This window comes from Anser brachyrhynchus (assembly GCF_964034855.1).
Source record: "Anser brachyrhynchus genome assembly, chromosome: 1".
NCBI classification, from domain to species: Eukaryota; Metazoa; Chordata; class Aves; order Anseriformes; family Anatidae; genus Anser; species Anser brachyrhynchus.
Window position 1 is genome coordinate 188925974 of NC_137694.1, and position 144179 is coordinate 189070152.

General features: G+C 40.4%; 3 protein-coding genes across 7 annotated transcripts; 2 read left to right on the forward strand and 1 right to left on the reverse strand.

Moving 5' to 3' along the window:
* The first annotated feature begins 1964 nt into the window (after positions 1-1964).
* Positions 1965-25330, forward strand: LOC308188439 (uncharacterized protein). 4 transcript variants are annotated; one of them, XM_080577440.1, is made up of 4 exons: positions 1965-3933; positions 15857-15994; positions 17362-17507; positions 21805-25330. In XM_080577440.1, the coding sequence occupies exons 1-4, from the start codon at positions 3839-3841 to the stop codon at positions 21912-21914; spliced, it is 489 nt and encodes a 162-aa protein (XP_080433566.1). In that variant the 5' UTR covers positions 1965-3838; the 3' UTR covers positions 21915-25330. The 4 variants fall into 4 exon arrangements, 1 of the variants encoding a protein (XP_080433566.1); XR_013945504.1 differs by lacking the exon at positions 1965-3933 and adding an exon at positions 9557-14995 and having other exon boundaries at positions 16747-25330; XR_013945502.1 differs by lacking the exon at positions 1965-3933 and having other exon boundaries at positions 9557-15994; positions 16747-25330.
* Positions 25317-86354, reverse strand: B3GLCT (beta 3-glucosyltransferase). Its single transcript, XM_080577427.1, has 15 exons — positions 86079-86354; positions 77282-77343; positions 75864-75903; positions 67770-67879; positions 55860-55936; positions 52310-52421; positions 48229-48365; positions 46845-46908; positions 41304-41435; positions 40273-40342; positions 35840-35953; positions 33509-33608; positions 32398-32517; positions 29983-30127; positions 25317-26955 (listed from the first exon to the last, which is right to left on the reverse strand). Exons 1-15 carry the CDS (start codon positions 86164-86166, stop codon positions 26788-26790), a joined length of 1539 nt encoding a protein of 512 aa, XP_080433553.1. The 5' UTR covers positions 86167-86354; the 3' UTR covers positions 25317-26787.
* Positions 86355-105729: 19375 nt separating this feature from the next.
* On the forward strand, positions 105730-128093 carry HSPH1 (heat shock protein family H (Hsp110) member 1). 2 transcript variants are annotated; one of them, XM_080575817.1, is made up of 18 exons: positions 105730-106002; positions 106269-106326; positions 109456-109596; positions 111337-111459; positions 112535-112634; positions 115894-116027; positions 116475-116719; positions 117626-117854; positions 118787-118893; positions 120243-120376; positions 122038-122243; positions 123008-123139; positions 123885-124022; positions 124439-124564; positions 125071-125178; positions 125280-125399; positions 126523-126684; positions 127229-128093. In XM_080575817.1, exons 1-18 carry the CDS (start codon positions 105896-105898, stop codon positions 127427-127429), a joined length of 2571 nt encoding a protein of 856 aa, XP_080431943.1. In that variant the 5' UTR covers positions 105730-105895; the 3' UTR covers positions 127430-128093. The 2 variants fall into 2 exon arrangements, with proteins under 2 accessions (XP_080431943.1, XP_080431944.1); XM_080575818.1 differs by lacking the exon at positions 123008-123139.
* The last annotated feature ends 16086 nt before the right edge of the window (positions 128094-144179 follow it).

Consider the following 144179-nt stretch of genomic DNA (forward strand, 5'->3'; position numbering starts at 1 on the left):
CGATAGTGTCTTAAAGGAAAAATCACATCAGTAGCTTTGGAGAAGCAGGATATTTGTTTTTCTTAATCAGAGTAGAAATTTCTATACTCTCATTTTCCTGCTTTATCTTTTTCAGTGCTCAGATTTAACACAATAGTGACTATATGACTCACATGGATGAGTGTCAAAGGTAAATGCGGGTCTCTAAAAGGGATCACCCTACAGCAAGGCCACGGAGAAGTTTTGGTATGCAAGGCTGTTGGTCCTGTCACTGCAGTATTTCATGCTGATAGAAGCAAAAGAATGAACATCATTAGACTGACGATGAGCCAAGCGTTATCACTTTTATTCCATTTAAGAACTCGTCAGAGGAAAGACAAGTTCAACTGAATAAGCAGGTGTTAGAAGTAATGCCTACATTTCCTCTGCTGTTACCTTGGAGCCCCACTCTGTGTAAGAAGGAATGAATTTAAGGGATGAGAAAAAGCCCTTCCAGGAATGTATATGAAACAAGGTACTGTAGGGGTGAGCATATCCTGAGTCCAGGGAAAACCAGAGGGGAAGAACTAATGAGGATTGTTGAAATATTTTAAGGTCTTTCATTCCAAATATCTATATTTTATAATTAGGTTCTAATAATTTTGCACTAAGAAATATTCATTAATAAATGCAAGTTTGTTAGCAATGTTTTAATCTGTGTTTATTATTATTATTAAAAGGAATTATAAATTGAGGTCTGGACCAATCCTAGTACATAAAAGAGCTCTCCAGTAGCATATATGTAAAGGAATGCTTTCACAAAACAAAACAAAACAAAATTTAAAAAAATGTAAGAATGATAATATCTGAATTATAATTTGCTGGCACATGTATTAAAGCAATCTATGTTTTACCTGTGTGTTGCTCACTTGAATATAAAGCAGGAAGATAATTTATTGGATATTTTCAGAATTGCAGAAGTGCCAGTACCTTTCAGTTGAACTAGGGAGAGAAAAGTAACTTAATAGTATGAGACAGTGAGAAATCGACATTTTTGGCTGGAACACTGTGTATCATTGACTATAGGACATCATATCTCTATTAAAATAGAATAGACGAAGAGTGTCTGAAGAGAGCCGGTAGCCCAGAACTCATGGGTACAAAGCGTTATGCTTCTCATTGAGGAGAAGGAAAATCATGCTCCAAAGGCTAAAAAGGTTAAATGGAGAGGTTTTGTGTTTTGAAAGCACTCTGAGAACTACCATGGAGAAACATCCTTGGACGAGTATACCAATAAAGCGTTCTCAAACCAGTCAGTGACAACACCAGGTTTGAGCATTAACTTTTAAGAGTTCCCCGGGAGTCCAAGTGAGTGGGGATACAGCAAAGACCGAGACGGAAAAATGTGTTTCTAGTAAAGAGATTAATATTCACAAGGAAACAAAACCACAGCATTTGCCAGCTATGCTTACTATGCTTCAGTGCTTCTCTTGGTGAAGTGCTGGGATTTGGCCCTGGTTCAGCTGAAATCAGGAGTAATAGTCTCCGAAGGGAATGGAGAGAGGGCTGCGGAGTGGGGCAGGCACAGACAGAAAAAATATTAAGAAAGTTTCATTTTTCCTTAGGACTTATTACATTTTTTATTATTATTTATTATACTTTGTGTGTGTGTGTGTGTAGCCTGATTTGTCTATATGTACTTTGAACAGGGAAATGAAATATTTTATCTGTAACTATTTCATGTATCTCTATATTTTCTTTTTGTATATTGCACTTAGGGCCAGATTCTGTCACTCTATCCACGTTAGCAGGTAACTTTGCTTCAGTGCATGAGCAAGCCCATACAAATCAGTGAGCAGTTTTTTACAGTTCAGTGGATGGAACAACTCGCTGCACCTAATGGAGCAACTGTTGGGATCCATGGGGGAAGCATTTAATTTTTCCTTGGTAATGTAAGTTAAGACATCAATGGAAACAACTAATTTTGGTGAAAATTCGGTCCCTCCGTTACCCAAAATGCTTAGTACTCAGACTCTTGAATTGTGATCTTTTTTAATTTTCTCTACTGGGAGTGCTCTCCTGGGCAGCAAAATGACAGATACTGAAGTAGTCAGTATTAAAGCTGTCAAGAAAGGTGCTGAGAAAATGTTTAGAAAAGAAGCGAGGAGATACTTGTATACCATTGCTGAGCTCAACGTGTACATTATTATCTCGTGAACAGCTGGCTTTTTAGTAAGACTGTAAAATAGAGTTTTCCACTCCACAATGTCACAAAATGAGTTTTCCGGAAGAGTATCAATACAGCAAAGGTAAAGTGGGTGAGATAAGAGCTTTGGTGTTTTTAGCAGGAAGAGAACTCATCACTTTTTTCTTTCTTTCTTTTTCTTTTTTTTTTATCCCAATCTTCGAACCTAGCTTATTTTACTCAGCATCTTTGAAGATACGAATGTGCATGCATTCCTTCATAATAAATGCTTCTTTGCAATTAGCACAGCTAAATGCATCATCACTGGTTGTGATCCACAGATTCAGGAGGGGTCAGGCTGCTGCTGGCTCTGATCAGTCAGAGGCAAAGAAATGAAAGCACAGGCAGCTACGGCCACAGTGCAGCGGGTGTCTGCGGGACACCAAATGAATAAAGTAAAAATGTAACACAACATGCTGTGAGGAGGTGCCCAGGATAATTTGGACTGAGGAACCAAATAGGAGAATGAGAATGCCTTAAAATAAGACATTTTCTAATGGTCGGGAAGCAACTGAAGAACAGCACTCAGCACTCATTGAACACTATCTAGAATACTCCAGTTTTGGGCCCCAGTCTGAATTCCTGCTTTGAACATGAGACCTTCTGACATCCCTGCCAAACCTGAAAGATTTAATGGTCCTTAGGTGGGTTATGACAATGGTTACATGACCAAGGTAAGATATACCCCAAAAGAGAAGGCATTGGATTTTAAAGGAAGCGTAGGGCTGTTTTGTAACTGTCAATAAGGAGATAATTACCCCGAGATTTACTATAGTTTATTTGGAAAAAGGTTTTCACTTGCTTCTGGTTGACTTGCAGATATAGGAGAGCATTCAAAAGGAACAGATCACAAAAACATTGCTGTCATGGCTTCAAATAATTTTATTTTATTTTATTTTTCCCTAGGAGTCTGCATATACAAAATGGCAAAAGGGCTTCTGCACTCAAGCAGGGTAGCAAAAATTAGCTGTGGTGATTCACCCGATTCTGACAGCAAATTAAACAACCCTGTCCTTTGTGAGCCAGAGCTAAAATATACATTTTTAAAAAAAATTTTAAATTTTAAATTTATTTTATTATTTTTTTTTTCTTCTCCTTATGAAGATAGATTCCCTAGAGTAAGTAGGCTCATCTCTCAACAGAGGAAACAAAGCCCTCGTTGAAAAGGCTGTTTTCTTCATAGGCACCGATGCCTCAAATACAGTGACATCGAAGCTTTTGTAAGGCATGTTTGTCACTATAAAATTGAAGAGGGAATTATCGATTGCTTGCTGGACTGCTTTGAAGACGCCAAACTATCTCCTTTTGGAATATTTGAAAATGAGGTGAAGCTATTCACTTTGGTGTCGCATACCAGCAAAAGAAAAGTGACAGTGAGCATTTGTGGTAGATTGCTGCCTGCGGCATGGCAGCGGGTGTGCTATGGGGTGCTTGTTGCTTCCTTCGGAACAGTCTGCAGCCCTTGCCGACCACCTTCACCTGCCCAAAGAGCTTTGGACTTGAAAGGTATTGAGTTTTGTCAACTTCGAAGGTATAAAGTGAGGCACTTTCTCACTTGATTGCTCTTCCTCATTTTGTACCTTTGTCCTAAAATCCCTACCAGTTGCCACTAGGTATTTTTCTATTATAGACGAGATGGTTCTACTGCAATTAAGTTCCAGAAGAAAGGATGAAGATGGGAAAGGTGAAGAGAGTCTTTCAGTGTGTGAGCACTATTTCACTTTCACAAGGTACGTAATATGACTCCGTGATGCAATTTTACAATTACAACAGTCCGATCTTGTGTGCCTGTGGTCTACAACATCATGATTGGAAGACAGCCTAACACAAAGATTTAACTTTGTTTAGTCAGGCGCTTACCTGCAAATATATCATAACAAAGCAAACCAAACAAATTCCTTAAACCATAAACGGAGTTCATTCGGAGGTAAATGCAGTTGTTTTCTCATTTTGACCTCAGGAAAAGAAATATATATTGAGAGAATGCCAGTAAATTGCTGGCTTTCAATCAATAATAGGCACTGAGGAAGGACATGGCACCAAATAAGAAATCTAAATGTTTTCATTTGCACAGTGGTAGCAGGGGGCTTCTATGTGGTAGCCTCATAAATACAGGATACCTCAGAGTTACTGTGTCTTTAGTCATCAGTTTTTAGAGACATTTTATTTCTCTAGGTAGCTTTATAGGTGCAATGTGTGTTGTGTTTTTTTGTTTGTTTGGTTGTTTGGTTGTTTCTTTGTTGTTGCTTGCTTGTTTGGTTGGTTGTTTTCTGTTTGGTTTTGTGTTTTGTTTTTCTTTCTGCAAAGGATGATTTGGGGTAGTTTTACTCAGTTCATCAGTTAAGCAACTGTTTCACCATTCTGCAGCTAGGATTGTCCCCCTCCTCCTTCTTCTACCTCCAGGGACGGGCAGCCCTCAGCTCAGGAGGAAAAGGGATTTTGGATGCATTTTGGGAGGGACATTGAGCATCACATCCTGGGGTTTTCTTATGGAAAGAAAATCCTTCTGCATATATATATATATATATATTTTTTTTTTTTTTTTCTTTCCGAGAATACTGTGTTCTCCACTGCTTTGGAAGAAAGCTAGGCTTGTTCTTCAGAAGGTGTTAAAGACTGTGACTTCACAGACATGTCTGCACATATTCAACAGGTCTGACATTTCAATTCAGGATATTTTACCCTTTTAAGCACATATGAACAGAATCTGAGCAGGCAGCTAGATTGGACTGTGTTCACCTGTTTTCCAGTCTGACTGCACATTCTGTCAGAATTTGGTAATTTAGTGTAAAGATAAAGAAGTAGATTATCCCATGTGGAAGGGAAACACAGTGCCTCTCCCAAGGGCCCACCGCATTGGTCAAGTTATTCCTTGCTCAGAGGAGGCATCTTAGGATGTTAATGCCCATGAATGATGCACTGGGGGCAGCAGCCTCTCTGTACATGCCAGACACCTTGCCATGCCTCTCAGCTGGCTGGATGTGTCCTCATGCTTTGCAGTTCTTCACCCCATGCTGTAGACACCTCTGGGAACTGGCTGTGCAGCTGATAAAAGTACCTATGAAGATATTTGTTAGCAAACACATACACTCACCTGAAAGAAACAGTGTGGAAAAAAATACTCTTTTAAATCTCAGCAATAAAAATGAAGTCCCTCCAGTTTTCTAATTTCCTTTGATTTATCATAGCTGCTATCTAGACAATAAATAGACGATAAGAAGCTGCAATTAGAAATAAGCAATTGATCTTACCCAGACAATGTCAAATGTATTTAAATCAACATAAAAGCCTTCTCTGAAAGGCTTAAGTGTGATGACATCACTCATTATCTGTTAGATGATGTTTAACTAGATGAAAATTGCCATTTTTTACTTGTTTGTTCAAAATAAAAGAAGACTTACATTGGTGGCTGTCTGTACCTGTTACAATATCTGTAAAGGTAAATCCTAGAGAGTCTTGAAGTCACTGGGTGTAGTAGACAAAAACAACCTATTGGGTAGATGTACAGGAAGATTTGACAGGGTTAAAACCGTATGCTTACAAATTATTTTTAACAGCAGCCTTCTTCATGGCAATGAAAAAGGGAAAATGCATTTTTCAAGGGCTGAGGCAAAAGCATTGCAAGACAACACTGCAGACACACAGTTTCAACCCAAGCAAAAGTCAAGATGGTGCTCTTATCTGAAGTGGCTGAGAGAGGAGGCTGGAGAAGACAGTCTGAACTGAGCACTGAACCTCTGTGAGCACTGCCAGAAAGAAGGCAAAGTTTTATTTTAAACAGGCATCTGGAAAAGACACTTATGTATGCAGCTAATCACAGAGACAGCCATTGGAGCTGTGCTACTGATGAGAATTACCAGAATGCATGTGCCAACGGGGGAACCGGCTACCAGACTGTGGCTGGACCTCCAAAAGACACTCTGGAGGCCAGGACAACCAGTAGGCCAAGAGGATGACATGGGAGTAACACCACTGCAGGAAAGCACCACAGCACGGAAAGTACCATTTCAAGAATAGCACAGGTCTAGTTTTATGATATGGTTGAGAGGAGCCATTTCAGAGGTATTCTGAGCAGACAGACAGGAACACAGGTGGCTTTCAGGAAATTCAGGAGGCAAATGTAGACAGCACAGTCTTAAGGAACTTAAAGATGAATAGGAAGAAATCCATGGAGCAGTTGTTAGAAGTTATGCCACAATTCAAAATCAGAGCACAGAAAAGGGACCCATTAGATTAGGGCAGATAATGCCCATGGATGGGAAGGTGAGAAGCTTGTCCCAGCTTTTTTTATAAAATCCTGGACAATTTCCACCGAATGGCCTCTGCTATGGATTGCCAATTCATTGAGTTTCCAGCTGTCCTGGAAGCCCCAGTTGCTAACTAGGGATACCTCTGCATTAACAAGTTTTGATGACCTACTTTGTCAATTCAGGTATGTCTCTGTCACTTCTCTATCCCACCTATTGCTTACATTCTGCTGTAGGTGAAAAAAACTAATCTGTGGAGATAAGTAACAAAGAGACAAAGAACAACTCCTGCCTTGGTTCTTCCCTACCCTCCTCGTTTGATACTCACTCATGCAGAGGCAGACTGAATATCGATCACTTTCCTGTCCATAATTTAGTAACCTGACTTGTTGTAAACACCCTTCAGTCTTCAAAACGAGACGAGTAGAGCATCTTCTTGATTCTCCTTGAGTGTGGAGAGAACTTGACATTTTTTAGGTCAAAAACACAAATAACATTTGGAATGTGGATCCCAAGCAAGGGATAAATGCTTGTAAAACCAGAGCTGTGGTTTTTGATCTTAGGTGAATAATACAGAATCAGGCGAGTATTCACCTCAAAAAGAATATGAAGTGAGTCCGTGGAGAACAAGAAGTAGACTGTGGAATTCAGAAAGTATCAGAATAAAATTTTAGAAGAATAAAATTGAGTTAAATTAGGCCATGCAGATCTAAAACGAAAAGTGAGAGAGTTTTGATCATGTAAATGAAAGAGGAAATTTGTGGTCTGACCCCAGAGCCAAAGGAATGCCTTGTCCCAGTTTTCAGACTCCCACTGGGACTCTCAGCAAGCCAAAGCAGCCCCTCTGGTTCACAATTACAGCATGAAGTATATTTCATTTCACAGAATCACAGAACTGCTGGGGTTGGAAGGAACCTCCAGAGGTCATCGGGTCCAACCTCCCTGCCAAAGCAGGCTCCTTAGAGCAGGCTGCCCAGGTAGGCGTCCAGACGGGCCTTGAATATCTCCAGAGAAGGAGACTCCACAACCTCCCTGGGCAGCCTGTTCCAGTGCTCTGTCACCCTCGCCGTAATGAAGTGCCCCCTCATATTCAGCCGGAACCTCCTGGGCTTCAGTTTGTGCCCATTGCCTCTCGTCCCGTCACTGGGCACAAAACAGGCCCAGCTCTCTCAGCCTGCCCTCGTATGACAGGTGCTCCAGGCCTCTAATCAGAAATAGTGCTTGTGGTTCTGGGAAAACCTAAATGTGAGCTGTTTTTGCTTCAGCCTTATTTGAATCTGTACCATTTTAAAGCTGCTGGGAAGGCAGGAAGGCAGGAAGGCAAGAAGGCAGGAAGGCAGGCAGGAAGGCAGGAAGGAAGGAAGGAAGGAAGACGTTATTTGCAAATATTAAATAGCAAAGAGTTTGTGTGGGGACTTAAAGTAATTCTTAGGAGCAGGGTATGGGCTTATGTTTGTTCTGATTTATGTGTAGAAATGGGGAGTCAGCTTCCAAACTGGCTTGTGCCACTGCGTGGCCCCAGTGGAGCTGTCATACTCCAGGCTTGCACAGGGCACAAACCAGGAAATAATTTGACTCAAGCTAATAGTAACTCAAACAAAGGGCTTTACATAGCAAAACATTGGGCCAGCAGATTATAAACAGTCCCTTAGTAATGCTATATTTCAAATTTCTTGACTCTTTACAGACTACAGGAGAAGCATCAGTTAAGAGGGGATGAGCCAGCTTCTCCTCTCAGCTAATGGTGTAGGAGGGTGGGGGGGATAATTCTTTTTGTTGCTGTGATGTATTTTAAGGTCTCCGCTGGAAAAACATTGCTAAGTACAATTAGCAATTTTAAAAAGAAAGAAAGAGGTGAAAATGGAGGGCAGGAAAGATCCCAAATCCCTTAATTGACATATGAAAAGTTTAAGAAAACAAGCTGGGAGCCTGCTTTTCTTGCAGTCACTGGACTGTGCTGATGGGAGGCCCTTGCAGGGTGACTTCCACAGGACTCTGGAGGCTGATATTCACAGCTCCGTTGGACAAACAAGCCAGAACAATACTAACACGATAAATGTTCTATGTTAAATTTTCATAAAATTCTCATTTTTATTAACTTTACATGAAATTGGGCAACTGAGTTTCTGGGAAACAGTGTGGCGATGTACTACACTTGAACTGAGCTTTGTCTCAGTCAAGAGTCAAAAAATGGAGGGATGATCATACTCTGACTGGTTTTACACTCAGTAATAAATGCAGGTAGCAGGTCAGCAGCCCAAATACAGCAGCTATTATATTTATTTGCAAAAATTATGTGTAGTTCTGTACTAGGATTACCAGACACTTTTCTGATGGCCTATAATTGTGCTGAATTTAGTGCTCTCAACTGTTTGAACAGCTTTCATACGGTTCATATTAGACATTTTGCAAGGTTGGATTTAATTGTTTATACATGCAAAGCCATCAATAACTGGTGAGCCAAACCGTTTTTTCAGATTGACCACATATTCTTTTTATTTATTTTTTTTTCCTGAAATAAAAGAATTCTCTGCAGCAATTTTATCAAAATAGAATTAGATGCCGGCACTGGAAAATTGTTTGGAGGAGGATGTAATTAATGTTTTGTAAGATTTGGATCTGCATGGTACCTTTTATAACTCATCTCTGTTTCGCTTGATACCATGTTTTTACCAGATACCATGTTTTACCTGATGGCTGCTAGAAGTGTCTTAACTGAGGCTGCTTAAAAACGACATGTTCTTCATGACATGTTCAGTGACATTTCCCCTTTGCCTAATTAGCAGAGAGTGCTCATTATTTTGATAGTGCATAGCCAAACCAGCCCGGGAAACAGAGCTGATTTCTGTCCTACCTCCTATCAAACATTACTCATCATTTGAACTCTAGCTGAAGAACTCCAGACCTAGTTCTCATTTATAGCTTTTTAAATAATAAGAATCAAAACCCTGATCTTGATTAAGAACTAATTATTTAAACTCGAAGAAACATTTTTATCTGGTAGTGTTAAAGATGTGATCTTCAAAGATGTGCAGCTCACACTGACATCCTGAAAGGTGCAAGTGGTCACTTTGTAGTGGGACCATTAAAGCTGGCAAGACTTAAAGTGGTCCTGGGCCTGCTCAGTCTTGCAAGAGATGGGAGTTTTTTTGTTTGTTAGAACCTTTCTTACGTTTAGACTCCTGCTTTCAAGCATCTATGTGTGATTTCACTTATCTATGGATAACTTTCTTTTGAGACTGTATAGCTGTGGTCAAAGCCCTGTAAGGTCTCACACCTGTTAAAAGAGCTCTGCAGTAAGGCATCCCATACATTTAAGGAAGGAAAAGGAAGTAGAAAAATGACAAGGACAGAAACCTGGATGAGGCTATAGGGTTTGGGGAGAGGAAGATTTTGTTCTATCTCCACAACCAGATCCCTGATCCACCATCTCATGTTCTACATCAGGGCTGAAGACAGGATGGGAGATGTTTTCAGTGTGGTTAAAATCCTGCAAAAACTGCACATCATTCAAACATTGGATTTACTTGTCAGAATTCTGAAAAATAAGATTACTCAAATGACAGAATCCCTCCCCATATGATATCATTCAAAATATACTGCACCTATTTTTTGATGAAAAACCAGCCCAGGGCAGCGTCACCAGCTTTGATGCAGAAACAGGACTGGCATCTCCTTCACTTGGAGCAATCAGTTGCTCCATGCATGTGCCAAACAGTGCCCAGAAATCAAACTAAATAATGCAATAATTAAATGGAAAGTTTCCAGAGCAAATATGTTGGACTTTAGTTATTCCCATCCATTTATTCCTTATGAAGCTACCACATTAAAACAATCTGCTTGTAGGCAATGTTTCCAAGAAGAATTTTTTTTTTCTGAAGGTTCTCTCCAGCCAATCCCTCGTTGAAAACAAACAGAAACAGAAACAAAAACATGTGCCAATGGTGCTGATACCAGGGAAGTGGGGACATAAGCAAGCTGAGGACAGTGTTCAGCACTGCTCTGGTTCAGATGGAGGACAGCACGTGGGTCTTAAACAGCTTCAGGTTCCTTTCCTCAGTCTTTCTTACAGGGGAACAGAGTTAAACTGTGTTCTAAATAACTCCAGCTAACCACTTTAAGAGAGCTCCACATCTTCAAAAGAACCTGATAAAACGCGCAAGCTAACATGCGTTATTTAAGAGCAGCTGTTGCCATAATGACTGTGTGCAAAGAATAACAGAGCCACAAATCCCAGGCACCACATCCTGCAACAAAACCCGTGCGGATGTAACCCTAGGACCTCATTAGCCTAATGGGACTTACTACAGCTAAGAAACATGTTGACAAGGGGCAATGGCTTTAACATATTGCCGTCCAAAATTCAGTTTTTCCCCTTACTTCTGTCTGCTTGGTCCGGCCCTGGGAATTTTGCCACTGAGAGCTGGCTTATAATAGCTGGATCGGCTCACTTTTCTGAGTGCTTAGGGAAACTGTTAATGCCTGCACTGAGTGCTAGGCAGCGGCCAGCGACACTTTGGGATATGTCTGGCCCAACAAGGGAAAAGCACAGTGCAAGTGATAGCTGGTGCTAATGAAATCTGCCTCCTTCGAATCTATGCAATATTGGCCTGTGCAATATTGATTCATTCAGAGTTTCCTCCTGAGAGTACAATTATAATGCAGAAACAGCTCATGGCGGTGTATCAGAGCTACACACACAGCAGACACACACCAGTAAGACAGAGAAGACGAAAAGAAAGCACTAGGCAGAGCTCCAGAAGCACCACTTACAAGGTCCTAATGAGAGCTACAAAAGGGAGCTTTTTGGGTGCTGTTTTAAAAGGGAAAAGACTCAAACTTGTTCAGTTTTTCGCAGGCCAGACAGTTAGGTCATTTGCATTTTGGCTAGCTGCTCACTGAGAAGCAGTAAGTAGAGACTGCATAAAAGCTTGAATGATATTCAGCGAGAAAAAGGACTCTGAAAGCACCAGGTCATACATATTCTGCTTTCCGTTACTTGATAAAAGAGTTTTTACCAAATAACTCCCAGGACTTTATGTAAAGGCAGCTCGCAGAGGTATTCACATGCATGAAGGAGGTTTCAAGAGCGTTTCCTCAAGTGGATCTGATCACTGTGCTCATGTCCATCATCTCGCTAAGGGTGAAGCGCTGTAATTCAAGTATGACCTTCACAGAAATCTCCATTTGGGCAAAAGCTCAGTTTGCGTGGCCTTTGAGAGCTGAACGAAGTGCTACCTCTGTATTTGATCCCGAGCACAGGCCCTGGGGTCGGTCTGGGCTTAGGTATGTTTGTGTTGGAGCCCTACCCACTGTTTCCTCCGAGCAAACCCAGCCTCAGAGCCTGCTTTTATTTTTCCATCAGCCACAAGGCAGCCATCGTGCTCACTGTGACAGACAACCTCACATTAATCATGTGAGATAAGCCGTCAGGCAGCTCTGCCTTCCACCCAGCTGATGTTGCAGCTCCCATCCGTCTTCCTTCCTTTTCTTTGAAAGCAAACAGTTCACCTTGGCTTTAAATCTGCACATTAAATCAAGAGGAATACCTGTCTTTTTTTAGCCTTTGAAAACATTTTAATCTGTTCCTTTCCGACAGACAGATATAGCTAGAATTACCACTAATGGGTTTCAATACACAAAGGTTTATGACTTGGTGGCTGACACTGCTTATATCATGTGGGTTTTTATTTACATAATTGTGTTTGTCTTGATTCCCCAAGCTGATATTTATTAGCACAGAAGAACTGGCAGAGCTGATATAAGGAGCAGTATTTAAAATATATTTGTCAGCCAAAATGAATCTATGATACAATGTGCCTCTCTGGGGGTTTCATAGAAAAAGCCTTATTGAAGAGCGTTTTTGCAGGGGTTGTGCAATTATCCTGCTCTTAAATACAAGCATATATGTGTACCAAACCAGTACTCAGTACTCATCTATCAAGTATAACACATGAGCATAGATAAAACTAACTGTAACCAAAATACTTAGCTTTCCAGAGATACAGGTTGTTCCTGTGGCCAGAAAACTAAGGTAAAATAAAACGGAGACACACTTCATGGAGGTGGTTTAGTTTCAGGTGTTTGGCTTTAGGTATCTGTGGCTTTACAGATTCCCCTGGACTTGCCTGCACTTTAACAGCCACGAGCCTGAGGTACCAGTTGATGTCTGAAGCTATTGCACCTCACCGGGCACAAAGTAACTTGCCTGTGGTCACACAAGGTTTTGCAAAGACCCCAAACTTATTTTTCCTGTCCTGTCCTGCCCACCTCAACCAATATGCATCCTATACCCATTGTCATGCTGGTGGGCTACTGCTGCTGCTGCAACACAGCTGCTCTGGCATCTGCTCTGTGCACCCCACCGGTGCTGCTCAGGATGGAGGAATACCCCAGGAGATGGCAGAGGGAGGGGACTTGGGCAGTCCTATAGAGGCTTCTCACTGCAGTCTCATAGCCTGTAGTGGTCCTCGGGGGGATGATTCGTGTCCTCTCTGTGTCTGTGGGGTTTAGCCCCCTTTGTCAGGATGGCAAAGCTCTGGCAGGAGGAGGTGAGCAAGAGGTGTATGCAGGGAGAAGTGCTTGGGCCTCGAAGGTGAGCTGGGGAGGGAGTTCATGGGATCACCCCAAGTGTACAAGGAGACAGGCACTGCCTGCAAACCTGCAAGTGGGGAGAAGGAATTTTTATGCTGACTGCTATTAAAAAACCCTGCCCAAAGATAAACCATTACTGAGGCCTGGTTTTGAGTGAAATTTTGCTTAGCATCATAACTAAATCATCACAAAGAAGGATTTCAGTAGAAAAAGCTATGGTTAAAAATAATCGAGATGCCATCAATCTTTGAATATTTGAGACTATTTAAACCTTTTTTCCTCTTAATGTGGGGGAAGAAGCTTGCTGTGCCCAGGGGAACAAGCCCTGTCATGAGGAGCCTGAGGCTGCCCTGGTGTCACCTCCTGAACCAAAGCAGCATGGACCCAAGCGTACAGCCTGTGCTTCACCTAACTATTACTGCCCTGACAAACACTTAGATGCAGCTCCCAAGAATGAGAAGAACCAGCACCCAGAAAGTTCTCCTCATTGTGAACACAGTCAGGAAGCATTTTGAAGCTGTTTTATTACTGCCTTAATATAGCGCTGCCTTTTACTAGACACAGGTTGAAAGCCCACTGTCAAGTCCCACAGGAGCCCACTGACATGCTGTGGGCCACCTCCTGCTCTTCTCAACCCCACGGGACACCGTCTGAAGGCAGAGCCACCACGGGGTTGTCCAGGCCTTTTGGCACTCCTGAATTAAAACAGCTGCTCAGTGCATTTAGCTGCAGACTCTTGGTCATAGCAGAGAGCAAAACAGCCTGGTTTCCTGGGAAAATTATGTCAAAAGGAGTCCCGCAGGCTATGGAGAATTTTCTCCCAGCTTTGCATAGAAATTATACAACAGCAGTGTTCATCGGCACTGCTGAGTTTTGCCTGGTGCAGAGGAATTGATTAATGACAAATTTCTAACTGTGCTTTGGTCTTCAACGGGCAGCAAAAATCCCCCTTTTCATTTTTATAGCACTGAGCTCTGTTCCTCCTATAAAGCTATTCCACTTTGACTGTATTCACCAGGCATTTCCAATTCCTCTTCATGATAACCCTTTGGCCAAATCCTGAACGCATTCAGCAGTTACACACAGGAACCTTACCACCAGGTAAGGGGCTGGCTGTTAAAGTGCAGAGAAGAGATTTGCCAAGGTGCTGCGAAGTGCAGAAGGCAGCTGAGCGCTGTTATGCAAGGAAACATCAGATTTCATTTTTGCAGACTATTTCATGCAGCAGGGACTGGAAGAAGTGCTGATGCTCTGTGGACCCGGGGTGCTTCCTTACATCATTCCTGTCAGCTGATGGCACCAATATCTCCTCTGTGGGAGAAAAGCAAAGTAAATATGCTGGTATGTGAGTGCATAGAAACAAGTGCAAAATGGCAGGTGGGAGGAGCAGGAGAACAAATCTGAGGTGCTCTGGGCATTTCCTACCCATCAGATAGCCTTGGTCTGAACAAGACAGCTCTGATGATGTAAAGGGCACTCCACATTGCTAAAGTCCCCTCAGCCTCCCTGCTAAATCTCTGTGTGGATGATGGCTTTATTAGACCATAAACAAGCCTAGGTAGGAGGAAAAAGAGAAAAATATTTTGGCAGGGAAGCCAAATAACACTGCATGAAAAAGAGCCTCTAAGGGTCTGGTAAGCCATGGGATCTCTGAAGCAGTACTGGGTCTGAGAGCCAAGTGGTGGGAAAGTTTGAATGGTTTTGGAGGTCTTTTCCAACCTTAATGATTCTACGACTCTACGACTCTATGTTTTAGGAGGAACCTGCAGACTTGTAATTATCCCTGCAGGACTGATGAAGTCTAAAGCTTTGCAACACCCTGGGAAGAAGCCCCATCAGGTTAATCCACCTCAGCTCTTTTCACAGGATATTTCTCCCTGCCTGGCTGACAGGTCTGATCTACACCCCCAAACAAACAATGAGAGAAACAAAAAAATATATACTCTACCCTGTGAGTAAATCTTTTCTTTATTATTATTATTATTTTATTTTATTTCCCATATTCATAAATAAAATGACCCAAGACACTTACCCAGCAAAGATTATAACGTTTGTTGTTCAATAGCTTGCAGTTTAAAAGTCCTGCTTCCCACTGCTAGGGGCGCAGGACAGCCGTGAGGACAGACAGCCCAGTGCTGCCAAGGAAGGATGCTGTCACTCAGGAGCAGAGGCTGCAGGGAGAGGTTGGAAGCACGAAACTTGCTCGGGAAAGGGTGGTGAGGCAGGGCAAGCCAGGGAATCCACACATCCCGCTGTAACCATCGGTGATCTCCAATCTCTTTGAACCTATCTTGAAAATACTTGGAAGTTTATAAAGGTATTTCAAGCTATTTGTCACACCCTTCATAGATTTTTAAACATTTTTGAAAGTTTATCAAGGAAAAGAGCTCTTATGCCACATGGATGTGTATTTCTTGAATAATTAATATTATCCTCCAGGGGATGACTCAGTCAACTCAAATGTGATTTGTATGTGTAATGTGGACTATTTCTGCTTGTGCAGTTCCGTGAGATGTATGAGATGTAAGAGTGCATTTTAAGATACATTCAAGGAAGACAGAATTAAGATAGTCCTGCAACATTACTCCCTGTGCCTGAGATGTAGAAGCCCAATATCCACTCACAGTTATCACACTTTCTTTACTTTGGTCTTGCAGTTACTCTGAGGGGATGCGAATGACTCTGTGCTGCAGAGATGCTCTGTGTCCACAACGATCTGGCTGTAACTTTGCTGAACACTGCTCAGCAGGAAGCTGGGTAAGCTCAGCCTTGCCATCTGTGTGGCACCTCATACCTTTCTTTCTGCCAGCAGATCTGGCAGCCGCTCAGCCAGTGGAGAGGAAGACCTGGGATTTACACACTGCTCCTCCGGGTGTACTCTGTGCAAAGCGGAACACCTTCAGCAGCAGCCCGTCCACCACTGCTGCTCTGTGGAGTCCAGTGGCTCCAGGTAGTACAGGGGGGTCCTGCTTAAAGCCTAGAGATGGGCGTTCAGGTTCCATTTCAGATGACATCCCACCTTGTAGGTGATGCTCTCACCACCATCTGCTTGGGTAGTGAAAGGCCTTGTGCTCTGGGTGGGGTTCATAAACACAGCCTATCACCAGCAGTAGATGCAGAAATGTCTCGTCTGTAAATCCCAGTGAAGGCTCAACATCAGTGCACGCTCACAACTGAGGACAATCTGCCTGTTCTCACTAATAGGTACTCGGGTGTCTGAACAGCTTAGACAGAAATGGTTGCAGCTGTGAAGTCTAAGCCTTAAATGCTTGGATCCCTTTGGGGAACTTCAGCCTGTGGAATGCAGGCACGTCAGGAAGGGTTTTAGCCAACAAAGGCATTATCCTAATCCAAAACATAGCACCCTACCAGCTACTATGAGGAAAATTAACTCTGTCCTAACTGGAACCAGGACACACACCTGAAAAAAAATAATGCACAGGACAGGATAAATCATTAGCTGTATGCTCATGGATATTGTACCATTTCCCAGTTCAGATGTAAATAAAGGTACTTATTGGTGGCCACTAGGTAAAATGAGTTCCCCAAAGCTGTTGAACACTGTGGTTTAACAGAAACAGGTGTCTTTGAAATGGGTCTTATACATGTACAAATGTGGTAAAGAAACACTTCTATATATTGTCTTTGAGCACCTGCTCCATTGAGATTGTCACTGAAATGCGGGGTTTTCTTTATTTGCAGATGGGAGAGGAGAATATGGCTTGGACATCTGGAAATCTGCAATTAATTACTACATTTTTCACTATTCAGGGGGACTTAATGGAGAATAGGACAATTTTTCTGAGGGTTAGAGTCATTACAGAAAACCGTATTCATATCTTAAAAGATGAAACAGCTTTAAAATTGTCTTCTCTAAGCTACGACCCACAGGTCATGTACCTGAGAGCTGTCTAAAAGACAGGCATAATTACATTATATTTTTAAGTGATTTGAGTGAGAAACTTTGTTCTTCACAGCCCAGCCTGCAAATGCCTGTCCCTTCAACCAGCAATCAGTAATTCCTCTGAAGGCTGACACGGGGCTGCAGAAAGCCAACACCAGAGAGCAGCTCCTTGGAAGAGAGCAGTAATTCGGAGCTCCCTTGCCAGTCCTGGTGTGCCCTGCACTTAGCAGTGGGGCTGCCAATTAGGTAGCTGGCTGCTCTTGACATGCTTTGAAGATACAAATTGGTTCTTCGGTTCCATCAGGGCAACAAATGAAGCACTGCAATTTTTTTTTTTCCACAGTGGAAGCAATTGCTTGTGAATATTAAAGGAGATATCTGCCTGCACCAGTCTGTATTCTGATTCCCCTTAGGTGCTTTGATGCTCAGCCTCAGCAGCGAGCACTTCTCTTCTTGCACCCATGCAGAGGCCGTGGTAGGGAGAAACCTCAATCCAACCAGCGAATAAACAAAGTGTGCACTCTTACAAGCAGCCCACCTGTGAGCTGGTGTGAGCAAGGTACGTCCACACAGGATGCGACGGCAGCCACAGACCCAGCGGGGAGCTGGAGCAGGTCACCAAGCCTCCCCAGCCCCTCCGTGTCACAGCTCCACCTTCCAGGCAGCACAGTCCCTAGGAACCCTCATGCCAGATACTGGTAATGAGCCCTGTAAGGGGGCAGAGTTGTAATTGAAAACAGCCTCTCCTTCATGAGCAGAAGATTTAAAACCTGCACATCACTGCGGTAATCGGCCAATCAATTTCCCACAGGATGAAAGCAGTGGGAGGACCACAGGCAAAAGGGAGAGGGAAAAAAAAGGGAGGCAAAATCAAGGTAACAGGAGAGACGAGCTGAGCTGTGACTTGAAGTAAGTGATACAGACAGGCTGAGCTGCTTCCTATGGGGCCACAAGCTGCAGATAACCCCTCCTGTGGAAAGCTCCTGGGGCACCACTGGCCAAGCAGGGGGAAGGAATGGGCACTTGAGTGGGGGGCTTGCCCTGAACAGATGTGTAGGGTGCATGGATCCAGGGTCGGGGCCCTGCAGAGGTTCTGTGCTGCTACCGAAAAAAAAGTGGGAGTATTTTTGTATAAATGTTACGTTTGAATCTCTCTGACATTTTCCCCTCAGTGCTAATTATTCCCAGCAGCTTCCCATCATGCAGCAAATGCCTGGCACTGTGACAATAGCTAAAAATGTGTAAATAGACTCTAGAGGAAAGTGCCCGGAGTCACCTTGCAAAGTTAAAGAGAACCTGTCAACTAAGTAAAAATAAGTCAGATTTCAATCCATATTCAGCAGCTTCAAAGACCTCTCAGAGGCAGAGGCTCAGGGAGGATCTTATCAATGTGTGTAAGTATCTGGTGGGAAAGTATAGATTAGGTGGAGCCAAAGTCTTCTCAGTGCTGCCCAGTGCCAGGACAGGAGGCCATGGGCACAGCCGGGCACCCAGGAGGCTCCCTCTGAGCACCAGGCAGCACTTCTGTGCTGGGCGGGTGACGGAGCCCTGGCACAGGCTGCCCAGAGAGGCTGTGGGGTCTCCTCCTTGGGGATCTCCAGAAGCCACCTGGACGTGGTCCTGGGCAGCCTGCTCTGGGTGTCCCTGCTTGGGCAGGGGTGGCACCAGGGGCCTCCAGGGGTGCCTGGACTACTCTGTGATTCTGAGTTTGTGTAAATGCTGTTCTCAGGGAAGTAGATGTGACAGGTACTCTTAGAGGTAACTAAAACATGGAGGGTCTGCTCACCCAGAAGCAGCTAGTACAGCATTGCCTCCAGTCCTGTCAGCAGTGTGATTAATACTGACTGGAGTCAATGAAATACTCACCAGGAGCTGAGCTCCGTCTTCTTCACCTTCTCACACCAGGATAAATGGCCTGGCTCTGTTCACAGCTCCAGCATTAAAAAGACTTTGCAGGATTTAAAAAGCTAGAGTTCCTGTCATGTACAAGTGGAAATTACAGACAAAGCCAAGCAACTTCGCTGCTTGGAGCTTCAGCTTTCAGGAAGCAAGTGCCTCAGAGCAGGGTCTGGACAATGGTGGCACTGTACAGGCCCAAGGCTGTATCTCCACCCAGCTCCCTCCCTCATCTCTCTGCCAGTTTCCTGTGGTTTTAGCAATAAATTACCATCTTTAGAGACAAATTGTGGCAGGAACTGCAGTGTGTCAGAGGATACCACAAGCCCTGGGGAGAAGATCTCACTCCTGAATTACCAGAGTTTTCTGAATGCTAGTTCTCATGTAAATTCAGGCCTGATGGGCCTGTGGGCTGTGCAGACCCGGAGCCAGTGGCAGTACTGCTCCATGGCTTGTCATGGTTCCCCTCATGCCTGTTTGTCAGAGCTGTGCCAAAGGAGCTGCTTGCACAAAGGTGTTCAAGAACATTTGGTCTCAGCTGGACACGTAGTCAAAAGTGTGCCTTGTGTCCATTCCTTTCAACCTGTGAAGCCAGAAAGTCAGGGTGTGGCAAAGCACACGAGAGTGGGATGTATCTTCAGATGGCCATCCAAACTACTCCAAATGAGGCCAGGCAGCGCCTACCAGAGTGTCAGCAACCTAAAAGGAGGCTTTGCAGTCCTTTTGGCGAAGTTCAGCACAGTTTTGCCAAGCCAAACCCCATTCCTGGATACTAGTGGACTTGAGGGAGCAGCAGTTCCAAGGACATCTGGAAGGAAGCTGTGGCCTCACAGGGCTGTCAAAGTGAATGCTGGAGCGTGTCCAAGAAGTTTGGTCCAAGATCCATCAGAATAGACAGAGCTTTCTTAGGATCTGGGGCACGCAGCCCCTATGGTGTGATGTCAAGGGAAACAAAACAGGTCAGCTGAACACCTAGTTTGAAGGAAACCGTCATAAGCACAGGAAAAGCTTCAGATACCTGAAGGTACATCCTACTGATGAAGAAGATTTCTAGGGATAATCTGTCATTGTTTTTAATAACTTTTAATATATGTCCAGCAGAAACAGTGGCTATCAGATCACCTTCATGAATAGCTGTGACAGTTAGTAGGATGTCCAGAAACCTAAAGGAAGCTGCTGTGACAGATGTCAGGCCTGCAGAGGTGGGGCATCCTTCATGAAAAACATTAACTGGGCCCCACCAAAATATAAGAACTGTGAGATGTGGAAACCTTTAAAGAGTTTTTACTGGAAGGTGATCACTGGAAATGACCCACAAAGAACTGAGTCCCTCAGCCCCAGCAGGCAGCACAAAAAAATGGAAATGTAAGTCCCTTAAAGGAGACCTGGAGTTTCTTAGCACTCGGAAGAGAAGGCAGGGTCTGCTAGGTAGCCATGGGTGGCCACCAGGCCAAAAGATTTCACCCAACACCTTAGCTGTGAGGGATGACAGGGTTGCATAGCAGCTCCCCCCAGGCACTGTGTGAGCAAATGTGGCAGGAAGGGGAAGGGGCCTTGGGTTTCTCTTTGCCACATTAGGAAAGCTGGTGAAGAGAATTTTTTCACGCAGGAGGAATTTTATCGAGTTATGATGCCTTGTCTGATGAAACTGGAAGTCAGTCAAATGAAGGAGAGACATAAATTATTCCTACGAAACACGGGATTTAGAAAGAACACAGGTTCAGCCCTGCCTTGCAGCAGACTGTCATTTCTGGTTAGACTTTGGTGCAGATTGACCTCAAAGCACTTTGTATTCAAATATAGTCCCTAGGAGATCAAACCGTAACTAGCCCATGTGATAAAGAGACTACCGACAGATGGGTCTGATGCTGTTGACGTATCAGCTCCAGAGCTTGTTCACTTCCTGGCATGAAAAGTTGCTCAGTTTCTCTGGGATCCTAAAACCACATTCAGCAAGGAGAGCTTGGCTGACTGCCCTGCAGAGCCTGGGCTTTGGGATCCTTGTCTTTAGCATGTTCCTTAAGTTATGGTGAATCATCACTTAAGTTTGAATGTAAGGTCCATCATGGTCCATCATCCAAGCCTTGGCAAGAGTTTTCTTGTCTGGGCTCCTCAGGCACTGACAGAGCAGAGGAAAGCAGGGATTTGACAGATGCTCCATTTTGACTCTTCAGCTCAGAGGTGGCTCCGGTCTTACACAACCACAGGATGCTCTGATGCTCTGTGTACACAGGGACTGAAGCACTACCCATAACCACCATCAGAAGAAACCAAAAACCCAAAGTCTCGACTTTGAACTAAACTGTATGCATACAAGCATTACATGGAAAGAGTCACAGTGAGGACAAAGGTCTGTTAGCCTGGTGTATCTGCCCAGTTTTAAGTATCGGTAGTTTAGAGCCTTAGCTTGAAGTTGTTTTTTGTTTGTTTGTTTTTGAAACCATTGTGTTTATAAGTTATTTATGGACCTTTGTTCTGTGATTTTGTACAAGTCCTTTTCAAGTCCTTTTGCAGTTTTCAGCCTCTGCCACAGCCTGTGCTGTCAGGTCCTGCAGTTTAGTTTTATGCTGTGGGAAGAGTCCTTGCCTGTCTTGAAACTACTCTGACAAGTTCACTATCAGAGTGTGACAAATCACTCCCTACTCACCCTTGCTGTATCACTCATAATTAAGGGGACCTCTGCTCCACTCGTGCCTTTTCAAACGGATAATTCTTGGCTGTTTAGTCTTCCCCTGTACAACTTCCCTGTGTTCTTACAGATCCCTATCACCCTTTGCATTGTTTCTCGCCATCTTTAAAAACAAAAATGAGCAATAGAATATGTTACTTTTTAATCCAAAAGTATGATGTTTCCTACTTAAATGAGTGTTGACAAGTAAACAGCTCAAGGGGCCATAAGAATCTGACTCATCTCGTTGCATTTAAAGTTTCTGTTCAATCTCTCTTCACATCTCATACAGGCAATGACAATTCAACAAGCCTGGCCACAACGTCACTTATTGGGATCTATTCAGTCCCTCAGCTGGATGGTTCTGCAGTACAATCTTGTGTTTTTCAGTGCATCCAGTAGAGTGCTGTGGTGCTTGAATAATGCTTGCCAAGACGAACAGCGTTGTTGTTACATTTGCCGATGGAGCTGTAAGCTGCATTAGCTGTGGTGTTTAAAATTGGCTGTAACTTCTGCTATTTTGGGACCTTGCCCGTGGGCAGGTGGATGTAAAGGCAGGAGTTAACCCACCTCCACTCGGAGCCTGAGCGCTGCAGAGGCTGGGGAATGGTGCTAGATTTACACACGAGGAACCAAAGCAATGGTGTGCAGCAGGAAGCTGACCATAATGAAGGTAAATCCACAATCCTTCAAGCTGGCAGTGACACAAATGATAAAACTCCTCACAAAGGCTTGGTAAGACCAACCGTAACATGACCTAAAACCTACGAGCATACACGTGCATGCACCAATGTGAAGACATAAAAGCTGCACAGACTGTGGGACTGTGGTACGTTCTTATAGCTTCACCTCAGTGTATCTTTACTTTCTGCATTTCTACAACCTCTACCCCGTTCGTTGCAACCCATCTGACATTCCAGGACACTCTTGCGAGAAACCAGAAATATCTTAAGAATGCAGTGGCTGAATTGCTAGCAAAGGTCACGAGAGCACTCATAGGCAGCGGCTATGAGGATGCTGGAAGAGCAGCAGATGTTTTATCAGATTTTGAAAGACTGTCAGGACAATTACAGGCTTCTAAGAGGAGCATTTGTTGAAGCGTTAATTATACCACTTAGATGAACAAGTGGCAAGACTTGATGGAGGCGAGCCAGCTCTTGTAAAACAAAATCATGTCTTATTCTGATACGACTTTTAATCTTTTTTCAGACATTCAAACTGCACTTGACAGAGTTCTTCACAAGGAGATAATAACTTGGTAATTATGGGATGATTGTCCACATTTTATTGAGTTAAAAATGTATTTCAGTGTTTATTAAGCATCAAGTAATTCCACAGCTAGTATTTGTAAGATCAGAAGCATTTTAGTTCTTATAATCCATTAACAGGAAAGTTCCAGTATAAACAAACCATAATGGCAAGAGAAAGAACAAATGATTAACTTGGTTTGTCAGGACAAAAGTCCCACCAAGAACTTCTCAGCAGAGTTACATGAATGGGCAGAAGGAGGCCACAGGGCTGCTGTGCTGGCTGAACCGAAGCTCGTGACCTGCTCCATGTGAGAAGGTCCCTCAGGGAAGTATCCCTGATAACCACAGCCACACTTGTTTCCAAACACAAGTTGTGTTTTCCAAACACAAAGGAGGGTTTGGTGGGGAAAGGGAAGGTCAAAGGTGCAGCCTTGGCTGCAGTGACCGTGAAATAGTGGAGTTCAGGATCCTGAGGGCAGCAAGGAGGGTGCACAGCAAGCTCACGACATGAGACATCGGGAGAGCAGACTTTGGCTTCTTCAGGGATCTGCTTGGTAGAGTACCATGGGACAAGGCCCCGTGGGGAGGATGGGCCCAAGAAGACCGGTTAATATTCAAGAGTCAGCTCCTCCAAGTTCAAGAGCCATCCAACCCAACGAAGAGGAAGTCAGGCAACAATGCTAGGAGGCCTGCATGGAGGAGCAAGGAGCTCCTGGCCAAACTCAACTTCCCCTCCAGTCAACATTAGTAAAGCTGCACTTGGAATACTGCATCCAGTTCTGGGCCTCCCAGTACAAAAAAGACAAAGACATACTGGAAAAAGCCCATCAAAGGGTCAACCAAGATGATCAGGAGCCTGGAGAACCTCTTCTGTGAGGAAAGGCTGGGAGAGCTGGGGCTGCTCAGCCTGGAGAAGAGGAGGCTTAGGGGAATCTCATCCGTGTCCCTAAATCCCTGAAGGAAGGGTGCAGAGAGGACGGAGCCAGGCTCTGCTCAGCGGTGCCCAGTGCCAGGACAGGAGGCCATGGGCACAGCCGGGCACCCAGGAGGCTCCCTCTGAGCACCAGGCAGCACTTCTGTGCTGGGCGGGTGACGGAGCCCTGGCACAGGCTGCCCAGAGAGGCTGTGGGGTCTCCTCTTTGGGGATCTCCAAAAGCCGCCTGGACGTGGTCCTGGGCAGCCTGCCCTGGGTGTCCCTGCTTGGGCAGGGGTGGCACCAGGGGCCAAGCAGACTCAGCCCTTCTGTGATTATGTGAAACATTGGATTCATAGCCCTCATTCTCACATTCAATCAAGTGTGAGACTCAAACATTTCATCACTCACCACTTATGTGTCCTGCTATATTAAAGACATCAGTATTTCAAGATTGTTTTTGTCTCCTAAATGCAAAGAGAATTCCATGAAAGAAACAGCTTAATACATGTGAATAAACATGTTATAAACACATTAAAAGGAATCAGTCAATAAGGATCCCCATGTGGTTTTTTTGTTTATTTCACAATACAGTTCTGGAACTTCTCAGAAAAGGGAACTTCATACAACTTTACAATCCCATTCTAATTTGCTTGCTACAGAAGTGATTTGTGAATTTCCTTCTCTTGCTTTGCTTTAACATTACACCATTTATAATCCCCTTGTTTTTCTTCAAAAATCCTTGCACTGCTCAAGCTTATTACAGACCAATTTTGTCCAGATTTCAGATAGTAACTGCCTTGCTGAGTCTTCTAAAACTAACTATAGAAGGCTTCAAATTTTGAGAGTTTTTTTCAGAAACTCTGTTTGAAAAAAAAAATCTTGCATTTTTCAGTTCATGGAGTAAAACATCACTTTTGCCATGCTGCTGCTACAGATGCATATCATTAATTATGTCTAAAAATTTAGAATGACTTTTTGGGACAGGATACTTGAGTAAATTACTCCTTCATTGTTTTCAAAACTATGAAGACTGGAATCAGAAGTCTTATACTTACTAATACCTCCAGAATTCTTGCAGTAAAGCCCAGAGGAAACGGCAAGAGAAAAGGTGGACTTTAAAAGCTACTACTACCTTAGTCACATCCGAAGAAAATGTTTAAGTAAGTAACCAAGCAATGAGTGAGTTGATGTCTTCCAGTTAAGACAGAAGCACAGAAGTGCAACACAGTATGGATCCAAAGCTTATCAGCTTTGCCTGACCTATTCTGCCTCCACGAGGCCCAAGGAGATGTGAAATGTCACCAGTTTGAAGTTGGAAGTGAATGGACTATGTGATTAGACCTTTGAAGAATGTGATAATGATAGCATCATTATAGATGGAATTTTGTGATAGCATCAAGACTGCCAATCACATGAAGAGTCCACTGCAAAAGCATTTTTCATTTGTACAAAAATAGAGGCTTGAAAATTAACCTCATCTGGGGAAGTATGTAAGAACAGAATATGACATCAAACAAAAATCTTTAAACACTCTTTTAGTACAACTGACCATCAAATATTATTCAGCTGATAAAATTACGATGCAGTTGCTTAAAGAATCCTGTATTCTCTCTGCAAAAAGGAAGAAGGCACAAAAGGTTAAACAAGAATGCTTTTATTCAGCTCTCACAGTTCTAAACAGTAAACATAATTAACGATACATCCATGGTACCAGACAGCATACTCCTGGTATCAGTAAAATGTCTACTGTTTAAGGCACTGATAGTGGGAAGGAAAAAAAATACGTAACATGGATTGCTCCTATTTAATCAATACTTGAATCTATTATGAATATGTGCTTGCTATTCAAATGCTTCTAATTCCACAAGCTACATTCACAAACAAGTGTTTATACAACTTCAGTAATTACTGAAACAGGAATCAGTGGCTCCCCTGTTTAGGCGTAAGAACAAGTATTGCATTACTCTGAATGGAATCAATTTCTAACCTACCAAAAAATAAAATAAATCCAGAAACAACCCCACAAATGACTTCAGCAGTATGGCTTTAAGACCCTGTATTTGGTTACAATATAGCAAGCAAAGTTAAATAACAGCATACAAGTGCCATAGTCTGTTCTTGAGAAGTAACAGTTTTACAGTATAAAAATTAGTTCAAAACATACTAATGCCGGTTTTTGTACAAACATTTTTACAAAACTGAATTGCTCAAAGAAAAAAAAAAATCAAGAACATTTAAATATGAATCACTTTTTACATGTTTTAAGCATAAAATTACTTATCTTGGTGATATAAATTAGAAATCCTACAAACTTTTTAAAGCTGGCATTCACATACTACTGAAATGCACACGTCAGAAATACTGAAGTGTTAGTTCGTCGAAAATCCTTAAGAGTCACATTTATACTTGCCAAATAGAGACACAGCGATTTAGATTTCTAAAGGAGCCACAGTGACCTCCCGTGGCCACTTAAGAAATCCCAGTCCTTAACCTTTTCGTCTATTTTGAACATGACATTCCTCAGAAATGCTAATCAACTTTAAGGTAAAATAGTAGTTCACACTTGGTCCGCCTACCCAAGGGAACTGCAATATTTCTGTTTGAAACGAGTATCAAGGAACACGGCCTTCACAGAATCCAGCTCCTGGCCACAGAAACAAAGTCATGTCTCCCCTCTATCAGGAACCTGTTCCAGAACGGTTTAGAGAACTGTTTTCTGCAGGTCAAGCAGACACGAAGTTCAATAGATGTTTAACAGATGTTCAGTATTAGGCTCCCAAATAAAGAACTTCAGTTTTTGCAAGAACAAAGGAAGGAAATGTGAACTGATGCTGACTCAAAGTCCAAAACAGAACACAGATGAAGTTGTAGGAGACATTTTAAATGTGTGGCAAGTTCATTGGTATGTAAAGCCCTAGAAGAGAAACCAAACTAACAGAAGAATCCAAATGTCAACTACATGCCTTCTTCCATTGCTCTGAAGGAATGTAGCAACCAGGAACAAAACAACAACATCTATATTACAAACAGATGATCAATGTAAGAAAAGCACAAAAATCACAGTAGTGTCAGCCTCTCATCTGCAGTACATTCATCAACAACCTGCTGCTTATAAATCCTCCCTGTTGTAACCAACTTTCTTTCCATTGAGTACCTCTTCTGCGTTTGGTGCCAGCCATGTAAAATATACCTTCACTGGATCAATATTCCAATGCTTGTGAAATGATACTGGAATCTGGTGAGAAAGGTAGTCCTTTGGGTAGTCCATTGGCCGTGCCTAAGAAGGAAGAACAAAGCAAAAGCACCAGTAATCAGTTACGAAGGATAATTTTAGAATCAGAAAGTATCACCACTCAGTGGCCTCCGTTTCATAACAAAGCAATGTGGCATTGACAAACTACATAGGATGACAACAAAGGTTATTTGACATCATCCTGTTAAATTACAGGCAACATTTTAGATCTTAAACTCATGCTGCAGTCATCATGCTATGAAGTACACTGACAATAACTCTGCCCTGTTTCTTGAAATTAAATGGCTGCTATCTGTGAATGCAAGCAGCAAGCAGCATTGTTTGTGTCACATCTGTTTAAACATTCGGTTTGGATTCAATAACGAGGAAATGATTTTACCTAACGTTCTCTTTGTTTCTCCTCTTACCGAGAGATGTCAGCACTGCCAGTGTGATTGTAGGATCCTAAATATAGCAACTGAAATGTATGAAGTTTTATGATGGCAAAAGATCACCAAACGCAGGTGATACTGTGGTGCCAGGAAACCGCATCATTTTTCTTGATCACATCACATAAGAAGAGACAGAATTACAACAAATGCACATAATGCAGCTGACTTCCTAACGTGCCAAGCATGTTTTATTTTCTCTGACAATTTGATGGCAGGTAAATGCATCATTATATAAACAAGCCTAATCTGTAGTGGTCTCTGTAAACTATTTTTTTTTCCTAAATAAAAATGTTGTATAGAGAAACGCAAGAAAGGCATGCAAAAACTTACTCAGAGGGAACTCTGTTTCAACATTTTAAAAATGATTTATTAAAAGATGCATTAATTTTTTTAGAAGTAAAAGAAAATTGAATCAATGAGTTGATGCTGAAGCTCGTAACTGATTTAGTTCTGTACATTTCACCTACTTATGGTCGCATTAATGAATTCTACATGCTGCATTCTTCATGCTCTTTCATGTACACCCACTCATAAAACCAGGCAAGGGAATTTGACATTACAAAATCTGAGCTTTTTTTTTTTCCCCCCTTTTATGCTTAGACCATGGACTACTTATTTAAAGAATTAAGATAGAATAATTCAGTGCAATCAAGAGGGAGCCCCAAAATAATTTTATGGTTTACAGAAAATCCAATTTTGGTTTCTTGATTTTAAAAATATTTGTTTAGTAATAGTGAAATTCAGAGAATAAGCACACTCCATTTTTACTCAGTAGTCTTCCCCCTCAGGCTTAGCTTTTGTTTAAGGTATGCTAAATTAGAATTTGTTATAAGTGACAGTAAAGGTGTATTACAATTCAACTGTAATTTTCTACATGGAAAATCAAACTGCTAGGATTTAGCTTTCAAACTGATTCTGTATCAAATGTATGCTATTAAGGATTACAAAGAAGTGCTTTGTTTTGTTGTGTAAGTGCCACTCCTACAAATCTGTAAAATGAGTTCTATTCTTTCCAGCACTCATTTAAAAAACAAAAACAACAAAACCACCACCCCCAGCTTCTACAAGCAAATTATTCAATAATTCTGTTGATGAAGATGCATTACTTGCTTTCTTTCATGCTTATACTGAAAGAAGCGATAATAAACCAGGAAAGAAAAATCAATACGATTTTTTTTATATGCACAAAGAATTAAAATTCTGAATGGTGTGTTCTCAGTCATCCCATTTCCCTAAATAGTAAAAGTAATCAGAAAGAAAATCTCAATACAGGAAAAGCTGATAACTTAATTAGCAAACTTCTTCCTCCCTCCCTGACAGCTGCTTTGAATTACTTAATTTTTCAAGCAGCCTATTATCTTAATTTCAGTTTATATTCAGCCACAGATCTTCCCATTTTTTTAAACTAGATTAACATCTGAAAAACATCCAACATTTTACTGATTTAAATGCTGATTTTTTTAAAAAAGTTTTGCCCTATTTGGAAAAATCACAAGTGCTTCTTCTCTTTACTACCATGGGAGGAAGACAAAGTGTTTATTTGGTTCACGATGCAACAAATCTCTCCGGGACTCAGTGCATCATGTTTTCCACTATGATATCACAGATTATGAAAAATTCTGGAAAACAGAAAAAAAAGATTCAAATCTATTCCAATCCTCTTCTCCCAGACTGGAGAATATGCTCACAAGAAAATTATGTTTTGTGACCTTCTTCTCTTGTGCTAGCACAGGCCAATTTATTGAAAGATATTTCTATGATTCTTCAGAACCCACCATCAAAACAACAGTTACAGAACACTTTAACATTATATTCATATACACTCAGTAATAAGATGTTTCAGAATACTAAATTCTGAATCACTAGAAAAATTGGCTAAGTAGATGTATCGGGTTTACATAGCAAGGGTTTGGTGGCGGGGGGCTGCAGGGGTGAGGAACTGCCCCATGTTAAGTAAGAGCCAGCTCCAGCTGATGGCCAGAGCCAATCCAGGGAGCAACACTGGTTGTGCCTCTGGGAGAACAGATTGAAGGAAGCTAAGATCTTCTGCACAACAGCAGCTGGGAGAGAGATGAGTGAGAAATGAGAGACAATCAGCCCTGCAGCCCCCCCAAGGTCAGTGCAGCAGGAGGGCAGGAGGTGCTCCAGGCACACAGCAGCAGTTCCCCTGCAGCCCGTGGAGGAGCCCCCGGTGGAGCAGGTGGATGTGGCCTGGAGGAGGCTGCGGCCCATGGAGAGCCCCCGCAGGAGCAGGCCCCGGGCCGGAGCTGCAGCCCGTGGAGAGGAGCCCACGCAGGAGCAGGGGGTCTGGGGGGAGCTGCCGCCCGTGGGGGACAAGTGCTGGAGCAGTTTGCTCCTGGGGGATGGACCCTGTGGTACAGAGCCGTGTGGGAGCAGTTCTTGAAGAGCTGCTGCCTGTGGGAAGCCCACGTAGGATCAGTTTGGGAAGGATGGCATCCCGTGGGAGGAGATGTTCTGGAGAGAAGTAAGCTACAGCAATAGCATCTTGGTTATAGTTATTACACATCGGTCTGCTTTGTAATATTTATGAGTCACATTTTATGTGTATACTTAAAAGAACAAAATGTATTATAAATGCTAGTAAAAATAACTCTCTGACCTGATGGAAGAGTGGACTATGTGTTATAGGGATTCCTAAGCCACTGAAACACATCCCAAGAACCATATCATCAGGCGCATCCATGCTGTAACACCGGCATTTACTAGCAAGTAGTTTCTGAACAGCTGTTCTGCTGAAAACCATCCTGAGTTTAAAAGAAAAAAAAAGAGTATTATACAATAAGTACTAGAGAAGCCAAACGACTGTAAATGATTAAATATTAATTATAAATATTATTCATACATATTATAAAATTGAAAGACAACAAGTAGCCCTCTGGTGCAGCTTATCAGAAATTTCAGAATTTGAGAAGTCAGTACTGACAAGTAATGCAAGAGGCATTGTCTGAAAGATAATTACTTCACATAAAGAAAATGAATTATGCTGTTATTCCAACAGTTACTTATCAGCAGTAAAAACAGTGGCTAGCTAATTACTCTTGAATTTCGCCAGGACTTTCTCTTCTATCTTACTCAAATATATTGTCTAGTTACTTCTCATGTAACCATTAAAAGGAAAAGAACTCAATCTGAATTGTCATTCCTTGAATCCTCTGCTGTACAGAATTCTCTTTATAAGTGAGAAATGTTCCTTGAAGCTATTTAAAAGGCTTTTCTGCTCACCCTCTCTTGCTCATCTAAATACGAAGAGCCCCACAGCTGTTAGATTGTTATCACTAAAATAAGCCTCCAGTAGACCAGAAACATGACAATGTCTTAAATTCAACAGCTGAGGGAAGATACTCTTGTCTAGCATTCCATAGCTGTCTTTTCTGAAGTTACATCATCCACACAGTTCAATACATGGTACTCCAGCTACTAGAAACTACACTAATTAGATTCACACTCCAAAATTACTACACAGCTTCATGAGTTCGTTCACAACATGACAATCCTTTGGTTGATACAGGGAAATGGCAAAACTTGTAGAAATACTGAGGCTAAGGCAAAAAGCCTGGCGTGAGAATATTGTCAGACTGGAGTTGTAGAGTATTTCACATTAGCATTGCAACTTTGAAGACAGGTCAACTGCTTGTATCATGAAAAGACAAAAAATGGCAAGCACAATAGGAAGTCGTATTTCAGTATTCAGATCAGAGAAAGAAAAGTCAGCTAAAGCCTTGAAAAAAAGAATCAGAACTTGTGACCAGCACATGTTGCTACGCAGAAGGTGTGGTGTAAATTGCCCACATCTGGGGAAGATGCTTGCTAGTTGATTACCTGGATCATGTCCCTTCATTTATATAGAATTCTTCACTTTAGACAAACCTCAAAATTAGAGTATGGAGCAAGACGTGTGATCTGTGCCTTCATCTGCTCAAATCCAAGAATAAAAATAATCCCCAAAATTATATATCTAGATGACAGAACAGAAACACTAAAGATGCAGAGGTATAGGACTGGTAACTAACGAACAGCAAGATCTTTCTCAACTCTAGCATAAACCCTACTTGAGCAAGATCTTCTGCAACTATGCAAAACAATGAGAACGTGAGTCAGCAGATCTTTATTTACTCATGGATGGATAAGAAAACTGGTAAGTTATTATAGTCATTACTTTTCACACAGAACGACGCTAAGGCTATTTGGATGTCCACACTACTTGCTTTAGACACAGATGGACAGATCAGAATCTTAAGATGGCTCTCACTGTAATAAGAGCCAAACCAAAAGATCACGCACACATTAATTTAAACCAAATTCTATATACAATCACAGCAGCCCATCTCTCTCATGCATGAGACCAACCCACAATGTTCTCTTTCTATGAGAAACTGTTTTCCAGGACATAAATATCAAGCTCCTTGCCCAGCTACCTCTCCATAAATCATTGCATAAACTTCCAAAACAGAAACTGAATCATCATCATTTTTATCCATGCTTGGACACAGAAAAAAAAAAAAGAAACAGGAAGGAATGTTTTCATTGCAGCAATTTGTATCACTAAGTGTGCTTCTTTAGGTTCTCCTGCAAACTCCACCACAGTTCAGTTCAGGAGTGTATTTTTTTAGGCAAGTATCCCAATTGTCTCTGCTCACAACACTTTGAATCACATTGTGAGGTGGTCTGAGTGTGCAAAAAGAATTCTATCAAATGAAACCGAGCTGTATGATCTGCTTCAAAAGAACATGTGGTGCTGATAACTAGTAACTGTTCACAGGAACGCTCAAGCTAAAATGAACCCCCTTAAACATGCGTGGTGCTCAGCACCAACTGCTTTGCTCTACAAACCTGTTCCTACTGGGCTGCACAGCTTCTTGCTAGTTGCGATATTTAGGTCTTTGAGCATCACTACGTTTTAGTTGCACTGAGCAACATCACAGTTCCTGTTGCAACTGATTTGTATTGTAATTCAAAACATTTGCATTCAAACTAGGAACTGATGTAGTTCTCAACAGGAATTTAAATACATTACCCTCCTCCTCCAGTGATGTAACTATATCCTCCTGTTCCCAAGCCGTAACCGTAACGCTCTCCAAGAAATACTGGTTCATTTGGGTCATAGCAGCTGAGCAGTTTTCGGAGCCTGAATATACTGTAACAGGAAAATCCATTGAAAAGAGAAAATAAACCATATAGATACTTATTTTGGAAAAGACATTGCTAGCCTAAGTGGCATTTTAGTAAATAGCACAAAACTGACGGGAGAAATCCAGAAGTTCTACAGAAAGCAGAGATACCAACATTTTAACAGAAATTTATGATGGACTATTTACTGAGATATGATTGTTTGATTTGCTCAAATGATGAATCAATTAGCTTAGAAATATTTTTTCTGAAGAAGGAGGCCACATTTCTCAGCAGAACAGTCTGATATCAGAGAAAATAGAAAATTATTTTTTCCAAACAACGGTAAGAACTTTGCAAATGATCACTGGCTCAGGAACTGAAAGACAAAAAGCTAGCTTTAATTATATGAATACTGCTTTATCTACATTTACAGCTTCTTCCAAATTCTTCTGGCATAATTTGATGTAAAGTATTATCTTGAACCACATATTCTCATGTTTATGACCATGTGACCTGATGGCTGATTACTGTGCCTTATTTTTCTTATACTGCAGTGTCGGTTTTCATGCAAATGGGATCTGATTTTCTACAAAGGCAAGTCCCTAAATATAGTTCTAGGTGGCTCTGACAATTGACTACATAATCTTTCTCGCGTATCATTTATGCAAGCAACGCAAGTTAAAAACCACATTACCAGCATTATTAGCATTAGCAAATTACTAAAACCAATCAGCTTGTACATGCCTACACTAAAGAATCACGCTGTGCAACCTCCAAATTTTGAGACTATAGGATTACGTAGTAACACTATGCACATAGTTTTTTTTTCAAGTTAGAAGACTACATTGTTTTTAATATCAGTGAAGGAAAAGGGACAATTTTATTCCTTGAAGGAATACGAAGGTACATAACTAAAAATACAGTTGTATATCTTAAATACAGAAGAAGAGATGAATACTGCTAAAAACTTCAACCAACACGAACATTGGTGATTTCTGAAATATTGCAACATATACCTTATCAGTGTGTCATCATCCACTATGACTAACCAAGGAGTTCTGGGAGAGCTATGATTCAAAAACCTTTCCAAAATGGCAAAAGTTTTCCCACAGTGACCTAAAGGAAAAGGAATAACAGAAAATATGATTTAAATATGATGAGATTTTGTAATAAACAATTATTCATGAATTAAAAGAATATTTTACAGCACTATGCAAAACATTTTGGAAATGACAGGCAAAATATTCAAGATGCAAGTTTAATTTATATCCTTCGTTATGCTGAATGGTATTTGTACAAATAGTTCCAACACAGTCATTGCTTTCTACACAGGAACATACTTATGAAGGATGCTAAAGTATAAAAGTTCTTTGATTATAAAAACCTAGAAAATAAACTATATTTGAGCTATCCTATTGAACTGTTGGACAGTTTGGGGCAAATTACTACTCTTAATTTCTGAAAATATAAAATGAGGAGATTATGACAGAAATATCTTCTGCAAAGTACTCCAAGATATTTTCGTGGTATTTCATGATGCATCTGGTCCATTGCTTGTACATAAATATTTCACAGAATCATAGAATCGTAGAATGGTTTGGGTTGGTAGGGACCATAAAGACCATTAAGTTCCACGCCCCCTGCCATGGGCAGGAACACCTCCCACTAGACCAGGCTGCCCAAAGGTTTGCAGAGGCCCACCTCTTGAGCCCATCAGGGTCCCTCTGGATGGCATCCCTTCCCTGCAGCATGCTGACTGCACCACACAGCTCGATGCCATCAGCAAACTCCCTGAGGTTGCACTTGATCCCACTGCCCATGTCTCTGACAGTTAAACAGTGCTGGTCCCAGTACTCAGTTCCCTGAGGAACACCGCTCATTACTCATCTCCACCTGGACATTGAGCCATTGACCGCAACTCTTTGAATGCGACCATCCAGCCAATTCCTTACCCACAGAGCAGTCCATCCGTCAAATCCATGTCTCTCAGATTTGGAGACAAGGTTGTCATTGGGACAGTGTCAAATGCTTTGCACAAGTCCAGGTAGATGATGTCAGTTGCTCTTCCCCTATCCACCAATGTCGTAACCCCATCACAGAAGGCCACCAGATTTGTCAGACATGATCTGTCCTTAGCAAAGCCATGTTCGCTTAGGTCTACATTTATCTACTGTACTCATAACCAGCAACTCAGGTCCCCGTAAACTCCTCCAAGGAGAGGTCTTAACATTTAAGATCAGACTACAGTGAAACCGAGAGGTAAAACACCCTTTACTAGGAGTTGAAAGGTGAGACATCCTGCTTTAGAACGAGCAGGACAATAAAAACATGAATCTCCAGACTTCTACAGAATCCTTCTTAGATCTTGGAAAAGTCTAACTGCAAACAGCCTTTATTCATCTAGACTACAAATGACAGTGTAAAGCAATCATTGCTATTAATATTACAATTACTAAACAAGAATTAAAAAATAAGGATGGAATACTGTATTCGAAGTTACACCCAGTTAGAGTATTTTGAACAAATGCACTAACTCTCTGCTTAAGAAATAAAATAAGCCTTAGCTCTGCTGATTTTGTGAAACCACAAACATACTTTATTTTAATTACTATTCTCTGTCTGCCTCTGATAAGCTGTATGGAAAAAAGGACAGCTGGAAATAATCCAGAGATCAGAACAACTGAATTAGTGGGTCAGATAAAGCTAACGGGCCACAGCTTGGACACCTCTAATTGAGAAGGTAATAGCCTGTAGCAGAGACCGTAAGCCTAACAACAATAGAACATTAAACCCTAAAATGAACAAATTCATTGAAGCCATCATATCCACAGCTTTTTTTCCTATTCAAAGCAAATGAGCACTTTAAAAATCACATCATTTATCATAAAAAAAACCTTCCAATATCAACATTTAGCTTTTGAATCTAAATTGAGGCATACTAGACACAAGCATACAATACTTGAATACCATATGGGAAGTAAGTTATGTTCAGAAAGCAGTTGGCACTGTCTGAGGCCTTTGGTCATAAATCCAAAGTGGGCCCAGGTTAATTACACCATTTTTTGTTTCTTCGAGTATGTCAGCACACCCTCCTTTCAAACTCACAGTAGGTTTCTACTAAAAAAAAATACAATATTCTATCTAGATGGGTGAACTTTACTCTCCATCCATTTTCTGCGTGACAAAAGCATTCTTTTAGTTTTAGCTGCAGGAATGTGCTATGGAAACACACAATTTCTAGATGTCATCTTATGCATATCATCCTATGAAATATGCATATCATCCTGAAACATGCCATCTTTACACAGTCACTCGTGCAAAAGTGAGAACAACAGCCACTGGCTCACCTCTTTCAGTATTAGGTACGCCTAAATCTATAGTAGGAATGGAGATGTCTGCGTAATCACTGTAGTATTCAATAAGTGCAGCTTCTCTTTCCCAAGTCTGCTTTACAACTGGTACTGCAAAACAATTGTTGACATTGAAATGTAAGTAACTGCTGGATTAAAATGTTGACATCCTTGTTAACTGTCATATTCCTTCACACTGTAAATAATATTCCCAATACAACAATTTCCAGAAAATAGTATTTCCAGTAGAGCATCAAGGTTGTAAACATTCATTCTTTTTTCCTTCCTACAATATTTAGGGAAACATTTTTACATTTTTATGTCATCTAGCCAGGACAGTTTTATTTACACCATAATGAATTTCCTCTAAGAATACAACTATAGTTTCATTCATATTACACTGAAAATGGTGATGTTTACATTTGTGCAAGCCCAACTATGGAATTCATTACTTTTACACTTGCTGTGTTAGACTTTATAGCATATATAAGCAAGAACACTATTAGAGACCAATCATTCTTCCAGTATTGAAACTGCACAGCATATCCAACTGTACAGCATATAAAATACTCTGAAGCATAAGCAGACCAAATGCATTTTTTGAAACACTATGTATCTTTTGAAACACTATACACCTAATATTTGACAGCAACACCATGTTAATTTCAGAAGCACCTATCTCTGGAGACACACTCGCAAAAGAACATTTATAAATAGACAACCAATTTTTATCCCCTGCAGATTCCACTCAAAGGACTCTTTAACGCTCATCTACAAGAACAACTCTTTCCTTATTAGTTTGCCATTTGACTTAAACATTTAAAATTCAACACACCAAATTCTAGTAATGATGCTACAAGTGTTTAAATTATTGTCAGCCCCAAAGCAGTCTGACAGTGGGACTTGATGATCTTTGTACCTCCCTTCCAGATGGAACTATTCTGTTCTATATCCTCAAGTGAATGAATTATGATTAACACACACAAAATAAAAACAACACAGAATGGTAGCAAAACCTCTAGGACGTTTGGAGGAGAGTGATCAGCTTAACATCAATGATCTTGCTTATATTTTAAAAATTAAGAGGTCAGGACTTAGATGAGCAACTACTCTGAAACATCGTGCTTCTGCTCTCATTGTTTGCCTGCTCTATGTTCCGTTAAGTCTTATTAGGAGTTGCTAGTTATTTAATTGGTCACCAAAGCCCTAAATCCCAAGCATTTTACCTGTGTATAATTTCAGTAATTTTCTACGCTAGAAAAACTACTTTCCTACTAGGAGGAAATATTTATGTAAATTCCCTTTGCCACTATTTAACTGTGATGCTTGTGAGTAACTGATTTCAGCCCCTTGCTGGAACCATCCTTCACCTAAATGTTTGCTGGCTACTTACATGCTTGCTTCCCTCTATTCATAAGGATTAATTGTAGGATTAATTATTGATTGACCAACAGTCAGTTTGATAAGATTAAAATGAATTAGAAGGGGACTGTTAGGATAGAGTAGTAAGAACTCAATCCACTAACAGAAAAGGCAGTAGTATATGCAAAAAAATGCAATTCCACTTCTGTAGCAATGTGCAATAGAAAATATTGCTTTAAAAAGTTTTAGACACTTAAAACTGCCCACAATTTTTGCATTAAAACCTAAAAGGAACTGTGTACAAAAAAATAAGTTCATACAACATTATGGTGAAGTTCTGAAATGCAAAGTCAGAAATTTCACAATACATTAACTTTACCTCCTAAATAGTAGTGCTAAATAATATTACTATATAGTAATATTATTATATATATAATAAATATAGTATGTATACAGCATATAGATCATATAAGTGCATAACCATGCACTACTTGGCAGAGAATACCATGTAAAACTTATTTCATCCAGAATAAAAAAGAACAAGTAGAGAGGAAATGATTTTCTTATTTCGTCAAAGCATTCCACTTCAAAGAAATTTCTCAGAAGAACAAAACCAGAAAGCTTTCAGAAACTAAGGCCCGAAAACAGAAATGTCTCAGATATACAAAACTCTTCTAACCTTCACGTGGTAGCAGAGGCACACCTCTAAAGGTTTTTTTTTCCACTCTTCTCCAAGTAAGGACCTAAACCTCAGTACAGTGCTTTAACATACAGAACTATTTGCTGTTACGGACTAAGCCCCTCAGTTTCTTTGGTGGAGTCCCCTTTGTACAAACAAACAAAAAAGTTCACTGAAGTGGGGACCTGCATGTCACCTTAGTTAAATGTTCTAATAAGGGAGCTACTAGCTAAAGCATCTCTTTTCCTTGCTTGTTTTGATGGAAGTGTCACCATCCAGACTAATGACTATTGTAAATTAAATTCCACAAAAATTTCCAATTTTTAACAACACGTTTTCCAGAGAAAAAAAAGCTATTTGAAAATTTCTGACCAACCACTGCTTCAAATATTTATCAATATGTATTAGTACTAGTGATCACAAGGAACTTTAATACCACACCGCAGAGATACTTACTTCTGTAAGTCAGCTCTAAGCTCTTAATTTCATTTTTGTTGTGCAATTTCTAGAACCCTGATGTATGTTTGCAGTCTTGAAATCTTCTTATATTACCATATACAGTATGCGTATGGAGAGTTATATATGAATTAAATACTTAAATTTAGCTACTTTTGTACATCAAGCTCCAAGCCTTACTGTTGTATTTATGTAGATTTTGGTATACAATAAAAAAATGACTTACCAGGTAAAAGGAGCTCTCTGAAGCTGGCATCCACTAATCATTCAAAATCTTGAGTAAGATTATCCTCTATTGCATAACACTGGAAACTGTGAGGAAAGTTCAAGAATTTTCCTCAGTCTTCAACAGGTGTTTCTTGAAGGATATTTATGCTACCTTTTTGAAGTCATATGTTCCTTTTTGACTTACTAGAAGGTGTTTGTTTTTTTTTTTTTTAATTTTGATTCAAGAAATTAAACATGGATCCAGAAAGGAGAACTCTTCAGTGAACTCCAGTTACAGGACAGTCAATTTTGTTTTGTCAAAAGCTATTTGCTAAAAATATCCAAATGACTATCACAAAACAGTGGAAAGAGGCATTCATCAAGTGTGGTAACAACATCAACAAAATTATTAAAATATTTTCAAAGAAAAAAAAGCACCCAGTAAATAATCTAAATTTAAAAGTGACAGAACCTACAGTTTTAGATGCATCAGTATATGGGGACTTAGTTAAGAAAAGTGCTTTTATCTTCATCCTGTCCTCTGACAATAGGTGTGGCAAACACCCCACAAAATACTAGCCCTTACTTCATTTTTTTCCCCAACAATAATCGCTTTAAGCTTATGAACAAAGTATGCTGACACTACTACATACCTGGAGTATTCAAGGGCATACAAAATTCAAATAAATCCATAAATTAATAATAAATAATAAAACCTGAATTTCTTTATTAACAGAATGTCTAAAAAGTAAAATAGAATGTGGCATCAAGTAGGTAGAATGTCTACTGTTAATTTGGAATTTTTCCTTCCAAATTTTGCATACGCTGTATCTACCTCAACTTAGCTATGCCTTACTGTTTATTAGCTGAAGCTGACTGTCTCTGTGTCTTTATTTTCCTGGTGCCTGAGACAGAAGTTAATACCCACTGTACAGATTTGTTTGGGCTGTGCTACATTTTTTTTTTAAACCATGGAAATCATGGTTCATGGTCATATTTTCAAGGTGACTATCATTACTTGTAGAACACCACAATTTCCAGATGAAATACTACAGTGTTGCACACTTGAGAGATTCTTGATCTGGACCATGGCTTCAACAAAGTCCTACAGCTGATAGATTTCTACAAGAGATAGAATTTCCCATTTCAAGCATTATAAAACACCTGCGCACAACCAATTGCTTAGGGTGACAACAGGTAGAAGCGGTATGACAGCGTAAGCCACTCAATCTCCTTTTTATCCTGCTCTCCAGTCCAATAAAAGAACAAGCGGAGAGAGCTTTCATCTTACTCAATCCTGAAGCAGTCACCATTGAGTTGCACAAGTGTCATTGCTAGCACAAAGAACAGAACTGAATCAACTAGCAGGGGAACACACTGAAGGATATAAAAAATTGGCAGTATTAATATCACAATAGCACCAAGTTACATCAATATAATTATGCATATTTGTAATACAGGTATTCAATTTTAATATTGCCAACCAATATCTAGCTATGAAATACCAAACTACTGTAACTTTGTCTTAAACATTTTGCAGCCTTCCTGAAGAACTCTGAATAGAAAAACAAAAAACTACCTAAAGAATAATTCAGGAAGACTTCTGAAGCTTTCATGCTTCCCAATGAATTTTGCAACACGGACAGCATGTATCAGCTTGTTTTTATATATTAATTTCATAAACTATATTGTACAGACCTACTACCTTGACTAACCAACAACTTACTTCTGTCTCCATGAAATTTCCGACATGTTTTTACGGCAACAAAGACATCTTCCTTTTTCACTGGCTCTTTCTATTTGGACAGAACAAAAATGCATTTTGTAATTGCAGGCTCTGCCTTTAACATTTTATAGGATATGTATGTCCATACATATAGTAAAACAGAAGATACCTTTTCATTGTACAGCGTATCAAGTCAAATAGTGTATTAATAATAAAGTAGTACTGAAATTTTTGTCTCTTGAAAAAGGATCGTTAACAGTTTAAAATTCCTAGAATAACATTATTGAAATACTTTTTCTGTTGATGTAGTATTCTAACATGAACTAAAATATCTATCATTAAGAAAAGAAAATGAGTGGTGAAACTTGTTGCACTAAGAATGATTTGTCTGAAAAAAAGTTGTGTTTTTTTTTTTAACTTCTTTGTGAACTATATGATGATCATAAAAAGAAGCTTAAACACTACACATGAGAAATGTGAATTTCCTCAACTCTACAAAAGACAAAAAAAAATCATTTAACCACCTTTATTTTCCTTTTTGGCACCTAGAGTTTTGCTCTCCTGGAATCATGGAACACTTTTATACCTCTAGCAACAGTTAATGCATAACATCATAAATGTATTCTCCTAGAGGTAGAAGAGATGGATTGTACATTAATGTACCAAATACTGTGTTACATTTTATCTTTAGCCTAAACAAGTTTTAGATTTCCATCTGTGGGGAAAAAAAAAAAAAAAAAGAATATCTGTACTTTAGTATCTCACAGAAACACACAGAATTACTTTAAAGATCATAGGCTGCTAAAGCATTGTGGTAAAAAGACCCATTAAAGCATATGTGATAATTGTTTGCCAGGAAATATCCTGTGCCACGGAAGGCTGAAAACAAAGACAAATGCCACAACAAACTTTTTTTTTTTTAATTGAAAAATATTTTCTTAAGCTTTGAAATTTTTTAAAGTAAAATATTAAGCATTTTAGTAAGAGTTTTACCTTAACTAAGCAAGTGGTATTTAAAGTTTGGGACTTACACAAAGTGGCAGAAAATTACTGAATGTTGTAGCACACTGATCAACCTTATACGAGTTCACGTCATCTGTGCAGAACTCAGGCACTGGTGTAAGATGGGGTCCATCCCCTTTCTGCCAAATATACAGGGCAATCTATCGAAACAGAAAGCATTTATATCAGTAAGAAAAACTCGATAAACATATTCAGGGCTTACAAAAAAAAACACATTACAAGTTAAGCTTAACAAAGGAAATGGAAAATATGAGATGCCAGAGAGGATCTGCCTTTATTGATTTACTAGCTGGATACCTCTTGCTTACATTTACCTCTTGCTTACATTTCTAGAGCCAACATCTATTTTTTTTGCTATAACAAATTCTATACATACGCAAGCTTTAAAGGACTAAATTTGTTGAATATATTCAAGCATGTCAAAACAACTGATCTCTAACTTTTGTAAGAAGAGGTGGAATGAATATTTGCACTGTCCTTTAAACACAAGTTCTTATTTTGTTGCCTTTTGGAAATTATTTTGATAATTTGGAATAGGTAGGGCTATTTCTTCCTATGTAGAAGTTTTCAGCTTTTCAACAGAGATACATTCTCTAGTGACAATTTGAAATTAAATTTAAAATTTAAAATCAGCGATGACATTGAGAAGTTGTAAAATACACTGAAAAGAAAATGTAGTAAATATTCTAAACTATAGTAGATCCTTGTCTATTTTAAACGGAGCAACAACCAAAAAAGGCAGCAAAATTTACAGAAGAAAGAGGAAGAGGCAAACCAGTGATGCCTGATGCTGACAAAGAAAATACCCTTTGAATTTATGTTACTAATTTTATTACAAATTAAATGAATACTTCAATCTGTATTTTCTTAAACATCAAGAACACCCAGACTTGCCCAAAATTTGTATTGCAAACCTTTTGCACTGCTTATACTGCCAGACTAAATATTCATGCAGAAAAAATTCTATGCTGGGTGCCTTCCTCAGACCAGTTAAAAGATTAACTCTAGTTCATCTAAAATTGTTCAAAAATTTGCTAGAACAAAGTGAAGTTTCTCAAAATCTAGAAGGCAGAAAAGAGCATCTCATTAAGTACATGAATTCAGAGCTTCCCAGCTGCACTGACATACATTTTGAATGCTTAAACTCTCTCAAGGACAGCTCAAAGATGTGAAAGCATCTTCCACTTTGTACAAGAGCTCTTTGAGCATAGACTGAAGATGTAGGAATCCCCGGGTTGCTTCCGCCTAACTGTCAGAAATTACAGTTTCTACTTTTGAAGAGGTTGCTATGCCAACAAACCATGGACATTCTGGGAAAAGACTCTCCATGCTACCTCATGAAACAGAGTCAGTGTGCAAAAATTAAGAGTCAAGGAACCAATACAGTGTAGCAAAGAGGAGTCTGACTCTACCATACAGAGTGAGTGGGACTCCTCCATGCAAAGAAAATCAGTCTTGGGTTTTCAAATGTTCCCAGCAACCACTGCATGAAGAATAAGCGTGTGTTTCACTGGAATATGGGACTAGACCCAGCACATACCAAAGGCAATGAAATTGAGTCTCCTTCTCACTGTTTCATGCCTGCTTGGGAAGTAGGAACCATTAGTTTAAAATTCCCTCAGGTTATGCAGGGTCAGAATACAAATCCTCTTTTAGGGATAATTCACCATTAATCTATTATTAAGAGAGCAAAATATTTTCTCCTCACCAGTGTTTGAGAAGAACTCAGTGCAAACCAAGAGCATTAAGTATGGTCTGGACATACCCAGGTCATCACAAATTAGAGACTTCTAATATCAGCCCTATCAACAGACTGAGTCACAGAATCACAGAGGGGTGAGGCTGGCAGGGACCTCTGGTGCTCTGGTGGTCACTTTGTCCAGCCCCCTGCCCCAAGCAGGGACACCCAGAGCAGGCTGCCCAGGACCACGTCCAGGCGGCTTCTGGAGATCCCCAAGGAGGAGACCCCACAGCCTCTCTGGGCAGCCTGTGCCAGGGCTCCGTCACCCGCCCAGCACAGAAGTGCTGCCTGGTGCTCAGAGGGAGCCTCCTGGGTGCCCGGCTGTGCCCATGGCCTCCTGTCCTGGCACTGGGTACCTCTGAGCAGAGCCTGGCTCCGTCCTCTCTGCACCCTCCCTTCAGGGATTTAGGGACATGGATGAGATCCCCCTGAGCCTCCTCTTCTCCAGGCTGAGCAGTTCCAGCCCTCTCAGACTCTCCTCATAGAAAAGGTGCTCCAGTCCCTGCATCATCTTTGTGGCCCTATGTTGGTCCATTTCCAGTATATCCATTTACCTCTTGCACAGGGGAGATCCCAAACTGGACACCACGTGGACCTTCATCAATGCTGAGTAGAGTGGAAGAAGGACTATTTCTCTTTAGCTGCTGGCAGTATTTTGCCTAATGCAGTCAAAAACACTGCTAGCTTTCTTAGTGGCAAGGACACATTGCTGACTTGTTGAAGAATTTCAGCATCCTCAGAAAAATCCAGTAACCTATGCACAGCCAATTCTGGAACTTAGGGGGAATAAAAGAGAAGGACTGCTAGGACTGGAGGCAGGCTTGAGAACAGAACTGCATTCTTGAAACTTAAGCTTAGAGATTTGAAAGTTTTTAGACAGCAAACAACTAGTGTGCAGTCACATACTAAAACAATTAACTGACAAGATTTTAAAATGTTGCTGGTTATAAGTGCGCTGTCATAACTACACATGCACTCAGACCACTTCAATTGCACAGCAGTCTTTAGTTTAATTGCACTGAAAAGAGTTTAAATTACTGCATTTTAATTTGTACCTGATGGGATACAGACAACAGCTGTGAGTGCAGACACGGTTGCCACCAATGCTCAGATGGCAGTGACTAGTTAAGGCACTGTAATTAAGTTGCAGGTTCTTCATACACAAGGAGAAGTTCTGTAGTTTGTAAATTCTGATTTCTTAAAGCCTCACCATTGTTAAGTGGTCTGTTTCTTTGCTGTTTTAGCAATATTTTGGAAACACACGTGATCTTAGCATTAAAAGTGAGTTCAACAAGGTACTAAAGAGAAGGGCCTCTCTGTATTGAAGAAAATGGAGAAGCATGAGTAGCAGTTCAGCTTAATACCATTAATAGTGGTTGGAATAGAGGAAGAATATGGAGAAGACATGGAACATATACACGCTTCTGGTAAGGAGCAGGCAATGAACACATCCGTCTCCAAAGTTCTCTCTTTGCCTTGCTACTATAATCATGTTACAGAATATAAGTGGTTTCTGACCCTGTCTTGTAGCTGGGAGAGTACGTAACTTCATAGCCTCCAGTACATTTTAAGATTGTATTAGTTCAAAATTCAGCTATTCAGAATGAACATTTACCATGTGAACAAAAAAAAAAAAAGCAATGTTTGTGCTGCACAAATAACATTTAAGAACTGTAAATTAACATTAATTATTTATGAAGGTTTGTGATGCGCTATGATTTCCCACTAAATAATGAATCTTGAATAAAAACCCTTAGACTAGTGTCAAACTCTTCAATTTCAGCGGCAAGGATAGACTGCCCTTTTGGTTATAGAACAGGATGACACTGTCCTTAAAATAACGGAAATAGATTTACAATACAAGATGAAAGATAGCCTTAATCCTAGTTTAAATCTAATATTAGATATATTATATATACTATATACTAATATATAAACTATATATATATATTGTTCACTTCCAGTACAGAATAGCAGGACTTATGCTGTATCAAGCAATTACAAAAAGTCTAAAAAACCATCTAAAAATGAACAACAGCATGACCGTATTTAAAGATAGGCATTCCAGATGGGAAGGGAGATAAATGTTATGGATGTAAGTAAGAACTTGGGGAAAAAAGAAGGTTAAAAAAAGCTGATACAGAGCACAGTAAAACACCAAGGACTAGAGGAGCACGTTATTAGGACTCTGTCAAACTAAAACATTTCTTAAAACATTTATCATCTTTCATAAACTTAAACATTACGTGCAGTCATTAAAGATCACAGATTATATCCTTTCATGTGTTGTCAATCTTGATTCACACAAGAAGGCTGTAGGAAGATAGAAATGATTTAAGAAGACAGTGATTTATAAAATAAATGAGGAGGAATGGATCTGTCTCCAGGGAGCTGTGAGACTGTGCAGAAAGAATAACCACAGAGCTGAAGCAGGTTATCAATGGCAATAAATTTGAAATGAAACATATGCAAAGAATTGCTAACAGAATAAGGAGATGGAAATAATTTTTCTAGACAAGTGATCAATTGCTTTTCATTTATCAGCGTGTGGCACACAGAAGAAAAATCTGCTAATGATTTATTCTGATGACACTGTGTTTAGAGGCTTTGTCAGTGCTGAGGTAGACTAGAATATTGTGAATATCCAAATGACTTTGAGGTAAGTTACAAACACAAGATTAACACTGTGAAGCACAAAGTCTTGAATTCAGGAAAATTAACAAGTGGAAAGAAACAGCTTGTTGGCATGTTTCATGTAGGAAAATGGAGTCTGAGGGGGTCTAATTGCTTTGGAGAAATACATCAGTCAAGGAGGGAAAACCATGTGAAAGAACAGCACTGGCACAAAATCAAACTCAATTAAATATGCTACCAATGCATACTCTATAAATACACTATAGATTTATGTTGGAAATGAGGAGCTTTCTAACCATTACAGCAAAAAGATCTGGAACCGCAGCAATAGCTTTAAGATATTTTTTTGTGTTTTTTTTTTCTTTTTTTTTTCTCTCGTTTCCATCTGGGCCAGAACCACAACTTATGGCTGACTTTTAGGAGAGTTTTTGGTTTTTTAAATTCAACATCACTCATTATTTCAGGCCCAAATCAGCAAGCTTACTCCATATTCATCTCCCCATTGCCCCACCATTCAGTTCACCTTTGGCGACAATACAAAATCCCGGGCTGTATAAACATTTCGAAGGAAAAAAAAAATACAAAAACATCAGAAAAAGGCAGTGATCTTCTTTCAGATCCCCACTCCTTTCTTCTCATGCTCCTTTCAGTCAACTCACCTATTCTCTGAAGACCTAGTAGCTAGGCTTTAAAACTGTTGGCAGCCAGAGGCAAAGAAATTTCCAAACTGCCCCACTGCAAGTTGATCACACTGACACAAGTTTCCATTCCTCAAGCTATTTCATCTGAAGTTCAACATATCTAGCTGTGAGAGTCCAATTTAGAAAGTAAATGAGGCTTGCCAGTGTCTGAGACGCTATTTGCGCCAGCGTACGTTTCATTAATTAGAAGACTCCCTCTCTACAGAGCAAGCCTCAGAAGATACCTCACTGTACACAATCATGCATATTAATATGAATGCAATTTTATTTATGAATTCTTCCGTGCTTGAAATGCAGTTTTAAAGTGTTACGTTATAATATTCTAAAGCAAGGGAAAGAAATTAAACATGCTATCGCATTCAGAATTTTTAGCAACCTCAGAAAATACATCATTGCCATTGTAAGTTTATCAATATTCAAACATGAGACTTTTTTTTTTTTAACTTAATTCACAGGTATAGCACACTGCTTACCTCATGTTTTAGATCTATAGTAAAGTCTGACTTGAGTGGTTCACTTTTCAACTTGATTGCAAGCCTATACAAATAAAGATGAAGTTTACTCACTTTAGAAAGCATATTAGAAAAATAAACATTCACTATTGTACGCAGTAAAGTGGCTGGTGTTTTAGACCATCTTATAAAAAAATCCCACTTCCATATTTATTGCCACCCAAATCAACTTGTATTTCTTTTTTGTATCTTTTTTTTTTTTTTGTCTGCACGCAGTGTGATGATGTTAATACTGGTTTTCAGCACACACATTTTGACATTTTCTTCCTGCCCAGGAAGAAAGCTCTCATCTGGAGAAGACAGGAACAGTCTGGCATAACATTTTCAATAGATTTAAAGCAGCAGTGTCTTTGAAGCTCCATACTGATCAGCATCTCAAACTTCAGACACTATTCTCTTTTTTTGTGTTTTACAAATTACAATATTTAGGCACCTTCAATTTACGGAAAGATCTTGCTACGGCATGATGCATTCAACTTCTGAAATCTATGAACTTTTAAGTATCTAAGCTGAGCTAACCATCCAGGCTCTCTCTACAGCATGAGAAAAACATTTCTAGAGGGCAGTGCAGTCACTGGAAGATCCAGGAATAAAACTACTGTCTGGAGGTGCCTACATTTTTAAAATGACAGAGATGGTACTGAAAACTAGCTGACGTGATGTTCACTTTTAGATAGGCAGGATTCAGCAGAACAGATCACACGCACAGGCACAACAATGATACAGAAATGTTATTTCTGTACATATGTCTATTTAAAAATTCTTAAGTGTTTATCTATAATAGCTACGCATGAATGTACAGAATAAGGAAGAAATGGAATTTTGTCAAAGGAGTATTTTCAGGGTACGTTTATAGTAGGAGTACAAATCTGTGCATGCATACCCTGAGCTAGTTGTACATTACCATGACTAGCTGGGTATCCTTCTTTGTACCTTAGATCCTCAAACCAAAGTAGACTTGCAGGTATTAGCATGGATGCTGATAATAAAAGTAACAACAGCAAGAGCCCAATGTAGGCTAGAAAACTAATGCATGACGTCCAATAAACAGCTATGTCATCAGCCTGCAGTGACTGAGTATATCCCAAGCTGTCTGCCCTAGCTAAGCTGCAATCAGTATTCAAAGACAGCTCAGAATGAAAATTTGACTTTGGATATTTACATGATCTGTAGATGCTCAAGTGTACTGCAGGCACGTGTTCAACTTTTATAGAAAATATTAATCCATATGAAATCATAACTTGTTAAAATAATATTGATTAGCAGCTAGAAAAAAAATGTAGAAATTTAAAACTTAATTGCTATCAATAAACAATTAAGAAGTGATTAAAAATCCAATTCTTACTTGTTAACAAGTGGAATACTAAGTGCCCATCCAGCAGCAAAATCTGGAAATTTAAAGACTGTCGGATTTTCAGCAAAGGCATAGTGGTGAATTATTGTAGATTCTTCATCATATAATGCTTTACCTAAAAACCACTCCTGTAAAGGAATATAGGAAACAATTTTGTTCATCTACAGCATCCTTTTAGTGAAGATGATGACTGCATTCATGCTGAATAAAGCAAACCTGAAAACAAAAACAAGGGAAGCATATTGTTCACAATAATTCAGACAAAAATTGTCTGTACAAATGATGAAACAGAATTCCCAACTACCCTAATGGTTATATTAAATCACTCAGGTGTGGAGTTGTCAGCAAAATGACAGAAACTCAGACTGTCCTTTTTCTTTTTCCTGAAAATTTACTAGTTCATCACTAAAATGGATGCAAATTAGGGCAATTTTTTTTCACTAAAGATACTCCTTCTCCATACTCCCTACCATATTTCATTTTTCTCCTCCTTTAAAGGGTCAGCTGTCAGCAAAAATGAAAAATACCATGCATTAGAATAGTTCACACACTTAAGGTAAATAAATAATTTACACAAAATTTGAGAGAAAAGGAAAAATATTCAAGTAAAAGTACTGTTAAAGCATCCACCTCCAAAAAATGTCTGACCCCAAGAGCATCCTCCTCAGTAGCCACCTTCCTACCTCCAAGCACATGTAGCTATATAGTTTGTGCTAAATTTTATACCTGCCTCGAGTAAACGAGGAAGAATGTGTGAGATTTGGCCAAAGCAGGGAAAGTCAGCAAATAGGAGAAGTGAGCTCTGCATGCACAGGACACACCTCCAGCCAAAACCGACTGGCTGAGCCTGGCAGGAGCATGAAAGCATGACTGCCCCATAGGACATTCAGCCTGGCAAGCACCCAGCTGCCCAGAAGGCAATAAAAGGACAGACACCAGGAGCTGCTGGTGATATGTGTTTTCCCACACACATTTGAGTCAAAGCTATGGGATGCTGCCTGCTTCGAGGGCCTCACCTCTGTAAGGATCCCTTGGTGTGGCCAGCTCATGGCTAGGACCCATATATAAGCAACTCAAGTTGAAGCAAATGGATGCCACCCACTCCTGCCCAGAATCCTGATGCTACAAGGGACTGATGCAGGTGTAACCTGCCTTGCATACGAACGCGTGTGTGTGAGGTGTTGAGTGCTTTAACCCTGAATTCTGATTTTTCTCCTCGCTTTGATCAGCTACTATCAATAAAACTAAATTGAATGAAGCTTGTATTTGACTAGTTACTTCTTCAGGTAACAAAGGCTGAAAAGTTGTTTGCTCCGAAAATCCCCACGTGCCTCCTGAGGCTGAGTGCTGTTCAGGAATCTGTTGAGGAAACAGCCAAAGTTAAACTGACACTATCCATTACGTGAAAAATATAAGGATGAGGAATTTCTTCACCATTTTTTTTTTAAATCAATTTCACAGGAGTTGCTACCAGGTACCTACTTACTCAGCCCTCAATTTACATCTTCAACTTTAACAGACCCTGTTTTCTCCTTCCTTTATTGGAACAATTCAAGAGTGTTCAGTTAAACAAAATATTGGGAGGTGAAAGAAAATGGACAAACATACTAATTTTTAAGTACAGAGGTGACTGCCTTGAAAAAAATCCAAGTAATTCTTTAGGACCATTTCCGCAAAATGTTTTTTAACACTTGTAAGGCCTCCAAGATTTCAGAGTGTTCAAAACACAAGTACTCTATTCAGTTTCAGAAACAGGTAATAAATACTAACATTTTCATCTGTCAGCAATATTATTATCCTAGTTACCTTAATTCTGGATGCTAACTTTTACATCAAAACAATCTATTAACTACAAAACTTTTTTTTTTTTATTTCTCTATAAAATACATAAAATTAAATCCATCCATACACCCTTCTCTGGCTTTCACAGAATATTGTCTCTGGCATTATTAAGCCACAAATCAACACAGTGAAGGCATTCCAGTTTACAGCTGATACTCTGCAAGCTGGTTTGTTCGTAACATCGCTTATTTACTACACTGATATGTAGGATGAGTTGTTTTGTGCAGGCTGGTTTTACAAGATGAAATCAGTTATGTACTAAGGAACTTAAAAAGTATTTGCATATAGGTATTAACAGCTATTAAGTCATTACTGCCCACCAGCTTGGTTTGCTCATTCTGCGTGTCTCTGGAGCTACAGTCTGTCATCCTATTAGGATGATAGGAAGAGGAGTGGCACATACAATTTGGTTTAACCTTGCTGTCTCTCATTATGAAAGCACAGGTTGAATCAATTGGCTGTTAAATCATAGTATCACAGAGGGGTTGAGGGACACCCAGAGCAGGCTGCTCAGGACCATGTCCAGGTGGCTTTTGAAGATCCCCAAGGAGGGAGACTCCACAGCCTCTCTGGGCAGCCTGTGCCAGGGCTTGGTCATCCTCACACTAAAAAAAAAAACCAGTGTTTCCTTATGTTTGGACACAACTCATCATCTGAGTGCTGGCCTTGTCATCTTTATGTAAATCAGATATTCCTCACTGTTTATTAGTTTTACTGCAGTCAGTAATATCCTTGGTTAACAACACAGGTCATTCTCTTAACATTCCTCTATGGTCTCTTATGGTGCTTCAACACATCTGTTTTCACTCATATTGCATTCGCATCACTCTCTATAGCTCTGTTACTAACCTCTACATATTGAGATTGAAAAGCTGCAGATTCATCAGCTATTCACATGCCCCTTGTAGACCTTTTATTATGATTAATGTATACCAGCTTTTTATTATGCAGACTGCTGACATGATAGAATGAATTATGAATGAGCTCATTCTGGTCTAGCTCATCTTAAATTATGTAAATGATGGACTACTACTTTATATAAGGAATCGGTTATGGACTGTTACACTAAGATGACTATCACTCTATAAAAGCAAAACATTTTATTTTCCTTTTAAAGCAGGTCAGAACATAATTTGTCGCCGTAATAGGATTTACACACCTGCAAAGGAGAGATTTAAAACTGGCATGCAAGCAGCATCTACAAGAAATGTTATGTTTCTGTTCAGGAAACATCAAGTAGAAGGAGGTGTTTCTGAAACAGAAATAATTGGATATCCCAAAGGCTTGGAAATATTCAATAGGCCGTTTTGAAGACAGTGTGTTTAAAAAATGTACAATGTCTAAATAATTATTGTTATCATTTTAGAAAAGAATTGTGTGAAAATGCAACAAGGCCATGTGCCTGCAACAGAAGTAAATACGCTACAATGAGATCTGAAGCAGAGTTCAATATTCAGTCAAGGTAACAATAACGAGGCAAAGCGTATTTCTCACAGGAGATTCTGGCTTCTTTTACTGCAGGCCAAAGAAAGACATCAAGCTGAGGCATTTTTTTCTGAACATTGAGAACTCTAAATATTAGCAGATTTCTTATTAGTTGCACTGCCAAATTCAACTGTGTTCCTTGGTGACTGCTTTTTCCTTTAGTTCTGCAAGTCTTTTGGTGTTCTTTCTTTTCCAGCAGGTGAAGATTTTACTTCTGTCTTATCACCAAGACAGTTCAGAAAGAGAATGCAAATAAAACACCCTAACATATTAGATCAGAAACAGTTTGCCTAGTATTAGTCATTCTGTCTGATAATAATCAGAATAGAGAACAGACAAGAAAAAGGGGAGGGGGAGACACAGCAGATTACGTCCATCTTTTTACTGCTGATACATCATTTTTGGGATATCCACAGAAGGACTTCTTTTCTGCTCAATTTTAACAGTTATTCAACAGCTAGACGTGTTCTCATGGTAGTTAAATACCTTGCTCACTCTCAGCATCAAAAATCTATTCCTCTATTTTAAGCTGTTTGAAGATATCATTTCCAATGCTTAAACTATAAGCCATACAAACAGTGATATAAAATTGAATTCTTGACAATAGAAACACTTCTATAACATGAAATCCTAAAATTCTGTGTTTACACTTCTGTACTTAAAAACAAAATGATTCCCCCATTTAATCTAAAAACCTATTCAAGCACATTCAAAATAAAATGAAATATCTAAATTTTTACTTCACCTTAGAAGCATCAAATCTTCCAAGAGTTTCTAGCAGCTTTACAACTTGTATTCTTGTATCTTCTTCACAGAAGAAAATCCATGAGGAATTCCTACCATAGGCAACAGAGAAGCTAACAAAAGAAATTATCGTTTTACTACTAAACTGGCTTACAAACAGAAGGATAGATTCAACATCCCACTCCCCAAATATGAGTACTAGGCAATTAATTATTAATTTACACAAACTTTTACTATTAACGTAGTATTACATAATCAGAGCATAACAGTGAATGGATAGCAGCCTCTGCTGCTATCTACTTATATAGCACTAATTAGCCCAGAAAGAAAGGAACAGAGAAACATAAAGAATGTCCACTCAAAAATGTCTATGTCCTACAGGTGTAGTCATCGATCAATTCAAAGTTTATAGGCGGCAGTTTAAGTTACCATCCTCTCTGTACCTCAACTTTCTTCCAACGAGCCTCATTATTGGGCACCTAACACTGCAATTATCCTGGAACTGCCTGAAGAGATGTTTCATGACGGCTGTTTGACACTGATCACATCATTGTCCCCAACTTAAAAACTTCATTAGCTCTTTCAATACGGTTAAACTATGCAGACTGAAGGGACTCCCCACCTTCCTCAAAGATAACACTAATCCTGATGCAGATTTCCTGACTCCTTCTTGAAACTGTCATCTTTAATTTCTCCACTCTTCCCAAATGATTTTTCCACAACTTAAAGAAAAAAAAAGCCTTAAAAATTCATGACATTGTAATGCTAGGAAAAAAAAATCTTTAATTGTCCTTCTCATAGCTTTTATGCTGGTTTAATTAAAGAAATCATCTGAGGAGAGGGATAAGAAATTAGATTCTGTAGACATCACAGCCTTTTTCCTCTGCAGCACTGTTTACTGATAAAATCAACAGTGAAAATAAACAACAGAAATGTAAGTCAGCAAAAATAAGTAAAATAGGGTGACAGGATTATTTATGTTTTAGGGAACTATATTTTCTTTTAAAAAATACACAAAAAAACAACCAAACAAAAAACAGAACAACACATAACATTGTCTGAAGGATATTTCTGCTAGACCATGAGACATCTGCATCTACAGGTCTTCAAATAATGTGCTAGAAGCACCAGATGGTTGCCTGGTACTAAACTAGTTTATTTTTTTTATTCTGGCATAAGTCGCATATTCCTGTAAAGCTACCTTTTCTCTGTGTCTTGCAATGGTATTTGATCACTCACTGCTTTCTGCTTTTGATATTTGATTTGCTGAACTATAATAGCTGGAAGAACTCACGGTTCATTCATCCTTTCAGTTTGTAAAAACATGTACTTGTCTTCTCAACACTGAAACCTAGGCACTTCTGTCGTTCGGGCAACAAACAAAATGCAGTCAGCTAGGAAAAACCTATTTGACATAACACTTCCTAGCTGTTCCTTCTAAAACCTGTCAAATAAGTACCTGAATTGGTATCAGATAACTTCATGTTTTTAAGTATGTACAGTATTCAGTGCCCTAAGTAGGCTGAAGGCTTTTCTCTCATGTTTTAGTGAACAGCTAGAACTTTAAGAGAGAAACATCTGGATTTATGTGAAAGCAGGTGGGTGAAGGACAAGGAGAAAACCATAATAATACACAAAACAATAATTAATGTATCTTGTGAATATAGCACATAAAATTTCACTAAAGGAATGACCTGTTCATCTAGCTGCTGATGGACAGATAATGATTTTCAGGGCTATGGACTTACACAGAGTTCATACCATACAAATTTGGAATTCAGAGTGCAAGGAACTATTGGAGAAACTCAGGGAAGACGCAGTTTTAGGGTAAGGGTGCTGTATGTCAGTAGATGTCTTATGACTGCATCTTCAGAAAGCAAACCTTTTTCCAAGTTAAACCCTGCCCAAGAACTAAAAATTAAGAATTTTTGTAACTGTTTAGAGGCCTCCTTAAAATTGCTGTCAACTACGAAATTGAGGGAAGCCATTCTCGTGAAAGCAGTTTTCAGGTAGGAATGCATCTGACATCACAATTCCTACCATTGTCAGCTCCTGCAGAATGGGACAATCCCTTGAATCTTTCTCTCTTCCTCCTCTTCTTTACATTGAAAAAAACTAAATAGTACAAGCCCCACAGCATGAACTTATTTCTAAATTACTCTAAGTGTTTATTCTGCCAAAATGATAAAAGAAACAGGCACAAGGAACTTGATATTCCAGAATTCACTTCAAGATGGAAATCCAGAAAGCGATTTTTCTTTATTGATTCCTGAAAAAAATCTTCTACTTTATCACACAAATGAATATCTGTATTTTTTCATCTACGTTTTGCTACCTTGTAAGAGCTGTATCTGTAAGCCTTGTCATTGAGACATAAATAATTCAGAAGAGAAGCCATGAGGTCACTGAAAGGGGAGCTAAGAAGAAAAAACAAAGATGACATAGCTGGAACATCATCTTCCAGTTTTTCATTTTATTTCAATTCTCCTTGTGCATCTTTTTCACATGCATCTTAAAAGACAACCACCATATAAGCACCATTTTCATGTTTCTGCTCATACAGAAAGCAATGGAAAGCAGAAGAGAGAATAGTAAGAAAATTCTGTCCTGTAATCACTCTGATGCAAAACCCCAAAACCAAACCAAAAAATATCTTGAGTACCTCTATGCATCTTGAGTACCTCTGATGCAAAACCCCCAAACCAAACCAAAAAATATTTTGAGTACCTCTAGTAATATCATTGTTCTTCTGATGTGGCATTTGCTAAACTAAACCTCAAGAGGCTGCACAGCGTCTGGCATCAATTTCAAAGTTTGAGGTGAAAGACAACCATTGGTACCCTGGAGCTTTAGGTCTTTCTCAAACAGGAATTGTTACTTCCTAACAGTTTGTAACATACTACCAAGTAAATGCTGCAAGTCTTCCTCAGAGCAATCTGCATAAGTTAAAATGAAAAGGTATTTGAAATTCCCTGTGTCCTCTGACCATGGTAAGATAAAAATTGGCCATAAAAACTTCTAAAATGATGTCAAAACCTACACCTTTCCTCTGTGGAGGAGTATTACCTCTTAGGAACACTGTGAGCAATGGAAGATAGAAACCCAATACAGGTATTATTTACTACTTTTTTTTTTTTTATGACTTATCCTCTTCAGCCGAGTAATCTGACAAGTCAAAGATTCTGAAATACCTCACTCTTTACCCTGTGAGCAAATGGAGAATATACCTTTAAAAATGGTATTTCTTTTGACTAGTTTACTTTCCTAATAATTTTAAGACCCATAACTTTTTGAGGCAGGCAGTTGTTCGTTTATATTATCACTTCCGTAATTGTTCTTAAATTTAGAATATCCTTCTCTGATTTAATTAAATTTAACAGAAAACTGCTTTAGAAAGATTAAAAAAAAAAAGAGCAAGAATGTAAAAAGATAAGGTAACAACTCTGATCCAAAAGTTGTTGCTTCTGTGAAAAAAAAGTCTGAGTAATCCATATTTATATCCTTTGTTAAAAATAAATAATCTGAAAATAATTAGCATTTATTACACTTACTCTCTCATTAATGGCAATATGGTCCATGCACCTTCATGCCTGTCCATCTGATGAATAAGCAGGACTATAGGTAATTCCTTTAAGAAAAATAAATACACTCTTATTAAACATAAACAATATACACTTTTTTTCCCCTAAATACCAACTAATCTTAAAAAAAAAAATTTTACTCTGGAATGACTACTTGGTTCTTCATTGCTCTTACTGGTATGTAGCCCTGCAGAATAGATGACTTAAAATGTTACAAAATAAGGTGACCTACAGTTTAGAGAAAGTGCTTCTTACAGCTCATGATTCCTTAACTCTGTATTAGATATAAAGCTAATATACTTTGAGATAAATATTTTGCATAAATCCTATGTAATCAATGAAGCAATATATCATACTCATTTCTTTATCTTACCGTAAAAATCTCATACTGCACAGAAAGACAAATAATGTGGGGTATTTTACAAAGGCTTCTATTGGCAGTCTTATTACAGAGTTTACAAGATTTTTTTATACTCTTAACTTTGCTAAATTCAGCTTTAAACGATCACAGTAACATCCTGACAGAAACTCACAGGTTTAAACAAAAATCAAAACGAAGGGTTAACATTTTTTTGTACTGAAAAATTGAAAAAACACCCTACAAACCAAAATCTTCCTATAATTTTTTTTTTTTTTTTGCTCTTTTGCTACTTGAAATCTCTTTAGTTTGGCATTTCAAGACATTTAGCAAAAAAAGCCTGGAGGAAGTTCCAAAGAAAACACCCTTTAAAGATCGCCCATTGATAAACCAAACAGGGTAATTTACTCAGTTGTTCATACATGTAAAAAGTGGGAAATATATAATGCATGATATATAGGCAGCTTCTTACTCCATTAATTTACTCCCTGTTCATTCACAAGTACAGTTCTCTATTGCAGCACCATTAGGGTTACAACAGCCTCACAAATGACCAAAACCTTTGTGCTAAGCGACTGCAGTAGTAGTAAAGCAAAAATCTTCCTACCAGACATGCCTAACCTCCCAAACAGTTCATCTAAACTTTGCCACCAGCCAAGTATATTCCATTGCAAAAACTAACCTAACAAAGAGCTGGTGGTGTTAACGCATTTCAACACAAGTGACTTACTACCTGCAGGCACATGATCCCAGCTTTCCATTACGCAAACTGTTAGGTAATGTGATTAAAGACTCGTCTCCATAAACACAAAGAAACATAGAGCAATAGTGACAAGGGAGGAACCCTACAAACCTTACCAGAGAAAAGTGAGCACCCTGCTGCAGCTCTGCCCAGGGCTGTCAGAGGGGAGCCGCCAGGCACACTGCCCAGGTACGGCACCCACCAGGTCACTGCAGGGAAAGGCTCCCACTCGCCTTACAGCCTGATGGGGCTCACTGCCTACAGGGGTACAGGGGGGACGTTACAGGATTCAGGGGGGGAGCATTATAGGATGGTACAAAACTTACTATGAGATGCTTAGAGGAAGAATCAAAGGTTGTGAAAAAGATGGATGTAGTAGTCTGAGGAGGAATGAATGTGGGTTAACACAGGGAAGAAGGGAAAAAAGGGGTTGGTTGATTGAAACAGGTTGCTTGTCAGGATGCTTATCAGGCCATGCCCTGTACTGATCACCACAGCTTGTCCTGTCTTCTCATTACACTCCATTTCTAGCTATCTCCTTGGGCACAGGGTATCTGTGTGCATGGGCGTGCTTGGAGGCGAGACCCCAAGTCACAGGGGTCCACGCGTCCGTGTAGGAACTGGGCAGAGTGGGGTGCACATCAGTGCCACGACCATCAAGCTGGGCTAGGAGGAGAGAAGAGAAAGAGGAGGTGGAGAGGCTTGGGAGCCAAGTACTAGAGCAGCCGTGAACTGGGGCAGACACTGAGGAGACCAAGGAGCCTGAGAGCTGGTTACTGGAGGGACCGGGAGGTCCCAGCTACTGGAGAGCCTCTTGGGTGCAGGGGTCAGCTACTGGTAGGGCTGCCAGTCTGCACCAGCTCCTGGAAAGACCCATGTGCAAGTACATGGCTGGGAGGCTGGGGAGGGAAGGGGTCAACTACTGGATAGCCCGAGCATCCAAAGCTTCTGGGAGGATCCACAGAGGATCCCTAGCATGTGTGTGCAAGCAGTGCTGTGGTTTGTGTCCGTGCTGATCCATGACTGAGCACGTACTGCACGGAGGTGTGCACATACCTTTTGGGAACGCATGCTTGGCCTTGCTACTGGCTGCTCCTGGAGACACGGGGCTGCAGCAGCATCGCCTTGGCCAGGCTAGCAAAGTCTGCAGCTCCCACCACGAGGTGCCTTCACCTCCCAATGGTTTAATTCCTTTCCACTTACACCATGCACATGCCAGTCATTTTTGGCTTGATTAATGCTTCTCATGAATGTAAGCTGATGCCATTGGCATAAAATTCACATTTAAGCACAAAAATATTTTATTCTCTAAGTAACGCTGTAAGATAAAGTTTACGCTTGTTGCTATGTCAGGTTTACATTAAAACCTTTTTAAGGGCAGTTAAACCATAGCAACTAGGTGTACATAAAACCTCCTAGTTTCATACACTAAAGAAAACATCTCTATCACTCTAGAGAATAACTGTGTCTTTCAAGATTGCATTAACCATCAAAAAATAACTACCTACTTCTTTTTTATTATTATTATGTTATCGTGAACAACACAAATCGAAAATGAATTTAAATGAACTATGCCAAAACCTTAATTTGGACCAGGATATTTAGCTGCATCTAAAACATGAGCTGTTCTGATTTATGGTTCTAGTTCAAGCCAATCTATCAAATTGCTTCTGGCTACAGTTTCGATTTATTGCAAAACCACAAAGTCCAGAGCTTTTTAGTGGATGTGGCAAATCTTAGTATGATCAACATCTGGTGTTTCATCACAACAATCTAAATACACTTTATGGAGAAACAATAAAAATGTTCTCTTTTGGGATTGCAGATAAGAAGGTAAAAGGACAAACCTCTGTCTTTACATGAACGGCTGTTTTTACATGCATACAAACCCTACAGTTGTGCTAGGATTTGTATATGGCCACGGATCTTATTTCATGTGCAATAGGACAGACAAGAGATACAGACAGTTAATATCAACATATTCAGTGTCTATATTACATTAAAGGCTGAAGTTGTATTCTTTTAAGTTAAATTTCCCATGCAAAAGGTATGAAATTATGTGATTTAGAGAAGCTCTATCACTTACTCAGCTATCTCCACTTTAACAGAAAAACTCTTTCCTTTATGCAGATCAAAGGTGTAATGATACAGAAAAGGTACTCTTTCTTGAGCTGATCTGATACTTTTAAAAGCTATCTCTTCTCTCTGACATTTTCATAAGCCTGCTCTCTTTCTGTCCCTACCCAACTCCCTCTAAAACATGAAAATACATCTCTGGCATATATCACTCTTTCAACTCATCTCTAACAATGCATCAATTCTGATTTAGTAAGTGAGATGTTTAAAAGAACTGTACAGATAGAATAGCCTCCTCCTCTCCCCCCTCAATAAAAAAATTAAAAAAAAACTACTAACCAGGATGACCTTTGTCGCTTTTCCTTTCTTATTTTATGCATTTTCACTCTGAACCTGTTCATTTTACTTATTCTCCTTTGGTACAAATATAGAAAAAAGGCAAAAAGTAAGTGATAGCAGCTTTGGGAAGCAAAAGGGCATATACAGATTGGCTTACAGAGGATGGCTAGATAGTCAAAGTAGTGATAAGCTTACAGTAAGCTAGATACGGTTTCTGCGCATCTCAAAAACTCTCCTCCAAATGCTCAAGTCCTTACAACATCTATACCCTGTACTGTATTCATTAGTTTTCTTTACCTTGAAATTATTATGCTTCCCCAATTACAGAGCCCATATGCCTACAGGGATTAACACTTTAAATTTTACTTACACCATGTGTAATCTAAATAAGATAATGTAATCACTTTTAATGACCAAGAAACCATCCTCTCCACTTCCACAATCAAGCTGGCTTTAAAAAGGCAAAAACCAGAAAATGGAATCTCTTGTGGCCTGAAATAAAACGTAAAACACTTTAGCTCCAAATGTCACCTGCTGTATCAGCACGCTGAGTGCAGCAATACCTGCCACACGCTACAGCTGTAAATTCTGCACACAAAATAAGCCCTAAGCAATGTGTGACTAAAGGAGTCATATCCACATCTTTAAACCAATTCAGAAACACTGACACAGCCTCTTATCTTTAAAATTCTGTATGACATAGAAATGTAAATAAGTGGAAAATGTATCTTTAAAATCAGTTAGTATTACTTTTACCAGTTGAAGTACAAGGATGCTAGTGACATGCTCAGTTTCACAGTAAATCAGCAGCAGAACTGAATTGTAAACTCTGGCTCTTGAATCCAAATATTAAAAGTCATCCCCAACTCTGTTCTACTCTCAGATGCCTAGTTATCATTTTGAAAATGTACCAAGTTTCCTGAAAATATTATATGCAGTTTCAAAGGGTTCAGGGAAAGGCCACAGCAGTACGCTGCCTCCATAAATCAAGAGAAAGGTGCCGTGTATACATCTGGCTTCAGCTGATCTTACATTAAAAGAAAGATGGAAGCATTTACCCAATCACACTGAGGCAATAACTGCAACTTAAGAAAGTGATTTCGAGTGTTCCTGACTATAACTTGAGGTAAGAGGCAAAAAGAAGGAATAGATGTAACGGAGCAGAAGAATTTTAATTCATTTTCCTACTGTACATTATATTGAGATCCTCAGCACACAACTTCGCAAAGTACACGTGAATGCATACCCAAAGCACTGACTGCTGAGTGCCCACACGCTAGATCCAACAATTCAACGCCTGGCAAAATAGCTGCAATAAGTATTTCTATTTGAAAGCACATTTTAGGCAGTTAGTTTATTGCATAAGGATTGATTTTACAACTATTTCATCATGAAAATAAAGCTTTCTGCAACAATATATTCCATCTCAAAACCCAACAATTATCATTGCTCTATCTTTTTCATGTGGGTAAGATGCTGGTAGCCATTGATTTTTTGATTTTACCAGGCTGCTCCTCAGCAATAGCTGGAGTAAATTTCAGCATGCTTATTACAACGCTGTCAATTGCTAACGCGCTGCCTAGAGTTCCCACAATTAGAAAATCAGTAAAAAAAAATATCCGGTAAGGTTTTTGTTATCCAGAAAGAATTATTTGTTTCAGTAGTCATCAGTGTTCATTTGGTTTGCATTATGTTCATGGCTCCACAGGATTTTCCTCAAATACTGGTACAATCAGGTCTCCTGCAGCAAACTGAGAAACAGTCATTCACCTAGGAATTTTTAAGTGTGTCTGTTTTCCACTACCAGGAGCAGAAAATGTGTTGACATCAACACACTTGCCTCCAATCTTGTAGATGAAAATGTGAACAGATCATCATTCAGGTGACAAGGACATGAGAAGACTCAAGAAACCACTAAAATGAAATATATATATATATTCAAAATATATGTTCATCAACAGATTAATTACACATACACACACCAAAAGGTCTAAAAATATAAAATAGTTCTAATTCAATCTATTTTTAATCTAGACTGGCTACATGTTTCAAAGACCAAAATGAATCTGGAGTCTTCAATTAGTACTTCCTAACGGAGTTGTCAACTCCTGACTTTTTGAACTGAACGACATAAAAAGCTGATTAATTTAATTCTTATAATTACTGAGATGTGAACAGCATTCAGAGGTCTTGCCCCACTTCTAAATGATTATCATAATTGTTAATACTTACCAAAAAAAGATATATTTACTAACTGAAGTTCAAACCTAATGAGAAGATTGAGACCTAGACCAAAACCAACCCCTACTGTTTGCTAACACTGCTCTATATATTCAGACTAGGCTAGTCCAGCATGCATTTTCGTGCATTTTTTTTTTCTACTCACTGCATCTTCTTGCATCATAGAGTGCACAAATTATATTCCTTTGGGATGAAACTAAACCAAAAGATGTGCTCCATCTGCAAACAGATCTCCAGTTCACAGAAACAAGTCATAGCTAGTCCAGAGTAAAACCCCTGGAAACATGGTGTAACATGGGTGCTAGCTCCTCAGCAACGACTGCACTGGGCTGTGCATTTGTCCCTGTTACAACACACTAGTTATTAATGTAGAAATAGCCTAAATAAACTAGTGGGGGACATTTACTATAGTTTCAGTTAACTGGGATTTAATAATAAAATTATATGAATTTTAAGTCAGTTTAACTTGAGCAGCAGTCAGAATTCTAAGAACTAAGACAAGCATGTGAACTTGCTAATTATAAAGTGTAGCTTTGGATGAAGACACTTAATAAAGATAAAACAGATCTCACCAGTTTATTCTGCACCTTATTTTCCTTTTCCTTCCCTAGAATTATCCAACATCTTCCCTGTTCTGTTCTTCTGAGTGATAATTATCATCAACATCCCAAAGTAAGTTTTATTTTGTAACAAGACAAAAAAGATGTGGAAAAATACAGAAGAGATTCAAATGTTTATTACAATAAATGCTACCAGACATGTATGTAATGTGACAGTAACCTAGAATGACAATAAATTGCACTGAAGCACCATTTGCTTGCTCATCACTTGTCTGGATAAAAACCAGTCTCAAATAGTGTCTGCACAGCTCACAGTTTGCAAGAATCCCATATAAAACTGATCATATAGAAGACAGACACACGACATATAGTACGCAGCTCTTATTCATGAAAGCAAGTATCAATGATGAACCGTAATAATTATATTGCTAACTGATCTGAATAAAATTCTCAATTTACAAAGTCTGTTGATGATAGATTTTGCTTTCAAGCAAAAACCCTAATATTATCAGCCACAATATTAAAATCCTTTCTCATCCAAAACTAATGCATAAAGACGTTGCAAACATTGAAATTTGGCTATTTATAGGGTTTTGTTGCTCTTTTTTTTTATTAGAAAAATTGACCTTTCAAAACCTATGAAGTCTATTCTAATGTCGGCCGTTTTGCAAAATCCACATGTACATAGAAATGGAGGGCAGTTTACTTCTGCTCTTTGCCTTTAATTAAGTCTTTAAATCACTCTTACTCACTCTTCACTAAGAAAGACATACCTTGGCAAAATTGTTTCAGTCAAATTTCATGATTTATGTAGAGATTATTGTAGAAGAGCCTGAGAGGCATCAGTGCTTAAATCACTTAAACTGGGCAATTTCATGGATACATTTTGTCCTGACATGATTTAGTCACCTCTGAGGAGACGTGGAGATTCGAGGAAGCCACTGATAAAAGGCTGTAACTTCTTCCTTCCTCCCTTCTGCTGCAATATCATTCCTCCAATTTTTATTTTTTTTATTTTTTTTAAAGTTCATGAGGGACCCCTTTGAGGGACTTCAATTCTGGAGGAAGTATGAGTGTCAATTGCTCCACGTACCCATCAGCATCTCTGCCCTCAGCACAGAAGCTCAGGCCTTGTCGTCTCAGTGAGATACCTTCACACAATCTATTGCCAGGCATGTGTCACATTCATCATTTTCCTGTGGAAAGGGTCCCACTGATCAGCCAAAAATCAAACAAGAATCAGGCCAACCAGAGTGGAATGCAAGATCCTGTCATGACATCTACGATACTAATCTTCACAATGAATTTCAGTACAGACTGCCGTCTGAGCTTTGTTTTACCTAGAGGGGAAAGCAAAGGAAAGCTAATGCAGAAGGTGTGCTGAAGAACCTTGTTTTTCATAAATGAAGTCAATAAAAACTGTCCACCACCAGGCAAGATAAACTGACATCTTAAGGGATAAACACTTTAAGAACTAAAGGTGACAGAAGCAATTTGTGAGACTGCAGAATTTATTTGGCCTGAATAAATCCTTGCAGCTGAAAAGAAAGTTGCTTGGAGGAAGGAAGCAGACCTGTACACTAACATGGTAACAAAAAATGATATTTGATCTAATAACACTGGGAAATAAAACAGTGATGTGTAAAACAGCTCTGTTCTAACAAAAAAAAAAGCGGGGGGGGTCATAAAGATGAATTATTCTACACATGGAGATGGATGGGCAGGACTGAATGCAGCCCAACACTTTACTTAAATAATTCATTAAACTTTGTTAAAACTGCAAGATGCAGAAGTGAAGCATCTGACCAGTATCAGATGGAATCGGCTTCCATGGTGTGGGAAGCTGTTCTAGAATCTAGAATTTGAGGAAGAAATCTGTGATTTGAAGCCTCAGACACATTATGGATTGCGCTGCATTGATGGTACTAATTTTAAAAGGCTTCCAGAAAATTAAGTCTATGAATAGCTCTTCTAAATATACAGATTAAACAAATCAGTCACAGCGAATAAGTTCTTCCACTAAATTTTATACGCAAAGCTTTATTAACATGCATGTAAGCTTTACAGCCACAGTAAAACACGGATCAGTTCAGACCTAGTTCAATACTCAAAATCATCGGAAAAATCTAGCTACAGAGTTTGTTGGAAAAGTATGCCTGTTCCTTTGTGGAATACGTCTAATAAGGAACAAAATACAGAAACTACTACTACAGCCCACGGAAAATATAGATGAATTTTTCAGAGTTATTTCCACCACAGCCTGATACAGCATTTTGAAATTTCTTTCAGGTGAGATATGGACACCAGAACTCACAGTGGGAACCATGGACGTCAGAACTCAGAGTGGGAATAGTATCAAACAAGAACAAAACTATTTAATGAAGCTTTTGGACAACAGAACTTCACCTAGAACCCTCCAAAGAATCTGAGAACAGACATGGAAGTTGAGCTGGGAAAAACTTTAGAAAACATTAATTCACCCAGAAAAGGAATGCATGCCCCACTGGCAAATTAAGAAACAAAGAAAATATACTCTAGAAATCCCCCAAAAGCAGTCTTTCACAGATGGTCAAAACATGAGCAGGAACAATTTGGAGATCATTTCAGACAGGAATATGGTGAATATATACATTAAAATTCAAGCAAGCTCTTTAGACTTTTTTTCCTCTCAACGCTTTAACAAGGAAATCTGACCCTTCGTTGAAACAGTGCAATGCTGCTGCCAGTACAGCCTAGGTAATTAAAAGTAGCAGATTTTTAAAGCACATAATGCCATACTCAACAGCAACTGGCACATGAACAATAGATATCGAGGCCATGACTCTAATGGCATAATAAAACAAAGCTGAGACAGGCACCAAGAGGCTTTTCCAGGTTACAGAGGACACGAAGCAGCAAGGACACTGAGTTATGGTCACTGGGTGTTGGAGGCAAAAAAACCACAGCCTTCCATAAGCATGAACCTGCCAGACAACAGGCCGAGCTTCTGAGGCACAGACCAACAGCCAGCTGGATTTCTGATCATATTTGTTCCCGCTTCACTTCAGGACACGTGGATTTTGCAAAATTTTTTAAATAAACAAACAACAGCACAACTACAGGATGCACCTAACATTTGTCACCTAATTTTAAAATATATATAGGATACCATTCGATCTCTAGCCTTTTCAGAAAAAAATAAAAGCTTTGTGAACATGATAAATTGTTTGAGAGTGTTCAACATAAGAACCTTCAAGAAAAGGAAATAAAAAGTAATCTACTATACCAGTTTTCATAACGAAATACACAGTCCTTTCTCTTCAAAACAGTATCATGACCCCAGGCAATTAAATAGCATTAACTGCATCAAGAACAGTATTTCAGACAAAATCCATCATTTTTAATAACAGTATTTTACCTGTGTTTTAGTCTTAAATGTAATAACCAAAAAAGTAATACTGTTGCTAAATTTTTAAAGAAGATGGAAAGACAGTCCCAAATATTAGAATTTCATAAACTAGCAGCTTGTTTCTTCTTATGTTTTTTTTTTTCTTAGGAAGGTCTGGTTTACAGAACTTCTTAGAACAGAAATCTCAGAAAATTAAGAAAATTGGTGAAAATCTTCACAAATTTTCATCATTATGTCCTAGACCTTGTTTAATATATTTCAGTTTTGGTTAATATCTAATAAATAGTGATTAATTATGCTATAAGGAATGAAAACAATACTGACATCTACTGGTGACCAAAATTATAGATTAAATTTACTTTTTTTAAACGCACAATGAAAGAAATGGACAAATTACTTGTAAAGATGTAAAGTAAATATGAATGTGAGTGATATAATCCATTTTAAAGCAATGTAGATATGCTAGTGCCATTAAAAAATAAATAAATAAATAAATAAATCAAGCAACTTGTTTCTATTTCTCGTTTTAAAATAGTGAAAATAACTAATGAATTCTTAGAGACTAAGTATCTACTGTTTGGTACTGTGAAACAGGCAAGTGAACCTGATATAGATGATCTCTTTTGTTTTTATACTGCCATTGTTCTTCAAATACAAGGATTTAGCTCCAAGTAACAATTTCATATATACTCTTATACGCAAACTTGACATGCTGATGGGCAGGGTTCTGGTGACCTTCTGTCTCTTCTCCATAATTAGTATTATTAGGTTATGCCTCTCCATGGCCTACACTGGAATTGAGAGTTTACAAAAAACAGGCAACACACCCCAAGTACATGCCGGCTATACTCATTTTTTTCCTGTATATTAATGGCTTTCCCCTTTTCCCAGATTTCAGGTCTGAAATTTTTGCTGTGATACAATTCCATGGCTGCTTCTCTAAAATTCCATAAACGCTGTTTAACAGGTAGCACTTACCATTGGAAAAGCATTACTATTTCAGCATCCCCACAAAGGAATCTCCTTAACAACAAAATAAACCTTCCTAAAACCAATTCAGTTTGCTAAAGGCTGAGGGACTCACAGGTGTAACTCTTGATTACAAAAAAGATTTTACCTCTCTCACATAAAACGTGCTTATGCTCCTGCCTCACAGAAACTATTTACATTTCCACTTATTGATCTTTTAATCATTCATATTCTGTGCTATCAATTAAGAGAATTCACCTGAAATCCTTGTTTTTAACAACTAGAGTCATAATCCTCTCTGCACACTTACCCCAACCCCAAAGAGGACTCTGCAGAGCAAAGGCTGTTCACATGACTGATTTCATTAAGGGATTAAAAAGTACATTTAGAATTAATTTAATTGCAATAGTTTTGATAAGCTTGGATAAACAAAGCCTAAAGCAACCAGGAACATAACTTAGGCGCTCCAGCTCAGGGCCAAGATATACCAGACACAACCTAAATCAAACTTATTTTTCCTTTACGCCAAAGATCCTGGAGCTGAAAAGTAGGTCCAAAAACCTCACAGCAGGCTGTATCAGGGTATGTAACCCCCTCCTACTTTTTTTTTTAATTTTTATTGAAGAAAAAAATTATAAAGCATTGTTTATGTACATCTTAACTTTCAATGCAAGGCTCTCAAAAAAACCTCTTCTCTCCAGGCTAAAGCTTTACAAGTAAAATTTCATATCAGAGTATGTCAAAATCAGACCTGAACAGCATGCTACAGTTGTGCAATGAAATTCTGACAAAATCTATATCACAGCATTTTCATCGACACTAATAAAACGATGTACTGACCTAAAAATTATTCTAAGTATTACTAGAGAGATTATGGTGTTTACCTCACAAAGAAAGCAACTTTTTTTTTAATAATAAAAAAAAACACTTTACAGTAGCATGGGAAAACTACTCTTCACAGTTTTTGCTTTTTATCACTTCTATATCAAATGCCATCCAGAGAGTTAAAATTAAAATCATTTGGTGATAAATTATGGTGAACAATCAGTGAATAACCATTGAAACAGTTTTCTTATACACACACAGAAGACAATTAACAAAGGCAATACAATGGAACAGAAAAAGGGCATAAGAGAAAACTATTTTTTTTTTTAATAAAATGCAGGAAAGACATACAGAAAGTACAATCTGTATTATCTAAACATACCTTTCCAAGATCTGCAGCCTGTTTCAAAATATCTCTTTTTAGATCTTCTGCTCTCTTGGAATGAAATGAATTACTTTGACTCTGGATGACAAATACAATTTCTTTTAATTCTGTGAACCAAAAAAAATAAACAGATTTAAAAGACAAAAGAATTATTTTCAGTTTTGTTCCCAAGATGCTTAGAACCCAGACATGGGTGTTAATTATTACATAAGAAGCTATTTCTTTAGTTATACAAACACCTCCAGAAAACAGTAAAAAGGCGTAATTTAACACAAAAATAAATCCAAGACAATCCTTTTAAGGATTAACATATAAAAACCATGTCTTGAGGATGAGATCTGCAGCAACAAAGAAAATTATGCATATAGAAATAGTAGCCACATTCATGAAATTGCCTTTTCTCCAATAGCCCTGCACTCCCAGCTACCACTGAGTTAAACATTACAGCCAGAGACCAGCATCCACCTCACTAGTCGGTAGATGAACATAAAATGGAAAAGATGCTTCCTCAATAAAGAACTGAAAACCTTAGCTGGAAGCAAACATTAGATGGAGGGAGACACACATGAGAACACTGAGGTATTACTCTTTTATATGATAGGGCAGTATCAATACCTCACGCGTTTCTTCATAGTGTTCAGAGCCATCACAACTAAGAACTTCCAATGGGAAAGGAGACTGAGAAATTTGAAAGAAAGTAATTAAGTGGCTTTGCCACTTAACGGCACTTATGGACAGAAAAAAAAAGTGCTTATTGAAAAGTACAAGTAGATGATTAAGATGATACCATGGGGAAACTGTAGATAGTCAAAGTTTTGTTGATGATAGTAGATAACTTTGGAACTGTGAAGGGATTATTTTGAGAAAAACTGACAAATTTTACCCAGATCAGGAGCAGAAGACAGCAGAGGATAAGAAGGTAAAAGGAAGAGAACAGGTACCCTTTCCAAAATTCTTAGCTAGTTTGACCTGTATCCACTCAAGACCCTAACCAAATAGCAATCAAGATATGAGATGAAGAAACATAGTGCTGTATCTGGTTGGTTGGCCAGATAAGGTGGAACTTTGCAGATACCATGCAGAAAGTGTGCAGATGAGAGAAGGCGGAGTATAAAAGCTTAGAGGTCCAAGTCAACAGCCGACCAATGACTGGATAAGGAAAAAAATAAAAGGACAGTAACAATCTTTTTCAGAGCTCAAGTAGATAAATAGAGGACTAGTGAGGAGGGGAAGGATTGAAAACTGCATTTAAATTCTGTCAAGATGACAGTCATATCAAGCATGAGAGAGAAGAGATTCTAGTTAATTCAAGGAGAAGACAGCACAGAAAAGGGAGCTGAATTGATGCTTACAGGTGACTTCACTCCAAGATGAGACAGAAGGAAAGAAATCAATGATGAAGTCTAATGGGAATTGTGCAGAATGTTAAAGAAACAAAGAGCACACCTATATATATATATATTTATTTATTGTAACATACATATATATATGTATGTATGTTACAAAAAAAGATGTAGGAGTCAAACTCCACAAAAGCAAAACTTCAAGACCACTCTCGTTAGGAACATTATGAAATCTGGCAGGAAAAAAAAAATAAGATAAACCCTGTAGGAGAGTTTTTAAGATCAGTTACCGGCATTCCATTGAAACAAAGCTTTTACTGGGATATAGGAGATATCAAGTAGAAGATAGTCCAGAAGTGAAAGTTCAGTAGAAAAAATCCATAGTCGTAGTTGCCTGAAAACAGCCAGATTTGACTACAGGCAATGTCTGTGTGAAGACAAATCTCCCAAGGGCAGAGCACTCAGAGGAGGCAGATGAAGCTTCTTGTCAGGCAGCAGAGCACTTCAGCACTTTTAATCTGCAGCGCCACTGCAGCAGAAATTAAAATTTTACATCATGCAATATTTATTTTCAAAGCGTGTACTTCTGCATTGTAGATCGAGTCAATCTAAAAAGTCCTAGTGTCACACTGAGATTTTGACCTCTAAGATAAAAATGTTACCTTGGCAAATAGAGTAGAAGGAATGAACAGTGGAACAACAAAGACGGAGAGAATAAATGCTCAAAGAAAGAAAGAAATAGTCTCAAAGAAATGTGAAACTGAGCACATGAAGAAGGATCACAAAAAACAGTGACGATAAAAAGAATACTAACCCCAAATAATCGTCACTAAGTTTACAAGAACATTGCAGCGTCCAACATCTGACCATTGGTTACACTCCTTTGTCCTTCTACAATTACTTGCTTGTTAATTTAGACCTATGACAGCTCAGAGCTGCCAGTTAAATGTTTTTCTGCCTTTCCTGATATCCTTTTCCCTCAGTTTATTAGCTTATTCACCAAGACAAACCCTGAAAATGTCAAATTGTGCAAGGTTTCTGGTGATAAAGCTGGGGATATGGCCTAAGTATTGACATAGATCTAAGCTCCGATTTCACATTTTTCCCAAACAACACCCCTGCCTGTTCTACCCCAACCCTACGAACTGCTTAAAAACACCCTGAGCAATAAAATTTTATGAATAGTAACTATTTGCTATCTAGCACAGAATTTGCTAATTTTCCTGTGCAGAAATGAAAATTGGTGCAAAATTTAAAACTACACTTCACTGATGCTAGCAGGAGTCAAAAGGCTAAATCTATATGCACAATGCTGAAAATATCCCCAGAGATAAGAAGTAAAAACTAGACTGCTTTATCTAATTGCTGTTTTACTATCAGTAATCTACAAACATCTGAATTACAGCCAGTTTCACTTACGGTACATTTAACAACAGCTGTGATATCCCCCAACGAAATACTTTCGAGGAGTAATCTAACAGCCGGTTTGGTGTTACTGCTTTAATCCAGTGGAAATCGTTTCCTCCAGCACAGGCACTTCAAAATAGTTCATAAAAGGAAATATTCTCAGTATTGAAATGCCAACAGAAAGCACGTAGAATTTTCACCTTTTTATTGCACACCTGAACTGTTTCTCAAGTTGAGAAATAGCCAACCAAGCAAGACAAAGAAGAGAGTCTTTTGGAAGATTAATAAGCAGAAGAGCTACTAATACACTGATTTTCTTTCTCATTTTGTCTTCTTTTCTCTTTTATTTCCCAAAGGCATTTCTATATCTGGAAAATATCCTCAACAATCCCAAATGCTCACTGATTGGAAAGGTGCTCCAAGTTCACAATGATAAAACAAGAACTGGGAAACAGGAAGACTGAAATTTCCTGAGTGTTAACATAACTCTGTTTCATTGCTAAGCAGAATGGAGAGGTAATGAACTTTTAACGAGCCATTACCAGCAGTGTGTGTTTTAGAGAGTATACAGAGACTATGCAAAATACATCTCTTTTGGAATTATCACTAAATTAACTGAGAGGTGAAAGTGGGGAAATACTGCAATTTGGAAGACTAGCATTGAAGTATGAGGACCAGCACAAGAAAATGACCTGCATGATATCATGATATTTTTTTTTTTTTTGGCAAAGTTTCACCATAAAAGGTTGTTTGAGACGATTCAGAACTACTGAAAACATTAAAACAGACATTTCAGGGGAAAAAAAATAATAATAAATAAAACAGAAAAAGAGGACAAAAGCTCCAAATACTGGAAGAACGTATGATGATGCTATTGCTTGCTAGCCTTTTTCTTCTAGCCAGAGGATAAAGCATTTAGTCAGGATGCAAGAAACCCAAATTCTCATCTGTGAGGCAGTTTGGGCTTGAATCTCTGCCTTGAATGTCTTGGGTTTCTGGTGTTCCAAGTCAGACTCTTAATTACCAGGCTGCAGGTGGGTCTCACCATTCCCTCCTATTGGTCTAGAAATGGAGAAGAATGAAAACAACTCTTGAGCTTCCTAATTTCATAACTCTCCTTAAACAGTGGGAATCTCGAACCATTTCTCAAACTTACTGAATGTTAAAACACATCATTAGAAAGGTAGAATAGGCATCAACAGAAAAGAGAGCATTACATTATGATTTATATACTTCCCTGGAGAATGGGTGACATGGTCCAAATCATTTCTGGCAAAGAAGCCAATGATACCTACATCTTTAAAACAGCTATCATGCCCTCTAAGCACTGGTCTATTAGGTAAATGAATGCTGCTGACATCTTTGCAGCTCAGTCAATGGTGCTTAAATCTAGCTCTTCTTTTCTTTGGTTTTTTCTTTCCAAAAAAACGATGGAAATAAAACCAACTTGTTTAAGTCTAAATGGAATATCTGCACAATGAAAAACGAGTTTTTATTCCAGTGAGAAAGGACAAAACGTCTCTTAATTTTCGTCTGACTAAATAATAAACTGCAGAAGCACTGTGGTGCTTTAACTCACAAACCGGAGACTCTAGTATGTGTACCAAAAAACGGCGCTTCCAATGTCAGTATCTTAATTAGGCCACTTGCATATTCTGTAGGCTTCCGTGGTATGGCAACTCTAAAAGCAACTTGAAACTCCAGATCAGGATCTTGTACTTCAAGAATCTTATTGCAGCATAGTATAAAGTTAAATCCACAGTTAAACTCAAAGATAAATCTTTTCTCACACTAAGAACGATAATTTGCAAATGTGTTTAGCGGAAATTATTCGGATCTCTCTGGATTAAAAGCAGTGTATCTTTATATATAGATAAACATGTACATACATACATAAACACGCAATCTCAAACGTATGTGCTTATTTATTTATAATCTATTCAATACGCATTGTAATGACTGGTGGTCTGTTTATGGCCTGCAGCATGAGAACTGAAAGTCATCCTAACTTCAAACACCAACTCTCAACAGTTTGAATATTTGTGGTACTTCTGCTTTCTGATTTTACTAAACCATTTGCCTTATTAGCATCTAAAAAAAAAAAACAACTTTAAAATCAGTTCCAATCAGCCATATTTTTGAGAACACTTCTTAAAATTGGAAATATAATAGTACCCAGTTGTTCTTCAACAAACTGCATACCCTTTTACAGTTTTGTGATACATGAAGTATGTTGCTTACCACTTCAGAACTCATGATTTGTGCTAACACTTACTTAGAAAGAAAAGTCCGTCACCTATGCATTTGCTCTGATACTAAAGAAATCCTTATTGATGAATAGCAGTTCCCTACCTTACGCCTTTGCAGGCAGAGTGATTTTCAAGATGATTTTTCCATGTGTCTCATGCTCATAATATCAAATACGTAACCAGCAGGATTTAAACCTTGCAAGTTGTTCTCACCTTTCCACCCAGGCTTCCCATACTAATTCTCAGAGAGCCTGGGTAACAGGCAACGCTCAGCCAGGCAGGATATTAAAAGGACATTACTGAGAAAAACCCCTTTGATCCTTTCCCAGTACTGCGGGTGTTTGCAGATCAGAGGGGTATAATATCGCCACATTCGCAAGAATCAAATCCAAGAAAAGAAGCCTGCACCCTTTTCACTTAACGCATAAGAAAACAAACAAATAAACAAAGATTTCCCCTCCAAAACAAATAGCCCCAACCCCAGAGCCAAAAGCTGGTAGCCATCCTTGTGGTGAAAGGAATAGCTCCGGAGAGGAAGACTCAACCTACCTCGGATCTCAATCACCCTCTGGAAGTTGCCCTCTCATTCCACACAAGGAATCTAACATAAGCGCTTCCTTGAGTTTCCAAAGAAGGTGAAATCACTGTACCCTAGCTCCAGTCAACACAGTGCTCAACCAGTGACCCTCTGCAACCTCTGTCTTTAGGTTTCCTAGCACACTGAATTAAGCAGATGCGAAAGGATAAGCTTAATCATCACTGGCAAGAGAACAGCCAATACTACAGACAGGATCGACGCCAATTAGTTCTTCAACACCTGTGCTGAGGCTGGACTGCTGCCTGCAAAGTTTGTAAACTGCAACCTTGGAAGCTGCCATATCCTGCCTAGAGCTTCAAGCTATAAATAACTCCACAGATCTTCAATGCCAATGTCATCTACTTCATTGAAGCAATGATAAATATTCAATAAACTTTCTCAATTATCGACTCTGTCTATACTCACCCACAAAGATTTATCCTACGTTCTCAGAAATCACAACATACACTAAACTCACGCAAAGTTTTCAGCAGAAGTGTTACTCCCGGAGCCCAACCTTCACACGTTTAAACATATGGAAGATGAGTAATTGCTACACTTATCTGAAACAGCCAGTGCCTCACTTCAAGAAGAGATCTGCTTTTGTTATTCAAAAATGCTAAAAGCTGAAAATATTGTTGGTCAGCAATAGCCTACCTTCTGGGGACAAATGCACCCACCATTAAAGTACCTACATGCCCATCTGAAGGGCAAGACTTTTTGGCACGGTGTGTCAATGATGGCCCAACATCAGCACTGGTCTTGTGTCTGGACTGTAACATCCACGCAAGAAAATCCAGAAAGCCACACCACATTCTGGGTGGACAAAGGGATAACAGTTTAATAAAGATGATTGAAAAAAAATCACAAGAACTAAGAACCATCAAGAATTTCACTCTGTTTCATGTCCTTTGATTCTACCCTCCTAAAAGAAATGCTTGAAAACATGCATATTAGAAAAACTTTTTTTTTAATTTGTTTCTTAGGGAGAGGTAGGATCTCCATTAAAAAAGATAGAGAACACACGAAATGATGTATTGGATCCACCTAGTCCAGTTTATTGTCTTTAATAACAGCAACAAGAAACGCTATGTAGGGACACCACACTTCACTTTATCCAGTACTCCTCACACTCTACCAGCATCTGCAACTAATGGATTAGGAAATGCTAGAGAATAAATCACTGCTTATTTCTCTTCCCATACATTTATTGGCTTGATCCTCTTGAAAAATGCCAGTACTGTCGGCTTCCTGCAGTAACAAGTTCCTAAATTTTGCTACCTACTGTATAAAATACTTTCATTTGTCTGCTTTTAAGGGAAAAAATTGCAGATGGTAGCTACATCAGTAATGTACCATCGTAATATTCCTATAAATAGCTTTCTTAAGTAATGAGATTTTATAGAAAGTTGTGAAAACAGAGCATTGGCAAAAGCCAAAAGAAGTCTGTCGATGCCTCTCTGGATGGTTTATGAAGTGAGACACAACAGGTCTGCAGAGAGTGATAAAAGCAGCAACCAGAACCTGGCTGCGCTAAGAGATTCAACAGAAAGAGATGAAAGAACACAGACAAAGAGGAAAATGACTTCGTTTGACACCACATAAGGAAAGGTGATCAAGAAAGGAGAGTAATAAAACTTCTATAAAAAGGTCCTGACCTTTCAGTGGTAAAATGGCAGGTAAGTGGGACAACGGGAGAATAGTTATCTGTACTAGGGACAGAGCTTACAACTAGGTTCAAAAAAGTCCAACAACACAAAAAAAAACAACAGATCTTCTCAGAACCATTAAGAGTTCTGTTAGCAACTCCAGTAAAAGCATGATAACGTTCCTGGCATTCAGCTTTGAAGTCAGAATGAACTCTCAACTTCTGAGAAATATGGTCAACATGTCTCTTTTTAGAAGCGGATCTAGGTGCTCAGGGTTTAGAAGAATGAGAAATACCATAACAGTCCAAATTTGTTTTACCACTTAGTATACCATTAATGTTTAAGAAAGGTGTCAGATACTTGTTCCTAGTTATTACAAAGTTATTACCAGTAATTTATAGTAATTCCAGTTATTACAATTATAATCAGAGCCTGGCAGACTGGTAGCGTTCAGTTTCATGTTACATTTTTACAGGAACTGCTACTAAGTATCATGAAATTTGATTTAAAATTCTGTGTATGACAAAAAGCAATGCGTCAATTTCATAGTGCAAGTGCACATTTTCAGAAAAAAGCTTAACTACAAGGATTGCAAATAAAAATGAAGATCAAGAGGCTTATGTCTGATGAGACTACATGAGCGAGGAAAACAAAAAAGTATTTGGGAATCAGCAATTAATTAGCAATGCTGTTGAGCATTTAGACGCTGTTCAGAGACTCGCTTTTCGAAGCATAACCATGTTATATTTATACAAAAAAGACAGCCACAATTAAAAAACAAACTAGCTGGACTCAAAACAAACTTGGAATGCAGAATCTTCAATACAAGATTAGTAGAAGTTTGCACAAAACAGTTCTGTACTTACCTCTGCTTCTTTTACTCACTGTTCCGCTTTTTTCAGACTTCTGGAAGGGGAAAAAGGAAAATGAGGATGCAGGCAAAAACTCAAGTATTTCTACAGAGTGGTAAACAAGGTGACGAAAAAACATTTTACAATTACCTTTATTAAAGAGCAAAACAAATTGTTTACATTTTTTTCCTGTTATACTCCTGCTCTAAAAGAATAATCCTGAAGAGTTCTAGGAGTCACATCAGACTTCATGTGAGAAACGGTTTTGAAGCTAAAACAGCGCAAAAACTTTCATAAATTATATCCTATGTAAAAATGATAAAACTTAACATTTATGCTGGATTGAGGTGGTTCTGGCATTTCACAGAGTAACGAAACCATGATGATGCTATCTTGTCTGCCATATACATGACAGCATATCAGCAGTTTGCAATTAATTTACTACAGATTCAGCAATCATCATCAAGAGCAAAAGCTATTTAGAAACACACATCTCTGACCATTCTTTTATTGCATCTGATGTGAGATCACTAGATTTAAATGGCTTGTTATAGATTCTAACTCCTGATTAGTTACAGGATTTTTATTTGATTTTTCTCCATTAAATCTTCTATGTAAACACACACTTCTGTTACAAATGTATACATGTGCACGTATGTGTACATATATATATAAATTTGCATGTAGAGGTCTATTAAAAGACATGCATGCACACACACATTATGGTCTTTAATTGAACGGCAGGGCTAGCTCTGACCATTTGTTCTTCTAATCTGTTAATTTGAAATTTCATAAGCGAGCATTACCTGAGATGTGATCTGGGTAGCAATAAAGCTAATTTGACAGGAAGGCAGCCATTTCCCTCTCAATGTATAGTACAGTTAACAAAATGGAGAAGAAAGGATGACACATCTCTAACCAATAAGAGAGATGCTCAAAAACTATTCTGGACAGCATGTAATAACACTATCAACCTGTAGAAGCTAAGCCAAACAGCAGGGGTTTTTATTATAAGTTTCTAATGTACTCCTTAGGTTCTCTTGGAAAAATAAAAATCTTCTCAATTATAATTTTGTTCCACATTAAAACTTTTAAAAACTAATTCTCTTCATAAAAATATCAACAATTAGAAAATCCAATGTAAGAAAGAATCAAAGGTGGCAAGTATAAGTTTATTCCAGTCATTCTAAGAATCCAGGGGATAAGTTAAGATGCTAACAATACCAGAAGAGTAGTATTGTAGTAGTATTACATGTACAGTGTGTCCCGGGAAAGACATCTTACTTGCTTGACAGACCAGGACAACAAGTGACAATGAGCACCACTGAAGTCCTAACAATGTCACAGATGTTAAGACTTTTTCCTCTGGTCTCTTCTAGATGATTTTATAACGGCTGTAAAATGTTTCTGCTCTGGCAATTAAAATTTATTACCTGCAGCACTGGTAGTTCAGTCTTATCTTCTGCATCTTCAAGAACTACACTTACGGCAAAAGCTGAAAGAAAGAGCAGATGTTTCTAAATATTATAGGAGCTCATTTTCACACTTGACAAAGCTCCACAGAAAAAGAAAAAAAAATGTGCAATTTTTCACATTATATGATACTATATTGATAATCTTACAGGAACTAAGGCAGTCCTTTCTGACAAAATCTATACTTTTCATGCCTGACAATTCTATTCCTGCACATTTTTAAAAAAACAAAAATCACTCTGATGTGAAGCCAATTTACCTTGGCTTCAAGGCAAGAAAATCCCATTAAAAAAATACACACACATCTGTTCAGTACAGTAGTTCACCTGACAAGAGCATAATGTGCTATCACATGGGGACCTGTATTCCACTCTGCCTTTAGGTGAAGGCTTGGATTATCAAAGCTTCAGTTAGAACCACAGGAATGACATCACTGATGTAAATCTGAGTCCAACTTGAAGACGGTTAATATAAATCTTGAATGCAGTCTTTGGACAACAGTCTAAATTGCTGATGTTTTAGAGACCCCAAATAAATGTTTTAAAAAAGAAGAGACCCAGCAGAGCAGATTTGCACAAACTTAGTATCCTAAGTCTTTTACACTGACACCTCCCTAAGCATATCCTTTGGTTTGCATTAGGGAAAAAAAAAAAACTAAGAAAGGGTTCTATAATTTTTTTGATTGCCTTCCTGTTGATGTACTCTAATCGATTTGTCTCAGTTTGCTCATTTGTAAAACTGTAATCCTATTAACATAAGAAAGCTTTGCTAAGGTTCTTCATAACGACTCTTTTTCTTGAATGTACTGAAGATACGCAAATTAAAGCTAATTGCTATGACTTGGAAGGAACTAAAGGTACAACTCGTCACAGTCAAGTAGATGATTTTCTTAAAAACTGAGAAAAAACAACAGATTCAAGTGGAGTGTCTCACTGCAATTTTAAATTATTTACCATCTGAAACTGATTTCAAAGTGAATTACCAGCAACTCTCAGTTCCTTAGGCTGGAAATCTGGAATGTAGGAGAAGGAGAAGACAAGATTGTGCAAAGCCTGTGATGCTCCACCTCTGATTGCCTCTAATCCTATGGTGTTTCAACTGGAGACCAAATTTGACGAAATATCCAGGAGCTGTGTTTCACACTGACCCCTTAGGTCATCTCAAACCACACCACTAGATGTAGACATCCCCAAACTTATTTTACCACGGTAGACTCATGTTGGCCATAGCCACGTTTCAATAAGACATCAAGCCACGAAGAAGAACGCAGGTTACAAATAGGGGTCACCCCCCCCCCCCCTTCCACCCCAAAAGTCAGGCTGAGGAAACGTTTCGCACTTCTCTTTCAAAAGGGCACAGCAAGTATCTCGATCTGACTATTAAATCCCTTTCTCACTGCGTGTTCTGATCATTTTCATCCTCTTCTTCCAGCCTAACACTCCCTAGGACACCAGATAAGGGATATCTTCCCTTACCCAAACCAGACCCACACATTCTACTAGACACGATCCAAATTGCAAGATAAACACCAACACCCTTATTCTGAGAAACGTCTTCATTGCACAGCATTAACAAGAAGAATCACCACGTACATTTGGCTTACTTGCAAAAGTGAACGCGAGCCGAAATTTCATGGGTTTATGGGTTTGTTTTCATTCTGCACAGAAGGAATGGCATACAGAGACCTGAAACAGCTGTGACTGACAGGCGGCGCTGCCTGTCTCACCGTAACATTGAATAACTCGTGTCACACAGCTCCTAGGATTTATAAAATTTTAGTGTGTGTGACGCTTGAAACAAAAAAACAAGACTCGGATAAACTGGAAAAAAAAGACCTGCTCCATACTGTGTCTTTCTGAGAACACATATAAAGCTCCTCAAGGAATTATTTTAACAGCCTATTTCATCTGTGTATCACAGAACCACACAACACTTAAGGTTGCAAAGGACTTCTGCAGACCATTTAGTACAACCACACCAATCAAGGCACCTTCTTTACTCCCCCGCCTGCCCTGTACAGGTGTTCACACATGTTAGAAAGACATCCCCTGAGCCTTCTCCTCTGCAGGCTGAGCAGCCCCAGTTCTCTCAGCCTTTCCTCGTATGTCAGGCCCATTAACAACCTTCGCGGTCCTTTGCTGGCCTCACTCCAGTACATTCATGTCTCTCTTATACTGGGAAGCCCAAGACTGGACACTGCACTCAAGGTGAGCCTCACCAACACTGAGCAGATGGGAAGAATCACCTCCCTTGGCCTGCTAACCACCCTTGTCATAGTCACAGAATCATTAGGGTTGGACAAGACCTCCAAGATCATCTGGTCCAACCACCCCCCTACCACCAATGTCACCCACTGAACCATGTCCCCAAGCACCACGTCCAACCTCTCCTTGAACACCCCCAGGGACAGCGACTCCACCACCTCCCTGGGCAACCCGTCCCAATGCCTGACTGCTCTTTCTGAGAAGAAATGTCTCCTCATTTCCAACCTGAACCTCCCCTGGCACAACTTGAGGCCATTCCCTCTAGTCCTATCACTAGTTACCTGTGAGAAGAGGCCGACCCCCAGCTCCCCACACCTTCCTTTCAGGCAGTTGCAGAGAGCAATAAGGTCTCCCTTGAGCCTCCTCTTCTCCAGACACAACAATCCCAGTGCCCTCAGCCGCTCCTCACAGGACTTGTGCTCCAGGCCCTTCACCAGCTTTGCAGCACTTCTCTGGACACCTTCCAGAACCTCGATGTCCTTCTTGTACTGAGGGGCCCAAAGCTGAACACAGTACATGGCACAGTGCAGGTTCCTGGTCAGCTTTGTCCACCAGGAGCCCTGGCTCCTTGCTGCAGAGCTGCTGGCCAGACAGCAAGCTCCCCGTGTGCACTGGTGGGGGGGACAGTTCCTCCCGAGGGGAAGGACATGACATCCCCTTTGAACTGAAGTTAATGGGATTCCTGTCACCCCACTTCTCCAGCCTGTTGAGGTCCCTCTGAATGGCAGCACAGGCAGCCGGTACCTCCTCTTCATTCGCAACATATGCAGACCTGCTGGGGGTGCGCTTTGCACCGCTGTCCAGGCAGGAGGACCTGATGGCAGGCGGTGCTGAACTCCTGGCTAAAGCTGGGATAAACAGCACCTACTGCTTTCCCCACATCCACCACTGCAGTCATTTCATTGCAGAAGTCCGTGGGGTTGCTCAAGCATCATTTCCCCTTCATAAAAACATGCTGACATTTCCTGATCAACTTCTTGTCCTTCACATGTCTGGAAAGGGCTTCCAGGACTATTTGCTCCACCACGTTCACAGGGATTGAAGCGACACGGCACTGTGCTTTAAGCTGGCAGGCAGCTGATCATCAGAGTCCACCGTGGGATGGGGCAGAGAATCAGAAAAAAGGCAGACCTCTTGGGTTGAGATAAAGACAGTACAGCAGGACAGAAAAGCAAGGGAAATAATGATAGAATACATGAACCAAGTGACGCACGATGGAATTGCTCACCACCCGCTGACCGATGCCCAGCCAGACCCCAAGCAATGGTCACCCCCTGGCCAACTTCCCCCCAGTTTTACTGCTCGGCATGGTGCCATGTGGCATGGAATACGTTAGGGTCCTGGCTGCATCGTCTCTCAGCTCCTCGTGCACCCCCAGGTACCTCACTGCCAGCGCAGCGCGAGGAGCTGATTAGTCCTTGGCTCTGCGTGGGCGCTGCTCTGCAGCAACTAAAACATCCCTGTGTTATCAACGCGGTTTTCATCAAAAATCCAAAGGACAGCACCACATGAGACTCTACAAAGGAAATTAGCTCTATCCCAGCCCAAACCAGGACACAGGGATTCTCCTTCTTGCCCTTCTTGAAGACAAGTGTGATATTTGCTCTCATAGTCAAGAGTGGCCTTGCAACGACGCTGCCAAGCTCCATCAGCGCTCCCATGGGCTTCTGGATGTCCTGTTTGTTTAAGTGTTCCCTAAACTGGCCCTACTCCAGTAAGGCTGAGTCGTCTTGGTTCAGGCTTTCTGATGCGTCTTATGGCCCTGGGATTGATGAAGTAGTACTGGCCTTACCAGTAGAGATGAGGAACTCAAAACCTTCTTTGCCTTGGTCTTCTACGTCCTGTCTTGCCGGTTCACTTCCCCCATTCGGCAGCAAGCCCACATTTTTCCCAGCCTCCCTTTTGCTGCCAGTGCAGCTGTAGAAGCCCTTCTTGCCTTCCACGTCCCTCACCAGATTCAACTGCGGGTGGGCTTTTGCTTTCCTAACCCCACACTCAGCATGCTCGGCATCTCTGTGTTACTCCCAGGGTGACCTGACCTTGCCTCTACATTTTGTGTCTGAGTTTTATCAGGAACTTTTTCATACATGTGGGCTTCTTGCCATCTTCGCTTGCCTTCCTGCACGTGGGGATGGACCATTCTTGACCTTCCAAGAGGTGAACCTTCGAAATCAGCCAGCTGTCCTGGACCATCTCCCACACCAATTGTTCTGTACTGTTGAGGAGGGCGGTCAACTGAATATGCCTGGCTGAAAATGATTTTTGTTGCAGCTGACCTTAATAAAGTGCAAGTTCAACACCGACACGTACCATTTATTAAACAAACTGAACTCTGACAGTGATGAATGTTAAGTCTCTCTCTATACCTTTACCCTTACAGAGATTTCAAACATGCTGCCTCCCCATCTTTTCCAAAAATTAAACTTATTTAAATGATTCTGTATCTTTTACTTTAAATATTATAGGAAGATTTTTTTTTTCCAGCTAATTCATTTTAAGGATGAGACAAGCACTGTTCTGATTATTTTTAAACTACTGAAGCTCAACTGACCCCCAAAGACACTCCAAAGAAGCCTCAAGAGTCTCCACCCAGCAGCATCTGAGCTTTTCGCTCAGGCAGAGCATGAGAGTTTATTTTAGTGATGATTATGCCACGGTCCCTGTACAACATTGTAAGCAAATCCATTATGATCACACAATGTAATTTGGTACGAGTAAAGCAGTCTTCAGGATTACACAGGTATGTACTTGTGGGGTAACAAGTCTTACTAACATACGGCCAAGACGAACTGCTCTGGCTAAGCAACCTGATCTCTCAGCCTGGACACAAATATCCTCTTTTAGGGATTTATCAGAAAAAGGGTGGAGTGAGGAGAACGTGCTAAGTCCAGCTGGTGTAACACTCATCAACAAAGGGGTCACAGGGTTGAAGAGAAATACAGTGCCTGAAAGCCAGTGGTCATCTCTAAGGCAAATTCATCCACCCACAATTAATTCCCCATAAGTTTCTGAAAAGGGTATGCCCAGAAGCAGAGAAAAATTCTAAGAAAAGAAAAAACAGACAGAAAAACTCTAACTACAGACACAGGTCATGAGCACTCAGTTGCACAACACAGGTAGAAACTATAAGCTCTGTGGAAAGAATATCTTTTTGTTGTGTGTATGGTACACAAACTGAGAGGGATGACCAATGTCTGGGAACTTACAGATGCTACTGTTAAAAAAAAAAGTAACTTTTCATGCCCAAATACCATTACTAATTCAGAAAACTGCAGCAGATTTATTTCAGTAGAGAATTCCCTAGGAAAGGCACCAATCTCTGCGAGTTAAAGGTACCTCTGCCAAAGCCAGGATTTGCCCCTCTCCCTTTGATTCTGTTGAGGAAATACAAACCTCAAGTGGGCCACTGACTTATCGAGGGGCACAGAGAAAATATATTAACACAAAGAAACTAATTACCTGGTAATAGTTCAAACTCTCTAGGCACCACCATGATCAAAAAGGTTAGGATGATAAACCGTACAATTTCTCACAAACAAAGCTATCTAAAGCAGAAAAACATAAAACAAACAAACAAAGACCCACCAGCACCGTGTTAAATGCAAGCTGTAATTTTGTTTTGTCACTTCATTACTTAATGCATTGTGTTCACTGACATTTGTTAGCACAGGCAGCTATTTACTAGCTCTGGCACATGCAGCCAGAAGCTGAACATGTCAATTGCTAGTCCTCACCTCCTTCTGCTAGCTGCTCGAGGACTGAGGCTAAGAAAGGAAAGCAAAGAAACTTCAGACAGATTTTAAAGCTCTTTCTCTTCATCAAGCTTATCTTTATTTCCTTTGAAAGTGGGACCAAAATCAACTGAAATGCCAGACAACATTTCTGAATCAATTTCCACAAAAGTTGGAAATTTAATCAGAGAATGGAATACAAGCAGTTTCAATTGCTAATTAGTTTTCTCAATCATTCCATTATTTCAACCAAAATTTTGGTGAGCAAGGAGATTTGCTTATGGCACTATAAAATAAATTAAAAATCCACAACCATTTATTTTCATTATTCAGCAGCTGAACTGCATGAATATGTAACAACAAACTGCTAGGGAAGTGGAAATAAATACTGCAGCATTAAAGTACAATATACTGTATAATGTAATAAAACCATGTTATAAAAGTAGAAACAATTCTCTTTTTTAGAATTACCCTTTCAAGTATAAACAACGATTATGTGTCCTTTAAGTGCAAAAGATGTTGTTAACTGAGGAGTTACTTCTTTTGCCTTCGTAGACAAAACCATTCCAGGCAACGCTTCTGGTGCTCTTCTCTCCGATGGTCTGATTCAAGGCTGCCTGAACCACTTCACCAAGCCGTGGGTTGACTTAAATGAGCTACAGAAAAGTTGTGATTCTATGGCTTACGTACTGCAAAACCACAATCAATAACCACTTCAAATAACAAAAGCTGTGCACAACAGACAAAACATTTAAAACAATTTCCTTATACTTCTAAATATAATTTAATGAAAGGCCTATTTTTGCTTCGGTTGGAGGCTGCTTGTTTTTCTTCCCCCCATATTTTCAAAGAACATAAGAGTCTACAAATTGACGTGATTCCAGAGAAAATCTGCACTGCCACTGTCAGTCAAAGGGATAGGATCTTCCATAATGAGACAGCGTGAGAGCACTAGCAGGCTAAATAAATTAGTTTTTTATGTATTTACATCCATGTTTTTATGACATTTCTTTATTGTTGCTACCCTATAAGCATCAAAGACCCTGATCTAGCCAGGTAAGGCTGAAGACTGGGGAGAAAGCAGGGGGAAGGGGGAATGCAAGCAAATTTCCAACATCTGAAGCTTTTTGTAAAATAAAAGCAACTCTTTTTTTTTTTTTTTTTACTATATTTCTCTAAGCTGATAGCACATATACAAAGAAGTCAGCTAAAATCACCACTTGTAAAGCACTGAAATGTCTGTGCGAGCGTTGTATACACCAGTATCTTTATAAAAGGTGACCAAAGGAAAACCATGGAAGAAAAAGCATCATCACTATTCCTTCCGACTGTCTGAAAGCTAGAGCAAACAACATCACCTGAACACATCTTCCCATTCTGCAAGTTGTCACCTGCAAGCTGGAATTTATAAAATAACTACTAACAGACATGCTGTTTCCTCCTCTGAAATGAAATCCAAATGATTTCCAATTTGCAAACTTGTTATCCTTGCCATCTCAAAAGTCTACAATACTTACAAAAGAAAGGATTTTAAAATAAAAGGATATTTAAAAAATGGAAGAAAGCCCTGATACTGCAAAAAGCTTCAGGTAAGCAAATTTTATAGCAATATCTACCAAGCAAGAGATAACTGCGCAAGCAAGAACACAAGCTTTTCCACTTCTATCTACAAAATATATTTATATACACTTATACACACAGGGAAATTGAAGCTGCTATCCTCAGAGCGTTATCACACTCCTCTTAGAAGTTATGGGTGCAATAGCATCTTGCTGAACCACTGGAGGAAAAATTACTCATTCTTAGAGGCATGGAATACAGCTTCAGGAAAAGCAGTAGGGTATCACGACTGCAAAGCCCAAGCTGTATGTGTAAAAGGAAAAATGTTTTACGAGGCAAAAATCTAAATATCACCCTTTTGCTTTGCTAAAAACTAGATTTATTTGCATGAGGTTTCTCCGGCAGGATTTTGATCCACGAGCCAACCTACAGCAGAAGGCAATCACACCCAAAGATCCAGAATAAAGTGATGAGCCTATGCTGACAGAGCCTGGATGCATTTGGGAACACAAATAACGAGAAACAGAGCAGCTGTAAACATTTATTTCTGCTTTCCGCACTTCAGGCAACAGCTCCTAACTCCAAGAGCCCGTGGCGAGCTGACTGCTGACATACCCTCCTCTTGCAATCTTCCCCCACCTGCCTAGACAGATTAAAAAGGTCTCTAGAAATCAAGCCACATCAAGAAATGAGATTTTATTTTTCCCTTCGCGCTGACATTTTAACCGGGCGGCGTTCCCCCCCCCCCCCCCCCGAAACACCCGCTCTCGGTCCGGTGCTCTTCCACGCAGGGCTCCGGGGGGGGTTTCCACACGCTGTTGAGGGAAGGGTTGTTGAAAGAAGGGTTGATGAGGGCAGGGGTTGTTGAGGGAAGGGTTGTTGAGGGAAGGGGTTCTCTGAGGGCCGCCCAGGGCTGCCCCCTGCCCGCTCCTCGCCGCGGAGCCGCGGCCGCCTCCCCTCAGGCGGCCCCGGGGCGGGAAGCGGCGCCGGCACCGGCCCTCAGAGGCACCACAGCGCCGGGGCCGCTGAGGGGAGCCCGAGCGGCCGGGCCCCGCTGCCCGCCCTCCAACAAAGTTGAGGGGAAGGGTTAAGGGACGGGGTGTCCCCCCCCTTCCCGTCCCGTCCCGTCCCAGCCCCAGGGGCTCCGTCCCGTACCCTCCTCCCTTCACTTCGCCATGGCGTCCCGGCCCCCGGTCACTCACCGCGGGTACGGGGCGGCGGGAGGAGGACGAAGACGTGGGCGCAAGCGGCGATGAGGAGCCAGCGCTCGCAGCCGGGCTGCCGAGGCATCGCGGCGGGGGAAGGAGAGGAGCGGGGGGCACGGCGCTGCCCGCCTCTGCCGAGCGGCCTCCGGCTGGTGGCGGTGCCGCCGCCCGCCCGCCCTCCTCCCCTCCCTCCCCCGCCAGGGCCCGGCAGGACCGGGCGCCAGCGCCGGGAGGAGGAGGAGGAGGACGAGGAGGAGGAGGAGGGAGGGAGGGAGGGAGGCGGCGTGGGGCCGCGGCGCCCTCTGGCGGGCGGCAGCGGCCGCTCCTCCCCGCCGGCTCCGGCCTCTCGCTGCCGGGGCCCGCAGGAGGCCCCGCGCCCCTCTGGTTGGTGCCTGCCTGAGGGGCGGCTCCGGCCGAAGGATACGGCTTAATTTTAAAACCGTTAGTTATGACACATACCCCCATTTATCGTTATGGACTGTATGGTTACGGACTGTAAAGTTACGGACCATATAGTTGCGGACTAAGTTCGCAATATTAGAACACCAAATCATCCTGATAAGCACAGCTCTCCATAACCAGTATCAAACATCAAGCAGCCATTACCGAAAACAATTAAGATGTCTTTAATTCTTAATGCTCAATTACAAACTCCACAGGAGGTCCTCCCAACAAGGTTTATACATTGTCCAATTTAAAGAATTTTTTTTCTTCATTTCTCATAAGCAAACTTAAATATTGTCAAACAAATGATATCCAGCACTCTTACAGGAACAGGGTCCAAATTAACAAGTGGCCTAGTACATCTCTAAATGCCTCACAAAGCGTTGCCCCAGAGTATGCTAAGCCTCCAGGCAGCCATCTCATAACTCCGTGTAACCACATAGCCCTTGTACTGCCATGAACAGGCCGTCAGTTTTGTAGTGAATTTGCAAGGCCTCGGGGCTGCAGCCAGTCTGAACTTTCTTGACCTGCCCGCACCTTTATTTCGCTTTGTTAAGCTGTGACAGCTTGCTCTCTAATCGACCAGGTGTCCAAGACTACATGTACAGTTATCTGTCTTTCTTCAGCTGCAGATCATTGAAGAAAGATCACTAATACGAAAGCTTGTTCACAAACAAAAAGTGACCCCACATGTATTCTGGAGTGAGGATGAAGCAGCCACCAACACGAACATCATATTCTTCCCAGTGAAAGACTCCTCAGGCTGACAACTTGCTGTGATGTCCCCAGCACCAGAATGAAACTGCCAGCCTTCAGACCCAGAGGAGCAGCAGAACAGTGAGCATAACACCAGGAAAAGGAATAGAAACCAGGCGGTGTATGTACAATGTTAACTAAACTGTCATTTTTTCACCATTCACTATCATTCTTTTCATTTGTACCAACTAGGTCTGCATTAATAATGATGAGATCCTTTACCTTTTATTTAACAAAAAATTCTTGGTTTTACTTACACGTAAGGTGTGTTTCCTCTGTGCCCTTAAACACAATTTAGAGTGTGACACCTGGCATCCCGAGGTAACAATTGCTTACACACTGGGTACTCATAGCCATGAATTCCACCCAGCTCCGTATGTACACATTTTTTCACATCAAATACAGATTCCCATCACAGACACTCCCCTCCTACCAACCCAATCACTCAGTACCCACTGATCTCACTGGACACATCTGGTTCAACCTCCAGGTAAACCATAAACTTCCTATGTTTTTAATTCAGTAAGGCAACAGCATGGTACCCGACCTAGGACCCTTCATAAATACTCTGCAGCTTTTAGATATACTGCCTTCGTTTCCTGACAGATCAAGCATTCAGTAGGTACCTTAAGTATGCCAGAGAGGTGATTTTGAAGATGAATGGAAAACTTTTCATAGTGATAAATGTTCACTCTCACTGCAAGTTCAGGCAAGCACATCTATATCACCGTAACTTGGTAGCAGACTTCACACTTCCCTTTAAAACTACCTCAATAGAAATATATTAGCCAGACTTCATTAGGGAATAAGACTTGCTAAATCTATTTGCATAGATCCATCTTATATTACTGGTGGTTGAAGAGAAAGGGAAATTGGACATGAGAGTGAGCAACCAGTTTGTTATTTCCCGTACAGAACAATCTCTTGTAGCTGACATTCTGATTCACTAAATACGTTACTGGCCTCGAGAACAATTATTCTTATACAAAAGGAAGTAGAAACTTTCATACTATGTTTCTCTAATTCTAATTTCGAAATTCTGATTTAGAGAATTCTCTAAATCTCTAATTCTCTAAAAGTTATGAATCCTTCTGCATATCTGCATATGTATATCTGCATTTGATTGTTTTTCCCTGTAGGTTTCAGGCACGTTTCCTGCCCTTTCTCCTATTCTCTGTTCTGTGCTGGTTTCTGTAAGTGTGCAGGTCACAAAGAACGTGCCCTCAACAGTTGGGATAAACACGATACTTCTCACTTTCAAGATGTTTAAGAAACACCCATATTCGAATGTTTCCTGCTCAGCAATCAATAAGAAAAAAAGAAAAAGAAAGAAGGAAAGAAGGAAAGAAAGGAAAGAAAGGAAAGGAAAGAAAGGAAAGGAAAGGAAAGGAAAGGAAAGGAAAGGAAAGAAAGGAAAGGAAAGAAAGGAAAGGAAAGGAAAGGAAAGGAAAGGAAAGAAAGGAAGGAAAGGAAAGGAAAGGAAAGGAAAGGAAAGGAAAGGAAAGGAAGGAAAGGAAAGGAAGGAAGAAGGAAGGAAAGAAAGGAAAGGAAAGGAAAGGAAAGGAAAGGAAAGGAAAGGAAAGGAAAGGAAAGGAAAGGAAAGGAAAGGAAAGGGAAAGGAAAGGAAAGGAAAGGAAAGGAAAGGAAAGGAAAGGAAAGGAAAGGAAAGGAAAGGAAAGGAAAGGAAAGGAAAGGAAAGGAAAGGAAAGGAAAGGAAAGGAAAGGAAGGAAGGAAGGAAGGAAGGAAGAAGGAAGAAGGAAGGAAGGAAGGAAGGAAGAGAAAAAAGATGGGACATAGCCAATGTTTTGGTTTCTTCAAGTATAACAGAAATTTCACTGTAACAACCTTACTCAAAATATGGAACTCTTACATGAATCGTAATGTTCTCCAACTGTTAAGAAAAATACCACTTAAATGTTTATATTCAAGGCTGGGAAGGGGAAGAAATAAATCCTTTCTTCGATTCTACTGTACGTACAAACTCAGATTATGGATGTCTGTTGTTCTAACTACTCCACTGGGAGTTTCCATTTCAGGAAGGATGAAAATAAGGAACTTTCTGGTAAGGAATACAGAAGTTCAGAGCAACACTAAACATCCTTTCCTGATAATATTACATTATATTATAATCATACATTAATAACTAATTCAAATGTAGCACTGATGCTGTCCCATGTTTTAGATTAATTAGGGGGACTACAAATCCCAAAGAAATACTGTCAAATATATATGCGTAGAGTTATGCACATCGAATTTACTTTGTCCTTATAGGATGTCTTTTCCAGATATTAAATACAAATTAAGCATTTCAGATAAATTATTCTTCACAATGACATTTTTAGAAGAAAACAAAGCAAAAAAAGGCATGTTTTCCAGAACTAAAAGTAAATTAGGACTTTCTGGAAAAAACAGTAATGAAAAAAGTAAATGACTGTGTCTTCTGAAAATTTGCAATAGCATGTGTGTTACAGAAATTTTACATCCAATTTACTATATTTTAGTCAATAAAATTTAGTATTGTAGTGTAAACTGTGTGATTACGAGGCCTGTAGAATTTCTGAGGTTTTTTACTTACCACTTTGTGGAAGATTTGCTGCTTTACTTCAGCTTGACAGTTTGATCCGAAAGACAGAGCAATATTTCACCAATTAAAAATTGTCCATGATTTAAATGGGGACAACTTTTCACCTGTTATTTTGGTCCTAAAACCACTTTATGGGCCTAAACAGTTAGAGATCAACAGGACCCTGCACATGGTAAATTTCAGTCTTTACACCTTTTAATAGATTCAGTGTTACTATTTTAATCTTTTTCATGTATCAAGTGGCTGCAAGAAGATAGAGAATTTTTTCATGTATCAAGTGGCTGCAAGAAGATAGAGAATCCAGAGTCCCAATGGAGAAAGAAGCTTGTAGTAGTTATAGCAAGTGTTTATTATTATACAAAGCATAAGGATAAGCTTTCACAATATAAACTTGTATTCCAACTGTGCCATTTAGGCTAATGTTTTATTCAGTCCTTCCTTTACATAAACCAAAGAACAGATAATGTTTCTAGCCCAGAACAAAATGCTCAGATAGCCGTGTTAGAAAAAATGCAACAGTGGGAGAAGTTCCAAGGTAGAAGATGACAACCAAGTCCACTTGAGACCAGCTGGGCTGGCATGCGGTGCAAGGGTGGTTTGACTTTGAGCACAGGCAGCCCAACAGCGATTCAGGATACTCAAATGGCTTCGTCATCTATTCCTGCAGGGCTATAATATGGAAAAAGCAAAGGGAAATAATGAACCAGAAACAAGAACAATTACTGAGGTGGAGAACTTGACTGAAACTAATCTGTTATATCATCCATTTGAATTATGTCGAACTAATCCAGGAATGACAGTGCACTTGCATGGTTTCTTGCAATGGATAGGGCAGGAGGGCCTTTTCAGCAGTGGGACATGCCTGTTAGTCACACGAGTTGCGCTCCGTTCCAGCTCTTCCTCAGGCTGCTGCAGTTTCACCTCTTTGTCCAGCTCAGCAAGTGATATAAGCGGGGTCCAAACTTGAGGCTGTGAATAATCCTGTAGGAATCAGCAAAAACAATCAAATGAATCCAAAACTGCACAATTAATCTGAATCACAAGATGCATCTAGAAACTGAATTTCTCAGTTTTCAGCTAGTGGAGACCAAAATTCATTGATAGTTTTCTATTAACGTCATGATATCCAGCTGAACCCTTGGCAGTACATCTACATTTGTTAAATGAGAGGCAGTGAGCTTGATCATGGGTGCTCTGATAGTCTACGCTGCCCAGCCCTTAACTTCACTCCCTCATCCCATTTGGATCACTCAAAATAGCTCTCCCTAGGAGAAGTCTGCAGTAGTGTGGAAAGCCCTGTGTGGTGTGGATGTGGCTCGGGTCAGTGCGTCTTGGGCTGGGCTTTGCCCCATCTTGTTCAGAAGGATTGGTCTAATTGCAGTATTGGAGCACGTGTGTGCTGCAAGCCTGACAAGCAAAATGCTGAGGGAGATCAGCACTACAGTCAACCCTGGGGCAGCCCGCAGTGCAGTCTGAATTCCTTAGTCTCTCTCCTTCTGGGGTTAATTTGGGAAGCACCTGCTCTTTATTAAAAACTGAGGACTCCACCTTGAGGTAAGCCTTAGGGTATTCAATCCAACCTTTATGGAGAATGACCTGGGACTTGGGATGGAAGAAGGGAACATGACAATACAGGTATTTCAGCATCTTTGAATCATAAAGACTAAGCCATGGGTGAGAATCAGGAGTTCTGTCAATTCATGACACAGATCCCCAGCATCTTGAGAAAGCTGCTTTAGGCATCAGTGCTTCAATCTACTTTTTTAGTCCCCACCTTGAAATTTCTGATCGGATCATTCTTGCAAGCATCGCTGAACATCTTTTGCCTCTGGACTGCCAGATTCCAGATGTGAGTTACCTTCTGAAATGCATAATCTCAGAGAAAAAAATGGTCATGCTTATTATTCAGGTAGCGTAAAGAATATAACCTTGTAGCTGCAGTTTGTCAAGTTTAACGTTTCCTAAATTTGTGGTTTAAAATGTGCAATAGCAGTAAAACAACAGGTCTGTGTAGGAGAGATGCAACCTTGGATACTGCAATACTTTGGAAGGTGAAGCTAGAAACTAAATTTCCTCCCTTTCCCCAGGCCCCCAAAGCCTTCATTCCCTCGTTCCCACAGGACCATATCTTAGTTGCAGAATCTGATCCTTTATTGTTCTTGCCATATTGTTTTGGCCCTTAAATTTCACTGACTGTAATTTAGAACATCCACAGATGTGCAAAGTCCGAATGTTGGCTTTAGTCATTCTGCACCCCTGAATTTCTACCTCCTCTTTGGCTTTGTTCTAACTACTACAGTATTTCTAATCTATCCAAAAAAAAATCTACCAAAAAAAAATATATCAAACTGTCAGTGTCCTGTGGACAGCACATAAAGCACATTATCCCTAAGATAGTGTTAACATTTTGTAACATTCAACAATGTACAATTATCTTTTTTTTTTTTTTGCTTTTCTACTATTGGAAACTCAGTGTTTTGTCCAGTTTTATTTGATAATACCTTTAAAAGCCAATAATTTGATTAGAAATGTATCTAGGTTCAGAACTGTTTTAAGTGATTTAATCCCATGTGATATGGATAGGATGATTCAGTTATAAATTATTTTAGTCCTAGATTTTTGGAAAACTCTTTCAGAATTGGTATCTGCAGACAAATAGCTGTCAGGCTAAAATTATGGGGGGAAAAGCATTATTTTAATTTCTTGAGACTCTTGGGTGATGAGAAGATGATTTTTGCATCTGTCTTTGTATCGCACACAGTCAAGGAGAAACAAGGGTAATGCTTCTAGAGGCAAATGTAGAGGAACGAAGCTTTTCAGCCTTGATTATAAACCATGGGCATATTGCCGACTCCGTTGGTCAAATGAACAGCCTGCCTAAAAGAACTGTCAGACTTGATACTCTTTCCTGTTTTGTCTCCTGCTGCTTCCATCTGACACAAAATTGCCTCTACCAAGCGTATCTGAGCTCTTTGTATTTTCCGTGCTGAGTGCAGCTATCTGAAAATAACGAACATCAGTCCTAAAGTACTTGATAGTCTCTTTTTATCAATATATGAAAATACCACCTTTTCAACGGAGAGAGTCACAGTATAGTTGAACAGCAAGGGCTTTAAGTGAGCAAAATGACATAGGAACCAAATGTTTCCATATATTATAAAGAGCTTAGTGGACATACTGACTACTTTCCTCTTCTTCTGTTCCTACAGGAAAAGAAAGAGTGGTATAGAGAATTGCCTTCCCTTCTCCACTGTGTGCTAAGTCATAGTGGCAGGGAGAAGAACAGGTGAACTGCTCAAGGAACACTGCAGTGGATAGGCAAATAGTGTTCTCTGATTTTGTCTCAGCAATTTTTCTGCTGTTTTGATGCTGTTTGAGATGTGTCTCTCAAGGGTTCCATCAGCTGCTGAGTTTACTGCCTCAACATTACAATTCTCACAAGTGGCTTCCACATATTTTATAGTTTTATTACATCTGCACTGTAAACTATGACGGTTTGGGAACCAAGTCAAGAGTTGTTATGCCATCCCAACATAGCAGAAGAAAAAAAAATCCCTGAGAGTAGGACAGACAAGTAGGCATTCAGAGATGTCCAAAGAGTGTGCAACATCCGAAGTAGGTTTCAAACCAAGGAAAAATCCATCCTGCAAGATGGCAATACCAAAGACTTTGAGGTATGTCTGTCTTACAACTTTTAATGCCAATAATCCCAAGAAATTCAGGGGGTTATACTCTCATCAGAACACTGTAAGCAATGGCTGGAATATAAGAGCTAGATTCTTTAGCTGAAGTAGTTCTCCTGTGATCCAGCTTGGGTGTGCACAATAATCACGCCATGGAACAAGTAAGGTTGGAAAATCCTCACTAGCTGGTAAGTCTCCATATTTTATTTTGATGTAACTAGATTAGGTGTAGTTTTCTTATTTAGTCATGTGTTTCCATAGCTTTGTAGCTACATCGTTTCATAAATACTCTGCTCTTATCTTAATGACACTTGAGAGAAATCTCATCTCTAGTTGAGTAGCTAATGCCAACGCTATTTCTATAGGAGTTGGCTTCAAACCAGGAAACATGGATACTCTCACAGCATCCTGGCACATAGGGTTTTAAAAAGCTAGTGAGTTGCATGGACTGATACAGAGGACCAGCATGTAGAAGAGCCCTCTTTTCATAGAATCATGATCATTATCAGTCAGGAACGTTTTCTGGTGTAGAGCAAAATAACAGGAGGGAGTCCAAACCTCAGATCCAAATAAAGCTTTGACAATGACATCAGTGCTAGGTTGTGTCCTGATATCTGAAGATGTTTAGCAGAGAGTGATAAACCACAGCAGCTGCTTTCACGCTGACAGCTCTGGGTTATACAGGCAGCTGGTGGCCTTATTTGATCACTGTCCCAAACAGTTCCTGAGGGGATGCACCTTCAGCATGCTTGCAGATGGCTCCAAGCCGGGGGATCAGTCAAAATCCTGGAGGGCAAGGCTGCCATTCAAAAGGCCTCAGAGGGGAAGCTAGAGATTTTTCTCAAAAAGAGCACAAGAAGAGTAAGTGGTCACAGGTTAGAGTGAGGGAAATTCTAAGGGGATGTAATGAAAAAAGTCACAGTGAGACAGGTTTGCCCAAAGAGGCTGAAAAGTCTCCATCCTTGGAGACATTCAGAACTTACTGGACAGGAGGCTGGTCAACCTCATCTAGGTACAGAGGTAGCCCTGCTCTGAGCGAGGGCTTGGACCAGACGACCTCCTGAGGTCCTTCCCAACTTAAATTATTATTCTATGATAGTAGGGAAAAGAACAGAAAATGACACAACACCTTTAAGGCACATACCTGCAGACATAATCAACCTATAATTCTGGGGTTGTAAACCATCTCATAGCACAGAAGTTGGTATTTTCTGCCTGAAGCCCCCACTTTGGCAAAACGGTGGTTTAAAATAATTATTTGGCAGAAACATCAGTCATTATTAAAGGTAAACTGGTTCAATTCTGAGCTTGCCAGCCATTCTTGCCCATGAGTAGTCACTTAACAACTATCCCTTGACATGAACAAAATCATCCTCTTTGCTACGAAAATAGTTTTAATTATGACTGCATCTTGATCTTCTTTGCTTAAAGGTGGGCATCTGCATCATCCTGCTGAGTGGGGTTAGGGGAAACAAGGGCTGGGATAGTTAATCAGGTGAGGACCTTCTTGAGCAAAACTGACAGAGGCAACCAGAGCACTCCTCGTTCCAGAAATCTTCAGTTATGAAATGGGCCTTAGGAGCCACTACAGTCTGGTGTCACTTCAGAGCACCTGCACTTACTGCAGCCTGTATTAGCCTCAAGCTGTTTTAGATTATGTCCGTCAGCAACTGCTCCCTTAGGACTACTTCTTCTGCTTTTGATACAGAAATTCAACTGGAATTGGATCACAAAAAAACACAGAATGTCACATGTGGTGCAGAGCCACTCACATACAACAACATCAAATGAACATGATGCATGAAAAAAGTCAAAGATGTTTAGGACATTGATGTCAAAGCCATAAAGAAAAAAAAATACTGAAGCAAAATATACAGTTCTAAATCAAAAATGCTGTTAAGACTCTTTGGAAAAAAATGCTTTTCAGACATGCCCAGTATGCTGTACTGCTTAACAGCAGTAACAAAACTGTATGTAGCTCTACAAAAACACCACTAACCCTGAGAAAATGCCTAAGAGATGCACAGTAAGCCCCAGAAACTGGAGCCTTGTGTAAACAGTGTGGAAAACAACCGAAGTGTTGAATTTTGCCTCAAAAGCTGTACAGACTTGGTGTGCTGGGTCTAGCCAGGATGGAGTTAACTTTCTTCACAACAGCCCTTATGCTGCTATCCTTCCACCCCATCCCATCCACTGAGCCAGAAGCTGGGAGGGGAAGAAGCTGGAAACCCTGACCTGAACTGGCCAAAGGGATGCTTCACACCATGTAACCCCATGCTCAGCAAGAAAAACTGGGTTAGAGGAAGAAGGAGGGTTGAACTCCAGTACGGCTGTTGCTTGGAGACTGGCTAACACTGCACTGCTTGTGAGAGGTGATGACTTACTGCCTTTGTGTCACTTCATGTTTTTTCTTCCTTATCCTCTTTCCTTTATTTATTAAACTGTATTTTTTCTCAACCCACAAGTTTTCTCCCTTTTGCTCTTCCTTTCTCCCCTGTTCTGCTGGGCAAAGGTGAGAGCGAGTGAGCAGCTGTGGGTGTTTACCTGCTGGCCAGGGTCAACCTACGACACTCAGCAATGATGTTCTCTAAATCAGTAACAATTTTGTCTTTTCATCACCATTATTTGGCAGAGAATGTACTTGGAAGGACCTTGATCTGATAAGTAGGTTTGAAAGACAAATTATTGTTTCCAACAGATTCTACTACAGAATGTACAATATTAAAATTATGTGGTGGGGAGGGATGGGACAGAACTTATGAGTTAGATGACCTCTTGAGGTTTCTTCTGTGTACTCACAGCTACAGGACACATGCTGCCTGTCAAAGCATGGAGACACCACAAATCAAAACCATTTTCCAGTTACGCAAGAGTCCCATGCCCTGGCTGACACCGAGCACCAAATTAAGGGATCCAAATGAACCCCTATGAAAGGAAAAATACAATCCAGGACATCACTTCTTCAGCCACAGTCCCTAGTCCTCCTCTGCCCCTTTTCCAGTTCTAGTCAGAAGGCACAAGGAACTGGGTCTAAACCCTTTTGACAGTTTGAAACACCCATCAACAGAAGCTGCTATGCAAAAATAAGCCAGTGATCTACCTCAGTATTTGCCTCTACTCTTGTTTAGAATAATTTTTTATTTATTTATCTTTCCCTCTGATGTCAGACTTAAATCTTACCTATTTCAGTTTTAGGACTTTACATCTTGTTTTATCATTTATGGGCCTAGGAAAAAAAAAATCCTTACCTAGTTTTTCAGTAATATTACCACAATTCAGACATAGTATCAAGCTTCTTCTCAATTTCTTTTTCCACTAAGGAATAGAGGAGTGGGATTCTTCTTATGTTGAGCCACTGATCCTCACTGGTTCTCTCACTGTGTATTTAAAGCTTCTGTCCACTTTTCAGGTCTGGAAGTGGATTGTCTGTTACTCCAAGTTTACTTGTGAGCCTTTAAGTATTTGGAGAAGGAAAGATCTTGAACTTGCAAAACTGCACTGTGATCAGTTTTGGAGCAGTATAAACAGGTATAGGTGGTCAGATAACGCATTACAAATAGAAAATCCAGTAAATTTATTTTAATAATCTGTTTGTGAGTTTTGTATTTGGGTCAGATTCTACCGAACACATTTCTTACAAGGCTTGAACTAACACTGCAAACTTCTATAGGTTCACAAACAGTTTATAGCAGATACTATGGATATTTGATTTGTTATTGTTTCTGATATCTCATTTGATGGCAACATTTTCAAAAAAATAAGCAATATTTTTATGCTGATTTCTATTTAGCCCAAAATTTAGGATCAACAGCCAACAATCATTCAGTTAGCCTTCAGCCAAAAGCTGTTGTATATCCAAATACTGTATTCCTTTTTACTTGTCTGTCCTGCAGTAGTAAGCACTGTATAACTGGTCAGTCAATTTTCAAAATGAAGCCTCTGTCAATTGACTTAATCTAATGGTAAAATGTTTTTAGTTATCTACTATTTCAATATTTTTGTTCTGTACGATAAATTTAATTAACCTCAGAAAAAAAATAAACACAAACATATATATATATATAAATACACACACACACACCAGCAGCTAAAAGAACTATTTGTCATATGCTTTATACCACTAATACATTAATTTTGAAAGTGGCATACATATAAGCGTTTCCTGATCTAAAACAAACTTTGTACCTGCCAGCAAGAAGATTAAGATCCAATTAAAAAGACCTACATACATTGTAAAAGTAAGCTGCTTAGAGGAGATGTGGCATTTGCAGAAGCATATAACAATATCCGGTATGTCAGCTATGTCACCAATGCAAAGCAGCTTTTAATTCAGAAATCATTTTAAACTGAAGGAGATGAGAATAAACCACCCAAGAGCGATTCCTGCTTTTTGCATTACTGCACAGCTTCACTGTAGGTTGGCTGGGGCACACGCGCACGAAAGCAGATGGGATGAAAAGCACATCTTCCTGTTATCAGCAAAAAGCTTCACAGATGATCTGCAGATCAGCACTTGAAACAAGAGTTCCTTAAATTAAGCAACATCAGTTCTTAGTCAGAAATCCTTTACCATTTAGAGCAAGATGATTACTTAAAAGCAAGCTAAAAAAAAAATAAAATAGGCAGTTATTAGTTCTGCTTTTTGACTTGCCTAATATAGTTATGCTAGAAGAAAAAAAGAAGCTGAGCCAACATAGTACAATTTAAGATAGGAGGTTTACGTGAGGCTATAGTGCCCCCCAATGTCCACGTTATAGATAAGCTTGTTTTTCTTTACTGAGCAAACAAGCAAAACAAAAAAAAACAACAACTATGAAATGCTTATTAATAATCATTCCCATATGCCAAAGCTTGGCTTAGAAATAAGATTAAAGAGTGTGATAAGTTTCAAAACATGTAAATATTTCTTATTTCATTTGCTTTGGCTTGAATTCCCTGTAAAACGGATATTAGCACAGGTAAATTCAGAAAAGCTGTCAAAGTTCCTGAGTTCCTTGTTATTTTAGTTTCCCCACCTTTTGGGCCCACCTGGTTAGAGTCTCTCATAGGGCTTAGTCTTCGGCATGTTCCAAATAGTGCTATGACACCATGAAAATCAAATCTCTTGCATGACAATCGAGTTCCATCCATCGAGCCTTGAATCTAGCCCATGTTCAAAGGTCAAACTTTTTTTTAGAAAGACAGCCATCCATAACTGTAAAGAATTCAAATGACTTTACCATATTGGAAAAGTCTACCAGGAGATCATTAATGACAGTCACTGTTAAATGTGTACATCTCTTTTTTATTTTGAATTTTGCTATTATCCTTATAAGAGAGGAACATTAGATGACTATGTCTAAACTTAAAAAAAAAAAAAGTCCTCCACTAAGAATACTTTTGTGCTGCAAGTAAATTGAAGTCACTAAGTAAATCTAAGTAATGGATTACTTATACCACTTTACAGAGTATGCTATTCGTACTGTACAACAATAAATCATACTTACACAAGTGACCAGATCACATGAAGTAGTCTTGTGCTAAGAGCTATATCTCTGTAGTGGAATGCTCTGATGAAGTTTTTCCGATAGTACTTCCTTCATGCTTACTAGTCCTTTCTACAGCCAAGGATTTATGTTACCTTATTTTCACCACAAATTCATAACTGAATCTTATGTCCACCTAACAAATAAACAAGCACCTTTCATAGTCCCTCAATTTCCAGAATACACTTAATATTTCTTAGTCACGCATATCACATTTTTTCTCTTTTAAAGATTCATTTTTATAAGCCTTGGATGTACCACCTTTCAGACATTTCTGATGGAGAAGAAAGCAATCAGACCTTTTAGAGCACTTAGCCTGCTGATTTTTAACTTTCAATATCTGATATTGTATTCAATGTTTGTAGCTTTCATATGAAGACAATCTGAAGTTTTAAATTCTCAAAATATATTTTATTAAGTGTTCTGTGACAGCATGCTTAAGATGGTTGTGTATTTATAATAGCTAATTTATTCTAAGTATAGCCATGCACATGCTATAAATGCTAAAAGAAAACCCTCTTGCAGTACTCCATTTGTTTGTGGCAATTGTTTACCTTGTGACTATGCAAGCAGGCAAATAACAAACCTAGCAGCCTATTCTTAGGAAATAATATATTAAAATGTTGGATTTCTTGTAAGCACAGACACACACCATACCATGCACAGACGCTTTAAAAGATTATTACAAAAAGATTAACTACAGATGTAATAAAGGCTGGCTCTTTCAAAGCATGCTTTCAGTAAAGTGCAATGTAGCTATATCTAGTTCTCTACCTTTTCATGCGGTTCAGGCCTAACTGCTTAGTCAGTATAAGTTCAGCAAGCTGCTGAAAAAGAAAAATTAATTTCTTAGTACAGAGGATACTGATATTTGACTGTTGATTGGCTTTTTTTAGTTCACATAAAAATCAAAGTTTGGATGGTCTTTGAAGTGCTTGGGGTATTTTCTAATGAAAAAAAAAAGTTTGGATTGCTGTCAGAAATTCATAGCAAGTACATGTCATACTAATATTGCAAGTGTTATTTTTAAAACATTCTACCAATGTTGAAAGCACAAGAAGTCTGCATAATCCCTGCACATCTCATTAGCACTGAGTCATACGAAGGATACATAATGATTTGGCAGCATATTGCCAGATGGTTTGCTATCAGATCAAGGAGTAATAACTCAGCTTCTTCTCCATTACACCCTCCCCCCAGTTTTTTCATTTATATCCATTTTCATTTTCTCTATTTAAAAATAAGTTCCAGTTTCTTTGATTTGATATACGCAAACCAGTCAACAGCACATTTTTTTTAATCCACACTGCCTCTTTACAGTCTTTTTACATTTACAAATGTATTTATTTTATTAATTGCACTTAGGCACCAGACAGTTTATGCAATCAAATTCTGTATTTATTTAAAAACTGTTCAACTCTTCTCTTCTTCCAATTAGTGATGTGCAGCTGGTCACCTACATGAAATTTGTTTTGCACCATAATCAGATTGTCTTTTCTCTTGCTCAAAACACTTCTTGTGTCCAAGCAACAGGAAAAAAAAAAGTTATGAGGGAATTGCAAACAGATAATCACTCATGTTAAAGTATTTGAGATTCATGAATACTTAAGGCTTAGTATTATTTAGTGCTCCTGAACACCTTGTAACATTAATTTTGTAATTTAAGTCGTTCATGGTACACGTACCATACTGTAGCAAGTTTATTAAGTACAAAACAAATAGTTTTAGTGTTCCTTTTCCTAGTCTTCACATTTTCCAGTAGCACAATCCAGCTGATTAAGTGAAGGCATTAAAACATCTGTATACGTAAGTGATTAAGACTGCAATGTTTACAGTAACCTCAGCACTATAATTTTTAATTTACCTTCTCCAGCATTGCATTCTTTAGTTTCATTGTTTGTTTTGAAATCCAAAGAACGCTTAACCAACATGAGACAGTAATGGTAGTTTCCCAGCAATCAAAGCAAACATTTATAATACTTAATTTTTGAGTAATTCTTGCTAACCTCAAAAGCAACACCTGCTCCATTTTAATCCATGTTCTATAAGCACACTGCTTAGATCTGTTATTCAGTGTGAAAATTAAGTGTGGAAAAAAAAAAAAGAGATCACAGTAAAAAGGACACCCTTGTACGCAGATTAAAAAGCCATTCTTGTGTTAAGAATCTTATTCAGAGTGTCAGGAAGATAAAGTGTCACCCCCTCAGTTACAATGGGCTTTGGATCCATGCTATGCTGGGTGTTAAAATATTCTGATACATGGACAGAACCATGAAGACTCACGTTAGAGTTTGCAGACTGCTGAGACTTACCAAGAGGCATGCAAAATCTACGAAGTGAAGAATGCTTACCTTACTCAAGAGGCTGCACTTCTTTTTTTTTTTCAGTGGATTTTCCCCACACTAGGATGCTCTTAACAACGCAGCTCAGATGTCAGCCTTGGGAAAGTAGTGCCCACTGGTTGCTGTGCTTCAAACTGCTTACACTACCACCTTGGCACATATCCCCTTCATTCTTTCTTTCCTTCTCCAGGCTAAGTATGTGGATCAAAGTATTAACAAGGATAATGCTATAAACCCTCATCATTAATGCTTTCTATACAGAAAAGACAAAAGGCCAAATGAAAACACTTAGTTATTTACAAGCATAATGTGACTTATTGCTTCATATAGTTGAACAAACATTTGGCATTTCATATTATATATGGATGTAGAAATGTATATGCCTGCAAATCCCCATGGCATTTTACTTATTACTGTCATCTGTTTCACTCAAGTTGCGAAGTGTTTCTGTGTATTAAAATAAATATCATACGGTGTTAACACAGTGACGTGAAAATCTGTGTCAAAAAAAAATAACTGTAGTGCAGCATTGTATAGCAAGGAACTACTGGAGCTATGCTGCAAATTTATTCATAGTTCTTGAGAACCATGACTTGATAGGAACATCAGTCTGTCCTTGGGATAAGCAATGATCTTAGATGCCCTTTATCCTTTGAAACTTAGTGTCCTACACAAGATCAAAAGAACCCTAATCTCCTCAGGTTTGCATTAAAGGCCTTCTCAAATGAGGAGAGGCAGAAATGATGTGGAACCTCAGACTGACCAGCATGTCCATTGGTACTATCATAGGAGCCAACTGCTTACAGTTACGGAACGCCAGCTGCAGTAAAGCTGGGACAGGCAGCCTCCAAATAGATCAGAATGATACAGCATGGGCTGGAATGCAAGCTCAGTCCACAAATGGAAAGTGAGTACACACATGAAACCCCCAAATAAATGATACAGAGGTCTATTTACTTTTAATGCAATGTATAGATGTTGCCTGCCTGTGCTGGGGTGGGCCTTCCTGTTTTCTGTTTTGAATAAAACATGAAGATTATGTACAGTAGGTCTGCTGGAACACTAGAGGCAGCATTCTTTGTACTTCTCAATATCTGGGCCCCTGAAACACAGCAGAAATCCTCAGAACTCAGTAGATTCTTATGTTGTGTTCTGTGATACTTTGGCCTTCCACCAGGTCATTAGCTAGTCTCCTTTAGTTCACCTGGGTCATGTTTTACAATGGTAATATTCACTGTGTATACACTAATGTCATTCTGACTCTACCCCACAAGACTGTTTACAAACATTAGGTTTGGTGTAAGAGATGAGATCACCCTTGTCCTAGTTTCAAATTCAGTTTCTCAACACACATTAATGCCTCTAGTTCTGGTAGAGGCCACAACATAGAACATCCAGTACCAAATAAAAATAATTCCTTAAAGGCCTGATCAACTACTATTTTAAAGCATTGCTTGGGCTGATGAAGACCAGATTGCACTTTTTTCCAAGTCAGAGTGTCGACATAATTAAAGAAGCCTTTAACTGCCACAGACAGCAGGAGAACCTACATAGCTCCACATGCTGAGGAACAAAGGAAAATTCACAATATATACCACGGCCACCGAACCATCTCCTTATTTACCATAAGCTAAGCACCTACGTAGATACGATGAGTGTAGCTCAGTTTACCCAAATATTCTAACTGTGCAAGCCAGCTTTAAAAAGCTGAAAAACATTGGTCAACCATTATATATTCTGGTAATGAGCTGCAGTGGGACAAATGAAGGGAAGGGCAGCACACCAGTTATTCTCTAAACTCACAAGCATTGCAACAAAACTAATCCCCACAGGAAGTTAGTTAGTGTTCTCCCCCAAGCCAAGACATTTAAGCTGTCCTTATGTGACCCATAGTATCTCTAGTTCAGAAAGGAGAGACACACACAATCTCCACATCATCAGAAGAAATTTTCAGCACTTTTGACTTTTTATTTATTTATTTATTTTTTCCTCCTAGATTTTATAAAAGGTGTATTACCTTGTCTCTAAAACCTTTGGTAACTCACAGTTGTAATGATTCCAGTCCTGCTGGCTATATACAGAGCATCACAGTCTAGCCAGACAGACACAAATCTCACCATCAGGCCTAACCAGTGTGTCAACCTTAGCCAATCAACGTCGTATCATTTCTTGATAGCTCTTTGATCTGATTATTTGTTGGCTTCCGCCAGCAATGAAAACCACAGGTTTGTTATGCATGATAAAACAGTCAAATGACTCCTTCAACAGAGCTCTCTCCTGGCGGTACATGGGCTGCATTCATCACCACAGCTCTGCAGGCTGCGGCGTGCAGACCCTGCAGGGCAGCCCGGGCTGCTGCCCTCTCCGATTGACCCTCACCACTGCCTTGGCTACCCAGGCCCAGCCTTAGGGAACATCCTGAGCAGGCACCTTAGCACTAGTGCTTTCCTCCCCTCCACACCGCTCCGTAGCGGCGATTCGCCTCACAGACAGCAAGTCACCGTCAGTACGGGCTTCAGCTCCAGGCCAAGAAAAACTCTGCTCCTCTGCTGGGTTCCCAGGTCAGTGAAGCTGCAGCCTAGCGACTGCACTGCACAACACCATACTAAACCATCGGATAGATGATGCCAGCAGAGTAACTTCCAAATTCACTGTTTGAGCTTAACATTTTTCTCCCTTTAGAGACCAGCTGCAAATCTGGGCAAACAGTCAAGTTTTCCGTATTTCTATTCAAGGATAAACAATTTACAGCAAAGAATGAAAAAGCAAGAGGAATGTTTGGTATCTACTTTAATCATCTATGGTGACGCTTAAACTAGCAGTTACGCAGTATGTTTATCACATACACAACAGGATTTTCTAAACAACCACTGAAAATACAAGGCACTGAGCTTCTTGTTAGATAGGGCTAAGGCTGATGTACAGATGAGCTGGTAATAAAGAGACTGGGTTTTCACCTGCACACTCTATACAAGTACTATCCAGGATTCAAGGATGGTTCTGATTCAAGGAATTAATACATTTGTACAGAAGATGGAAGCATTTTGAGCATATCCGCATCACCCAAGAAAAATTGGGATATTTAAGCACCTTAAATAATTTGAAGAAATCGACCTCCTCATTGAAAATTGGAAGTGCAGTATCAGGAACATTTCCTGTGTCAAGCAGGGATGGAAAACCTCATCAACAGGCACACAGGCCTTAATGTTTGGCTATTTAAGTTATAAATTACATCCTCAGCTACAGCCACAGAACAGTCTCAGTGGATTTTCAGCTATCTGCCTCCTCTAAAATAAGCAAGCATTATTTTAGGGTGCCAATTCCTTCCCATATATACTCAAGGGTGAAGATCTGACAGAGAACTGAATGTTAATCTGTTGTGAAGTGAAGCTTTAGAGGTAGGTTTGTACAGCATAGTGTCTAGAAAAGGAGTACGGGCAAAATACTGGTATTTTTACAACTACTTGAAAGGAAGTTGTGGAGAGCTGGGGGTTGACCACTTCTCATAGATAACTAGTGATAGGATTAGAGGGAATAGCCTCAAGATGTGCCAGGGGAGGTTCAGGTTGGAAACGAGGAGACATTTCTTCTCAGAAAGAGCAGTCAGGCACTGGGACGGGTTGCTCAGGGAGGTGGTGGCGTCACCGCCCCTGGGGGTGTTCAAGGAAAGGTTGGACGTGATGCTTGGGGACATGGTTTAGTGGGTGACATTGGTGGCAGGGGGATGGTTGGACCAGATGATCTTGGAGGTCTTGTCCAACCTTAATGATTCTGTGATTCCACACAGAGACACACAGGGCCATGAAATGCAACCCTCTCTCCCTGCCCTTCGGAGCAGGCAGGACCAGAAGGCAGCAGATGAGGGATGTACCCCTGACAACAGAAACGAAATCCCTGTGCCCAGTGTGCTTCCACATGGAACACTGGGGGCTGGGACCTGCTTCTGGCAGGGGATGGGGTCCTGAACGAGCATACATGGGACATTTACACAGCAGTGGGTTGTAGCACTGGACACACAGTGAGGCAAAGTCCTCTTAAAAGAAAGCCAGCGGTCTCTAGCCCTACTTTATTTAACCCTGCCGGTTAACGCAGCCCCTTCTGAGAGGGAGAGGGCAGAGCTGCTCACCCCTCCCCCCTCGGGCCGGCCGTTAACGGCCCGCCCCGCGCGCGCTTCCCGCCCCGCAACCTCTCCCCCCAAACCCCTCCCCTTCCCGCCTGACCCCGCCCCCTCCCCCTCAGAGCCGGCGGCGTCCGCGGTCTCCATGGCAACACGTGACGTCACGGCTCCCCCGGCGGCGCTGATTGGCGGGCATCGTTCGAGAAGGCGGCCGAAGGCGGAAGCGGAAGCCGCACGTGGAGCCGGCGAGCGGCCGCCGCAGCTTCTGGAAACTTCGCCCCGTTGTCGTATTTAAAGCGGCGCCGCCGCCCGCCCGCCCCCCTCTCTCCGCGCCCGCGCAGCGCCGGCACCGCGGCTCGGCCATGGCCGTGGTGGGCTTCGACCTGGGCTTCCAGAGCTGCTACATCGCCGTGGCGCGGGCCGGCGGCATCGAGACGGTGGCCAACGAGTTCAGCGACCGCTGCACGCCGTGAGTACGGGGGGGGGAGGGGGGTGGGAGCGGGGAGGGGGCGCAGCGCGGGGCCCCCTTCACGGCTGGAAGGGTCCCCCTCACGGCTGGAAGGTGCTGGAAGCTTCCCGGGGGTGCCCCCGGGCGGGCTGCGCTGCGAGCGGGGCAGATTCCCTCGCCTTCTCTCCCCTGGTTTAATAAATCCTCATCGAAAGCCTGGTAGTTTAAGTTGAAAGCTATCCCAGCGGGTCCGGGTGCCGAGTTAAGCAGCCTCTTGTCCTTTGCAGCTCCGTGGTTTCCTTCGGGTCCAAAAACAGAGCTATCGGCGTCTCGGCTAAAAACCAGGTAGGTCCTTTCCAGGCACTTGTAACTATAAAACAGCCGCGGCAAGCTGCTCAAGTACTGCTGGGTGTAAGAATAGTCCCTGCCCTGTAGTTCAAATCAAGTAACTTAATTTTCATTGTCAAATCCTGTGCTATGTGCCGTGCTTCCTTCAGAGAAATGCAGGGTGGCTTTGCTAGAACTTCCCTGTCTTCTCTTTCATTAATAGTAATATTTGCCAACTGAACGCGCTATTTTTCTGACAGCTTAGGCATCATGTTTTTGTTCTAAATGCCTGTATGTATTCTTTTCCTTGCACTTAAAGTAAAACCTTTGAATTGCTGCGTAGAGCTGCTTAAAATTATATGGAACAAGAAAGTGTTGCCTAAGATTCCTGAAGTAATTAAGGTTCCTTACTACCTTTCCTTTCACTAGAAGGTAAATGCCTGTGTGGTTTTTTGAAAGTATAAATCATTAGGTTTAATTGGTTAAGCTGCTCTGAATAGGATTTGAAGAAATACCAAACGTTTTCTTCATTAAAATAATATTTTCATGTTAAAGGGAGAGGTGAATTCTCTCACAACTCCTAATAACTAAATGTAGTGGTTAAATAAATTCTCAGGTATTCTCAAGCCCCGTATTGGAGGCTTGTTGCGTAACTACTGCTGGTAGAGACCAAGCTTGCAGCCTCTGCTGGCCTGTGCAGATCTCTGCTGTAGTAGAAGGACTGCAGTGGGTTTCCATGGAGAGAGCACAAAAGGAGACTTTTTTTCCCCTGTAATAACTTCTTTATTTTGAACGGCCAATGAAATGTGAATGGCTTACATGTTCACATGTATGTATGCCCTTTTAGTTACAGGTTAATGTTTGGAGTAATACAGTGAATATATAAGTATGTGTTTTTTCTTCAGAGAAACTTGATTTTAGCATTGCTTTTGCTTATTTGACTGTGATTCCACTGATTCAGATCAGAAACTAACAATCTGCGTGCAAAAATGAGTTGTTATTCAAAACAGCAAGTGATATATATATTATGTAGATGCTCTTGAGAGTGTTTCAGTGTTCTGTTAAGTGCAGCTGAAGACTTGAAGTAAGCTGAAAGTGAAGTAGATTCTGTCTCTAAAACTGCATTTAAAGGAATGCACTCCCAGTGATGAATGCCTGTGAGTTCAGTTGACTTCAGACTAACCTTTAGTGTATATTAATGTGTTGTCTATGTGCTTGGTGAGCATCTGTTTTTCTTGCTGTAAGTGTTCAGTCTGTCAGGTATATTGTTTCTTTTGTAAATGTGGGAGTTTCTTCACATGAGCAACTGAGTTACATTTTCTATGTCTTAGAGTATATTAGCTTCTTAAATTGAGGAGGAAGACGGTCCCTTTCATTTTGTTGTTTCGTGTTTTAAAATTAAAAAAGTTCTTGACTAATGACTTCAACAATGTGACTATATGAGAGCTTATAATGCTCAGAGGTGATCGCTTTAACAATTCAGGAGCTGCTGTTGGAATGTATTTTCTGAGAACTGGTTTCCTCTTAAATAAGTCAGATAGCACTGCAGATGAGAGCAGTATCTTAGTTAACAGGCCATAATTCTCTTTCTTAATTGTGACTAAGCAGGGAGATATTGAAACATGCTACAGATCTAATGGCATACAATTACTCTAAAAATATCTTAAGATTGTTCTCTTGGAAAAGGCTGTGAGCGTAATTCTAAATTAGGCTGTAAAAGCCATCAGAGTGTTTGTGCTGCTCTGCCCACTACATAAAAATTATTTTTGCTTCCATGTTCTTCAACAATACAGCTATGGATTACGTAGCATTCAAGTACGCTGGAGTTATGGCTATACAAATAAATGAAGCCATGCCAGGAAATGGTCTTGGACACAGGAACTTAAATAATTCTATTGCATTACAGTGTTGGAATAGTTCCTGGCATGATTTCAGCCTGTACTAACTAGTGTTCTTCCTAATAACTGTTGAGTACTGTTGGGTGACTAGAATAAGCCAGGGACGACAACTTGCAGTAGGAAATTTGGGTGTGACATCTTTCACCCCACCCACAGCTTTTTGAAGGTTTGTCTTTAATAATACAGATACAGCTGGATTCTGTGTCAGAGCTGTTCTGTTGGAGAACTGTCATAGTTTTATAGCTTTCTAATGTAAGATGTAGCTTGAGTTCTTTAATTCCATGATGGATATTTTTTATGCAATAGGAAAATAATACTTCTCTTTGAGGGTAGTGAAAGCTAGAAGTCTTCCTCAGAATGTTCGTCATTTGACTCACGCAGTCTGTTGGTGCCTGCCTAAGGCTATTCTAGAGAAGAACACGCTTTTAGTTTCTCTCCAAAAGAACAGGATTCATTCCACTTTGAGATACGTGCTGTATCTCTTTTAGGACAGTCTAGCTGTATACTTTCAGTTCTGCACTGTATTCCTGATAAAGAATGCTTCTCTTGGTCAGTTGGTTCTGTGGGCAGCTCACGCTGTAGTTCAGTGTGTACTTTAAACTGACATTGGTACCGAAATAGTGTCTCATGCTTCTCACTGTGTCTATGAACTGTGTCCTTTTATGGTCTGGTGCAAGAATTTAAGGAACTGCTAGGTGAATGTGAACAGGGAGCTCACCTGGTTTAAGAACAGCTGAAGGAAAAAAAAAGTATCAAAATGAATGAGGAGATCGGCTTGAAGCTAATAATGGAACAAACAGTTGTGTGCTTAATGTAGTGGCGATTCGACTGAATAGCTGGAGGTGAGGTGGCTGGCATTGGAGTACCAGTTGACAGACATGGCAAATACTTGGGAAACTGGCTCCTCTCTTCATTTGCTTTAACTGCTTCTAAAGTAGATGACTAAAGAATAGGCGCTATAAAAACTGTGCTATTGCTCACCTGATTGCTTTGAGGTCTTAGGGATACTTCTATAATACTTATAGTATATAATATATGATGGTCTTTAACTGTGTAGCCCTCTGAGTCATTTTTTTGTAGTAATGAGCTAGTATGAAGTACCAGATAGTAATTACAGGTGCTATAGAAACTGATGTGGTAAGCAAAAGTTTTCTTAAAACATGGCTGATGCTGGGGGGTACATAGAGCAGCACTGAATGTTGCAGGTTGATGAAGAATAGATTTCTAAATGTCCTGTGTTTCCTTGCAGCAAATCACTCATGCCCACAACACGGTATCTAACTTCAAGAGGTTCCATGGCCGTGCATTTAATGATCCTTTTGTTCAAAAGGAAAAAGAAAAGTTGAGTTATGATTTAGTTCCTATGAAGAATGGTGGAGTCGGAGTAAAGGTATGCTTGCGGTATAGCTCTTCTTGGTTTTATATCTACATGGAAAAGTTTACATTTCAACACCTAGTCAGCAAAACACAAGCTTCCTTTCATTACCCTAAAGGTTTTCTTTAACCTTTCTCTTGAAGAGGAGCTCTTGTATGAATAGCCAGTTTCATCTTTAAGTAGTGCATGTTAAGTATCAAATTAAGGTTCATTTGCAAGTAATTGCTGAAATACGAGCTTCCCTGTCGGCAAATCGTACATCCAGCTCAAACATTACAGCGGAGGAACTGCTAAGATAATTACGAGGTTGCATGGCTTTACTTTGAAGTATTAACCTTTCTGTCACTCCTGTGTGAATGCACTGTTAGTCTAATTACATGGTTACATATGCCTTATAAAGTAGTGTGAAACTTGATTTAGAATTGTTATGAGTGATTGCCTTTAGAGGACTATCTGGTATCCTGTAAGTTACATGAATTGTAACTGACCAGCTTGTACAACTCAGTCTGGGTCTGAGCCTTGCTTATGCTACAAGGAGTTCACTGCTAGTATGTCAGCTTTTCCTAGGATAGGTGCCATCAACACTGGATTCATTTACAGAAGTGTACAAAAATACTGATAAAGTCTTGTAACTTCACGTGTAATGCTGCTTCACTAATGAAGACCAGAGCTTATTTAAGGCTGTGCATTTTATTTGCTCCTTTTCTCCATACCTTGAACTAATGCCTCAAAACTTCAGCACAGATCCAGCCTTGGTAATGAACAGATTGCATAAGAGATTATGCTTTAAAAAAAAAAAAACTGTCTGGAAGGATAGTTGAGCTTTTCAAAAAGAGGAGGTACCTTTTCTTATACTGATTGTGACTTGTGATGTTAACATGCATTGCAGACAGAAATTAATGTTTTCCTTTAATTAAAGTGCATGTAGGAGTCTTTTATGTAAGTGAAGGCATAGTGTAGTAAAAGAACAGTGCTACTTGGTATCTTTTCTTTTTTCCTCAGTCTTTGCAGAACAAATCAGTAGGTTTTTTGCAATTTTTTCATTCTAACTGTGCAAAACAAGTTTTAAGAATTGATTCAGTATGTAATACTTGGTAAGGCTGGGACGTTTTTCTGCTGAAAGTGAAATGCTTTATTTTTTCCCCATTGGAATGCTGTGGATGAAAGGCAAGCGCTGCTTTCAAGAATCAATTGTAATGTTCCCTCGCTTGATCATTGGCATAATTACCCAGAAGACTGATTCAGGAATATTTTTGTACTGTTCCCTTACCAATAAATTAAACTTTTTGCTGAGCTTCATCTTAAGTTTTTAGTTGGTTTACGTGAACTGTTGTGTAGCTCTTCTTTTAGAGGCTCCTCAAGTCTTGAGCAGACATACAAAAGTGTTAAGAGGAAAGAGCAGGTAGTTTGGGACTTTTCTGTAGTTGGCAGCAGTTACAAAATTAATAACTTTACTGTGTTTGGCATAATACATGACCTAGCCTTATTCATGTTCTAGACTCAATCAATTCTAAAATCATTATAAACTCCTAGTCATTTCCTTCATCTATAGTATTGGTACTGTTTTCAGTGTTTTAAATCTGAAAATGAAATTACTGCTTCTGTAGACACTTAAATGGTAAATCAAATTGTAAATTGCAGTTCTATAATGAACTAATTAAGCATGTCAAGGTTAAAATTATTAGTCAGTCTAGCAAAAATAATTTTTCTTCCTATTGAAACTATGGTATTACTTTCCCTATTTCTTCTTTTCAGGTCATGTACATGGATGAGGAGCATATCTTCAGTGTGGAGCAGATTTCAGCTATGTTGTTGACTAAATTAAAGGAGACTGCAGAGAGTAACCTGAAAAAGCCAGTAACAGACTGTGTTATTTCTGTAAGTAATTGTAGTGCACAGGAACATTATGTCTTTTTAACTTCAACTATTGAGGACATTTTGTTTCTGTTAGTGTATACTGAAAAAGAACTTGAGATAAGCACTTACAAAGGGATTAATCCTAACTAGCTTTAGAGCTTCTGACTTAAAGAAGTCCCAGGGCTACTTCCATGTTCCAGTCCCTGAACTCATTCCTTTGGGAATGTGTGAATTTTGGGACAAAGAATGCCCCTGATCCAGGTGTTTACCCTTCTGCAACTTCATTCCATGACTAAACACACTCAGTAAAGATACCTTTGTTTACCAAAGTTAACCCTCTGGCAGCTGAAATTAATTAACTTCATTTTTTTCAATTTATGACTGTACAAGAAAACTATCTCAGACCAAGAACAGTCCATTCTAAAGTATAAAATGCCATCTGCTTCTGTGTTCACTGACTGAACAAGTCTGTCTCCAGTTGCATCTACAAGTATTTGAGTCTGTTGAGAAGAGTTTGCCTACTTGATATTTGAGGAGTTAATGTCCTCTGATACAGTTTCAGTCTCTGAGGACATCACAGGTCACTGTCCAAAGTGGATGCAAGAGATCTGTAGTAAATTTTCAATGTATTCCTTCAGAATCTTACCACTTGTCCAAAGTCGTTTTGGCCAAAGCAGATTCTCTTTATTTGTGACCACTTTTTGACATCTCTCATCTGTAATGCTGTACTGCATTTTTCTGCTTTCTTGGACAGCAATTCATCTGCTAATTCTGATAGATTATTCTGTCTCTCTCCATAACACCTTTTTATATTTTGCACTAGTATTTAAGGTCCCTAGTATTTGTATACAAACAATTCAATTACTTCTTGCTAATATATACTCATGTAAAATAGTGGATGCTTATTTAATTTCATCTCAGCTTGACTGAGTAGAATGCTTGAAGTCTTAATTCAGCAAACTAGTTACATGTTAAAAATTTGCAGTGAGTCTCATTCTTAAGAATGAGGAATGGATACAATTTTTATGAATGCTTTCAAATAAACAGTGTCTCATGTTCTGGTATTACTAACTTCTTTCTCACCTGCTTTCTTCAGGTTCCATCATTTTTCACAGATGCTGAAAGGAGGTCTGTTCTGGATGCAGCTCAGATTGTTGGATTAAACTGTCTTAGGTTAATGAATGACATGACAGCTGGTAAGTATGGTAAAATAGCAGGTCCTTCAAATTGTGTGTATGGTAGCAGGTGCATTTTAGTTACTCTAGGAAACAGCACTGGCTTTAAAATCAGACATGAAACACAAGCACTCTAAACACTTGTTTCTCTTCTCTTTATTTTGCGTCTTCCATCTTAATGCCTTATGTGAAGGGGTAGAAGAGATGAAGCTTTAGTGGTGGTAATGTCCCTGAGTATGTACTCCGGAGTTGCCCCATGTGCTTGGACTACTACTTGTCTGTTTAGTGTCCACATTTCCTGGAGGAAGACTTACAGTGCACAGTTGTGGGTTCTAGGCACTCTTAAAATAAATTAATTATTAACACTAACTTCCAAAGTATTTGTCAGTATAACTGTGGTTTTAAAAACAAAAAAAATAGCAATTGATTTCCTCTTGCTAATGTGTTCAGGACTCTACAAACACACAGGCACAACCAAGAGCTTGTCTGGTCTTTTCTTAAAACAAGTGTTCTTATCCTAAGTTTTCCTGCATTTCCTGTTTGTGTTTGGGGACAGAGCACTGTTTCATGTTTTTAAATGTTGTAATGATTAGCACTTGTTTCCTGATTAGTACTTGTTTCCTCTAGCCCTTTGGTTATTCTCATGGCCTTCCTCTGGACTTGCTCTAGCAGGTCCATGTCCTTCTTGTGCTGGGGACCCCAGAGCTGAATGCAGGGCTCCATGTGGGGCCTCAGAAGAGCAGAGGGGAAGAATCACTTCCCTCACCCTGCTGGCCATGCTGCTTTTGATGCAGCTCAGGATACAGGTGGCTTTCTGGGCTGCAGGTGCATGTTGCCAGCTCATGTTGAGCTTTTCTACAACCAGCATCCCCAGGTCCTTCTCCTCAGGGCTGCTCTCAATCCGTTCTCCCTGTAGCCTGTATTTTTGCTTGGGATTGCCCTGGCCCAAATGCAGGACCTTGGCACCTGGCCTTGTTGAACTTCATGAGTTTTGCACAGGGCCTGCCTCTTGGGTCTGTCAGAGTCCCTCTGGATGACATCCCTTCCCTCCAGCATGTTGATCACACCACACAGCTTGGTGTCATCAACAAACTTGCTGAGGGTGCCCTAGATCCCACTGCCCATGTCACTGACAAAGATGTTAAATGGTGCTGGTGCCAATACTGACCCCCTGAGGAACACCACTTGTCACTGGTCTTCACCTGAACATTGAGCCATTGACCACAACTCTTTGAATGCAACCATCCAGCCAATTCCTTACTTGCTGTGTGGTCCACCCATCAAATTCATGTCTCCAATTTAGAGACAAGGATATCATGGGGGGGACAGTGTCAAATGCTTTGCACAGGTCTGGGTAGATGTCAGTTGCTCTTCCCCTAAGGAAGATAATTTTAAGGGTTTAAGTAACTTAATGTACATTGATGGAGTGGTATCTTAAAAGTTTTTCTATAATAATTTTCAGCTGGATATCTGGCAAAGCATAAGATTCCTAATAAACATATGTGCTTGGTCAGTATGATGTTTATGTTGAATGCTAGGTATTTTCACCTAATGAAGAGCGAATCTGACAGTATCATTACAGAAGCCATATATACCTGTTCCCATCATCTAGTTTTAGCTTAATTCTTTGTTTATATAGCAAAGAGTGCTCTAGAAAATGTGGTAACGTGAATTCTTGAGCTGGGTGAGTGTGGAGCCCACATCAGGTATGCTTTTTAGTAAGGATCTTCAGAAGCTTTGGTATTGGAATGAACAAATCACAAAAATTTAGATCTTTCATCTCCGTAGTAGAACCAGCAGCTTTCCTTTATTGTGTAATACAGCGTTTCTCATTTTGTTTTCCTTACCTTGTAGGGCTACTGAGTACTGTCCAACTTTTTCTAATTTTAAGTGTTACAATCTTTTGATAGTATCTGTGGGAAGGGGTCCTTGATTATAGTAGAGCAGAAAATAAAAATAGTTGTGTGTTTTTTCTAATGAGACAAATTTTGCTGTGACATATTTTTCATAAAACTTGACTTGGGAACAAGGGTAATGTATTTTTTGAGCATGCTGAACACAAACGCGTGTTGGTCTGTTCATTCACATTTCAATCAAATCTAGATCTCAAGGATATATCACTTGGATGTATTCCATGCAGTATAGTTTGGTTTTAGTTAAACACCTGTTCATGACTGGCTGTGGGAGGGATTGATGTGGGGGGGGGGGGCTAGGATTTGTAGACTGCCAAAGAATCCACATAGATGAGAATGAGTGTACCAAGTGCAGGGGAACTTTACTAGACACCAGAATCCCTAAGTCTCAAGCCACTGATCGATGGGAAATGAGGCTGAACTTGTTCCAGATAGTCACATCAAAATCTGTAGCTCCAGACTAAGGAAGCCAGTGAGCCAGTGTCCCTTCCTCTTATGTGAGAAGGTGTCAGAAGGTGTCAATGTGATAATAAAACATTGTTCTTCAGAGCATGTGTTCTCTGCCTTCATTACCACCTTTGCTAATGTTCTAATTCTCTTGCTTGATAATCTGGCTGGGAGCCTGGTCTATTATCTTCAGTTTGGGTTTCTTCATCCTAGAAAATGAGGGAATGTGCACTTACATATGCCAAAATCTGAGCCTTTCCTACATAACTGTGTAGGTGAAACTCTCTAGGCCTTTGTTTTTCTTTAATTACTGCATCAGCCTCCTACCTTGCTGTGACATTGCTATATATCCAAAATGCTGTGGCAAAACTGTTACTGTTCTGTCCTTTGTATCACCCTGCGTTTACATGCCAAACTGGCTTCTGTTCCACACTTTTGCAGTACTTCACAAATCCTCTGTCTGATACGATGCATAGACTGAGAATATTCCCTTTTGCAGCCTCTCCTGACCATTCATAGCATTCTCAGACATAACCTTCATGCCTGTGAGATATTTTTTAAACTCAAAACTAGGTTTTTCTTACAACGCTCTGCATCTTTGATTACTATGAGACACTAAAGACTGAGCTGTTAGTAAACAGATCGAAGATTAACCCTTCAAACAGGGTTATTGATTCTTAGTTTTGCATGCTTAAACATTTAGGAGATAGAGCATGCACATGACTGAGGAAGGATTTGCTTCTCGGGTCCTACAACATCCATGTTAATGGAATAAAGCTTTCATGTAGGAAAGACCTTGCATAGGTGAATCATTTTTTTCTGGTTGTTCTTTATTCTGTAGCTTAATGTTCACAGGGATGTGATGGCATACAATTGGAGACCAACCAGAGGTTACACTGATATATCTGTTGTTTTTGCAGTGGCTTTGAATTATGGAATTTATAAACAAGACCTTCCAGCACCTGAAGAGAAGCCACGAATAGTTGTGTTTGTTGATATGGGACATTCTGCATTTCAAGTATCAGCCTGTGCATTCAACAAGAGTAAACTAAAGGTAGTAAGATTAAATGAAGATAAAAGGCTTCGAGGCATTAGAATCAGCTGTATAAACCTGTTTTTAAAAAACTCTGAAGTAATTTAGGCATGTAAGGTGCAAAGAGAAGATTTTGTCAGTATTCTTCATTAGGATGACTTTAAATGGAGGCTGCAAATTGCTCTGTAATATACCACTGTGAGATACACAGTGTAACTGCTACCACTTAAACTAAGTGGATGGATTAAAATTGTAAATACTTACAGTTGTCACCTACTAAGGTTTACTTCCCCTGTAAAGTTGAAAAGCAATTTTTACAGATGTGGTTGGTACAAATACTTAAGCCTGAACACAGGCTGACTTGCCCCTCATTTTTTTGGGAACAAATGCTTGTTGGTATTGGAAGACTGCTGTTCTATTTGATTTCTGTTGAGTGTTAGACTAAATAATTGTGTTCTTTCAAACCAGGTACTTGGCACAGCGTTTGACCCTTTCCTAGGTGGAAGGAACTTTGATGCAAAGTTGGTAGATTACTTTTGTGCAGAAATAAAAGCAAAGTACAAACTGGATCCAAAATCAAAAGTTCGAGCTCTTCTTCGTCTGTATCAGGAGTGTGAGAAGCTGAAGAAACTGATGAGTTCTAATAGCACAGACATTCCCCTAAACATTGAGTGCTTCATGAATGATACAGATGTATCTGGAAAAATGAACAGGTGAGCTCTATTGGACATGGTTAGGTTGTTGCTTTGGTGGCTGCGTTTCTTGAGTGTTTGTTCCCATATCTGAAAGAAGCTTGCTGTGCTAAAATAAAGGGCAAGTGTTGAATAGCTGTGGAGTTTTAAGTGTTAGAATAACTAAGCTCTGATAGGTGAGCGCTACATTTCAGCCTGTGTTTTCAGTGTAATAAGTGCGTAAGAAGCTTTTTCTTTCTGTGAAATGGCACACTTTTAAAACCATGGGTTGGTGCATGCAAACCAGGGCGGGGGGTTGGCTACATATTTAGGTCTGCAGTATATTTTAGGTAACCTAAATCCCATACTGCTCTTAAGATAGGAACAATTCAAGCTCTCCTTTTTATCTGCTCTTACTGAACTGTGGATATTGGGAGAGAAATGGAGGACAGGAATGGTACTTCTGGGGGTGACTCAATTATGCCCAGAGTGTAAATAGTCTTTCCCTGTGCATCTCTCCTGCGTGCACTCACAGGCACAACTTCATTTGTAGTCACTGCACTGCTAGTCTTCTAACTGCTGTCAAGTGAGTATTTTTCTCCAGTATTTAGGAAACAGATTTCCTTTGTAAAGGAAGTATGAGTGTTTTCTGTATTCTTATCTCTAACCTCTGCTTAGAGGCAAACATACAGTGCCTGCCCAAACAATACCTTCATCTTACTGCGTTAGCTACATTGATAGCAGCATAGGAAAATCTGTAGGCAGCTGTTCATGTACTGCCTTGTTGCTGGCTGTCACTTCAGCCTGCTCACGGGGGCTTGGCTTTTCAAGTCTTTTTGCAGTGTAGTTAATAAACCTGATCAGAAATCAGAATCAGTTTAGAAACAAATACCAGAAAATCTTAAGGGGAGGGGACAGGCATGGTGTGGTTGACATTTCTTTCCTTAGGTCTCAGTTTGAAGAATTGTGTGCTGACCTGCTGCAGAGGATAGAGATGCCTCTGCTTTCATTAATGGAACAAACACAGCTCAAAGTGGAAGATGTGACTGCTGTAGAGATTGTGGGAGGAGCAACGCGCATTCCTGCTGTCAAAGAGAGGATTGCTAAATTCTTTGGCAAAGATGTCAGTACAACGCTGAATGCAGATGAAGCCATAGCTAGAGGCTGTGCTCTGCAGGTATGGTACCGGCAGCATGTGAGAAACTGAAAAGCTGAATTTCCTGAGAGTGCTGTCTGGAGAGGTGGCCAAGCACTTGTGAGAAACGGCTAAGTGTGCATACATTGCTCACTGAGTCTTTTAATGGGATTATGCTGTTAAAGAATTCAGAGTACTCTTCTGTGGTGCAATACTTTATTTAAAGTACTGATGTTGGATGTATTCTGTAAGTAGCCCGCTCTTCTCTTCAGATGAACGGGCCTAGGAATCTTCTTTAATGAGTGGAATTTAAGAGTCACTGTCAAGCCGAGAGGTGTTTTTATCAATAAAGTGTACAAGATTTATCTACGTAGAACCTAAAATGTTGCAGCTCTGCATTTTCTGGTATCAAGCTTCCCATCAATGCCAAACTGACTTTTATTCTATTTTCCCTGTCACCTCCAAATTATTTATAGATTCTAATCAATGAACTATATTTTACAGGCAAATCACTCATTGTCTTCTTCCTTTCCTGCTTTACCCGTTCTCTTATTTCACTTCTTTTTCTGACTTGTTTCTTTACCCCATCTCACTAATTGCTTTCTATCACTAGTAATCATTGTCTGTGGGGAAAGAAGTAGAACCTGTAAAATACACACCTGTTATTCTTTATTTTTTTTAAATCTTAGACCTAAGTAATGCAGCACTTCTGTTCTTTACAGTCCTGCCGTTCCTTTAGACTGCTTCCCTTTTCACAAGCTGCAGTAAGAACAAGGTTGAAAGTGTTGCTAACTCAAAAATATGAACATCCCTGTATATCTCTGTTCTCTGATCAGACTTCATTGAAATTGAGCAACTCACCTAGCTCTGTTTTAGTGAAGTCACCACAGTTCTTTCTCTTGTTTAAATATGTTAAAAGTTTGGGGGCAGGAGCTAGAGCAGTTAACCAACTGTAATGTATCTCTTTCTTTTAGTGTGCAATTCTTTCTCCAGCTTTTAAAGTGAGAGAATTCTCTGTGACAGATGCTACACCATTCCCAATATCTCTGTTGTGGAACACAGAAGCAGAGGACACTGAAGGGTAGGTAGCTCAAACTACATTTCTGTGAAACTTTTAGCCTTCACTGTTGAAGGATAGTTTTCTTGTTTGCATTTAAACAAGGTTCTTGGCATTCTGGTGCAGAAAGCCTTGTATGTCATATACCGCAGATGGTTCATGGTGGAGATTCTGTTGTAAAGGCACAAATTAAAGTTTTAGCCATGACTATCCTCATATGTTAAAGATTTAAAAAAAACTTGAATGAACTGACAAGCAATATACTCGTGTTACCTGTATCTGTTTGTCATGTTTTGAAATATAAAATGAACTACAAAAGCTGTTGTATACTGAGACTATACTGAGACCATTTTTCTTTATGGCTTTTTTTATCCAAGGTGTTCCTAACACCCATCAAGATTCTAGTTTCTGTAGTAACATTATGCACTATGTGAACATTGTGAACTTACATGGCTACTATTTGGCTGGAAACAGAAGCAAAATTTTTCATAAGACAAATTTCTTGCAATTGCTGTGTCTGAAACTCTGACCTATGTTATTAACTGTGCCATGCCTGTGGGAAATAGTTCTTGCTGTCTAAGATGTTGAAAGTTCTGAGATTAACTTTTGGGGAGCTTTAAGTGCTAGAGCAGCTGTTGATACTCTTTTGCCTTTTTTTCCCTCCAAGTTCTTTGCAACTCAGCTTTCTTTTGTATTCCTTCCTGTGGAGACACAGTATCTAACATTTCTTCTGTCACAGGCTTCTGAGAGCAAACTCTAGATCTATATTCTAGGTGGAGCTCTTATTTTCTCACACTTAGGTTGTTAGATGATCTCGTTTGATAGTTCGGAGATAAAAATTGGTTGGAAAACAGAATCAGGCAGGCATAATGGCAGACAGAATCTAGAAGAAGAATATAAAATAAAGCTGGTTGTCTTTCTGTCATATCAGGGAATGAATAATAATCTGGTGTCAGTGTTCTCAAATGAGCCATAGAAGGTAAGTGAGAAAGGAATTAATGGGACTATAATTAGCCTTTTGAGACTTAAGTGAGGAACAGTGCAAATTATGATTTAAATTATGCTATTCCAAACTCAGAATGTCTTTGGGAGAAACAAATTTTGGAGGTCTGCTGATGGTCCGTTGCTAAACTGCCACCTACATCTAACCTTAATTCTGAGTCTCAAAATTAGAACAGGATACTTTCTGATTACGATACACAACGATATTTTTTTTTCCTTGCAGTATGGTGTTTAAGTATCTTTCTTGGAGTTGTTCAGAAGGGTAAATGTGTCAAAGCATAGTGGTGTTTCTGTGAAGAGTTCTGATGCTAAATCTAAGTCTTTCAGCTCAAAGTTTGTGCTAAAAGTGATTTTTTTCCTCCTAATCATAGGGTTCATGAAGTGTTCAGCAGAAATCATGCAGCGCCTTTCTCCAAAGTTCTTACCTTCTACAGGAAAGGTCCATTTGAGTTAGAAGCATTTTATTCTGATCCTAATGGAGTCCCGTATCCAGAGACAAAAATTGGTGAGTAACTGTCTTAGAACTGTTGCTGTCTTACATTGTTTGATATCAATGCTGGTGTTAAATCAGCTCTTTAACAGTGTGCTGTGCTGTGTTGCGGTAAAGCTGTATGATGTATATATTTACGTTTTGGTCTCTTGAGAACTCAGTTATCGACTGTCCTGTTCCATAGGTAAACAAATTTGGATTTTGCCTGGCTTCAAAAGTTGTTTCCTTCTTATGATGAAATAAAGGGGAACTATAACAGAATGCTCATGGCTAGAATGAGAATTGCAAGATCTTACTGTCTTATTTACCCCTGAGCTATCAATTGGTTAGGTATTTCATAATACAGCTGTTCTGTTTGTTAACAATAGACTTACAGTTTCACCAGAATCATAGTGCTAAAGATAAACTTCATAAATCTTGATGTGGTTGGGAGAATGCATAGGGCAGAAACAGTCTGATTTACCAATACTTCACCTGCTACCTAATGCACTACAAAGTCACCTATAACTTTCCCAGCGGGAAAAATCAGTTATTTTCCCTACACTGAACCAAATTCTCTGGTTGGTTCACTGAGAGTCACAAAGTTCAAACACCATGTCTTAGAAGCTAGTTCGATATTTCGTAGTCACAGAAATGACAGGCTTTGTTTCATGTTAGCTATTTCTGTAAAGACCAGTAGTGGGATTTCAAGTTATATGGATTTAACAAATGAGATGTTTAACTGCTGTGTGGCAACTGAGCATGGATTTTGAAAAATCAGATTGGTTTCAGCTTATTCACCAATTAATTTTGCTCAGAACAGAGTTAGTAGCCCTAATGGGTGAGTCAGTAGCTCTGATGAGACTACCAAAAGAGGACAGGTCACAACTGCAGCATTATTGGATTTACAAGAGAGGGGATTACATTTTTTTGGTCTGTAAAGTAAGCTGATAAAAGCTCGTATGCATAAGGATCAGATCTGCTGATGAGGAAATGATGCATGTGGATCCAGCCAGTGAGGATATCAGTAAAGCATCATCGTCTCCAGGTCACTGTTTTTGTGATATACATATAATAGGCAGGAAAAACAAGTGTGTTCTTTTGAGTATCAGATCCTGCTTTTTGTATATTGTTAACCTAGCTGTCTGTTTCCTAGTTTAAAATTTCAAATGTTGCAGGAGCTACAAAACAACTTCACACTTTCCCTAGAGTAAAAGATGATGACAGACCTATATGGATGAAAAGCTAAAAACTCATTTTTCATTATACTTCTAGAAATCTAGAAATACTGTTGCTCTGTTGACCTACAAAAGATACACCACAACATTGGCATTAGATTAAATCCTTATAGCTTTTGTTCGTCCCATTATAGCATCACAGATAACACAAGCAAGGGGAGTAAGCTTTTACTTTCTGTATTCTATATTTCTCTATAACTAGTGACAGGGGAACCTACCCTGGGTGATGAAAATAAATGTTATGCCTTTTTATTTGTAAGGTAAAACTGATAGAACAATAATATTCTTTTTGTGTTTAATAGTACTCATTTCATTTGGGGACCATGTGATTAGCACAGTTATTAGTGGTGTGGTCAAATATTTAAAGTCTCTTGTGTGAAAGAGTGAAGTATTTTTCTAGCTCTGTAATGTTGCCTATTTTGTTCCACTGTGTGAATTCTGATTCTTTTGATTTTTTAGGTAGGTATGTTATCCAGAATGTGGCAGCCCAGAAAGATGGAGAGAAGTCTAAAGTCAAAGTGAAAGTCCGTGTCAATACTCACGGCATTTTCAGTGTGTCCACTGCATCCATGGTAGAACCAGTTAAAAGTGAAGATAGTGAAGATGTTGGTGTTGAGACTGAAGTGGAAACCCAGGACCAGAGGCCTCCTGAAAATTCAGATGATGTGAGTTGACCCTTCCTTGTGTGTGAATGTCCTGACTGATCAAAGTGTGTTCTGCTGGTACATACTTGGGAAGAGAAAAACATCTAAGAATGCGAAATGAGGCTAACTTTGAGATGTGCATAGCTGTTAGAAAAAAATGTATTTATAAGAAAAGGAGAAAATTATTGCCATCTTGAAAATTATGTGGATTTTAAATTCACTTTTCAGGGAAAATGCCAAATGGCAGGAAGCGGGTTGCTTACAGCTGACATAGTTATCAGAGTGTTCCAGATAGGAAGACTTGGTTTGGGTTGTTAGTCATCCATGTTCTCTGTGTCAAAAGGATTTGTGTATAATCCTCTGTATTAGTGAAGTTTTGGAACTTCTTGTGGAAGGGAAAATCAGACCATTTTGTACAGCATTGAAGGGAAGGGGAACAGTGGGGAATAATGCGGTGGACTTGATGTTTTAATATTTTTCTGAGGGGGGGAAAACCTTAAGCTATGACTCAATAAATTAAAAGCCACTTTTTTAAAAAGAAAGTGGTAGAGTGCACACACGCAAGTATTGTAGTGCCAGACTGGCACTAGTAGGTAGCATTTTCACCAGGTCCTTCTGATCTTATACCTAGTCTGTATCAGTTAAAGCGTGTGTGTCTGCGTGTGCACAGAATGTTTTGTAGGGCACTTGGTATAGTATGTGCATCAGAAGTGGTGCCCTATAACTTTGATTAAATTCAAGTGCACATGCCTTCTACATCCTTTGTGCCTGGGCTTTCATTTCAGAAAAATATCCAGCAAGAGAACAGTGAGGCTGGAACACAGTCCCAGGTACAAACTGATGGTCAGCAAACGTCACAGTCTCCCCCTTCATCAGAACCTCCCTCTGAAGAAAACAAAATCCCAGATGTCAAGAAAGTGAGTGACCCTTTAACTCTGTTGAAAATGTTATACTGTATAATGGTGGCGTTTAAAATTGTAATGTTCCAGGAAAAAAAGTAAGGAACTTGGTACTCAAAACCTTTTTCACTTCTAAACCTTTTATTAATTATGAAAAATAATCTGTATATCTTGTGATGATTTTTCATAAAGAGTTTGTAAAAGAAATCCTGCAAGAAGTCCCTCTCTACCACTTCCCTGTCTTTATGCAGTGTTCTATAGCGAATTTGTTTGAGGTGCAGACACTTCAATTTAACAGCTGTCAAGAGGCCAACTGACTAGGTCTGCTGAGAGAAGCTGGAATTAGGAACTCATAAACCAAAGGGGAGATAATCAATGTGAAACATGTGCCTGCATGATACTGCTAGTAGTTTCCTTTCATCTGTGTAAGATGAAAAATGTTTTGGATTAAAATCTTGCCACTGTCAGCACCACTAGTGAAATGCTAAGCTATAGAGGGGTACTTCTGGAAAAACCTGCAAATAGATGATAGATCTGGGAAGTGTCCTTGCTGTTGTTCAGTACTTGCTGTGAAATAGACTGGAAACAGGCTAGGATGAGAGGTGGGCTGCCTGAAGGGAAAGTGCCTTGCAAGTACTTTTTGAAGATTTTCAAAGAAAACAATCTCTGCATGTTCTTCCCCATGAATGCTTCTATCATCATCGTGTTAATTCATCAGAAGGAAGTCAGGAATATTATCTTATTTTTCTTCTCTCCAACTCAGACAAATGAGAAGAAAGGTGACCAGCCTCCAGAAGCTAAAAAACCCAAGATAAAGGTGAAGAATGTGGAACTGCCCATTGAAGCTAACTTGGTTTGGCAGTTAGGAAAAGATCTTCTCAATATGTATATTGAAACAGAGGTGAGTTAGTGTGGCTTAGACTGCTTTCATGGTTGCAGTTATTAACCATTCGTCTGCTCTTCAAGGCAGTGTCTGATCTTTTACTGTAACCCTAGAGTGTAAATTCAGCTAATTTACAGTGAGCTAATAACACTGTCCAACTTTAACACAACTGAGAAATGTTAACACAATATCGGAGTGTTGTTTATAACAATAGTATCAGAGCACTGGTGCATGGAATGAAATCACAGATTGGTTCAAGCTATTGTAACCTAGAAAAGGACATTCCATTTCTTCAGGTGAGTCTACTTGGTAGTTTTGAGAATTCCAGAAGTTAATGTGAGCTAAGGAGATTTGGGTGTTTTACACCAGCCATGCTTGTTAGAAATCTGTTTGAATATAGGTATTTTTTAATGAAATTTTTTGTGATTACACAGGGAAAGATGATCATGCAAGACAAGCTGGAAAAAGAAAGAAATGATGCAAAGAATGCAGTGGAGGAATATGTTTATGAGTTCAGGGACAAATTGTCTGGACCATATGAGAAGTTTGTTTGTGAAAAGGTAGGTTATAGTTTAAGCAGCTTCTCTGTAAATGCTGACACTAAATATCTATTCTGTAGTCCTTGGTCAAGCTTTCTCATCCACCTATCATGGAAATACTAATTCCATTGAATAATGGCTGGGGCTGATCCAGAATTAAGGCCAGGCTTAGCAAATAGCGCACATCCCTGACAACTTCACTCCCTTTGCAACAAAACTTATTTTGCTTCCAAGTAAAGTCCTTGACTAGAAAGGGAAGCTGCATTGTATTCACAGCGAAAGCCATGAATGAAAACCACAGCCCAATTGTTAGCCAAGTCCAAGGCAAGTGGCTATAGATGTTGGCTGTGTTGCAGGTGTTTCTCAGTTCAAAAGCTGGTGTGGTTTATAGGACTTAATTAGACAAAAGAAATTAACTTATGCAGGAGGCCGAGAATTAATGTTTACACTTAGTGTACTGTTACTACAAGCATAGTCAATTGGTGCGTATTTTGGTGTTTGACTTGTTGATTTATATTGATACGTAGGATCTTCAAGGCTTCTCTGCGCTCCTAACAGAGACAGAAGGCTGGCTGTATGAAGAGGGTGAGGATGAAGCTAAGCAGGTGTACGTAGACAAACTAGAGGATTTAAAGGTAGGTCTGTTACTATGCCCAAAGCAAAATGCAGAGTTCCCAAAATACCCCAGGAAACAATGCTAATGAAATACGTAATGCATGGGAATTGCTTTTTCTAGAAATTAGGTACTCCAATTGAAATGCGCTATCAAGAAGCAGAAGAACGACCGAAGGTGTTAGAAGAACTGGGACACAGGCTCCAGTATTATGCCACAATAGCTGGGGAATTCAGGAATAAGGTATGTGGCCTCGAAGTACCTTTCTTTAACCACATAGGGTTTCATTGAGGCTCACCAGCTGGCAGAGGTTTCAAATTCTCTCAGATTAGCTGCAGTCTCTGGTTATGTAGGTCACAAATTTAGCACCACAAGTGTTTCCTAGTACTCAACAAAACCTCGTACAGTGTGTCGTTTTCAGTTGCTTGATACTTCTGGATGTTTTCAGGCTAAAAAGTACATTCCTTAAAAGAGGAAGAGGGATTAGACTGTTCTGATTCTTGACCCTTTAAAGGCTAATTTGACTACTTTAGAGCTGTGCTCTTCTTTACGTTCTTTTGGGAACAAGAATGGGTATGGCACTGTGCTGAGAAGCATTAATATAAAAGCTACGTAGGAGAAACTAAAACACCTAGCATGTTTACGTACATACTACTTTTGCCACTGCCATTTGGAGATACTTTCTTGATAAGCATGCCTGCCTCTGAATATTTAGTCCTCGGGTTTTAATGGGGCAGTCCACAACACCCAAAGTAACATTGAGATTTGCAGCAAATAACTGTGTTCACAGCTGTAACTACAAAATTAGCATTAAGTGAAATTATTCAGTAGTTTTACAGTCTTGAAATTAATATTACTGAATATAGTACACTTAAGTATATCAAATCCATCTTTTGAATTCCCAGCCAAAGTCAAAGGTGATGCTGCGGAATAGGTCAGGAGAAATCATGATATCAGTTAATTGTGTGACTGTCTCTGGGGCTCAAAGTTGAGCAACTCTGATTGTAACCCCTTCTACATACAGCAGAATGGCATGTTCTTAACTGCTGGGGGTCTGTGTAAGATCCTCAAGAGGGAGAGGAGGGTGTACTTAGCAAAAAGCGTTAATATTGTGTTACTTTGTTGTGCAACTTCTTTGTAAAAATCTGTATTCCCTCTGAACTAACTTTCCTATTTGAATCTTGGACAAAGGAAACTTTATTGTTGTCTGTATTTCTTGTCTCTTTTTGTAACATATCTAACTTGTTGCTGACTTCATTTTTTTTGAAAATCAATGAAGATAATCTGTAAATAACTGGGATATTCTTGTAACTTGATGCCACTAAACTTGACATTTTTAACTAATACAAAATGTGTATTTGTGCAGGATGAAAAATATATCCATATTGATGAAATGGAAATGATGAAAGTAGAGAAGTGTGTTAGTGAAGTGGTAGAGTGGATGAACAATGCTGTGAGTGCACAGGCGAAGAAGAGCTTAGATCAGGATCCAGCTGTGCGGTCAAGTGAAATTAAGGCAAAGCTACAAGTAAGTACCACAAGAAACTAAGTTTAGAGGCTGTTACTAAAGATAGGATAGCATAAAAAGCTAGACTGATTCTTGCCTCTTCCCTCCACCCCTTCCTTTCTTATTTTACCTTACTGCTCCAGTACTCTTAAAGGGTGGTTAGAAGCGTGGACAAAATGAGATTCAGAAGAAGGCAGAGGAACTGTGCTATACCGTTAATAATTTTGTGGAGCTATTGACATTTTGTCTTTCATTCATGTTAAAAACTCAGATTTTTCAGAATGATAGAAAGGTACAAAATCTTCTCTTTAAAAAAAGGCAAAACCAAGAAAGAAAACAATCACATGTGACATTGAAAATGTGAACTGAAGAACTTTGCCCAGAACTTTGAAAAGTAAATCTGTTACTTTATTTCAGGGTACAATATGTGCTTGTCAGTTTGGACTTGAGAAACAAATAAGCAAGTTTAAAATAGCCTTTTAGGCACAGGATTCTTCACACTAGTGAAGCTGATGTGTCCTTAATGCATATTTTGACCGTATTTTTTTCCCCTCACTCTTTTCAGGAGTTGAACAATGTCTGTGAGCCTATTGTGACCCAACCAAAACCAAAAGTTGACTCTCCTAAGGAGGAAAACCCCTTAAATGAACGGAGCGATTATAAAACTGAAGACATGGGAGAAGATGACAAAAATTCAGAAATGCCTCAACAAAATGGCGAATGTCATCCAAGTGATCAAAGCACTGTTAGCATGGACTTGGACTAAACCACAGCACTTGCAGCAAGTTATTTCATCCCATGACAGAAGATATTTTTGCTGTCGTCTGTGATTGGGGGGGGTGGGAATGCATTGTTTTGGGAACTATTTATATTTTTTCTTAACTTGTCTGGAATATGTTGTGTTATGGGAGGAAAGAATAGTAATAGTGTTGGTCATGACTATCCTAAAAGGAAAATTGCCTTGGTAACTTTCAGATTCCTGTGGAATTGTGAGTTCATACTAAGCTTCTGTGCAGTATTTAACCATTTGCATCACTAAAGATGAAAAGAAGCCCTTGCTCTGAAATATACTGCTCCTTCAAAAGGTTGTAATCAAAACCTTCGTAGGCATTTGTGGATGCCAAGGTAGTTTTCTTTCATCTGGACATCTGATTGGGTATGTCAGTAAAAAGCCAGTGTCTGTCCCGTTCATAAGGACTTTCCAGAATAAATTCTTCTGTTCTAAGGCTTTTGGTTATTGCAGTCCAAAGCATTTATCAGACAATAAGATGGTGAAATGTGTTAGTAGCATGCAGAAACGCTTACGTTTCGTCTCTTGCTAAACAATACATTTTTCATGTGGGGTATATAAAATGAAGGAAATGCTAATTCTGTTAGTGTTATTGTGAAGCCTTTTAATGAGCTTTAAAATAAAGTTCATTTTACTGGTATCTCCTGACTTGATTTTTTTTCTGGTTTTGGTACGTCTGGTGTAAGTATTGACCGTCCCACTGTTGGCGACAGATAAACAAGGCTGTTCTGTTCTTCCACAAGAGTAAAAAAAAAAAAAAACAACATTTAGCATAGAAGATAGAAGGGACATAGTTTAGTCATGGGACTCAACAGGTCAGCTTGACAGTTGGACTTGATCTTTGAAGGTCATTTCCAACCTAAATGATTGTCTTAGAAGAAAGAGTTGTGCAGTGAGTTGAAAGCATTGTCATAAATGTACAGAATCCTGTACCTTAGAGACAAGGATCTGCAGTTTGGAATAAGATGCTAAAAATGGCTAAATACTTAAGCTAGGCTCTACTGCATTTTGTTGCAGACCAAACTGAAAAATTAAAATTCTTTCATCCCATTCTGAGTAAATGGCTCTGGTTAGACCTTGGTAGCAATTTTAAAAATTAAGAATTCCTCTAAAATCTGTCTGCTGGAGCTTAGTTTTTAGGTACATGTAGCAGAGGATGCTGAAAAAGATCAGCTGCGTTCTGAGAGCCATCAAACTATGGTATGGAGTTAGGCACCTGAAGTCAGGAGGGAAGGATTTTTGTTCTTGGAAGCATATTCCGAAAGGTGTTATCTCTAGTGATGCATGGGAGCATAGAGTGCATGTGTAATTCTGTGACACTGGATGCTGGAAGAAGCTACGGAAGTCTCATCAGATTTCAAAATCCTGTTTGAAGTGTGGAAGGTGGAGTACATTGACACCAGTATAATGGTAGCATCAAGGGTTAACAGATGACTGCTTGCTAGTTTATTACTTGCTGAAATGGAAAGTATTGCTCTGGCACTATAAAAGACACTAGAACTTACATTGCAATATCAGTAGGATGCCATAGCAGGAAACAGCTTGATCAGAGAGAGGCTTTGTGGGGACATTTTATTTTAAGTAGGATTCTTCCAGAACATCTAGTCCTGGATCTACAGAAAGAAGCTTTGCTGGCCCTGGAGTGATGAATTATGTCTTCAGCTACCTTGAGAGAAGGTACTGCTCTATTTTTCCTCTAATGAACTTTCATAAAAAGTCTGTACTGAGAACAGACGAGTCTGTTTTTTCACAGGTTTCTGGAACACTTACATAGCAGCTAATAGTGTGGTAAATGCTTGATCCCTAATGATTAAGTGGCTTATTTAAATACTTAGAGTGCTTAGGCTTCAGTCTGAGGTTAAAAAAAAAAATGAAGGCAGAAATCAGTGATTCAATTTTTTTCTCTTCTCCCTTCCCCATAATTCAATGAACTTCTTGCTTTATTTCTTTTACCAGACACACGTGAAAGTCACTTGTTTGTTTCCTTTTTCATCTCATCAGTAACAGAGAGGTGAGGATGTTCGGGATGGCAGTTCCCTTCATGCTGCAGCATACTGAAGCAATGCTCGGCAGTGCAAGGAATAGGTGGTCAGGTTAATCTTATTGGCATGGTGATTTACTAGTCTCTTACCGTGTTACTGATTAATTACTGCACAAAGGTCTGAGTCTTTCTTTTTGTTTTCTAAAGGAAGAAAACTTAATTGCTCTACAAAAAGGTTTTGAAAGCCTTTTGATGGAGTAACTTGGATAGTGTGAGCTAAGTCATTTACTTACAATGCTTGTCTCCTAAATTCCCTACAAAATCTTTACAACTCTTTTTTGCTCTTGCAGCATTACTAATAAGGAGAATATCCATCAGTATTCAATGTATTCTTACTGAGATAATGGTTTTCTCAAGCTGTATTCTGGATTCTTCGGACTTCTTTCAAAGATCATTGAAAAGTCTAAGGAATACAGTCACATTTCTAGAAATGTGTGATGTATACAAGGAGGTTAAATCCCCTCTAAAAATGTTAAAGGACATACATGGAAAATACTCAAGAGCACTTACTCTTTCTGCCTTACTGGGTCATTATTAACCCTAGCTCAGAGTAGAAATATGCCTCAATTGCCATTATCTCGTCCAACATAAGACTTGTGAATTAACTTTGTCTTTAAAGTGACTCTTATAAGCTCATACCACATGAATTGCCTGAAATTTGATCTTCCTGTAATTCTGGATTTCATGTGATTCAAAGTTATGCAAAACACCTGAGATTTACCAGATTTGTTATATTTTACTTTTCCATTACATTTTTTCAAAGACTTGGTGGAACAAAAATTTTGAAATGATGCACTGATTAAGTATTCTAAGCCACTAAGAACTGAGATGCACAGAAGGTTAAGGACAAAAGGAAGTTAAACCTTATTCTTTTATCTACTGTATATCCACTCTTGAAGGATCGATCTAGCATATTTTTATGGGCTAACAGTGCATAGATTATTATTAAAGTTTGGCTGATGCATTTTAACACTTGTCTTGTCCCTCAGTGAAATGTTCCTTTTATTTACTGCTTCTCACATTTTTGCAATAGATCTTGCTTGCTTTGTGGATGTACGTGATCCAAATGATGGAGCCATAAGATAAACTCTCTGGACTATGGAGTATACTTGCTGCAAACGAAGTTTTGGTTTACCATATAGTAGTCTACTTAGTGCATCTCAGGTTGCATTTCATTCTTTTTGTTTCTTAACCAGCTGTACAGAGCTCAATGGCATGCGCTGCTGCCTGTGCACAAACCTTAGGCACAGGTTCCCCCAAATTTTGGGACTCTGATCTGAGTAGATGACTTGTAGAACCAAACTGCTCCTAGCACCAGGTGAACGGGCAGATTTTGGGGCGCTGTCAGCACTCTACAGCCTGGAATGGTTCAGCCTGGCTGGCTAAAGCCTCCTGGTGGGGGTGAGAAACAAAACCAAAAAGACAAAAAAAAAAAAAAAAGACAACCCTGGGGAGAGGCAGGCATGCTGACTGTGCCCAGGAAGGACTCCTGTCAAAGCTTGGGGTGGTGCTGGCTAAAGGCGGTAGGAAGTCTTCCAGGAAAACTTCTTTTGGGGAGAGGAGGAGCAAAAGCAGGATTCACAGTACACACGCGACAGAAGGCTCAAAGAGAGGAAATTGTTTTAAAGGGTGACAATATATAAAAGAAGGAGGGACTTGAAGCATTGCTATGAGTGATCTTTGGGTCCTGGCTCTTCATTTATGTGAACCAGGGGTGCTGGTTGTCTTAACTCTGCAAATAAAGACATTGGGCTGCCAGGTGAGTGTTGGGATGTGGTGGAGGGGAGGTATTAACTTCCCCATTACAGCTGAGCACCTGATTACCAGGGTCTCTACCGCTCTGGTAGAGATGTGTATGGGGCCTTTGACTATATCTGTGTTTTTTGTTTTGTCTCCCTGTAATTAAGCCACAGTGCACCTCTTTGAATAATGTTCCAAAAATAAATAGATTCATGTTTATGTAATAGTCCAAGTCAGGCGCTACTTATTCCACGAACCTTGATCAATCCCCCAAGTCGGTGTTGATTTCAGAGGATGGTAATTGTACTCGTTTTGGCTGGTAAAAAGTTTGTTTTCTTCATAGAGGCTTGTGTGACGCTGTGCTTTGGGTTTTTAACGAAAAGCGTGTTGATAACACACCAATGTTTTAGTTATTGCAGAGCAGTGCTCACACAGAGCCAAGGACTTTGCAGCTTCTGGTGCCCTGCCAGGGAGAAGGCTGGGGTTGCACGAGGCGCTGGGAGGGATTAGTTTGCTTGCTTTAAAAAAAAAAAAAAAAAGGCATAATAAAACCTTTCAACATCTGCATTTTTAGCGTTTGAGATACCTTAAATTTGGGTTTCTAGCCTTTCTGCCTGAGGGAAGTCAATTTCAAATGTGAATAGACCATATTCTTGCTTCTCGGAACGTAGGATGCACATGGGAAAGTAGGAAAAAAAGTTCCCTGTGGAATTGACGAAACCCATCCTGGAGGACGAGAGGACTGTCTTCACGTACCACCTCTCATCTACTGAAAGAGGGGCAGAGCGGCATGCAGGTGCACAGGCTCCAGAGGCTGTCCCGTGCTGCCAGCAGTGATGGGTGGCTTTAAAGGCAGACCCCTACATACGATGCTCATCCCTCTTGGGATCGCCCTGCAAGGAACGGGATGGAGAGGGATGCTCCAAGGAGAGGTTCAGAAGGAGAACCTCCTCCCTCTCGGACTGTGGAGTGGCCGGGGGCTCTGTGCTGATGCTGTAACCCACGGCGTGTTTCCAGCAGCTGCATCTCCAGATCAGATGTATCTGAATGACTCCAAAATAAAGCCGGAATCACAAATGTCACTTCGTGTGGTCTGGGAAGTGATTGCCACCAGCGACCTCTGGACGATGGCAGAGAGCAGAGCTGAGGTCTCCCGTGGTGCTGCTGGGGTGATAATGAGGTAACCCAACTGCGTTGCCATTGCAAAGCAGCTGTCTGTAACAGGCCTGTGCGCTTGGTGGATATTCACACAGCTCTTATACAACTGGGTTTGTGTGTGCTAGCCAGTGATTCGTAGCTGCAGTAAAATAAAGGATAAATCTATACTATTTCATCTGATTTGCAGTAGCACATAAATGCATGCCAATATCAACGTTTCAGTGAATGACATTGCAAAGAGGCAATATTTTGTGCCGGGTCAGACACAAAGGCCAGCAAATAGAAACTAAGAAGTGTCCCTGCCTCAGGAATGTTTTCATACAACAAGGCATTAAAACAGTTTTCAGGCAGAGCGGGAGGCAGACCCACGTCAGTAAATAGCTTCCACTAGACCGCAAGGATTCGTGTGGCATGGGGGGATATGCCAAAATCCTCACCGAGATTTTACTCAGTCCTTACCTCCTGCTGAATTCCAAGTAGGTTTGTCAGCATTTAGCCAATGGGCCATTAAATTGTTTGACTTGAAATGCTACACGGGGACAAATGTAGCTGTGCTGACAACAAGCCACCGCATAACCAAGGGCGGACTTATGAGAACGTGCAAGAGGAGAAAAGAGATTACCATGGGGGGAGGAGGAGGGAGGTTGATTTGTTTGGTTTTCATATGTAGCCACAGATCTTAGGAGGGTCTTTGCTCATTTAAATCCTTATTTTCCCTTATGATGTTTGCCCAGATGCACGCGCATACGTACACCCAGCACCTCGAACTGTGTTCTGGCCTGAGCCAGACAGACGCGCCGTTTGTACGATTACCTGGTAATTTAAGGTCTGAGGTAATGCAGCACAGGCTGTTTTAATGGGCATAAATTGCATCATACGGGTGTCTGTAACAAATCTGAGGTGGGGATGCACATCTGCAGCAGCTCTTCAGAGAAAATAGGCTTTTCCTCCCTCCTCATATGCGTGCCACCGATGTGTACTACCTCTGTGTGCCACCAGCATGTGCCAGTGCCAGCAGGCAAACCGACTGGTAGGGCTCCAGAAGCAGTCAGAACCTGCCAGAAACCAAATCGTGACGCCAAAATATTTCTTGGTAGCAGTGGGAGGAGCCCACAGCTGATGAAATCAGGGCTAATCAGAGAAAATCAGACTTTACCAACTCGCAGCAGGGCCAGAGGTCCAGTGGATGTGAGCACACAAGAGAGGCATGTTGCACGGCCACCAATTTAAGGTAAATGTTCTAAAATGATGAAAATCAATAATCTGCAGTATATGTCCTTATGGATTAAAAGCAGAGGGAGAGGGGAGATTAGTTATGACTGCAACCTGAAAAACAACTAATTCACAGCATTCTAAAAAAAACATAAGCATAATCCTTTTTTTTTTTTTGAAAAACTGTTTCACAGACCATTTTAAAGAAATACCTATATAGCACAGAGCTGTGATGTTCTGGGATATACACCATGTCTCAGGGTTAACTCCTGCCTTGAGGCCCCCTGGAAATGAGAGCGGCTGCTTCAGATTCGAGCCCAGCCATGCGAGTCCATAGAGATACCACTTGGGTAACACTTGTGTCTGCAGCTTGGAAAGCAAAAGGAAGAAATAAATCAATCTGTACCTTCCCTGTAAGCCTGCTTAAATATGGGAGAGTTGAGAATTGCTTTCGTGTAAAGAATGATGTTCAGTGAATAAAACGCATCTTGTTGACACAGCAAGATGCTCCCCCTTTTGCCGTACTGAAATTACAGTGAAGAAGTCCCCTGCCCTTGATTTTTTCTAAGCAATGCATTGATTCATTGGAGCTGTCCCTTCAAAGCCTCACAAGACCCCTACTGATGTCAGACATCAGCCCTGGCAGCTTTCATCAGGGCTGGTCAAGGAATGATGAAAACACCGGAAAACTTAAGTCTATTGAAACAGAAAGCAATCTGCCAATCCACGGCTTTCAGCACCATTTCACTGTGGGGTTAACAGAAGGAAAAGCCTGACTGTCTCTAAAAAGGCTGTTTTAGCATGTTTAGCGTAAAAATCATTTTATTTTCCTTTAGAAAACACTTCAAATGAGGTTTTCAATCTGTTCAATAAATATACGACAGGAGTAACTTCATAAAAGTCAAAGCCAACCACTTCAATCTATCTTAAATATATTCCCGATGTTCCTCTCGTGAAGACTTCGGAAAGCTGAGCTGTGTTCCCCGTAGGCACCTTCCTCCTCCGCCAGCACAGCTGGCGGGAAGCAGACAAAGCTGGAGCATGTCCACCAAGCCAGGCTGCAGGTGGGTCCTCCTGCCAAGAGGGCTGAGGCTTCAGAACATGATGGAGCTCACCCGCCCAGTCCTGGACCAAAGAGACGGACAAGGTGGGGTTGGTGTGGCCATGGCCACAGGAGGTTTGTCCTCCCCGGCCCCAGACATGCGTCCCCTGCTCAGGGGTGGCAAGGTCAGTGCTGCGCAGGCTTCATGGCCCTGCCAGCAAAAAGGGCTGGCCAGAAAGTCAGAAATACACTTCACAGGCAGTAAAGAGTCTTCTTTTTTTTTTTTTTTTTTTTTTCCTTTCCAATTTTTGGATAAAATAAACGACTTTTTATTTTAAAGAGAAAGCAAGCAGGAGAAATGTCCTATTGCAAGCTTTTTGTTTTCTATTCCATCCCTTTCTCAACATTGTCCAGTTTGTTGAAGCTAACATTTTTGTTTCTAGCAAATTAACTTTTTTTCGATGAAAACCCCCTCTGTGGAAAGATGCCTGGGCCTAGGAGGGAAACCTGGGAAACATTTTTGGTCTCAAGCCCAAACAGCATGTTCTTGTGGTGGTAAAATTACTTTTGTTCCATTTTTTACCAGCATCAAAACACTGAATTCAGGTTTTCATTGAAAGCAATCTCATATTATTTGATGTGAAAAAAACACCTCTTTTCAAAGCAGCCTGTCTACTCACAAATTACATGTTTATTCTTCTGTCCCACCCAATAGCCAGAATAAACCAGAACATTCAGGGCTGCTCAGGATGTATTTGATTTATCAGCACACTTCTCCAAAATTAGACAGAGATGTGCTATTCACACATGGCTAGTTCAAATATCCCGGCATGGCCACTTTTCTCTAGAAGGATGAAATGGAGATAATTTTCTGCTCTGGGGTGACTTTTCCTCTTGGAACCTACAGCACTTTTCACTGATGTACCTGCTCCTATGCTTAGTGCAATAGGCTCTGACCTATAGGCTCAACCTGGGGTTGCTACGAAGGCTGGGGACCTCCCCGGCCATCCTGGCCTTTGCAGGTGACCAGGGGATGTGAATGAACACAAGGAACCCTGTGGCCAGACCCTTCCTCATCCAGCCTCTTCCACCAGGCAGCTCCTGCAGGTGTGCAGGCCCCTGGTCCTCACGGGCAGCTCCCCTGGCTTGTGCCACTGCTCTGCTTGGCTTTATTTTTCTTATTCTTTTTTTTTTTTCCAGAAGCTGCAGCACACGTTTCTTTCTGAGGCATGCGAAGCTGACTAATCCTTCAGGAATGTCTCAGGGGAGGAACTTCCCACAGAAAAGCACGGTGACTTGCAGCAACTCCCACTGGGTGCATCTGGCTCTGGGGCAAGGCTCACGCAGTGCTGGGGAAGACCTAACTCGCTCCTCTTCACCTCCGCAGAGGCGCAGTCACAGACCTTAGCACAATTTCCTCCTGCAGGGGAAAGAAAAAAAGCAATCCACTCCCATTTATATTCTTTAAACCTTTTCCAGTCTTTCTTCCAGAAATCAGCAGACTGCTTACCTGCCTTCAGAGCATGCAGACAATGCCTGTTGTTGTGACCCCGTATCTTCAGGCATCCGTCCCAGCCTTATGTAACCAGCCTAGCACAGGACTTGGTATCAGTGCTCTTTGCCGCATGCACCAGCAATAATGCCTGCAGAGATGTAACAGATATACGCAGAAATGCACCTTCTTCCACTGCTATCAGAAGTCAAAGAGGTGATTGCTGCCTCTCCATGAGCATTGGTGAACTCAGATAACTGCTTTGCTATTTCAAAATCCCACAATTTAATTGCCCTTTAAAAGGGAGATACAAGGCAAAGGAAATTTGGAGTCTGAAAAGAAACTTAAACCTTTACAATTCCCACCCCTCCTGCCCACCTTCACACCCCAGCTTTCTTTTCTGCTGAAGAACAGTGAAAAGGCATGTCCTTTGGTCACCATTAGTAAGGTCTCAGATGTCTCATCAGTGCTGTAATGGGGGCCAGAGGACAAATTTGAGTGGGCCTTAGTACGTAAAGGCCCTTTGAACGAAACTGGATCTGGGTGCCTAGCACCTGTGTGTAAGTGGCCATGGCTAGGTAAGCACAGAGCTGCTTGGATCACCCTGGGCACTGGTGGGATCCATGACATAGGCCAACCACCACCTCATTTGCAGGACCTGCCCCATGACTGTGCTCAGAGCACATCCCACCTCCTTCAAAGGACAGGTGGAGATGGTAATGTTGCCAGCCCTGTTTTAAGCCAATACCCAGTGGTTACCTGCAGTTCCTCCCACAGGAGCTGCTCCCATTTGTGCAGGAGATGCTCAGATGCTCCAGTGGAAGGCTGCAAGTCCAGTGGTTCCAGGGCAAGGGACTGATGCCACCCTGCAGGGACACCAGAGCCCAAAGAGTGGAGAGTCAAAGTCCAGGACCAGTCTGCCTACTGGCTGTCCCACCGGAATTGCTCTGGAGGAACCCAGCATCCAGCACAGCTGCTGGGCTTCATTGCTGCTGGAGTCACTCATGCACCCAAGGGAAAGCCCAGGGCAGGCTCTGGATGGACACTGTCTGACTGGCACAGGAAAATGAGCAGCATAAATAATAAAATTGTGTTCTTGGGAGCAGCTGCCTGGAAGATGACTAGGACGTGCAGCTGAATACCTGGCAGAGAGCAGGGCATTGAAATGCCACAGGAAGGAATAAATGATGTTCCCATGGGTGTATTAGAAATGGTGCTGCTGGTGCAGCTCCGTTCCTGCTTACAGATGCTTGCAAGCTGCTCAACACCTGCAGCACAGGATGGGTGCCATGTGAGGAACCTCTCTGCTTTGTCATGGAAACCACTTGGTTGACACACATAGTGCACAGCATGCCCCAGTGATGTGCACAGCATGCCCCAGTGATGTGCACAGCATGCCCCAGTGATGGCCACCCCACATCCCCCTGGCTCCCAAGGGAAACACCCAGCTCCCTCAGCCGCTCCTCATAAGGCTTGTTCTCTAGTTTCTATTTAGATAGAAAGAACCAGAATATGGTATCAGTGGCCTCTACAGACATTAAAATGTTCTCTGTGGACACAGAAAATATTATAACATCTTCAGATTGGCAGAGGTAAAAGATTGATGCTTTATGGCTTTGGCTTCTGAGCTTGCCTGTGTATCACCTGAAATTTAGATGAGAACAGTTCAGCGTTAAGCAGTCTCAGACTGAGTTTCTCATTAAGTCACATCACATGTAATGGACCTAAATCTATTACTACCTGTGTTTTGGAGAGCAAAGCTGTGCAAAATTTCTTGTGAAGGTTTAGCCAGCAAGAGCAGCTCTTCACTGAAATGACAGCCGAGATGCTACAAGCATTTGCCTGAGGAAAGCAGCTTTTCCTGATAGTTGGCATTGTTTCATTGCTTTCCTGTGTGCCTAATCCTTTTCTGCTGCCATCTCCCCTGCAGGCTGTAAGTGAGCTCTGCTCCTGATATCTGCATCTTCCCTTCAGGGACTTATGGACATGGATGAGATCCCCCTGAGCCTCCTCCTCTCCATGCTGAGCAGTCTCAGCTCTCCCAGCCTCTGCTTACAGGAGATGCTCCAGCCCCTTCTTCGTCTTCACGGTCCTTCACTGGGTTCTTCTCAGCTGAAAGCCATGGGGCATCTGCTTGGGCAGAAACCACCGTGTGGTGGTTTTACCAAGCTGGGCAGCTGAGCTCCACCACAACCCGTCTCTTCACTCCCCCTCCACAAAGGGAAAGCGGTAGAAAATAGGATAAAAAGTGCTCAGGGGTTGAGATAAGGACAGGGAGATCACTCAACAAACAGTTATCATCACGAGCAAAACAGACTTAGCATGGGGAGATTTATGTAATTTATTGCCTATTACTAGCAAGCAGTGAGAAATAAAAAATAAAAAAATAAAAAAAAAAAAAACAAAGTAAAGACACCTTCCCCCAATCTACCCTTTTCCACCTCCTCCCCCTGAGCAGCACAGGGGAACGGGGTATGGGGGCTGCGATCAGTCCATAGCACTTCATCGCCGCCGCTCCCTCACGGTCCCTCTCTGCCCCTGCTCCCCGTGGGGTCCCTCCCACGGGATGCCGTCCTTCCCGAACTGAGCCTGGGGGGCTGCCCACAGGCCGCAGCTCTTCAGGAACTGCTCCCACACGGCTCCGTACCACGGGGTCCATCCCCCAGGAGCAAACTGCTCCAGCACGGGTCCCCCACGGGCGGCAGCTCCCCCCAGACCCCTGCTCCTGCGTGGGCTCCTCTCCACGGGCTGCAGCTCCGGCCCGGGGCCTGCTCCTGCGGGGGCTCTCCATGGGCCGCAGCCTCCTCCAGGCCACATCCACCTGCTCCACCGGGGGCTCCTCCACGGGCTGCAGCGTGGAGATCTGCTCCGTGTGGGACCCGTGGGTGCAGGGGGACAGCCTGCTCCACCAGGGGCCTCTCCACAGCCCGCAGAGGAGCCCTGGAGTCAGCAGATACTGGCCTTTATCTAACACGGGACTTTTCTCACAGAGGCCAACCCCCAATACCAAAACCTTGCCATGTAAACCCAGTACATGCGGGGAGCTGGGGGAAGAGGAGCAGCTCCAGCCAAGCTCCCAGTGAGAACAGTTTGCCTTCTTGCAAAGCATTTATGGCAGTGGGTTATTCGCTGGGGTTTGTACAGGCCGGCGGTATGCAGTGTGGGGAGCAGTGGGCTGCAGTGCTGTGCTCTGGGATGTCTGCCATGTCCAAAGCAAGGCAACAGAGCTGCGGTCCTGAGCTCACATCTCAGCAAAGCCACCAGCAACTCGCTTCCCACACCCAACGGCAGGTTGCTTTTCTTACTGAGCACAAACACTTTCACTCCTCTGTGGACTCTGAACACACCTGATCCCCTCCAGCTCTCCTTGGAGCTGCCACCGCTGTGGTGCCAGCACAAGGCACCAGGGCCAGCTCTGGGCAAGGGGGAAACATTGGAGGGACCAAGTGATGGTTTCTAGCACAGGTTAGAAATGAAGAGAGAAACAAACCATTCTGTCATCTTGCAAACCCAACTTTGTTTTCCTAATGCAGGGGTAGAACAAAGAGAAAAGCCCAGGGCAGCTAGAAGCCAGCACCAAAGGTGGAGTCCAGGTCCTTTCTTCCCCTTGCGGGGTCCATCTACCTTTTTAAGCAGGCTGGAGTTGCACGAAGTTACAAGTGTGGCTGCATCTGCTGCTGCCTAGGATTCCAGAAATCCTGCCCCGGAGTTTCAGAGCTGAGCAATTATCTATTGCTAATTTTATAACCTTGAATTAAACACATTCTCCATTTATGATCTACCCAGGAAAAATGAGCTTTGCGAGACTGAAAAGCAACGGGTGTTTATAGTCGGATGATGAAGTAAGAGGGTTATTGTCATTGTGCCAGTGTCAGCTATTTCAGATAACTTTATGTCTGCCTGCTGTCTGCTGAATGAAACCATAGACAACGTGATATCAGCTTTGTCTGCAATTGCGACTTTTAGGATGGAAAAAAAATAACCTTCTTGACATCTCTTGGGTCTGCAGTGTAGATGGGCCATTAACTTTGTGCACACTCTTCACACCATGCAGACAATAATATTTGACAAACTCGCAGTGTTGCTGCTAAGTGATGACTGTGCTCTGCGTTGAGGTTACTGGAAGGAAGGCTCTGTTCTTGCATACTGTCACGAGAAAGATACAGAGGAACAAAATATCACCGTTTGCTTGTTCTTCTGAGTGCCTGGGGACGGAGTGACATGAGGCCCTGAGCTAGGAAGGGAAAGACTGAACTCCTCAGGTTTCAGGTTTTCATATTCCTCATGAAAATGATGATTTTTAAGATGTGTTGCTTTTGCAGTTATGCAGCAAAGAGGACCTTTGAGTAACTGGAGCAAAAGGACAATAGCCTCATCACAAGGGTTGTTCTGGATGACAGTATAGGATAGCTAAAGGGGAAAAAATGTAAGAAACATCGCACCAGCAGTTAATTTGCACTATTTCCAACAATTCAGCTAAGACCAGAGAAAACAAATATATGGGTTTAAAGACGGTTGCTATAGAAACCAGAAGAGATTTTATAGTTGCTTATGAAAGTAACGGAGGTTCTGATTGATAAGACAATCGCATTCACAGAGTCACTATGGAAACCCAAGGTGACCCGGAGGAGACGTGACTCCTCTCGCTCTGCTCCTGGGGGCAGATGGAGGCAGCGTGGATGGGGGAAGGTCTGGGCTGGGCGATGAAGCATGCTCGCTGTCAGGCTAGAGATGCTCAGCATTTCACATTTCAAAGCTGTGAGAGTGCTGATCGCTGTAGTGGTGAGCTATATTTATTTACTTACCCTTGGAAGGGTTTTTCTCTCATTGAAATCGATAGGAGCTCTGCAATTGACTTCCTTGGTAGCAAAGCAGGTTTTAGAGACCTTTCTGTGTCTTCAATCCATCAAAGCAAGGAAGCAAATTTGCATGTCTCCCGCCGAGCTCAGTGTTTAGCAACTGCTTGTGCTTTGTTGAAACGGGGCCACGGAGCTGCTGAGCACTTTTCACCTTCTGTGACGGGAGCTGTGCATGCACCATGGTCCCAGACACAGGAAAGAAAGTGAGCTGAATATGAAAGTCCTTTTTCTTGCAGACTGGGTATTAGAGGAACCTCTCAGTTCCTCTGCTCAAGCCTAGACATAATCTAGACACATCTAAATAATTTAGAAAAATGTTTGATTCACACTACCCACATACGAACAGATCACACAGTTTTTAGTCAGTCAGAGATTTTTATTTTGCATAATTTCCAGCAAGATAAAAAGAACCAGTTGACAATCTCAGCAAACCACCGATATTTCTGAGATTTCACCAAGTGCTAACCTGCAGTCAAGAAGAAATTATATATTTTGAGAAAACCTGAGAATGAAGGTCTGACTGTCAGGAGCAGGCACCAAGCAGCACAGGTTCCTGGCTACCCTTGGTCAGCTGCCAAAGTTGGTAAGAGTAGTCAGGAAACCAGTCCAGCCCAACCACAAGACCAGTGCCTTTTCTAACCAGCCTTGATGTGTTTCTAAATTGCCCTCCCATGTAGAAAACCTAGCTGGGCTTTTACAATAGGTAATCCTTCAAACAGAAAAAAAAAATGCAAAAAAAAAAAGATAATACTGCTTCTGCTTCCATCATCAAAGGAGACATTGAAACTTCAGGCTACTACTGGAAATGGAGGCATCACCACCGCTGTGGTGGGGCCACAGTAACCCGGAATGGCTGCAGGCCTGGAAGCAGGGAGAGCGGATCGGATGCACATTACCTTGAATGAAGTTCCTGCTGGTTTTAGAGATAAGCAAAATTGTTACCTATTACTAAAGCTGTCGACTCATGGCTGGAGGTAGAAATCACTGCTTTAATGGAGTCCTAATGATCCTGCTACAAAGAATGAGAGAAAGAGAGTAATATTTAATAAAAGATGTGCTCACGGGAAGGTGCAGTCTGCCGGGCTATTTTCTGTTCTGTTTGTGTGTCTGTTGAAAGGAAACACATAGATGAATAAAGAAGGACAAGTTAAGGTCTTTGAATGGGTATGAATGGTGTAAACATTCAATAGAGCTTTTCATCCTCAGCACTCTTGTGCTTGCACTCTTGCTCAACAAATGACAGCATAGCTCTATATATATAAACACTGAACAGCCTGCCGGGAGCCCTGATGTGCTTCTCCACAGGTACTCCCCCAGCCTCCCAAAGCACAGGTGGGCATCCAACAGCTTTCTCCCCTTGGCAGGAAGGACCTGCAGTGTGCCCAGGTGGCCAAGGAGGCCAACAGCATCCTGGCCTGTGTCAGAACTGGTGTGACCAGCAGGACCAGGGAAGTGATTGTCCCCTTGTACTTGGCACTGGTGAGCTGGTACCTTGAATATCGTCGTGTTCAGTTTTGGGTCCCTCACTTCAAGAAGGACATCGAGGTGCTGGAGTGTGTGCAGAGAGGGGCTACGAAGCTGGTGAAGGGCCTGGAACACAAGTCCTGTGAGGAGTGGCTGAGGGAATTGGGGTTGTTTGGTCTGGAGAAGGGGAGGCTGAGGGGAGACCTTATTGCTCTCTACAGCTACCTGAAAGGAGGTTGCAGCAAGGTGGGTGTGGGTCTCTTTTCTAACAAGTGATGGGATGTGAGGAAATGGCTTCAAGTTTGTCCAGGAGAGGTTTAGGTTGGACATCAGGAAGAATTTCTTGATGACAGGGTGGCCAACCATTGGAATGGGCTGTCCAGGGAATGGTGGGGGTCCCCATCGCTGGAGGTATTTAAGAGATGTGTGGATGTGGCACTAAGGGACATGGTTTAGTGATGGAAATTGGTAGGTCAAGTTAATGGCTGGACTTGATGATCTTGAAGTCCTTTCCAACCCAGTCAATTATACGGTTCTATGACGGGTAGCACTTCTTCACCGGTGCAGGGAATGTCTCAGGAAGGTACTTTTCTGAGACATTTTTCACTCTTTTCTTTCAGGCTGAAGAGGTCTCAGAGCACCCCTCCTGTAAGCACACGCTGATCAATATTCCCTGTGAATTATCCCGGCTTGCACAGGCTCCCCCGGGCCTCAGCAACCTCATACAAGAGCAAAAGCTGTCTCGTACAGACTGCTCCTGCGAGCTGCATTTTGAAAACCTGTCCAAGGAGATGATAAAACTCCCTCTCCTCCTCCCACCTTCCAATTCTAAAGAAGAAAAACCAAATGATTATGGTGGCAGCAAAGCAGCATTTTGAGAAAACAGCCCGTGAAAACAGCCCAAATCAGAGGGGTTTCAAATCCTAAAGCTCTGAACACCGTAGGATGTGTTTTGCTTCAGTGTCCAATCCTTCAGCCCTCTGAAAAGTGACAAGTAGCTGTGATCCTCATCGCTCTCCCCGGGTGACTTCCATAAATAAGCGAGTGGGTAGCAGAGGAACAAGCTGAGCCGGACAGGAGCTCTCAGAGGCTTTCTCCGAGCATCGTGCACAGACAGTAAGCACCATCTGCTGGCTTCCTCCTGAAAAAGGAAAAGAGATTTTTTTTTGTCTGGTTGCACATCTCTGCAGCTGTTCTGCCCCCAGTTTCAGGGCAAACATAAAGAAACGGGTGCAACAACGACAGAATGGGTGATCCTCACCAGAGCAGGGCTGTCTGGGGAGCATCACTGACCCTGCTGGCAGATCGAGATAATATAGGATAAAGAGAAGAAAGCTAAACTCAGTGAAAAATCACATGAATTTTATTAGCATTCAAACTGAGCAACACCAAAGACCTTTTCACCTGTTTTTGCACTGTATTCAAAATGTAAATGCTTACCTTGGGAGTTCTTCCACCAAGGGCATGAGCCAAATATCAACACAGCCCTAAAAAAAAAAGAGAAAGAAAGAAAGAAACAGCCAAGAAACATTTTGCAGAGAAACTCATTTTTCCTCCTCAAAGGCAGGTTTGCCCAAATAAGGATGTGGGGATTTGGCACACGTAGAGCAGGGCAGTATTTAGCAGATGGCTAATTCATGTTGTAGATACTCATTACCAAAGGACCAGCGATTAAGGCAGCGAGAGCTGAAGGCACACATCAGCTTCACAAAGCTGCT

Coding starts and splice junctions, on each gene's coding strand:
- LOC308188439 (XM_080577440.1), top strand. CDS start 3,839: ATGGTTCTACTGCAATTAAGTTCCAGAAGAAAGGATGAAGATGGGAAA. Junction 3,934..15,856: donor CACTATTTCACTTTCACAAG/GTACGTAATATG, acceptor TTCTGCCAGCAG/ATCTGGCAGCCGCTCAGCCA. Junction 17,508..21,804: donor TGTGAGCTGGTGTGAGCAAG/GTACGTCCACAC, acceptor CATCTCATACAG/GCAATGACAATTCAACAAGC.
- HSPH1 (XM_080575817.1), top strand. CDS start 105,896: ATGGCCGTGGTGGGCTTCGACCTGGGCTTCCAGAGCTGCTACATCGCC. Junction 106,003..106,268: donor TTCAGCGACCGCTGCACGCC/GTGAGTACGGGG, acceptor TGTCCTTTGCAG/CTCCGTGGTTTCCTTCGGGT. Junction 125,400..126,522: donor CTGGGGAATTCAGGAATAAG/GTATGTGGCCTC, acceptor GTATTTGTGCAG/GATGAAAAATATATCCATAT.
- B3GLCT (XM_080577427.1), bottom strand. CDS start 86,166: ATGCCTCGGCAGCCCGGCTGCGAGCGCTGGCTCCTCATCGCCGCTTGC. Junction 40,343..41,303: donor GTAATTTTCTGCCACTTTGT/GTAAGTCCCAAA, acceptor CTGTCCAAATAG/AAAGAGCCAGTGAAAAAGGA. Junction 35,954..40,272: donor GAAATTTCATGGAGACAGAA/GTAAGTTGTTGG, acceptor ATTGTTTTGCAG/TACCAGTTGTAAAGCAGACT.